Below are 137532 nucleotides of genomic sequence, written 5' to 3' on the forward strand. Positions count from 1 at the left end.
CTCTGAGCCATGGGGCCCCGAGGCTTACAGCTCTGGGAAATACGCACAAACATTCACACCCTGCTTTCTCACACACACACACACACACACACACACACACCTGTAGCTGAGGCTTTCTTGCTTGCGAGTCACTTTAAAAAATTCATATTCTTCAATAATTACAGCCCAGAATGAAGCGACGGACCGCAGCGCGGCGGCGAGCGTTCAACGCCAAATGTTTTTTTTTTGTCTTTTTCTTTTTTCAGCTCAGGAGTAAAGAGCGACCGCTCACATTCAATTAGAGCGGATAGGTTTGAAACGAGCGACACACCAGTCTGACTGCATAATCCAAATTAAGCTTGTTAAAAGAAGAATGCTCCAGAGAAAGAAGTGATTTACCAGGAATTTGATTCAGCAGAGAGCGTGCCCGCTTGTCTGCTGCCTCTCTGAATTCCGCCTCACACATTTTTGAGAGGATTTGTCAGATCCCGCTGTTTCATTGTGAGATTGAAATTTCACATCATAACACCCTCCCTCGCTGCTGTAGATGATGGCGAAACCCAGCGAGTCGCCTGTGGGTCGCCAGCACCAGAGCCACCCCGAGGAGACGGAGGAGGAGCTGAGGGAACACCAGGACGGCGGCGCTTTACCGCCAGGGGTCACCATCAAGCAGGAGCCCCCAGACCCGCAGGAGCTCCAGGAGGAGGCGCTGCAGCAGCACAGGGAGCGGGAGAGGCAGGCGGAGCAGGAACTTCTCTTCAGACAGGTAAAAAAAACAGCTGAGACACAAGACCCTAACACCACGTGTGTTTGAAGTGTGTGATAAAAGTGTGTGTGTGTGTGTGTGTGTGTGTATGTGTGTGTGTAAGCAGCAGGCCCTGTTGCTAGAGCAGCAGCGGATCCACCAGCTGAGGAACTATCAGGCCTCCATGGAAGCTGCCGGACTGTCCATCTCCTTCCCGGGACACCGCCCTCTGTCCAGGGCTCAGTCGTCTCCAGCTTCAGCCTCCTCCTTCCCCATCAGCGTCCCCGCCCCCGACCCGCCAGTCAAGCCTCGTTTCACCACAGGTTGGCCTCACCAGCCTCTTATCCCATCAGCACACCTGTAGCTGTTTTTAATGTGTGTGTGTGTGTGTGTGTGTGTGTGTGTGTGTGTGTGTGTGTGTGTGTGTGTGTGTGTGTGTGTGTGTGTGTGTGTTCTCCTCAGGTCTGGTGTACGACTCTCTCATGCAGAAGCACCAGTGCATGTGCGGCAACACCAACAGCCACCCAGAACATGCTGGACGGATCCAGAGTATTTGGTCCCGGCTGCAGGAAACCGGACTCAGGGCGCAGTGCGAGGTAGGCTGCCGTTCTCCTCCATCACGCCGCTCTTCATCAAAATGTGAGAGTTGAGTTCCTCCCTCCGTGTGTGTGTGTGTGTGTGTGTGTGTGTGTAGTGCATCCGTGGGAGGAAGGCCACTCTGGAGGAGCTGCAGACGGTTCACTCTGAAGCCCACGTCCTGCTGTATGGAACCAACCCTCTCCGACAGAAACTTGATTGTAAGTTTGCAGCTCCGCTCTCGTCCTGATCTCCAGCTGCTGCTTGTCCTTGGCCTAACGTTGTTTCTCCTGGACAGGTTCAATCACTCCCATGTTTGTACGGCTGCCGTGTGGAGGGGTGGGGGTGAGTACGCCAGCACTACAGCTGGAAAAAATAGATTTAAAATGTACGAAACTTCTCATATAGCTTCAGGGTTCATTCACATCTTCACCCAGAAACTCCTTTGTCTGTTGTTGTTGTTGGGTTTTTTTTTTTGTCATTTCACGCACATGAAAAAAATAAACAAAAATCAAAATTTTACAATACGTGGATTGATAAAACATAAATATGTTTTAAAGTAAATTAATATTAAACACAGATTTACTCGAGTATGCTGGTATAAGCAAATCCCCACCAAAACATTTTTTTTAATGTATTTTCTATAATGAGCAGTTTAAAGGCATGTCGATAAATCTAACCTGTCTTGGTGCGGGGTGTGCGTCTGCTGTTCTTTGGAACAACGATGGTCCAAAAGTAACAGCACCATCACCGGCCAAGTCCTAACTGCTCCCTTACGCTGGCCGTTTGACCGCGCGTGGTCATATTGGGCAAGCCACCCTTTTGGGGCCGACGTTGTTTTTCATAAGACGACAAGAGGCAGGTGGCGGGTGTCAGGATGGAAACGGATGCATTTTTTTCCAACAAAATAATCACCATTTTGCTGTATTTTAAGCTGGAAAACATATTTTTGAGATTCTGATGTCCCGGTGCACATAAACTTTGTTTTTCCCGCCACCGTATTAAGTTGGATTTGACGGATTCATGGTCAGAATGTGACGTTTGCAGACGCAAGAACCTGCTGTTCTTCATGCCATAAATACGAGAGGGGATCATGGGGGGAAAATGTGCCAGTAAGTCGCTGTAAACGTGTGTGTGAGAAGCGTGCGAGCTGATGTGTGTGTGTGTGTCTGTGTGTGTGTGTGTGTGTGTGTGTGTGTGTGTGTGTGTTCCCAGGTGGACAGCGACACCATTTGGAACGAGGTCCACTCCTCCAGCGCCGCCCGTCTGGCGGTCGGTTCTGTCGTGGAACTGGTCTTCAAAGTGGCTACCGGGGAGCTGAAGGTAACCGTGGCACCCAGATGTGTGTGATGTTTTGATAAGCTTGAGGAGGAACGGTGCTGCGAGCTTCTCTAAATTCCAAGCCAGTGCGATTTTTGGCTAAATGACTACGTTCTCAACGCGGTTCGCCGCTACTCAGTAAACACAACACTGACTGGTGATCAGTGGCGCTGCGGCTGACGGCCTGTTGTCGTTCCCGTCTGTCTCTCCAGAATGGTTTCGCTGTGGTCCGCCCTCCGGGACACCACGCCGAGGAAAGCACTCCCATGTAAGGCCGCACCCGTCACCACACACAGCAGGAGACAAACATTGAAGCCGACTAGAACTGACGCAAACCGCAGAGTGCCAGATGTTTCCAGAATTTGTTTTTTTTGTTGTTTTTGTTTTTTTTTTCATGTGCTTTTACTATAAAAACCCCTTTGACCTCCTGATAATCAGCGTGCTGCTGTTCCAGGGGCTTCTGCTACTTCAACTCTGTGGCAATCGCAGCCAAACTGCTGCAGCAGAGACTCAACGTCAGCAAGATCCTCATCGTGGATTGGGTCAGTGTCTGCACGCCAGAACTCCCAGCTCCCTCTTGTGAGCTCAGCATGCATGCTAAAGTTTATGATTACATAACGCATGTGTGTTCTACCCGCTCTTTAGGATGTTCACCACGGCAACGGCACCCAGCAAGCATTCTACGACGACCCCAATGTCCTTTATCTGTCCATTCATCGCTATGACGACGGCAATTTCTTCCCCGGCAGCGGTGCACCCGACGAGGTGAATGTTTTAACGAGCTTTAGGGGTTCATTTCAAATCGGAGAAAGGCTTTGCTTTGATTTCAAGTCTCCACAGTGCCTCGGTAGCGTTTTATGGCTCGGAAATAAAAGAAATTATCCAGTTAGCAAAGAACTAAGAAGAAGAAAAACAGTGAAGCATAGCATTCGTCATCATTTACCAGAATTATTGATTGGCGTCGTCTTGATTCACTGAATTAGCAGTTAACCCTGGAACACTCTCAGATATCAAGTATTTGAAACGTATCGGACACATGATGGAAGTAGGAGTCACTTTTTTCAAGTTTTGTCACTCCTTTGCTTCCCCCTGCAGGTGGGCAGCGGTCCTGGCGTTGGGTTCAACGTCAACGTGGCCTTCGCTGGAGGTCTAGACCCCCCCATGGGAGACGCAGAGTACCTGGCAGCCTTCAGGTACTGAATACATTCCAGGTTCCAGAGCATTGCGATCGTCATTTAAGTTTTTGTCTGACAAACAAAATTAGAAATAGATTTAATTTATTATCCCACAAACAAAAGACTCAGTTTGGAGTCCTTACATGTTGTTGATCTGATATTTAGCTGGAGAGTGAAACTGCAACAGTAATGAGTCATGAAATGGAAGTTGGTCTTCTTGCTGCTGCAACGTGTCTAATCGTTATGCCCCGCCCACCCTCAGGTCAGCGGTGATGCCCATAGCCAATGAGTTTGCTCCGGACATCGTGCTCGTGTCCTCTGGCTTCGACGCCGTGGAAGGACACCCCCCACCCCTGGGTGGCTACACCTTAACATCCAAATGTGCGTAGAGGATTATCTGGCTTGGTTCTTATCTCACGCTCCATGTGTCAAGTGAAGTCTTTGACGCAGCGGCCAGCCAAGACTGGACAAGCTTTTGATTCGTTGTTGTTGTTTTGTTGTTGCTATTTTGTTTCTGTTTTCACATCAAATTACATAAGAAGATCAACTCCAGTTTTCCGTTTCTTTCCCTGGAAACCTCAGCCAAGACCCCAGCCTGTGAAACAGCTAATTCTATCCCAACTCTTTTCTCTTCCTGGGCTTCAGGTTTTGGTTATCTGACCAGGCAGCTGATGACGCTGGCTGGAGGCAGGGTGGTCCTGGCTCTGGAGGGGGGTCATGACCTCACCGCCATCTGTGACGCCTCTGAGGCTTGTGTGGCCGCCCTGCTGGGCCAGGAGGTAAGGAGGTCTCTTCCCCAACGTCCCCGAGCTGAATCTTAATGAAGTCTCTAGACTCAGGAAGATCCTTTTTTGGGTGTTTTACCGTCTGTGGCTCATAAATAATGAAAAATCCAGAAATTATGATTGCGTATCGCTAGTTTACAAAGTGTGTGTGTGTGTGTGTTGTGTAGCTGGACCCGATGCCAAAGGCTGTCCTTGAGCAGAGGCCCAACCCCAACGCTGTCCGCTCTCTGGAGAAAGTTATAGAGACTCACAGTGAGTTATAACGCCACCACGTTACTCAGCATCGTAAACAACAACCGTCAGACTTCTCCATTCTCCTTCCTTGTAGGTAAATACTGGCGCTCGGTGCAACGCTACTCGCCGCGCCTGGGTCTGTCCCTGCTGGAGGCCAAGCGAGGAGACTCTGAGGAGGCTGAGGCCGTCAGTGCCATGGCCTCGCTGTCCGTGGCGAACACCAACGCCATGGACCAAAGGTAACTTAAGCTACCTCCCCCAGGCTTTTATTCAAAGTAAAATGCAGTTTGTGTCGAAACATAATCATTTGGTTTCTTTTCAAAGTCCAAATCTGTGAAAAGTCAAAAGAAGTGTCAGCATGAATAGCTAAAGGTGTGGTTTGTGTTTTTTTTGTTTTTCCCCTGCCAGGCCGGAGGAGGAGCCAATGGAAGAGGAGGAGCCACTGTAATGGAGGGACCCGAGGGTGACGCTGTTACCATTGACCTCTCCGGAGAACGCCTCTTTGAGCTGCGTAGAGTCTCTCGACTGATCCCTTCATTTAGTCCCCCCTAACCCCACTCACCACGTCAGTCACCTTGATTGGCGGCCCCTCGGCCAAATCGAGGGAGAGGGGGTGGGCTCAGCCTCAGAGTAGGGAGCCAATCAGGAGACAGAGGACTGAATTGGAAAAAATACAATTAAACATAAAAGAGTCGCTTCGCTGCGCTCGATCAGAGACATTTTTCTGTCAGTCTTCGCACCCCAACGTTAGCCTAGAGCGGCTAACCATGTGACCAAGGCAGGCGTATTTGGAGCGGGGGCGAGATCACGTCTCGCCACAGAGAGGTGAGAGTAACGGTGCTTTACACAGCTGCCCTATGACCGGTGTGGACACCAGGGACGGCACACACCCCAGCTGTCAAACACACAGCTCGGGGTTTTCTTGTATCTTTTCTCGAAACATTTTACCCGATTAAAAACAAGGGCATCGCAGCAACTATTTCACCAGATATGCTTTCACTGTGGACTTTTGAGTAGGCTGGACGGGGCGCCGCCGCGCTGGAGCAGCCTGCCACGGAAGGTTATGAGAGGAGTGCCTTGGTGAGGGTCCGCTGGATTTCAGGATTGTTCAGGAAAAGATTGCCTTAAAAGAGTTGTTCTCGCCACGGCGCGAGGCGAGGGAAGACTTTCCGGTCCTCTTTGGAGGGGGGGGGGGGAAATAAAGCAAACAATCTTTCAGCATGTTTACTCGGAACGTGGCCACGTCCCTCTTGAAGAGTTACTTTACTTTTGGATGGATCTATTTTTCTGTATAAAACAAGAAAAAAAGAAACGCTTCGTAAAGGTAGTTGCCAGCTTCAGTAGAAAAAGGCGCAAACAAGGAATTGGATTGAAAAAAAGCCTCTTATGTAGCTTCCCTTTAACCGTGCTTTGTAACGAACATGAAGCATGCATTGGAGCAGAGAGATTCTTTTCTTTCTTTCTTTCTTTTTAAAAAATTTTTGATTTTAAAACGTTAACCCCCCCCCCCCTCCCCCCAAAAAAGCAAACAAAAACAACAACAACAAAAAAAAGCAAAGAAAAGCCAAAGCATGTATTTACAGTCGTACTTTTCACGCCACCTAGCCGGCAAACATTTCTCGCATTTGGGCTCTTCCCGATGACACTTCCCGGTTCAATGTTTACTGATCTCCTCCTCACACGAGGCCGTGCTGGTTGGCAACTACCTTGGTCACTCTGCTAGTGTGAGCTCAACATTCGTCATGTAAATTGAATTTGAATATATTTTGAAAGGCGCTGTGGCCTGTTTGTATCTTACATGTATGATTTCCACATCGAGTTGTCGATTTACAATATCAAAGTGTTTCGTTTGTTTGTTTGTTGTTGTTGGGGTTTTGTTTTTTTTGTTTTTGTTTTTTTTTTACTGTCCGGGATCATTTTTCTAACTTTTTTCATCCATGTGTTTTTATCCGTTTTCTGGATAGTTATAGGGCTGCCATTCACGGTTGTTGTTGTTTTTTTTTTTTTCTTTTCTCGTATTTATCAAAAATGAGGAGCAACTTCTCTTTCTTTCTTTCTTTCTACGGCTCTCTTTCCGCATTTTCATCAATTGTGTATTTATAACGTACTGTTTATAGGAGATTTGTATATGGAAAATTTATAAATGTACTAACTAATGACAGCTATGATATTGTGAATGGAGAAACCAGTATGGTGTATGATATTACTCCAGGAAAAAAAAAAGAAAAAAAAACAACAAAAAAAAGAGCAGCATATTTAACTCGTCATCGACTGCACTGTTTCGAGTCGCCCTAAAAATCACAACACGGCACTGCAATTGACTTTTTTTTTTCCAAAAAAAAAAGAAAAAGATAAAGCATCCTTGATTTAATCACTTTGTTGCCTAATTGACGCATTTTCCTCTTGTGCTCACGCACTTACCTTTCAACTGTGACATCACATGACAAGAGGTGAAGAGTTTTATGTAGCTAGCGGAGTTTAACTTGGCGGGGAAAAGTAAAAAGGAGGAAGGGGACACGTGTCAAACTTTTCTGGCGGCATGTGCGCGCTTTTATTTTGAAAGGGAAGAGAGAAACAATGCGGTTATCAGGTTAAACCAGTTTTATAAAAAAAAAAAAGAAAAAAAGTCTCTCTTCATATTTGTCCGGTGTCTCCTTCTCAGCTCCTGCTATTCAGATTTTCCTACATCAGTCGGGTTTTTTTTTTTTTTTAACTCATTTTGTAAAAATTTGACATTATATTTTCATGTCTAACAAAAACATTCCACTTGTTAATAGTTTTAATTTGGCTTTTTTTTTTTTTTTTTTTTACATTTTATTTATTTATTTTCTTTATTTTTGTAGAAATACTACTTTAATTTTTGCCGTCTGCTCGCGCCAACTTTAACTCTTTGCATGGTTTGTGAGTCAGCATGCCTGCTTGTCTATGTAACAAAAAAAAAAAAAATGTATTTGCACAATAGAAGAAGAACACTGGAGGGCTTAAAACAAGTAAAACCTCCCGCGGCGAATCAGCCGGGACGGGTTTTTGTTTTTTGTTGTTGTTTTTTTTTGTTGTTTTTTTGTTGTTTTTCTTTTGTTTTTTTCTTTTGTTTATTTCTTCCTCTCGGGTGTGCAAACGATTCAAAAGACTTTGTCCAAATGACTCCGCCGAGAACCATTTGTTATCGTTCTTATTGAATATTGTTTCCAATGAGTGACTTTCAGCACTTAGAACATGTATGGACTGTGTTTGAGAGAAAACGTGCTCTGCCAAACCTCTGCTACATTCACACCTTCAAAAAAAAAAAAACCATAGAAGGAAAAAGACCCTCCCAAAGAATGTTCCTCTTTCAATTTATTTAAACGGAAGAGAAGCGACGGTTGAGATAAAAGTTTTTGGGCGGGGGGGGGGGAGGGAGAGAGGAAAAAAAAGGGGGCATTTGATTGTCACACCCACCTCGGCCAGTTCTATATATAACCACTGTGGCTCAAGAGCAATTCTTGGTTTACATGTAAATGGGAAAAAAAAAAAATTTGTTATTTTTTTTTTGTTTGTTGTTCGTCTCTCTATTGATGAAAAATGTTATCTTTCTTTGGGACCTACGCTTTGGACATTTCATCTCTGACATCATCTATAAAATATATTTCTGAAAAACACTCGGTGGTCGTAGTTTTCAATGAAACGGCGAGATCCAGGGGTTAAAGGAGGCAACGATCAATAAGGAGGAATTGATTTTTTTTCTCTTTCTCTCTCTCTCTCTCTCTCTCTCTCCTTTTTTCAGCTCTCCTGGAAGCTGTAAAGTCACATGATCAGGAAGTGGTTTTAATCATGCAAAGTCCATGTTAGCGCAGTGCAAATACTCACAACCCGGCAGCAGAGAGACATTTTTATGGGTTTGATTTCTCCCAGATGCAGCTGGAGGCCCGGCACATGACAGCAATGATGCCGGAGAGTTGGAGTGACTCTTGCGTGAGAGACATGCACACACACACACACACACACACACACACAAAAACAGTCTCAGATGACTCCCCTCTTGAGTGGAAAATCAAATTATGAGAGCCAATATTACAAGTGCGAACACGCGCAGCATCCATCAGGTGACTGAAAATGAAAAAGGAGGAAGCGTGGAGCTGCAGGATGCGAAGGAAACGCTTTTATTGAAACTGATGAGAAGAACAAAGCTGCAAATTGTGGCGAAAAGAAAAGAAATCCCCGCTTTTTTGCACAAATGTGATCAGGTTTCATGGGGAGAAGAGTGCTCTCCGTGTATAATTCATCAATTATGCAAGTGACTTTGACGAAAGGGCAGAAATTATATTTTCATGAATATCAGTCCAGAAAACAATATTTTTCTTTTAAAGCTCATTCATTCAGAAAAAGGATTTTTTTTAAATTTATTTATTTTTGCTCAAAAAGTTTAAAATCAATTTAGATCAGTGGCACATCGCTTGTGCCATTTATCACTTTAATTAAAAAAAAACAAAAAAAAAAACGCTGGGTTTGGGGCTTTTTCTTCCAGAGGATCTTTGTTAAAACATTTGTGAAAAAACACAATATTGAATCGATAAATCCAACAAATAAACCTAATTTCAGGGGCTGAAAACTGATTAAAAGTGACTGCCATGCTCCAGAAAAAGCAATATTGACCCCCAGTGACCTTTTTAAAGGGAAATATTGGCATCAGAAACTCGTGAAAAATGACATTTGGATTCATAAGGGGATTGAAACTATAATCAGTCACGTTCCTGTGCGAGTTTTCTGGAAATTTCGTGTAAAGAAAAATTGCAGTTTTATTCGAATGAACTGCAAAAAGGAAGCCGTTCAGGTGGTAGTTGTTGAAGTGTGTTCGCTGGTAAGCGTGCATGTGTCAACGGACTGCTGCTCCGTCCAATGAGAGGAGGCCACTTCCTCTCAGCTGCGAGCTCTCATCTGATATTTCCTCTCGTCCGTCGCTCCCAGTGCTGCACCAGTGCGATGCTCACGCTGCAACACTAGCAAGCCCCTTCTCCCGCTAACACAACCACCGAGAGAAGGACATACGTTTCTATATTTTCCTTTTTTTCTTTCTTTTTTTTTTTTAGGGGAGCGTTCTTGGTTTTTTTTCCCCTCCGTCATGCCAAACATCGTCCTCTTTAGCGGGAGCTCTCACCACGACTTGTCCCAGAAAGTGGCGGATCGCCTGGGACTGGAGCTGGGCAAAGTGATTACGAAGAAATTTAGTAATCAGGAAACATGGCAAGTTCACTTCGTGTCTGTTTTTTTTCACATTTGCACACTTGTTCGTTTTTTGGGGGGTTAAATTTATTGGTTCGAGGGTAGCGGTCCGGGTTGACTCCGCCGCGGCGTCCCATGTGGGTAAGCTAGCTCGAAGCTAACAATGGTTTACTACCGAGGCTACACGTGACTAGCTAGCCACATGTAAACACACCAGGCTAGCAAGCTGTGTCCTTGCGTCTATTATCGGACACGGCGTTTATGTCGCCCGTGTAGTGACTCGCTTTAAACAGCTGGTTAACGTAGTAACGTCGCGTCCGATGAGTACGTGTAAAATAACCTAGAAGTACTGAGTAGTAGCGAAATTACGTAATGTAACAGGCCATTTTGTTCGTTGCTGCGTATCATGCTAGTTAGCCTCATCTCATGTGACCGGGCTAAATATTGTAGGTGTCGCTAAGTGTCCCCCAAACCATTTTAACCGCAGTTTGAACAATTAAGAGAGAATAATAAATGCCCGAGTTTGCTTTGTATCCCCGTTAAGACGTCGTTATCGAACGAATGAGACGCTTTTTTTTAAACCACGGGAGCAAATTATTGTGAGTGTACACAACTTGCCGTAACATTCTCATAAATAAAGTCCGGTAACGTAAGATGCTAATGCTAGCTAGCTACAACCGCGCTTTTTCTGAAATATGTGCGTGTCATCCCAAATGTAGGCATTTCCAGGTGTTGCTACACTCTTAATACAGGTTCGGTCTAAATAGCTCTGCTTTTTTTTCCCTCAAACTGGGAGTGAGTCTGTGCGCTAATGGGAGTCACGACATTCATGTGTTTTGCTGTCTGCACACCAGCTTCTGGCAGTGACGGGTTCGCCAACAGCCGCAGGACTGCTGTCAACAGGGCCGTCAGATATGGACACTGACCCGGGTGTAGCTGGCAGCACAACCCCCAGAAGTTAAAAAGAAATACATGGACTTAAAACGCTGACCGTTGAACACGGGGAGTGAGTTACTCCAGTGTTAAAATCACATGCGCTTGATTTGCGCTCATGTCCAAAGCAGCCCAGTGGAACCAGTGCATGCATTGGTTATGGAGTTTATTGCTGTGACTGCTGCCGATGGTTTGGGTGACCTCTTGAGACCAACACAGACTGGTTTGCTTAACATCAATGCCCTGAACTCATCTCTTTTTTTTTTCCCCCTCCCCTTTTTCACTGCAACCTTTTGCCCAGTCAATGCATTTGTGTCTGGGTTCTCAAAGCCATTAATCTAAATGCATCTTGCCGGGTTCCACTCAAACGGGAAGCTGTGGATGTGTGCGCACAACCCTGTGGCTCGGTGTGCAGGGCATTACCATTGTCAGCGCTGGATTTGAGCCCCTCTGGGGTCACTCGCTCGCTGCACTTCGGTTAAAAGCAAATGTTGTTTTGTAATCTTAGCAGTGGCGTTCCGACGGCGTGGCTTCCCGAGGTGGTGGTGGTGTTTCCTCCCACACGGATCTAAAATCCAGGGAAAACTCTTGATAATCTGCGCTGAGGTTCCCAGCTTGGGAACACAGCTGTTTGTACGACTCCAAATACAAAACAAAGACCATTTTCTCATGCTTCCTCGGTAGCCGTGCTCGTAGGCGAGAGCCGCCTTTCTCACAGCTCTAACAGTTTTACCAGCTCACACGCGGAGGTCAAGGACCATCAGAAAAGGAGGGAGTGGATTACTGGGAACAAAGATACAGAAAGACAGATTTATTGACTCTGACGCGCTGGGGTTGAGACGTGATTGCTGTTTGTCGGGCAGCGATTCAGACGCACCATATACACCCGCAGCTTTATTCCTAAATTGCAGGCCTGGTCGAGGACACTTCTTTAAGGAGTGAAATCCGAGAGTTTCAGGAGTCAGCAAAGCCTCGTTGGGGTTTAATTTTGTGTTCGTGGCAGGAAACGGTTTGCTTGAGGTGACGGCGGCTGATGAACCTCCTGAACACACAGTGCGCACACTTATTTACCTTTCTCTCTTTTTTTGTGTGTGTGTGTTTATGTTGAAAGCAGTGTCATTTATGTGCAGTGGCAGGCATGTGAAATCCAGATATTGTTTGGCTGAAACTCTGGAATTGTCACGATTAGAGAGCTGACAGCTTCTCTTTTTATTTTTTGACATCTGCTGTTAGCAATAAAATAATTGTTGAGGTATCGGCGCCAAAACGATTGCGGGCCTCGGGGCTGAAGGAGACGGCTGATAATTAGGAACATCTGTCGCTCCCAGACGTCCAGATTTGAAGAGGTTGCTAGGACGATGTCTTCGGACGCTGCAGCTGTGGTTAGCATGTACAAATAACGGAGGGGTTCCTCCCCTGCGTGCAGCAGTACATGTTTGAGCCGCGGTTGGACTGGTGATGATTTTTAGGCGTTAAAAACCTCAATAAGTCTGATATCTCCTTTCAGTGAAGCCCATGGGTGACATCATTCATCCACGATGCCATAGTGTTGTCATAGTCGAGTTCCTTCACCTCTTACGCTCGTGCTAGTAGCGTCATCTGTTTCTGTCCTCCTTCATGCAGCGTGGAGATCGGGGAGAGCGTGCGCGGCGAGGACGTGTACATCGTTCAGAGCGGCTGCGGCGAGATCAACGATAACCTAATGGAGCTGCTAATCATGATCAACGCCTGCAAGATCGCCTCATCGTCCCGGGTCACCGCCGTCATCCCCTGCTTCCCCTACGCCCGGCAGGACAAGAAGGACAAGGTTAGACGCCCACTGTCGCTCCTCAACGCACGCAGGTTTTCGTGCCCCTCAGCAGTCATGTGACTACACACACGAGCGTTCGACGCGCTGGCGTCAAATAGAAGCTGCCACCAAACAAGAACTCACAAATGCGCTGAAACAAGTTAGTTTTGGAACGAGTGATCCTGTTTATCTGGTTGGTAAAAGTGAAAAGGGAACGTTTAACTCTGCGTAAAACACAACGCTGGTGCTCCTGTCGGAGGTCTTTGTTCACCCACGACATCTCAACGAACCCATCCGTCAAGGAGGGTTCGCTCCAGCAAGTCCAGGGTTTGCTTCGAGTCCTGGTTGAGTCCGTTCGGTTTTTCCGTCGTGGTAGAAGCAAAACATCCCAAACGAGCTGAAATCAATGAATGAGTCGATACTGTGTTTTGCACTCTTTTCTGTCAGACTTGAGCAAATGGTGTGTAAGAGAGAGTGTGAGTGTGTGTATGTGGAACCCCCCCCCCCCCCCAAAAAACCCTCCAGTTGCTCGGAGTATTGAAGCTCGGTTGGTGTATTTGAATCCTTCATGTCACGTGTCCTGCAGGTATGTAATCTGACGAATTTACTGTCGGGAAAATCCCAAATTAACTGCCAAGGCATTCTAGCCGGCGGAGAATCCGGCTCGCCTGCTTTACCCTGTGAGTCATTGTCTGCCGTTGCTTTTTTTTTTTCAAATTTGGTTATAGACGCCTTTTATTGAACAGAGAGGAAACAACGCGGGGGGGGGGGGCTGCGTTAGAGCCGCGTCGGTGACGTGCGCTCTAATCACTCAACCACCTGAGTAAGTCTGTTGCCTCCGTTGTTAACGTGAGTGTGAAGCCGTCGCAACGCAGCGGGAGGAATGTGATGCTCCACCAGGTAGCGGCTAATGCTAGCCCCTGATACTGACGAATACCAATCAATAATCACACGAGGAGGAGGCACGCGAGGGTCGCACTTCAGCCCACCTCATCCCTGGTGGGTCTGCTTTTCAGCAGGACTGTAAAACATCTATAAAACAACAACACAATGATGTGGTTTCTCTGTCGTGCAGCTTTCCCTCCGTGATCCTGCTTGCAGACCCTGGTTTATTTCTGAGTCGTGGCTCTTGGATGCAAAGCTTCTGAGCTCATCCTAAACTCTCAGGCTGCCTCGCCCTCCGGTAGTCGGGTGTTTTGTCAACAGAACCTGCAGCTCTGAGGCTGGCGTGTCCACCTACACGGCTCTCCTGGAGTGGACGTTTGACAGAACAGGCCTGGGGCTGCAGCAGGGCCTGCTTTCAGTTTTATTTACTTATTTCCGGGAAAAGTTTGGTTGTGTTGTCCTGATGAAACAGAAGGCAGAGCAACCTGCTGGAGCTCCAGCTGCCTCCTCTCTAATGAATTGGTTATTTACGTTTCCTTCTCCACCAACTGCGACGGGCAAGTCTCCATCTTAAAGCCTCGAGGTCGGAAGCACTGATTTAATTTTGTCCGGTGGCTGGAAGAGGAGAGTTGTTTACCAGAAAGAGGCTGCAGGATTCATGTTCCATGCCACAGAGCTGATCGGGTGTAAGAGAGAGAAAAGAATGATTTCAGGTTTGAATAGTCTGTGTCTCGATGCTTGATCCCAGAGTCGAGCACCCATATCGGCCAAGCTGGTGGCAAACATGCTGTCGGTGGCCGGCGCCGACCACATCATCACTATGGACCTGCACGCCTCACAGATTCAGGTCAGTATCCTGGTCCCCCTCTTCAGATTCATGTCATTTAGACCATGAAACGCCAGCGGAGTCCTGGATGACTTGTAGTCAAATCCTAATGTTGGAACTTTTCCAGGGAAGCTAAAGTCCAATGTGACTCTTACTTTGTTTATTATTTTTTTCTTTAAAGCAGTTAAATTTTAGCATGTTTCATCTCAGCTGGTGTAAAACTTACAGCACTCTATTTCCAGAAAATGATGTCTCGCAGAATTCAGACGTCCAAAATGTTTTTGTTTTTATCGTCCAAAGGGCTTTTTCGACATCGCTGTCGACAACCTGTACGCGGAGCCGGCTGTTCTCCAGTGGATCCGAGAAAACATTCCAGAGTGGAAAAACTGCATCATCGTGTCTCCAGATGCCGGTGGAGCGAAACGGTAAGATAGAGCTCAGGGCTGCAGCGATCGATTGGTTTGGTCTGTGGGTTAGGAGTACTTGCAGGATCTTGGTGGACTGCAGCAGCTTCTTGAATATTGAGCTAACGAGCAGCTAACTTTCATACCGGGCAACGTGCTAGCGTGCTAACAAAGCTGCAAGCTGAGTTCACCGCGAGCTGCCAGAACGAGCGCTGGCCTCTAACGGGATGGTGGTGGCTCTGCTCTCCCCAGTGTGACGTCCATCGCTGACCGTCTGAACGTGGACTTCGCCCTCATCCACAAAGAGAGGAAGAAGGCAAACGAAGTGGACCGCATGGTACTGGTCGGAGACGTCAAGGACCGCGTGGCCATCCTGGTGGATGACATGGCCGACACCTGCGGCACCATCTGCCACGCTGCCGACAAGTGAGCGGCCTCGTGTGTTTATCAGCTGTTGTGCTCACAACTCTGATCTCCAATCAATGTCAATCGTCTCTCTCGTCTCCAGACTAATTGACGCGGGAGCTGTCAAAGTCTACGCCATCCTCACACACGGCATTTTCTCGGGACCCGCCATCTCTCGCATCAACAACGCCCCATTCGAAGCCGTGGTGGTCACCAACACCATCCCACAGGAGGAGAAGATGAAGGCGTGCCCCAAAATACAGGTGCACAGAATGTGCAGTCTGGAAACATGTGACTCAACGTCCAACAGTGACCTCTAGTGGCTCAGCGGTGAACTTGAATTGCTGGTTTGGTGTTTTCCCTCCAGGTCATCGATATCTCCATGATCCTGGCGGAGGCAATCAGAAGAACCCACAACGGCGAGTCGGTGTCGTACCTCTTCAGCCACGTACCCTTGTAAAGAAGAAGCGGGGGAGACCCTCACGGCGCTCTCCCTCCTCCTGTCGGACTCCTCCTCCCTCCTGACCTTCGGCTCCACCACCAACATCCTCCCAAATGGCTCCACGAAAGTGCCGGGTGGTTTCAGCCTACCACGTGTGACTTTTCCAGGTCACGCCCACACATTTCTCCCAGCAGACAGAAAAATATCGCTTCCTCCGCTCATCACCAAGTTTCTATTTATGTTAATTTTCTTGTCCGTCATGTTTTACCAACCTTAAGCCCCCCGTCCCACACTGAGGCCTGGCCTTCTCTTTAACCAAAGGGTCCCTTATGTAACATTTTGTATTATTTGTACTTTGCTCTCAATGAAGCATTCCACCGCGTCGCGTGATCAGACGTATTTCGGCCCAATCTGCCTCCAAAGGAAAGTGCGCACCTCTCCTTTGTCTGCTTCAACAGCTGCTAAAAGTATTAAAACATGTAGCTTAAAGTGGCTAATGCTATTTGTTTTGTTTTTTGTTTTTTTTTAACAAGTCATGCTTTGTTACATCATTAGACCACGTCGGCGCCCAGTCCTCCCTCTGAGGCGTCATCTCTCCCACGAATAGCCGTCACATATCTAGTCGTCAACACGGGACAGGCGAACGGCGGCTGCTCCCAAAGGTGATGTCACCTTAACTGAACCCCAGCTTGATTGTAGTGTTAACATGTTCACCGTACCTCAGATTAGAGCCGTTATCAAGACTGTAACGGGTCGCTTGAGTGTGAATGAGGCACGTTCCACTGTAGGTGGATGGTTCTTTTTTTTTTTTTTTTTTTTTTTATATGTAACATTTCAAACGGTCTCTCGGACAATAAAGCTTGACAATGGCTTAAAGAGACGACGCGTTGTCCGCTTCTTTAGTCTTCAGGTCCTGGAAACCGTTTTGAGTTCATTAGCTGATTTGCGTCTGATTTTAAAAAAAAAAATAAATAAATTCTTGTGCAAAAACTTTTTTTAGGGGGGGGGCAAAATTGTGTCAGACTGCTCCTTTTTCTTCCAGCGCTCAACGTGCAGGAACATTCACCAGTAAACGTGTTTGTGAATGAAGGTCAAAGGTGGCCGTGGCGGCTCGAAACCGCCCCTCTGAGGGACGGCGGCTTTCCTTTGTAAGAACTTTATGATGTCAAACGTCATCGAAAAGCTACGTACTAATTTTTACATGCAGAAGGAGCCTGGGTGTCTGAGGCATTTGAAGAGAGTTGCATTAAACAGCCACCAGGGGGAGCCCTGTGCACATGAACGTGCGTTTTAACGCCTGACAGTCCTGAGAACTGCTGTGTCGCAGGGGCAGGGGCCCCTAAAGGGATTTCTGTGCGGTAAAACTGAAGCTCGGGAAGCTTTTAAATCACTGAATCCAGAACCTGACATGCAGGTTTCGGCGCAGACAGAATCCAAAAACAAAGCCTCTCCTATTTCCTCTGCTGAGGGACCTTTTGAGGGATTTCCAGCATTTGCTTCCAGGAAGAGGATGGAAGGTTTTGTCCAGCAGGGGGAAGACGGGAGCCGGATGATGTCAGATGTCATTAGCATATTTCTGACTATATCTAAAGCTTGCGCAAAAACGCGCCAGTACTGCTGCAACGCGCCGACCTTCCACTCGCCAGACAACACTTGGGTAAGCTCTCCTCTCTCAACACGGCATCGCGCTTCGGTGAAGGGCGTAAATGCGCTGTAGGCTGGTGGATTAAGGGATGTTTTCGCTGAATAGATGTAAAATTCTGCGGAGTTCTTTGTTGTGGATAGTTGTGTGTGTGTGTGTGTGCGCGCGTGTGATGGAGAGGAGGACGTGACGGCGCGTCTTTGTCTTGGACGCACTCTTGCTTCCACGTCTCCCTTTTGTTGCGCTCCAACTGCTTCGCTCCGTTTTTTTTTTTTTTTCAATATAAACGACATCTTTAAATCGGGATGCATCGTTTGAAAACAAACAAACAAACAAAAACCGGCCGTTATTTGTGCGCGTTTTGCTAAAGTTGGATAGAAGGAGAGAGATGAGGGAACGGAATCTGGGCGGTGGTTCCTTCACGTTGCGCCCCAAGGGGGGAGAAGTACGTGACAAGTGAACCTGCGCATGTAGATAAGAATCATTTGAAGTCGTTTAAAATACAATATCGGCACTATTTCTTCTGCCTCTTCACTACCTTTGCTTCTTACCAGCATGGGAAGGAGGAGGTGAAGGGGGGTACTATTGTTATGTAAATGTTGGGGTTTTTTTTTTTTTTTACGTGCCGCTGTTGGATAACGGGAGAGATGCCGGGGCAAATCACACTGGAACGAAAGAAGCCACATAAGAAGAGAAAGTAGTGCGTTTGAATTTTTTCTGGTTGTGGGGAGAATTAGGCAACGCCCTGCTTTAACGGTTAAGGATAACCACATGCTATGGTCCGTTGACTACGTCTGAAGCGACTGTAATCATTGCTCATTTCCCATGTCTGGTTGGTAACTATTTTTCTTGGATTTTTTTTTTTAAACAGATCATTTACAATAATGTCTGACAAGCCCGATATTTCAGAAGTTACCAGCTTCGATAAGACCAAGCTGAAGAAGACGGAGACGCAGGAGAAGAATCCCCTGCCTACAAAAGAGAGTAAGACTGACATTCCTGCAGCTTGTGTGTGTGTGTGTGTGTGTGTGTGTGTGTGTGTGTGTGTGTGTGTGTGTGTCAGAGAGAGAGGTGGGATATATTACGTCACATTTTTCTCATTTCTGCGCTGCTGTATCCAGAGCGGTGCGCGCCGTGTGATTATTAACCAGTTTTTCCTCTCCTCCCCTTCCACAGCCATTCAACAGGAGAAGGAAGCGCAGTAGCGACCCCCCCCCCCCTCGCCATGCACTGTACACACCCCCTCCTCCTGCATTGCCTTGTTTTCAGTCACTTCTTTTAGTTGTATAACTCTGTATCCGAAATTATGAAATGACAAAGATAACCAAGCTGCACAGTGTGCGTGCGTGTGTGTGTGGACGGATGATGCCTTTCGTCAGAGCAGTGGGCTCTGTCCCCCCCCCCCAACCACCCCTCAACACGCGCCACCCTTCTCACGCTTGTCCGTCCGTTTTTGGGAGATGAGGAAGATGGGGAGGGGTAGAGAGAGAGAGAGAGAGAGAGAGGGAGACTGCGAGTAGAGTCTCGGGGGTGCAGGCCTCCTCTCCAGCACCACCTTAACATCACCGTGCATCCGTGAAGCCTAAAGGGAAGGGGCGTGGCCTGCGTCCCAGGAAGCTCATTACACCACCCAACTTCCTGTGTGGCTGCTTTTGCGCCAAAGCTGAGGCGTTAAGCTTTTTTTTTTTTTTTTTTTTTTAATTATTATTGTTATTTCTAATTTTCGGAAAATGCACAACATTGTTTGTACGCTGGCCAAAATGTAAATGCCCCCCCCCCCAAAATAGTTAATATTGTTGTCTGTCATATTTTCTTCTGTATGCACACGAAGATTTCAAAGAGGATTTAGGATCTGAGGATCTGATTCTGGGATCATGTGGACCTTATTCACGGTTAAATTGTAACATGCTTCAGCCGCGTCGCTGAGGAGTTGGCGTTCGTGTCGTTGTGATCTCACGTGTGGGGAAAAAAAAACAAAACAGGAAATAGCAGCAATTGATGACATGTGTTTGCTTTTTCCCATTCAAATTCTTTTGTAAAGTCCCAGCAAGTCATGTTACTCTGTCACAAATCATTACCAGAAATGGAAAAAAAACGTGAAATGTTGTAATAAAAAAGAATTTGTTACAAAGCCTGAGCCTTTTTTGTTCATTTTTTAAAATATTTTCTTGAAGTTTCCCAGCCATCCGACAACATTTTCTCACACTTCTTTTAAGCGACGCTTTCACAGCTTAATTTTCCCGTCCCTGCTCACTTCAGCCCTGGCACACTTTTTCACACTTCACATCTTCAGCTGCCAAAGGTCCTTTAAGCATTACTTAAAGGATGAGGCTGCGCGCTATCGAAGGGCTTAAACATCCCCAGAGCAGGCTGAGGGATTTAGCAGCACGGCGGGCTGCATGTGATGTGTTGTGGGGGGGTGAAAGCATCTTGTAACGACCTCCTGCCGTGAGGGGGTGAGCAGCAGTTGGTAGAAATCTCACTTAAAAAGCTTACGATTGTTGCAGAAACCCAGGAAGTGGCTTCTGCGTGCTTCCTGTGGAACGCAGCTACATGCTAACGCTTAACTGCAACCTTTACTGCAGGATTTTTTTTTTTTCAAATACTTAAAAAAAAAAAGTTGTTGGAATGACAAAGAGGTGGCTTATGGGACGGCATGACCCAGAGGACAAGGTGCCGTCTCAGCAGGAGATTTGCTCAGCCCTTCGTCCTGAATTAGCCACCACCTACGAAGGCTTAATGTCATTAGCATGACGCTGTTGACATTTCCTGGTGAACAGAGTGCATTTATGCTAACAGTTATTCAAATAACCGCAGGAAGCGTGTTAGCATGGACAGGGAGGGCGTGTGTGAGGGAGACGTGTCATCATATGGAGCATGAAACCGCATTTTCAAAGCAAGAATCCAGGTTTTGTAACGAGGGGACATATTTCTCTCCAGGCTGGTGTTATAGGCACATAACAGTCCAGCAGTCCTCCATGTTGGTGTAAGTGGATTGCTGGTAAGTCAGTTTCTCTTAATGAGGTATTAATCTGCATGGAGGAGGGGGGGGGGGTGTGTGCAGGTTAGTGGGCTAGTGAGAGGAGACTCGGCCTGTAAGCCTCGCGGGCCATCTCATGGGCTGTCCTCACTCGGATGGGATTAACTCCTCCCACCTCTCTCTCCTCTCTGCAGGCTGTATGGCTCCACCGTCGGAGCTTTCTGAGAAAGTAACGTAGGAATTAAGGTGGGGCAGCAGGGGAACGGAATCAATGTCCGCCGCTTTAGGGGACAGAAGGGTCAGATGTGTTTGCAGCAATCCTCTCGGGGTGCTATGAGCGCTCTGCCTGGTATCCCATGGCAACAGCTGCTGCTGAGTCACTTTTTAGGGTTGGGCAGCGAGATGCTTGTTATCCTGGAGGAGACCGCCTCTTCCTGGCAAGCGCTGGCTTTGTCAGCCAGCCTGCTGGCGTGTTCTGAATACTCAGATTATGGATGTAGCACATTCTGCTCTGTGGTGTGTGTGTGTGTGTGTGTGTGTAGATGCATCTGGCCATCCCTCTCCTGCAGCCTTTGGCATATGTATGAGTAGGGCGATTGTTGGGCTAATGGTTGCTACATTTTAGCTGATGAACATCCACCACATGGTTTGTTGTTCCCTGTAACGACATTCTAACACATTGCGAAGGTGCTGTGGTTGGCGGGTATTTTAAAGGTGCTATTTGTAAGTTTGAAAAGCAGCTCATACTCAGTATATGGGTGTCGACCACTTTTGTCAGAAACAAGAAAATTCTAATTAAGTTGTAATATACAAGTAGCTAAGAAGAAAATAGATGGTGTCCTCCCTTAAAAGAAGCCAATGCTAACATGCTTGTTGGCCAAACCATTTCAAAGTGCTTACCAGTGGTTCTAGCATCCCCGTAGGCTCTCTTCTTCACAGTCGCTCTCTTGTTGCAGAGAGATTTAGCTGCCGTTGCCTCATTCGCGCCGATCATAACTGTGCTATGTTATCATCTGGTTGCTTTTCCTCAATTATCTTTTTATCAGTTGCTGGAGGAGACAAACAATGTGTCTGCTGTGGATTTCCATGGCAACTAACCAGCCAGGAGCGACATTTAGCGCTGCTAGCGAAGCGGGACATGACTGTCATCACTTGATCGTTACCTTCCGTGCACCGGGAAATATTAACCAGAGCTTTTATGCTAAATATATCAGCCTTGCAGGCGGTTGGGCCTCTTGATTCTCATTTTAAGAGCGTTTTATTTTGATCATTTTATCCGACAAACTCCATGCAGACGCTCGTCTATCCCACACACATTCAACCAGGCGTCTGCGTGCAGCAACTAGGGCCCTTAATTTGTGTCTCCGGCGCTTCCTTTTTGCGCAACGTCTTGACAGATAAAGAGTACAACACGCAGAGCTCGATCAGGAAACCAGGAACTAACTTTTGGTTGCGCTGTGAAATAAAGACCAGGGGAAACACACACACACACACACACACACACACACACACACACACACACACACACTGGAAACAGAAAGCGCGGGAGCATTAAAAAACCTCCAGTAATGTCTCTAACTTGTTGCAGAAATGATTATTACATCAGATCCTGTGGATAGGTAATAGGCCGTTAAACAGACCGCTAATTACAGCATCAAACTGGTGCATGAAACACAAAGGCAGCTTGTTGAGAGAGAGAGAGAGAGAGAGAGAGAGAGAGAGAGAGAGAGAGAGAGAGAGAGACACACACAGAGAGAGACAGAGAGAGGGTGTGGTCCGACATTACAGGCAGCTGCCAGTCTGTAAGCTGGGCCTGATTATCCCAGACATGCTGTGTTACTCAGGCCCCAGGTGGAGCTCCGATCAATGCCGTCTAAATGGTGTTGATGCTCCCCATCGCTGGCGAATGCATTAACCAAAGAGCTGCAGCGAATCGATGCAGGGACAGCAGAGTGAGTCAGAGCAGCTCATTGTGACTTCATCCTGAAAAAAAAAAATATTAAAAAAACCCACTCAGGAGTGCGAACAAAAGAAAAACCTCTCCGTTCAGGAGAACAGATGCATGGGTGTCCGTGCATCCACGAGAAGCTGGGGGGAGGGGGGGGGGGGGGGGCTGCTCTCCTGAGGGCTGATACAAAGGGACAGTCCTGACATTTTCCTCGGAGCAAAGAGGCCGCACACGAGGTCCGTCCACCCTCGCCGCAGGCGCAGATCTGGCCCATCTCCACCTCCTCCTCACCAGAAATGGTGATGCTGGTTCAGACACCTGCCACTTTCGGTTAGGAGAACGATTAGCAGTTAGATTTGAGAGGTGGAACATCCTACAAGGTTGCCAGGTTTGCAGGCATTCATGTTTTAAAACCAACAATTACATATATTTAAAAAAAAAAAAAAAAAAGACGCATCGCACGAGATACAAATTTCCATTTGCTGGTAAAAAAAATAGAACAACATGCAAATGAGACGCTCAAAATTATCATGAGCTTGTCTGAGCAGCGTTTTTAGCTGAGTTCACATTCACCCCTACTTTAGCTTCACTATTTGAACCTGAGTAGACTCTCTCTCTCTCTCTCTCTCTCTCTAGATATTGCTGATCAGGAGCATTAATTACCCCGGTGGTCCTGGGGGAGAGCTGCTTAATTACACCCCCTCTGTTAATAACAAGCTTAGTCATGTCAAGTCCTTAACTGATATTTAATTATGAGACCTGCGCGGATCAGGAGGTGTCGAGATTCAATCTTGGGTTGTAGTCGTCATTCTCAAGTGTCCCCTACACCCTCAGGGTGTGACCTCTGATCTGTGTGTGTGTGTGTGTGTGTGTGTGTGTGTGTTCCTCATGGGTGATCAGACTGATGCGTTTCATGTCTTCTGCTTCACATGCTTCTTTTAGTCAGTTTCAGTCCAAGAATGGAGTTGGGCGCAGCTCCAGACACCGAAGTCAAACACTTAAGGACACCTACATTTCTTTAGTGCCGAGTCATGATTTATCATACGCCCTGATTGGACTCGTGGTTGATTGCAAGCTGCACTTCTCCCGCACCAAATCAAAGAGATGAATCATGTTTCTCAGTGAAATATCAATCCGTTTGTGGCTTATTTTTTTATCAGCGCGGAGTCATCTGTCTATCGCTGCCTTGTCTCGTCTGTGTCAGCTCTCGCTTCAAGGCCTGGAGCCCAGCGGCGTGTTCACACTGCGCTGCTCCTCATCTAATTTTTTTGTCTTCGGGACATCGATAAAAGAGGTGTTACATCATAAGGAGTGTGCAACATTGCAGCGTTGCTCAAACAGCGTTGCTCAAATGCGTCATTATGCAACACCATGCTGGACTCTAAATTGCACACAGGATGCTGCCCCCTAAAGGCTTCTCATGTGTTAAACAATGCTCACACACACACACACACACACACACACACACACACACACACACACACACAAGGGGGAATTTAATACACTTCTTTAAGCATATAAGGGGTTTTACACATGCTTCCATCTGAATATGTGGAGTTCCAGGCAACGCCACACCCGTCGTCCACTTAACCTCATTTAACATACTTGTTTGACACGGTGTTTATTTTCTATTTCCCGTTGGCGAGGTCAGTGCAGTGGTGATAAGGGCTGCTGGCGTGCCAGAGTGTTACACTGAACCAAGGTCAGTTAACAAAAGCACATCGGCTGTACAAGGTACGGCAACAAGGAAGCTGGACTGGTGTGTGTGTGTGTGTGTGTGGGGGGGGGGGGGGGGTTGAAGCAGTCACAATAAATTAGACGTTCAGTTAAATGATGTTATTTCCCTAAAGGAAGACGCTTTCAGGAAGTTTTCATTGCGATTCCAATAAGAAAATGGACGCTCGTGTTTGTCAGAAGCTAGCGAGTGTTAGCTTTGCTAGCATAGCAACAAGAATTGCATTGCAACACTGAATGTGTTCCTTTGAAAGCTTCAGAGATGTTTGTTGTCTTGTCTTTAAACTTTGGAGAGCACCATACTGTAAAATTAAAAGTATAACATTCAGTTGGTGGTACTTTTGGCCTGTTTAAGTTGCCTGAAGGTGACAGAATTTGACAGGAAAGTTGGAAAAATTGTCGGGAAAGTTTCATCGTTGAGAATCATTATAAAATTTCCTCAACTTGTCTCCTCAAGCTCCATCAACTTAAATGAAGGCAGCTCTGACACTAACTTTTTGTAAGTTCTAACAGTCGTTAAAGTGCAGTCATCCAGTGTCTAAACTAAGTTAGGCTAGGCTAAGCTAAGCTAAGCTAAGCAAAAACACATCTCAGCTATTTGCGATGCCAGTGGATAACCCCTTATGCAGTATTTTGCACATTCTCGTGATACATTTTACAACTGAAATATGAATGGTACTGAATGTACCATAATTAAGACATTTAAATGCTAAAAACAAAATATCGTCAAGGCACCTCCACAGTTGGCGCATTGAGCTGCCATTTTGAAGTGTGATCTTGGGGTTCGTTTCATACAAGAGAGTCCGCCTTCTTCTAGTGGAAATTCTGATTTCTGAGTTTCCCCGCAGTGACGCTCAAAGTCACCACAAGACACCAGATGAGATTAGCGACAGATGCTAGCACCCACGGTTGTTAGCTCCCTTGCTAGCGTCGCTGCCTCCCACGTTAGTGGTGGGTTAGAATCCAGTGGAGGGAAGGTTCTCACGAAAAAGGAGCGAGGTAGTAAATAACCCAACAGGACTTCAAAAGCTCTTTGAAGATGGCGTGGCGCTCTCCAGGCCGATTTCACGCGCGTCCCTTTGGCTTTCAGAAAAGAAACAGCTCTTTATGCCGTGAAGGTTGTTGATGGTTACAGATGTTTGAGGTCAGAGATACACGCAAACGCAGCGTAACTGAAACTTGCGTTAAAAACCGAATAGATTATACTGAGAGCGCGCACACACACACACGCACACACACACACACACTTATGTATATATACACAACTGCATTCACAGACCCACACAAAGTCTCTCATGAACGCCAAAAGCGAGAACTGGCAGCTTGCTAGCGGAAAGTTACACCCCCTCCTGAGAGTTATCGAAGCTTTTAAGAACAGGGTGATCGGGGTGTGTGCATTAAATAATGACATCATCATGGCCGCTCTCCTCTCAGCTACATCTGAGAGTTGGGTGTTCCTGAACGCTTTACAACCAAACCACTCCACCCTGATTTTTTACATTACCATAAATAAGCTTGACATGTTTGTTTTGGGGTTTTTTTTTTGTACTGTTTCACTGTGAAGCAACGGCATAGCTGAGATTCTGATTCCCGTTGAGCTCGAGGTCGACTGCAGCCGTCGAGCGTCCACCAGTCAAGGACCTGGCAGCAGACGCGGAGGAATTTTGGAGCACATGTTTTGTCTAAAGGAACTCAATACCCTCGTAGGAATGAGTCCTAAAACCCGGAAATGAGTTAGCGTTGTTATAGGATATCTGAGTGGGCTTTTGGTGAAACGTCTGAAATAAATGTCAGAGCATCTATGCGTCTGCAAATCCAAAATCTGATGGAGATGCTAACTTGCTGCTTGGCCTAGAAAAACACCTCGTCCCCAGAGAGGAGAACTTTTTTGGCGAACGTTTGAGTGCGCAGGCCCTTTTTCAGGGCTTCAGGTTGGAAACAATAAGAGCAGCGATGTTTGTTTGCACCGTGGGATGAAGATCAAGCTCCTGTTTGTCAGAAATCTCCTCAACCTCCAGCGAGGTTGGCAGCAGGTGAACGCAATCTCATAAATCCAGCAGGGATCAGCTGAATATGAGATTCATTAATAGTTGAGAAAATTGAATTGGAGTCAGTTTCTCCGCGCTGAGCGAGCGACCGCACTCTAATCTGGGTTGTGAGATGTCCAGCTGCCAGTGAGGTCAACCCAAAACCTGCAAGTACATTCCTGTCTCCTTGTCTTAGTTCAGTTTGTTTAGCCTCCAGGATCCTCGGGGGAGGAATAAGCCCCCTGATCACATCCAAGATTCAGCTCAGCCTCCTAAATGTCCCAGCATGCCTTTCCTGTGCTGTTTTTGTTTTAATGAATACGGCCTTTTGTGTTCAAAAATGAGAAGTCTGTCAGAACTTCCTCTCACGCTGTATCACTGCTGCTTTTGTTAGTCACATGATGTCAAAAAATAGAGTATAGATTCCTGCTAAGAGGATCTGAGCTGATGAGAAGGAACGTGAATTCATCTCTCACACACACACACACACACACACACACAAAATGTCAGATCATACAATAACATCATGAAATTGCTTCACATATACATTTAATGTTCCATACAGTACAAGTCAGCAGTCAACCACTAGGCGACTGTCCCTATCACGTGTGGGTGGAGTGGTCCATACACTCTGTCTCCATGGCGACAGACATGCAAGCTGACTATGGCTACGTGTAGAGATGCTCAGTAATGCTGCATCTCAACACACAGATATGAAAACCTGACCACAAAAACAACACATCGGTTCTTTCCAAGCTTCAGGTCCACTGTGGAATCACTAAAAGGCTCAGAAAGCAAAATGACCTCCAGGTCTTTGACTCAACGCTAATCCAGGCCAACAACCAGTCAATAAAGATAACCCTACCTGACTCAGTCACAGCGGGAACCGTGTCAGCAATTATTGTTGAGGCTGCTTGTGTTTTGTTTACACATTTGGAGACCAACAAAATCAGGGATAATGAAACGTTCCTGTAGAGGGAATAGTTCTGGACTGCTGCTGTGGCAGCACCAGGAAGTGGAGGAGTTGATTCCTCTTCCTGTTTTTTTGGCTGTGAGGGTTGTTTTTTTTTTTTGTGGTTTTTGTTTGACTCAGCTGCGTTACTTTCTGCCAAGTTTCCTCTTTCTGAGTATCAAAGGTGAAAGCGTGTTGTTCTGATGTCTGGATTAATGAATTATTGAGGTTTGTGTGGGCGGACTGTGTGTCTGTAGATAGTTCCCGTGAAAACAATCGAAAGGGACAAAGTGTGAGGAGAACCGACGGAACCGTACGAAAGATGCTCCGATGGTTGCAACCGTTGCTGGGTGAATAGAATCCCAGATGCCGTAATGTCCCACCGTCTTTGAAGGGGAAACAGATGGTGCCTGTTCCTTTTTGTCCTCTGAGGCCCCCCTACTTAAATAAAGGCTTCGCTCAGACGTGTGCCTGCATTCCCTCGCCCCCTCATCCCCTGCATCCCAATCAAACTTTGACTGGGCTCCTGCCCGCTTCAGCACCAAATCACCCTCTTTGTCTGTAAATTTGGCAAGTGACCACCCGCCAGCAACTGGCGTTTCGGGACGATCTCCAAATGCCACCCACGCCCCAATTGTTCCCTTTGCCCCCATTTTGCCCTCCTAAGAAACTCCCTGCACCCAAACGTGGGCTTAAAGCCAAGACAATATAATAATGGCGTCAGTGCTGGTGTGTAAAACAGCAACCGCTTCAGCCACGGCGGACACGCTTTGGCACGGCGTCACCGTCTGGAGTGTCACAGCGTGGCACGATTAAGACAAATTCTCCTTTCAAAGAGCGCGACAACAAGACGTTCATTTATAACTGCAGTATTTTTCCTGCTCCGACATGTTTTAAAGAGGCAAAAAAAAAGAGAGAGAGAGAGAGAGAGAGAGAGAAAAAAAAACCTGACAGACATCCATCTCCCTCTGGCTGACATGTCAATCAAATTTTTATTAATTTCTCTAATTTGTGTGTGCGTGTCACGGGAGCAGCTCCTCCTGTGTCTCATCGGGATTCTTTTTTTTTTTCAATTTTTTGAAGTAAATATTGTCTTTATTGTGCGAATCTGAACAGATGTGTGTGTGTGTGTGTGTGTGTGTGTGTGTGTGTGTGTGTGATATTTAAGAAAAGATAAAGAACCTCCAAGAAATTTGTGAGGTGACTCTAATCAGCCTAAATGTTTTGATTGGCACGCAAGCAGTTTCATCCCGTTCGTTGCGCAATTAGCATACCGATGTAGCTCCGACCTCGCTGGATGGAGGCGGGAATATGTGACCCCGGAATGTCAGAGTGCCTCCGCTATGCTGTGAAAACAAATTTTGAAGCCGCACACACACACACACACACACACACACACACACACACACAAAAAGGGATTTTTCCATTTATCTCCAAGTTTTTTTGTTTTTAATTGACTCCAACAAAAGCACTTGAATGAAGCGTCGCAATTCAGTGATGTGTAAAAAGAAACCTTCCTCGCTCTCCCGCTGGTCAAACATTCACCGAGAGCCGACCGAGCGGGTCGAGAGTCGATATCCTCCCCACTCCTCCGTTGCTACGGGGAGTTGGAGGATTATTTAGCCCCTCAGCTCCAGTGGGATGCAAGACAGCAGCAGATTATCATGAGAAACTGTGGAACAGTTAAAAGAAAGAAAGCTGCTGCAACCCTCAAGTATCCTCCTTCCTCCAACCCCCACCAGCTTCTTCTTCTCAGAGGTCAGAGTGGGGTTACTTCCCAGAAACAGCCCCCCACCTCCCGTCTCTCTCTCTCTCTCTCTCTCTTTCTTTCTTTCCATAACAAATCTCCTGAGCGCAAGTCGCTCCACAAACGTCCAAATGTTTGTGAGGAGTGATGTGCGTCTTCTCGGTCTGTGTGAGGTCCCCCAGTTTTGTGAGTTGTTCCTTCAGAGGCGTTGATATTTGGCCGCCCGGGTGTGCGGCGGTCCATCGTAGTGACGTCACCTCCTCTCTCACGTGCAAACCGAGCGCACACGCCGATCGATCTGCAGGACGGCTCACTCATCAATATTTAATCAAAAAAGTAGACAAAAATAATACCATTTATTAGTTTGAGATATTTTTCGGTAAGCTTTACCGCCCCAGCATGTGGACGTATTTCTGCTGACGTCGAAACGATGCGGTGTCCCGCAAAAAAAGGAGGAAAAACCATCAGCAGCACGACACGCCGTTGTTCCAGTTTTAGAAACGCTACCGTTTTGTGATGTAGGCTGATTCGAGATCACACGTAAAAGCTCTGTTTGAGGATTTGAATCAACGCTAGCAGGTAGTATTTGTGCCTGCACGCCACACTCAACTACATCTTTATCTTCATCTATAATCCAGTACAAGCAGTACGGTACAGATTGTCTCGATTTACCTGGACCGGTTCAGGCTTTTAATCCAGGCTCATTGCTTAATGCCTTTAGCTTCAGCGTTCACTTAAGCGCTTCATATCATGATCCTCAATTAGATCAATTTTCTGCAAGGGTAGATGGAAAAAGGCTGATGTGCTAAAATGCGATGTAAAGCTCAGTAAGCGCTTCTTCTTCTTCTTCTTCTTCTTTATTTTCACGGCCTCGAGCTAACGTGGCTCAGAGCGCTCGAGTCAGAAACAAGGGGACGGAAGACTAGACGAGCATTTAAGCAGATTCACATTCCAGCAACAAACAGGGTGATGAGATTAGATAGCGGTTGAGTCAAACCACAAGTTTCCTCTCTCACAGTCTCCATCAGTTCATCAGCATCTGATATAGAGACAATAGGCTAATGTTAGCGTCTGGCAGGCTTTTACATTCCTGCACCCACCAGACGCATCGCCTCGTACTCGGCCGTAGCCATTAGAGACGAATCAATTTGCTCACTGACAGGAGCGGTGCTGCTTAATGGATTCTCTCTTTTACAAATGTATGTCATTGCAGAATTGGAGTTGGGGCTCGCTTTGGGTGAAGAGCGGGGTAGCAAGCTCAGGCTCGGTGCCGATAAATAGGACAACTGGTGCTTCTAGCTACAAGGCTTCATGTCGGGATGCTTTTCTGCCCCTTTTTTCTCATTACTTTCAATCGAAGGGACACGCTGGCGTACGTTCCTGACGGCGGTGCGAGTCCAGGATGCTTTGATGGAGGAGACTTTTTAGCTTTAGAGTAAATGTTTTCATTCAAACCGACCGAGATTATTGCAGAAGTAGAACACGGGTTTTTGTGTCGGATGAGCCGCTTATGACATCAGGCAGGTGTTCATGTGCTGTAATTGGTGGATTTACTGAGCGGAAACTTAACCCGGACCTAATCCAAGTTTACACCCTCTAGTAACCATTTCAGCTTGAGGGGTCCAGCATTTTAGTCCCCACAAATATTTCTTGCCAGTATTAGATGTGCAGACCCCGTCAAGATCATGCAGTGTGTGTGTGTGTGTGTGTGTGTGCGGACCTCGGGCTACATCTTATATAAGTCATGACAGACAGAAAGACAGACACAGACGGGCTCACACCCCTCCAGGCCAAACTTTCCTTTTTTACTTCCTGCTGTTGTCTGAGCTCAAGTTGACATGACTTATTTTATTCAAAACATTTATCTGACATGCATGCTGACCCCCCCCGCTAAGCCGCTGACAAGGGCCCTTAAAGGGGCAAAGTCTTCCTCCTCGTCAAAAGTTACATAAAAGCGTTAATAGTTCTTCCATTTCTGTACAATATGCTGGAGCCATTAGGTTAGCTTAGCACGAGGCCTGGAAGCAGGGCAGTCCAAAGGTTATTTTTCTGCGGCTGTGACGATCTGTGCGACATAGCAGTTCATCACCAGAGGAAATGTAGAATCCACGTGTCCAATTTGTTGTGACCTCGTGGACTCGTATGTTCCGCTAATCCTGCAAATCCAGAGCTACTGTGCTACTATGGATGGAAGGTTTCCTCCGAGCGTCTGGGATTATAATCCAAATTGAAGGATTGCTCTGATGATATTAAAACTTCTGGTTTGGATGATTGTACCCCAACTTTTACTACAATGATGCTACATATCGAGCAAACGCTGCATAGGCTCAGTTGTGTTCTGTCTGATCGCACCCTAAAATGTTGTGTTCAGTCTGAACTTAGCCTTCAAGATAGTTTTTAGTCTCAACATACCATAAGAGGCTTTTTTCAGGCTAAATGCGCCCTAAAAGTTTATTTTCAGTCTGAACAGGCCCCAAATGTAAAGATATCTATCCACCAGCTTTTCTGAAGTCCACCTGTTTCCGTTTAAGCTTGAAAAACCAGCTTGGCACATTTATTTTTCGTGTTTGACCTGCAGAGGGTCACGCTGGTTAATCCAGGATGCCGTGGTATTGAACTCCTGTGATTAGCTGTAAATGAAAGCGCTTCAACCTCACTATTAATGCTGAAACTGGAGACAAACCTCCCCCCCCTGCACTTCAGCGCCTTTCGTTTCCACGAACACAAGCATCTGACAGCCCATCTAACAGTATCTAACAGTACATGTGGCGGTGGATGCGGCACGGGACTGGCAGCCTTTCGTTCAGCGAGTCCCAGCACTCTTTGAATTTGACTGTGAGCTGTAAATGAAGCAGTTTTGCAACCATGGCAGTGAGGACCAGAAAACTTGTAGTTTCATGAGAGAAAAGGTCAAAGGAAAGAGGATCCCCCTCTCAGACAAAAGGTGAGCGGCTGCTTTTGCAGGCGTGTTGGGGGTTGTTCTGTTCTGTTCGGTGAACCTGGGGTGAGCCTCCTCTAAAATGACACACTGATCTTCAGGTATATTGAGGTAATATTTTTATGTTTCATACCTTCGAGCCCTTTAAATCCCACTAAATATCCCACGACTAAAAATACCAACAAAACAAATGAGCTTCCATTCCTGAAACATTAGAAAATATGTGTTTATGTTCCCATCGGCAGCGATATGCTCTCTGTTATGAAAATGTTGATCCAGGATTACGGCTCATCTCTGTCAGGTCACAGACGGCCGTTTTAATAAACATACAAAAGAGGCGGCACAGGAGTAACTTCACCACATGAACAGATTGCAGACTTAAATAAGAATCCCCTTCCATCAACATCGCGTTGTCATGGAAATAGTCGTCAGGTCCAAAACGGAGCAGATGGCTCCAGAAATTGATGGCTCGGGCTCAAATGAGCTGATCCGCTGATTTGCTTCAGGCCCAGGGGGAGAGTGTTTGGGCTCCTTCTCAGCTTGCATTTCACCAGCCGTGCGTGGGCGTTTGCTGTGTAAGACAGCGGGCAAGAATGTTCACTTCATGTGTCCATAGAGCAAATATTCTTGCTTTGGTAGGAGGCTTTATGAGCTGTTTTAAACTTGCTTGATCGCTAAAAGTATCGCGGCCAGCTGAGAATGCTAACCGATGATGTGGGCTTATCAAAAATAGAGTATGGAGGGTTTCCGCTCATGTTTTTCATCAGTGTCCGAGAATATCTGTAAGTATGAAACACAACTCTTTAATTAAAAGTGACACGCAGCCACTCCATCTCAACTGTCAATCATTCCTCCTGATTATTTTTCTCACTCATCTGTTTATTGTTCCACCCTAAAAACCCACAGAGGCTTTTATTTTGAAAGCTGCTGCACAAACACACCAATTGTTTTCTCTCTGTCTCTCTTTTTTTTCGCCCTCTCTCTCTCCCTCTCCCTCTCCCCTCTCACATTAATAACATGAGTATTGGTATCAATAGAGCCCAGAGAGACAGAGTAAACAGACAGACTGCCCCCTCAATTCAACTTCCCTATATTACCCATAATCCACTTGGATGCATCTGTGCTGAACCGGCCAGTTGTCGTGCTTAGAAGCAGCCAATCAGACCTCGTCTTATGTAATCCCCGCATCCATGTAGCGGCTCGGTGGAAGGGGAAGGCAGACAAATTGTGGAGGAGTGGTTTGAACACACACACACACACATTCACTTATTTTGCTTTTGTGTGTTTCAGCCTCTTCCCCCCCCTCTCTTTCTCTCCCTATCTCTTTAACACACACACACACACACACACACACACACACACACACACACACACACACACACACTCCAGTCCGGTAAACTGTAATTGCGAACATTCCTCCAGCGCCAGCCAACGTCTGCTGTTGTGCATTCCTCAGACGTCGCCCCGCCGTTGCAGCAGCAGACGGGAATTACTGTAACCCCTCCCCTTCCAGCGATGTCATCACCGCTACACGGGAACACATTACTGTACATTTGTGTGTATTCTACATCCAGTTCTCCCATTACACTTAGAGCATGACGTGTGTGTTAAAATAGGTGTCATGAGTCGATAGAAAAAGCTCTCATGTCATTGATTTTTTTAAAAATATTTTAATAGATTTTATTCTAGACATCTTTCTCACCACATTGACTCTTTCGGATGTTTTATTTTATTTTATTTTATTTTAGGTCCATGTATAAGGTCATATTGGCCAGACCTGCTCTGTTTAGTGTCATGGTGAGCCGGCACGCACGCACAAGGCTGTGAGTATAATCATTAATGAGGCCTATAAACTGCAACCACACGTCAAAGGAGCTCAGGTGACGTGCCAAAATAATACGTTTCTTTCTACTGGGAGCAAAGCTTCTGTTCTCTGGACGTTTGAGGCGTTTTAAATGATGATTTTTTTTTGTTGGCTGAAAGTGGAAAGAAACACTTCTGCTTCTTGCACCGCCGGGGGATTACGGCGACAGAACTGCAACGTGTGGCCACGGCGAACGCGACATCATTTTCCGACATAAATCCTCAAATATGTGAACAACAGAGACGGTTGTCGTGAAGCTTATTCTTCTATAGTTTCACTTAAGTTCCATTAGGTCACTTTTAAAGTTGTGCAGCGGCATTATTTAAAGGGGCTATGTGAGATTTGTACTCCTTTTTATTGAGGTCTCTGTCGGGGCTTGAGATCAGTGGAGGATTTCAAAATAAAGTTTTAGCAAGAGCGTGAAGACTGTTAGCTGTTTTCGAATAACTGACTCAACCTTATTGCTGTGTTGGAACAATAAGACACTGAAATTCCCAGTTGTTGTTTTTTTTTAGTTCTGGACTTTAATTGTAGACTTCAGTTTACTTTTTTCCTGTTTTATTTTGAAATGCACTTCCTGTTTGTCTTATCTTGTTGCCCTGTGTCTACCCTCACCTTCTACACCCTTTGTCCGTTTTACCTCCAACTTTTCATTGTCCTTCTTCGTCAGATCTCGTGACTTCTGTTCTTTTTGTGCCCGACAAAATAGTTTGCTTTTTGAGGAATTTTTTTTTTTCATTTTTCCTTTGAATAAATGAATATCAAGTTCTTCATTTCCTGCTGGCGTGCTGCTCTTTCTGCATTCGGGTTCCATCTTCCCTCAACAAACCGTGACAGTCACAAGCTCTTGTTGGAACACTGAGTGCAACATTTCATTCTAAAGCGACGGGATGCATCACAGATGCTCCAGGTTGAGGACAAACATTCGGACATATTTTCCCCGAATACGTCAAAACAGTGGAATTTCCGGGGAAAAAACCCTTCCGTAAACAGCCGATTTCGACTCGTATGTGCTCACTCTGAACGGGCAGAGTTTGCTCTCTCTAATTTTAAGAAAGAAAATGTCTTTCATCATGACAGGAAATAGCTTTTTGAGCTAGGAAGCATGCTCTTCACTCTCCCCTCGACCCATTTCCTTTACTGTAGCGTTCAACAGAGACGTTATTGGGAGGTTTTGACCTCTCTCTGCTTATTTGTTGCTCATTTTTTTCCTCTTGCTCACTGTACGGTGGCGGGAAAAGCCTGCCGTGCCATTGTCTGACGGTGGGTGACGGGGTGTGTGTGTGTGTGTGTGGGGGGGGGGGGCTGTTGGCACCCCTCGCTGCTGCAGCTGTTGTGTTGCTCCACTGATCTGTGAGCATTCCTGCTCATTAGAAGACTTCTTGTGCGTCGCGTGATGATCGATTAGACGTGGCAGAGACAGCCAAGAGGAACAACACCAATACGCACCAGAAAAATGCACGGGGGCAACGGTGTTACGGCGACACACAAGTTCACCTCTTTTTTTTTCCCCCTTTTTTTTTTTTTTCAACCTGTTAACCTTATTTGGTCATAAGTGCTGCAGGAATTTCTCAATCCATGCCTCATCGCTGCCACACGATAACAGATGCTTGTTACTCAGGGACAAAAGAGATATTCTTTCTCCACAGAAACAGAAGATCTGTTCCTGCATGGTAGAAACAACCTGATCATCAACAGAGAGCAGCTGCTCTTTTTTGGTTTTTTTGTGTTTCATTTGCATTATCAGGCTTTTTTTTTCTTCTTTTTTTTAAAGGAGACATAATGGTTTTCCAGCATGAGGTCAGCTCGAAAGAATGTGGGTGGGTCCTTCCTCTGTTACACTGAAACCAGCCAGATAACCTGACCATCACAAGGACAACATGCCACCACATCAAGAGGGACTGTTCTTTTTCTTTGGGTATTTCGCAACCTTGAGCTGAGGAACCACCGGTTCTAGTTTGAGAGGAACCATCGTTTCAGGGATGTTTTATGAAGAGCCAGGAACAGGGTTTCCTTCATTCAACCTATTCATAAGCATAGCAACCAATTCATTACACACACCGTTTCATTTCTTTCGTCACATGCTGCTGAACGTATGAAACGCGCTTACAGGAAATGTGCGGAGGGCTCGTTAAAACATCCAGGTGCTTTTCTGCTGATGCTGCATTTGCGGGGAAGCTTTAAAAACAACAACAATTTAAAAGAATAAATAAATAAAAAAAAGGGGGGCCGCCAGTCAAAAACCTACTGGTGTGGTAGCGTCTGTCCTCTGGTGACAAAAAACCCCCCCAAAATATATACAGACAGTTCCAAGATACTTGTATTTAGCAAGGGAGTTAGCAGGGTTAGCAGGTTTATGAGCCCCACAAGCACCTGACCCTGCTCATTAGCTAGAAGCAGATACCGTTTATGTGCCCTAAAACTTTTTTTTCTGGGTCAGAATAACAACCAATATGTAGGTTGGAGGAGTTTAGTAGCTTTAGAAATGGGGAGTGTGGGTGTTTATGAATGGATGAATCATCCCTAAGTCCAAAGTCTGCTGATAGCCTTGATAGCAGGTGAGCGATGTCAGAGCTGAGGAAAAAAATGTCTTCTTTTCTTTTGTTTTGTTTTTTTTTCAGTCCAAGTGGATGTTTTAACAGCAGCGTCTCCCGCAGAGAACTGAGCCCTTCTGCATTCACCCCCCCTGCCCGAGGAGGAGGTGCGAGCGCTAACTTCCCGCCGCTGGCAGGGAGCTGTGAGACGAGAGAGGCGGAGCTTACTGTAGCTCTTTACCCAGTGTTCCTTGCGCGTATTCAAGCAGTAGAAAGACAGGAAGTGTGACCCGGGCTTGATAACAGCGGGGGCGACTATTTCTGAAAGTGGCTTGAGCAGACAAGGGGGTGTCTGTCCTGCTTCCTGTGTAGTCAGATGTGAGAGGCTGAATGTGTCTTTATGTTTGCTTGAAGAAATGTTAGCCAGCTACTTTTAGCGCTCTAGCTGGCACCGTTAAACCAGAGGAGAAGCTGGGATCCGACCCGATAACCTCCAGATACTTGGAGTCAGAGCTGCTGCTGCTGCTGCTGACTCCACATCATTCCTGCCCTGATTAAAAACCCGACGTGGAATTTTTGGCTTTCTCTCTCTTTCCTTCCTTTTTTTCGTCCCTGCAAAGCCAAATAAGGCCGGTTCGGCGAACACGTGCTGAAACTTGAGGCTTTACGAGGCATCTTGATTTCATTCCCTGTGTGTGAAAGAATGACATCAAAAGGTGTGCCCTGGTGACTTGATCTCATTTGTTACTATGAAATCCATGACATCATCTCTCCCCTCCTTCTTTTCTCTCATTTTCTACCCCCCCCCCCCACACACACACACACACTCCACACGCTTCGCTGTTATGTAACACAGCCGAGGAGAGATTGTGAACCTTTGCAATGCTTTTTGAAAACATTTCCCCTTTTTCCAACCCCTGGCAGCAGCTGCATCACTTCACCGGCCGATTAACCATTCGGAGTGGGCGGATGGGGAGGTGTGTGTGTGTGTGTGGGGGGGGGGGGGGGGGGGTGCACCGTTTAGATGAAGAAACAAAAAAATGCCCTAAAATGGAAATTCACTCAACTGATGTGACCGCTGGGTTTTCAGGAGGTTTAATGCTACATTTGTGGCATCGTTTATTTCTTCTGTTCATTCCTACATTATTATGTCTTACTTTAGTGTTACTTCCTTCATCTGCCAGGTGTTTCCACCTGACTGAGGGAAAACATACCATGTTAGACTGTAAGACTGACCTTACCTTCCTGTTTAGTGTTACTTCCTTTAAGATGTGAAGCAGCACAGTGTGTGTGTGTGTGTGTGTGTGTGTGTGTGTTTTTTGCTTTGAAGTTCTGTTTTTGAATGAGACAAGTGCGACTAAAAGCGAGGAAGTGAGTCGCAGCGTTGTGGTTTACCTCAGATCAGCCGTGTAACAAAGGACTTCAGTTCAATGTCAGAGGGAAAATGAGAAGAGCATGATGACCCCCCCCCCCACCCCCCCCCCCCCCCCCAGATGTGTGTGTTTGATCATGCCAACATCATTTTAGAGCAGCTTTCATCCTCTAACACAGTTTTGGCTACAGAAGCTCAGTGACCCTCTTGTTGTTTCTGTGTCACATCACAAATTCTTCAGCAGTTCAGAGGTTAAATATTTGCGCGGTCAAGGACGGCGGCGACGCGTCGAACTTGTGTGATGTCCAGGGTGGAATTCGTTTCATGTGTGTTTCACGGAAGAATTTATAGAATTACATCAACTTACCTGAAATCTGAGCTCCAATTTTAGGTTCTGAAACTGATTGGATTGGGTTCCTCCAGTGTGTGGTCAAAGGTACGCCAGCGCTTCGTGACTCCTGCCAGCTTCATCGAGTCAACAAGCTCTGAAGGTTTACGTGTGTTTAGCAGTTTCTTTGTCTGAATGGGACTTCATTTCCCATGATTCTCATCATTTGTATCTGTGTTTTGCAACAAGTACAACGCAAACGCACGTGACGTCTCCTTTTTTAAAAATTTCGAGAGCAAAGATTTTGTTCTGTCTTCTCTCAAAAAATGAAATAGCGTTTTAAATCCTGCAAAGTGCTCATCAGCATTATAAGGCCAAAGGAAGTGTGTGTGTGTGTGTGTGTGTGTGTGTGTGTGTGTGTGTGTTATTGATTAGTCAAACATCATAAGAGACAGGTGGTGACTCCTGCTCTCCGTTTATGGCTTTGCCACATGGCCGAGCAGGAAGTGTGTGTGTGTGTGTGTGTGTGTGTGTGTGTGTGTGTGTGTGTGTGTGTGTGTGTGAGTCTGTACATGAATGCATACCTATTGTCAACAAATGTGTGCATATTCATCATGAATTTGCCTAGTCACCCCCCCCACGCACACACACACACACACACACACACACACACACACACACACACACACACACACACACACACACTGCCCCTTCCTCACTTGGTTTTTTCTCCTTCTGTCAGCACTGTGGCTAAACTGATCCCACCAGATTTCGCAGAGCTCTCTAATCGTGCACCCATCAGACAACAGAGCAGAGGCCAGGCGCCATGAGGAGGGGTTCGGGGGGGGGGGGGGGTTTGGTAAAACTAAAACTATCAAAGATGGAAAACAAAAAAAAGAAGAGGGAGAAGAGCAGAACGGGAGGTGAACGGAGTTATAACATGACTTCACACACTGCAGAGGTCCATGAATCCTAACTGTGGAATATCTGGAATTCAAACTCAATCATCCTGCGGAAATTACCCAAGAAGAAGAAGAGAAGAAGAGTGTGTGTGTGTGTGTGTGTGTGTGTGTGTGTGTGTGTGTGTGTGTGTGTGTGTGTGTGTCAGGGGGGGTGCATGCTTTCGAGAAGGACAGTACATCCTACCGCTGTCCTTTTTGTTTTTCAGCACATTTGATGGATCCAACTTAAAACTACTCATATTAATCAGGATCAACTTGTAAATTCTCTTCCAACCTTCCACAGTTTCAACCCCCCCCCCCCCCCCCACACACACACACACACACACACACCGATAATAAGCTCTTGCTTTTGTTTCATAGCTTCAGGAGATGTGATGCAGGTTACGTGACTCCCGCTCTGGTCATTTACACGCAAGGTGCGGCATGGCGTCCTTCGGGACAAAAGCACCTTCAGCTCTTATCTGTGCACATACTCCATCACGCCTGTTTACACCTCGCCGTTCAAGTACATGCTTAACTGCGTGTGTACACAGCGTTTACAGCTCTGTAAAGGGAAGTTAGCGGTGCGTGCTAGACATCTGTCTAAAGTTCTCTCTCTCACACACACACATGCTTCAAAGTTCCAGCACTGAAAGTGCAAAAAATTGTGTTGTTTTTGTTTGTTTGTTTGTTTGTTTTTTAGAAATATCTACATGATCAATTCTGTGATTGTCAGGAATAAAACAAGATACTCAAACCAAAGTAAAAGTGAGCAAAAGACAACTGGAATGAAAAGGCAACTTGTGTAAAATAAAATACAAAAGTTCCTGGTCAAATCAAGAAAAGTGTGAGATTAAGTTGTTCTTTATAAATGTGGATTTGGGTCACATGACTTTGGAAAGAACTTTAATAACCTGCTGTTGTCAGTCACAGACGTCAAACTAGACAGCGCGTACCAACTCAGCCAAACTCAATGTAAAAATAAAACAAATTTGAGCGACTTTCTTTGATCCGTCTCAAATTTTCGGGAGTTTTTCCTTGACCCGTGCTACACCCCTCCACCAAGTTTGGTAAAATTCGGCTGCATATTTTTTTGTATAACCCTGAGAACACACAAACAAACATGGAGGCAGATGTCTGTTTCCAGTACAGCAGTTTTCCTTACCCACAATTCTTTGCATTTTGAAAGATATTTTAAGTCTTAGCAATGTTGATCCAATGGATTAATGTGCTCAGTCTCTCACACCTGTGCACAGTTGCCACCCCCCCACCCCCCACACACCCCCACACAATGATCCCATAAGTCTAGTTGAAGCTGCACAACTGCGAGCATCACAGGAGGGGGTGTGGTTATTTCCCCCCACTGGTGGAAGATTTCCCATAAGGCCGAGCATATGTCCAGTGTGTGGGAGCTGAGGATGAGGGGCGTTAGGTGCGCGGGGGTGGGGAGCTTTCATGGGAAAACAAATGTGATGAATCCATGTTGATAATTGTGGAGCAAAGAGAACATGTGGTCCTTGAGAGCAAAGTCATGTATTAAAATCAATATTGTGTGTGTGTGTGTGTGTGTGTGTGTGTGTTTGCTTGTGCTTTTCAGGGATTTTCTTTTTTTAATAGTAACTTAGTCGAATGGCTTCAGAGCTGACAACCAAAAAAAAGTTTGTTGAACTCACAAACAGGCTGATATCACTTCCTTGTCGTTTCTGTTTTTATCAGTGAATGCCCCTGGTTTTCATGGTTGTGTGTGTGTGTGTGTGTGTGTGTGTGTGTGTGTGTGTGTGTGTGTGTGTGTGTGTGTGCGCCCCATGTGTGTAAGTGTGAGAGGGAGGTCATTTCCTGCCTGAGGCGCTGCTTATAACTATCATCCTAATCACTGACCAATTCCTAGCCTTCAGAATAGAAAATCAAGTCAAAACAGAGCAAAGCGAGGAGTTGAGAGGAAGAAAATTCCCTCCAGTCGTCTGTGATCACACTCTTGATGGGAGGTGTGTGTGATGAGCAGGGGAGCAGCATCCCCCCACACACACAGACACACACACACTGTCTATCTTCCTCTCAAAGCTTGTTGTGTGTTTTTTTCAGCGACACATGCAGGGCAACACACACTCATCTGGGGTGATTTCAGGTTGCTGGGACAAGAAACTGATTGATAAGACAACCTCTCCACCTCCTCCGGATTTCTCAAGCTCAGAGTGTGTGTGTGTGTGTGTGTGTGTGTGCGCGTGTGTCATCTAGTGTGCTCTGCTTTGCACAAGAGGCGGGGCCAACAAAAGCAGGATGTGATACAGCAGGACTCCACTTCCTCATACGGCATCATCACAGTGCAGAGAGCGCCACCTCTTGGAGAATTTGGGGGAAAAGTAACAGCATGCTGGTAAAATTCCATTCTCAAAGATAAGCAAAATGCAAGTGCAAGACAGGCTGCAGTGAAAGGATATGATAAGATCTAAGAGGTCTTCTGTGTGTCTGTGTGTGTGTTTGTTTGTGTGTGTGTGTGTGTGTGTGTTTGTGTGCGTGTGAATCTCACCCATGAACGATTGGAGAAACAAAAGTGTTTGAGGTGTGTTTGTATGTTCAGCTCCACAAACTCTATAAAAAAAACCCCAAAACAAAACAAAACAAAACAAAACCCCCCCACCCACCCACACACACACACACACACACACACACACATGCTTCCTGTTCATCTTAAAACTATTGAGCTGCGTATGCATGGAAAAGTTAAACATTAACGTTGCTAAAAGCCTCCTGCAAGCTTCCATTTGATGTTTTAAGAGCTGCTGTTTGAAGACTTGACAACCAGGAGCTTTCACAGGAGGAGATACCGTTCCCTTCAGGGCCCTCGGCGCGACCGGCTGCAGGGACCTCCACAGTAAATATTTAATAGGAGATTTAAAAAAAAAAAAGAAGGTGATGTCATCCCTCAGATTACATAATGGTATTGAAATGAAAGTGTTTGTTATCGTGATTCAGAGTCAAGGTACTTCAATATTTAAATTCCGGCACTTATAGAACCTTTTCTTTTTAATATCCTCCACCACTGCAGATCCATCTGAGCAGACACGCAGGCTGAATAATTCATCTTAAATGTACACTGAAGTGCAGGAGGAGAGATTTGGAGTTACAGTTCGAACTCAAAGGAGAAGAGATAAAAATATTAAATCATTTTGATGGCTAATGGCGACCTAACCTATGACTTTTTTGTCCGTCTTCTCTGTGTTTCATATCATATGAACCGAATATATTTGTGTTAGGGGTTGTTGGTTGCACAAATAATAATAAAAAGGCCTTTGAAAAGATGTTTTTCAGTCCAGATTATTGAATAAAACCATCGTTATTTGCAGGTCTGGATCATAGGGAGCGTCTCCATTTACAGTATGACCTTCAACACCTCTTCCCTGCCGTAGCAAACTTCCACACAGTCCCTAAATTGCTCTCAATTTGAGTTTCTGTGACATCACTTTCTATTTTTCATTCACACACTTCACTTCCAAGTGGGTCATTATATCAATCTGGTTTACTCTGACAGCAAAACAACAATTAGCAGCCGTTGTTGTGGTTGTCAGACACTTCTCGTCCCTGTGAACGGTGAATTAACCCTAACACTCATTTATTTTCTTCCTTCGCGGCGTGTAATTTCACATCTTGCCTCATCCTGTTGTGAGATACCATCTAAACTCTCAAATTCTTGCACGGAGGCCACAAGGCTGCATGTTTCTGCCCGCAAAATATCCAGGAACCAACCCTCAATGGAGACCATCTTCTTCTTTATTGTGTAGTGAAAATAAAACAGATTAAGCGGCTTGGACAGTGTAATCTCTGGACCCTCGAAGGTTTGCTGTAATCTAGTTTTGTTAGAAAATGGCAGCAAAAATAACCACATGCTTTCTAAATGAGCTACATTTCAACACAAATCACAACCCAAACAGCAAATACGATGTGGGAAAGGGACAGGATTGCAACTAAACTGTGAAATGTTGAAAATGTGATACACAGGAAGGCAAGAGTAAACGCAATGAAGGAGATTTTCACTCCCATTTCAAAGTCATGACGTCTTTTCAGAAAGATATCCAGAAGAAACCGTGTCATATGTGATCGAACGTATGATTGATACTCAGGTCCGTCTCAGCGAAGGCGGGATTTTGTGATGCGACAGCACCATCTACAGGTCATCCAGGTATCGCCCTGATTCGGTGAGAACATTCAATATGGCGGATGCCGTGGACCCGTTTGAGGGATTGTTGTTTTTGTGAAGTTGCTGCAAATCAGGAACAAGTTCAGGTGAATTAACGCACGCTCACACATAAACATCTTTAATAATTAACGTTTTTATATGAGTTCATCTTCGCAGGCAGCATGGAAACGGCAGATCTCGTCCACTGCGCTCTGCAGCTCGAGAGATCCAACGCAGACAGACGCTATGAGAACGTCTTGACTCTTCTTGGTGACCTCGACAAGTCGCCCATCACCTCGGAGCAGCTGGAGAACACTGATGTAGTCAGAGTTCTCTACAGGCTCCTGAGGAGCTGCTGTGACCCCGGCGTGAAGAGGACGGCCAGGCGCGTGTTGACGAAGTGGAAGAGACAGTATAGTAAAGATGGAGGAGGAGGAAAAGCTGCAGAAGAGGAAGCCCCCTCTCCTCAGACATCCGCAGACAGAACTTTTGCATCTCTAAGGTCCAAATGTGTTGAGCTCCTCCTCAGGGCGCTGGCTCCAGACCCTCGGGACCAGGACCAGGCTGCAGGACTGGCCGTCCAGGTGGAGCAGCACATCCACGACCTCCACACTCACAGTCAGGTCAAATACAAAGCCTGTGTGAGGAGCAAGGTGGCCAACTTGAGAAATCCCACATCTGGGCATCTTCGTGAGGATCTCATGAGTGGCTCCTTGTCTCCCGAGGTCTTTGCCCGGATGTCAGCGGAGGAGATGGCGAGCGCCGAGCTCCGTCAGCTGAGGGAGGAGTACTCGTCCCGGGGCGTCAGTGAGAGGCAGCTTCCTCAAGGCCCAGAAGGAACCAAGACGCAGAAGATCCGGTGCAAACGGTGCGGCGGATCGGACTGCCAGGTGACGCAGATGAACCGGGGTGCGCTTTTCCTCCCGGCGTGGGTGCGGAGAGGAGGCCCCGATGAGGACGCCATGACCTTCGTGACCTGCAGCGGTTGCGGGCAGCAGTGGTACCACAGCAACTGGGTCTGCCTCTAAGTCTCGTGCGTCGTCCAACCAACAGACCAAAGCTATTCAGGTTGTGGCTGAATAAAACACTCGTGGTTTTCCATGTTTTCACCTCAGCCGCCAAAAGAAGATGAAAGACGTTTTAATCTTTCACTTCTTTCACTCAGCCGGGCTGAAAACAACCGAATGGAGACGAAAGAATGTTCTCCTACAGCCCAGTTGAATGCCTCAAATATCTGTCTCATCGTGCAATGGGAGGAATGGTGAGGCTGGAAGGAAGGAGAGGCTGCGTCGTTATGGCTCAGATGAAGGATTTATACTTCATTCTTTCACGTTAATATCACGTTGAGGCAAATCCACGGCTGGTTTCTTCTCTTCTTCTTTTTTTTTTCCAGCAGCAGGAAGAAGTGCCGAGCGAGACTGAAACTGCATCTTTTTCAGAAGTCATCGCCTTCGAACTGAATCATTTCCTGTCTTTTCCTCTAATAATCACCCTTTCAGTTTCGGCTCACGTGCCACGGAGTCCTGGAGCAGCCGCAGACAGAGAGAGAGAGACAAAGAGAGAGAGACAAAGACAGAAGTTGTAGCCATCAGATAAAACCTGCCCTCAGTTTCGTTCATTCGTTACCCTGATGTCCAACTTGTCCTCCCAGAGATTCCATTAATTGGTGGCTGGGACGTGTAACTTCCCCCCATAAATTAGTTTTTTCGAGACCTCGAGATTTAACTTCGTCCCTTGGTTTTAATTTATTTGTTTGGATATCGATCGAACCCCCTCAAGTTACCCATCAAAAGCTCTGAGGCTTAGCTCGTTAACCCTCAGTTTAATTAGTCAGTGGCCGCCAAATATCACTCTGTCCCACAAGTTGATTAAAGTTGGTGGCCACAAAATAATCCAGTCGAGGGAACAAGTTACGCCTCGTGGCCTTAAAATAATTCATGTTTGGGAGGGGAAGTTTGTATCTTGAGGCCACGAATTATTTGAATTGAGGGCACAAGTTTTATCTCGGGGCAGCAAACATTTTTTTTCCTTCTGCAGCTCCAGGACTCCACCAGTAAGGGTTTGACCTTTGACCTTGCTGATGTTCACATTTACGGATATTTGATGGGCGGATTATCAAAAAAAAGGCAGGGGGTAGTAAGAAAACCCATGCATACAGTATCACCACGCACAATGTGTGATTCATGAGGAGCTAAAGTGAACGCCGTGGATGAGGCATGTGACTGCAGACAACGGCGAGCATGTGAGTCAGTAATCCCTCCAGGCTGGATATCCCATGGTCCTCCGCTGCACCCTGCGGTCTACGTGGCACAAACGCATGTCCACGCGTCACGGCGGGAAGGCCAGAGCCGTTTTTACCCGCGCCGGGCTGGAGAGGCGTGCTACAGTACTTCTGCTTTCAGATCACATTCATATCTGTGATGAAATTAAATTTCTGAAGTGAAAGTGGACATCTGTGCTGCTTGAAGAGAACCCCCCCCCCCACACACACACACACACAGTTATAACCCCCATGGAGCAGCTTTATCTGGTGGCTCTGGAGTGTTGCAGCCACTTCTGCTCCATCTTGTGTCTGTTTTTAGATGGTAACTATCTTTTCAGGTGTTGGGTTGAAGGATTTCAGGCTTTGGCTCACACTGGCTGGACAGATTAGTCCGGTTCTCATTTTATTTATCACACACACACTCACAATGTGAAGTGAACTAACTTTTATTGGCCTGGGACGCATCGTCATGGCTCAGACAAACTGAATAAACCGGTGACTGTGCAAGAGTGTGTTTTCTTTTCTTTTTTAAGATTTAAGGGACTTTCAGAGGTGGAAGAGGACAAATCCTGTGACCCCTCCTGTCTATTTACGCCCAAAGGGGATGCTCTGATTTAACCCCCACTCATGTGCAGCAAAGGTCAGGACAAAGACTGTTCCTCCCTGCAGATGGAACACGCAGCAGCGTGGATGTTCGTTCGGACCAGCAGAGCGCATGATGGGAGGAGGCGTGACGCACCCGGGTCATATGAGCGTCACCAGCGGCTCAAGGACCGGAGAGCGGCGGAGGGAGACACCGGAGCGCCATGTCACCAGCACCCTGACGGGATGGATGAATGCGGGAGAGATAGAAGCGGACTGTGACCAGCACAACAGCAACAACAGGTGCCGCTCCCGACGTCATTCCCGTGTCCAACATGTCCTGCTGTGATTTGTAGTTCTTGTTAAGGTGCCTTGCGCTTATTACCGGACAACAGTAGTTTGTCAAGCTTCCATTATCGGACAAAGCCCGCGTGACTATCATTTCATCGATGTGTTCACGACTTAACACAGTTCAGCTTTTCCTAAATAATATTTCTGACATTCTACTGAACTCTAAAGGACGTTTTTGCAATGACAGGCGCCGGTATAAAGCCAATTTTTGCCTTGAGTTGCGGTTGCAGTGGACGGTTACTTGTTTTTACCGTAATTAGTCAAATAAAAAGCCTTTCTTGCTGTTTACAGTTATTTAAACGTGTGTTGAGGATTACAAAAAAAATACAGCACGTGTGTTGAGCTTTTCGTCGTACAAATGAACCGCTTGCTAGTTCATGCTAGCAGTTTTGCTCTTAGTAGTACCGTGGAGCCGCAGTGTTTCCTAACTTGGGTTTACCGTAATGTGCCAAATAAACACGACCTTTCCTGCCATGTGTGCAGGTAAGAATGATGTGAAACGTGCTGAGAAATTAAGGTCACCTGTGCTGGGCTGCTTGTCCGATAACAGATCCGTCAAGGTTTTTTAAGCTAATTTCTTGCTAGTTAGCAACACTTTTAAAAGTATCCCAGCAGGCAGAAAGATCTTTTTTTTTTTTAATGTACCAAATAAAAATTTTGTTCATGTAGAAGTTGGCAAACGTAAACTGTTTAGTAGGTTGTTGTCAACTCTCTTGTTTATTGACGTAATTTCCTCACTTTAAGTCATCTGACCCAACTAGCCTTCTGAATTAGCTTAACTTCCACTGGCTCGGCATTAATAAAACACTAATGGAAATATTATATTTCGTAGACAAATCCAGTTATGTGTGAGTCCGGGGGAGCGTTACGGGGACTGAAGGCACATGACGAGTGTGTGAGCCTCATTCATCCCTGCTTCCATTGTTACTGCCGTTTGCAGGAGAAATGACGGGAGCTGCTGAGAGATCCGGGATAAAGGCGGCATTTACCCACTTCTGTGCCTGGAACTGCACTTTTCCTCTCCGTTTGACTTTTGAGCTACTTTTTTTTTTTTTTTTTTTTGTTAATTTGCATTCTAATTTCCAGTGTACTCAAAGTAATGAGAAGAATATGGGACGTATTCCTTCAATAAGATAATTAAGGTGGTCAAGCAATTAGGTGAAATAACTAATTAATGACATGTTTTTTCAAAAAAACCTAAGAATTAATCACATTAATTTTGGCTGTCACAAGCATTTAGGTCAATGTAAATCTATATAGAGAGACAGTCCATCAGTGTGACTAAAATAATGGACAAACTAGTCATGAAAATCTTCTTCTTTTACTCTCCGGTAGTTACCGATGTTTGTCACTGCCCTCTACTGGCTACTACCTGTAAATTGCGTTAATTGTTTTTGGGAAAGGGTTATTTTTGTCCCCCCCCCCTCTCAAATTCATTTATCGCCGTTAATCAGCTATTTTGCTAATGCTTAAAATAACACAGCTCCAGTATTAATTTGTAAGAATAACAAAAGTTAAAGATTCCACATTCTTAAAGCACACCTGATCAAACAAATTCAATTATTCGTTTTCTATTCCTAATTTTTTTTCTCCTTTTTTTCCCCCCCTCGTTTTCTTCAGACGTTACCTGGCGAGGGATGGATATTAGCATTCTTGTTGACTCCTAAAACCTTTGTCCCATACTGACTCTTATCAAGGGGTCAGCATCCTGAATACCCAACTAATATTATTCACCATACATGAAGAGATAAACGTTGTTAGTGGTATTTGCAGGTAAATTTAGCTGCCATAATCAGTGATAACATATCTGTGGAAAATAAGCATGCCTGCCGGATCGGGATCTAAAAGGATCCGAGCTGCGACGGACGAGCTCCTCGCTCTGCTCCTCCAGCTCAGATTTGTCCCGGGGACGTGGGTGGAGTTGTCTTAAGTGAAGTGTGTGCTGAGGGATTACATCCTAAATCCACTCGGTGATGTGTGAAGTCAAATAATCTCTCTGTCTCTCTCTCTCTCTCTCTCTCTCTCTCTCTCTCTCTCTCTCTCTCCTACAGATCGGAAATTAAAATGCGTCAGATGTAACGGTAAGAAATGAGCTTGTCCTCTTAAAAAGATTAATTGAGGCAAACGGTCAAGACCAGTTGCTGCTCAGTGGAAATGGAAGTCGACCGATTTGCAATTACTTCTTATCTAAGGAGTTCTATCTGAAGGGTCAAAGGTCAGAAGTCCACTGACTGAAGAAGGACTGATAACTTGATTATCTGGACAGTTTCTTATGCGTGTAAACTTCCTGTGTCCTGAAATGTTTAAGGGACTTTTATGAGCTTTCTAATATCTTTTCAAGTTGTTCCAAAAGTTTTCTGACGGTGTCATATGACCACCAGGGGGTGTCAAAGTGCAGAATTATCCAGCAGGAACAGATGATATTTCAAAATAGAGGACAAAAACAGATTTAAGGGAGTTTTGACTGCTGTGAGAATAAAGTATTTAAAATATCAGCTGTTTCTTATTCTAGAATATCAATCTTTCCGTTCTCCTAACACATCTGGATGTGCAGTCTAAAGAAGTTTTACATTTGTGTTGCTCCTCTGCGTCCTCAGTGGATGTGCAGTTCAGGGCTCAACCCGCTCCTCATCCTCGGTGCAGACTAGCAGGCCTTCAGCCATGATGTCCAAGTCAACTCTCCTGAAAGTGATTCTTTTGGGCGACGGCGGCGTGGGCAAGTCATCACTCATGAACCGCTACGTCACCAACAAGTTTGACTCGCACCTCTTCCACACCATTGGCGTGGAGTTTCTCAACAAGGAGCTGGAGGTGGACGGTCAGAGTGTCACCCTGCAGATCTGGGACACGGCAGGTCAGGAGCGCTTCCGTAGCCTTCGTACGCCTTTCTACCGTGGCTCTGACTGCTGCCTGCTCACCTTCAGCGTGGATGACGGGCAGAGCTTCCACAACTTGGCCAACTGGAAAAAAGAGTTTGCTTACTACGCTGATGTCAAGGACCCTGATAAGTTCCCCTTTGTGGTGCTGGGGAACAAACTGGACGTTCCAGAGCGTCAGGTTTCAGGGGAGGATGCTCGGCGTTGGTGCCGCGAGAACGGCGGACACCCGTACTTTGAGACGAGCGCTAAGGATGCTACCAATGTAGCATCAGCCTTCGAGGAGGCGGTACGGTGTATTCTGGCGTTGGACGACAGAGCAGACCACCTCATCCACACCAACACGGTGGACTTGCAGAGGAAAAGTCCCTCCAATCCCACCTGCTGCTGAGCTGCGTGGTGAGCCAGCTGGAGCTCATGTGACTCTGGTCGTGACAAAAAGAGGAAGTGGCGTCTGCTCAGCAGCTGCGTGACGTCCAGGATCACAATCATTAACCAAAGTTGGTATTTTAAAACCAAACGTTGTGTGCCAATAATCAGAATTTACACCCCACAAGGGATACAAGCTCCTCCACCCATTAACGTTCTGCTACAAGAGGGAAAGAGACAACTTCAGCTTGAGCAGCACAATGTTCAAAGCTACATTTGAGAGGTGAAAGGTCAGTTTTGACATCGCAGGCGAGAAATTTTAGCCCACAGAAAAAGAGAAGTCCTGTGATGATTTTGTGCCTTCGGAGGCAGATGTGTGCGTCAGTCCAGATGTGTCCAGCCTGACAGCTCGACCACGAACTAATCTATAATTTTCAAAGTTGAAAAGAAAAATCATTTGCATGTGAAACTCAAATTCTTCATTCAGTTCACACAAAATGAATTTAACCACCAGCCAAAATCGATTTTTTTTTGAATGTTTACTGTTAAATTAACTATTTAAATACCTTAAGATAAAGAACATCTATTTTTGATTGTGTTGAGATGATCGGAGCGAAACAGAGTCCATAAAAGTTGATTTTTAAGTTTCATTTATAGGGTTCCTCAGCAGACGTGTAATTTTTTTTTTTTTAATTCGTGGATCCCAAGATTTGTCCCCTATACAATTACAGTTATGGTAATTGTTGTAAAAAAAAACAAACAAACCAAACCAATGTTGATTGTCTTGTCAAAGTTTACTGATGAATATCTTCTTAGCATAACTTACAGGACAAAAATATTTCTCCTTCCTGGAAATGAAATCGTTGCTATGTATGAAACTAAATGTATGTCCTCTCCGTCTGAAAAGCAGTACCAAATTAGTCCACCAGAGGGTGCTCAAACACCAAAAGTTCCTTTGAGCTGATCATTTCCAATACAATTGTCAGTCTTTGTCGTTGTTGCTTTTTTATTACTTTTTTAAATTAATGTGACCTGCTACAAGAGAGAGAGTGTGAATAAATAATCAGATTGATGATGATTGAATTCTGTTTCACTGCTTTGATTTCAGGCTTCTTCCACATTTAGAACTGCAGCCATTTTCATAAACCAAGTTCATACATTCCTGCAAACGTCTGAGAAATTCTGACATGAACTGATTTGAGGGACCTTCACACCTACACAGTTTCAGTCATTCACCCATAACTAACAGAACACGGTATAATTTGCGTGACATTTGCAACAAAACAGGTTGTTTATACACACCCACACACTTCATTAAAGATTTAAAATTTAAAAACACCGCTGTGGGTGGATCAGAAATGTCTTTAAAAAAAATGCCATCATGTATTTATGATTATATTCTGATTCCTCTGATAAATTGATTGAATAATCATATCATCAGTAAATGAAAAAAAAAAAATCTTAGTTTTTTTGAAAACTAAGGAATACTGTTTTTTTTAGATTCACAACACTTTTTTGTCTTCTGCAATGTACAAAAAGATCATTTGTAGGCCCAAAAAAATGTATATCCCATTGAATATATATGTATATATATATATGTGTGTATATATATATGTATATATGTGTGTGTGTGTATATATCTATATATATACATATATCTATATATATAGATAGATATATATACATATATCTATATATATAGATATATATATATAGATCTATATATATAGATCTATATATATAGATATATATAGATCTATATATATAGATATATATACTGTATGATGGTCATTTTGCATCTTTTGCAAAGATTCAAAGAGACAAACTCAATAAAGAGGCTGGAGACAACGATGTCACGATAATAAAAAATATCGGTTTTACTAGAGAAGGTTACAAAAATCATCACTATATAGGAGTCATAGAACTATTTCCAACTTAAAAAATAAAACCATAATGAAACACCTACGGGGACTACAATGCCATCAAAGTACAATGGAGTTTTCTTTAGAAAAGAGTGGGTGGAAAGAGGGAGGAGCGTGGAGGAGGGGGCAAACACCGCCTACCATAGTTGTCAGTACAATTGACTACACATCACCTGAAAAACTGCAAAGACACAGTCATGTCTCCTTCATGCAAATAACGAGGAAACAACAACACCCTGACACGCATCGTCTTATAGGAAATTGAAGTTTGCCTTTACATCAACCTGGCGGCAAAGCACGTATATTAATCAAACATAACACACATGGCAATATAGTCCTTTTTTATACAGAATAGACAGCTGCACACATGGACAATACTGACATGCTTCATCTCATCAAAAAAATGTCTTCTTCAGTGTTTCTTTTTTTTTTTTTTCCGGGTAGATTAACCAGTGATATAGAATATAGTTCATGATTATTAAACAATATCTGGTTATAAAATTAATGTATGAAAATTCCTGACTTGTTTTATTCAGTGTAAACATCCAAAACAGTCTCTGTGGCTCATCTGAGAGGCATGACATTAAAATAAAAATAATAATAGTTAAAAAAAAAACAACCCAAAAACAAATCTCATCTCGTATGCTGACGAATAACTCATTTGGCCATCAAGAAAAAAAAACAAACACACAAATCAATTATTCAATCACAAGAACTCAGCTGCCTAGAACTGATCAAACAGTAAAATTAATTTCCTTTTTTTTCTCTCCACAATTTCAAATGTATACACCACAAGCACCTCAATCCATCATGTCATATATCATAGCAATGTATCCCTCTCACAACATTTCATTTAAGATGTTACATTACAATTATTATATCAAACGCAGAACTAGTATTTGAATGCTAAACACATATCTCAAAGGGAACATTTACATATATTTGTGGGGAAAATAAAAATTAGAATAGCATGGCAAAACACTAATTGTGCTCTTCCCGCTCGGGAGAGGTGTAAAGTGAGCCAATTGAGATCTTGAGGGTGATACAGCTATTTACAAGTGGACTTCATTCATAAAAGGAAGAATTTTAGAAATTAAGAGAGTCGATTTTTACTGCTTAATTCACGTGGGACGGTGTAACGCTAAAGAGAAGTGCTTCGGATGGCGTTGGAAAAGAAAACAAGTAGCTGAAATCAGTTTTGAGTTGGATACCTGAGGTGTGTGTCTGACAAAATGAGTGTTCTGCTGTCGCTGGTGATGAGTGCAGCAAAATAAGTAAAATAGTTTGACATTTTGGGAAATGAGACACTTATACTGTTGATACGAAGCTAACGTCAGCAGCCAGTTAGCTTAGCTTATAATATATGATAAATATTTCAGAGGAGGGAAACATACTCTTTACAAAATTTGAGATTCTGGCAGGTGGATTTGGGTAGCTTATTTCAAGTCAAAGCTAAGCTAATTAGCTGGTGGCGCCAGCTTTGGGAGTATGTTTGTCATGACGTGGCAGCATTTTTGCTGAAAACTTTTTAAATAAATTACCAGTAAATAAGTTATTGTGTTAACAAATGATACTCCACATTTGAGTAAAATGGGGGTGGCGATGGGGGGGGGCGAAGGCAGTATTGGACCCTCCCAATTTCTATGCCTGAAAGCTATATTAAAACCACCAATTAGGCGGGCACTTGGACCCAGCGGAAACAGCACATATACAATTAATTTCTAACCCCCCCTTATATGGGTCGTACCACTTCTCAAACCCTTGACCTTTACTTGACCCCGGTGATGACACGAGAGCGAACGAGACTAGACCAATGACCTACTGTCGTTTTGACATCGGTGGACGTAAGTAAATAAACACACGCACATATCTCACTTACAGTAACGGAATTAGAAGTTTTCAAGCTTGTAGTAATTAGGAAATAAATAACTCTTTCACCCAGTCACATTTAGCAGCGGTTAGCTAGCGTCCGTCTTAGCTAACGTCACCTGCCATTCATCAGCTAAGAAAAGGTAAACAAGCTGATGGCAACATGGCGGCACTTTTATTTCAGTTTAGATATCTGTCACTTGCATACTGCTGAAAGAGTAAATTGAAACTGCAGGGCTATTAGACGACAGTGCAGCCCATATATTGATTAATGAGATTTACAAATGATGTTCACTGTTGTTTTTAGGAAACAGAAGAGACCCCTAAAGGCTCCTGATGACCCTGCGATGGACCCCCCGACCCTTAACGGATAAGATATAGAAAAAGGATGGATGGACAGGCAGAGGGACCCAGTAGCAAAGAGGTAAACTGACGGGCTTCTCAATAATCTATCTTCAGCTAGTGTGCTAAGTGTTAGCTACTCATCACAAAGAAAGCATTGCTGTTGTCTTATCCGCATGTGTCTTGATGGTAATTGATGTGGGTTCTGTTAATCTTCTGGGGCTGGCAGTGTCGCTCTAGAGGACTGTGTTGGTGAGCCCTGTGTGGTATGAGCTGGTGTGAAGGACATGAAACAAATAGGTAATATTAAAGTAGCCCACTGTAAGGATTGTAAGACTTCAGTTCACTGCTGCACACACCAGCACTGTACTGTAAAAGTAGCGCACTACCAACACACACACACACACACACACACACACACACACACACACACACACAGATGCACTTATGAAATCAAAACTATGCCCCTGCTGCTTCCTGTAGCTAACATAATTTTAGCATTCTGGCAAGCTACTCACACCTGTCAAAGCTTTGGAACTCTTGGGCTTCATTTGGTCCCTGTGTTGGTTTATTCATGAGACGATGAGGCTTTTTTTTTTTTTTTTTTCACTTCCAGAAAGTGAAACGTTAACTTTCACCAGCAGACACGGAGCAGAGTCTCTCTTATGTCGCCTGTTCGTTAAATTCGGAAGTCCCCAACTTTCCCAATTCCCTGCTGCTTGTCAACAGTATAATATTTACTAAATAAACTGTCAAACAAATCCCAAAATGTCATCCTATTCCTAATTTGCTACACCTGAGGGTCTTAAATGAACTGTTAATACCTTGAAAAATAAACTCTTATCATGTTAATGCACAATAATCCTTGAGATATAGTTTTTTTTGGGGGGGGGGGTGTTTCTATGAGAGAGGGGTCTTGGGTGCTTTATATGGGTTTTTTTTTTAAACGAGATTCACAGTCCCTTATGTTTTTGTTTGTATTTTTTCTGTTTATAGTGCAATAACGTATTAGCAATAAAAAGTCAAAGATGAAGAAGAGGAAAGTAATTAAGGAAAAAAAAAAACCTATGAGCGCAAAAAGAAGAAGAAGAAGAAGAAGAAGAAATAACATAATAGTACCTGGCATACTTTTCAGAGTATTAAAAAAACAACAACATTCATACACATTCGCACAATATATTCATATTCATATATATATGCATATAAAACACCAAAAAAACAGAGGAAGTTGGTCGCTGTCTGACTTTCCTTTGGCTGAAGCAGACAGTGAACAATGTTTTTTTTAGGCTGTTAGGAGGTGTGTGTTGGGAGGCTGTGCTGGCTCAGGGCGCCAGGCCATCACACCCGGACCACTTTCGTGAGCCGCAGCCCAAACGTAAGATGGAGGAGACGCTTCGGAACTGATGTAGCGTACGTGAGCTGAACCCCCTCGGTGGGAAAGCTCTCCCGTTCTGAAGCATCTGCCTCTGTCTTGGCCTGCCGTCGCCCCTGATCCTCAATTCTCTTCCCTTCTGCTGAGAACGCTATCAAACTTCATGGAAGGGAAGAGGATAGAGAGTCAGGAGGTCGGGGGGAGACTATCAAACATCTGGTGGTTTGTTTCTACGGTGGGAATGGTGGGTGCTGGGTGTTATAGGGTGGGGGTTGAAGGTGTGAAGGGGAGACGGGTAGTGATGGGAGAGGGTTGCTTGTCCTTATGAGTAGGAGGAGGAGTTCTGGCCCTCCTTGGAGCGCGCCTCTGCCTCCAGATCTTGGTCATCCTTCGTCTTGATGTCCTGATACTCGTGCGTGGAGACAGCACTCTTCAGATAGGCCCAGTTGGCCGACAAAATCATCAGATAGTGGATCTGAAGAAAAACAGATATTTTTATACTTTTTGGTCAAGAAAAGCAGAATATAGTATGCAAAGCATGTAGCCGCAGGATGCTGTCTTTCCCACGTTGCAATTAGAGTTGTCAGAAATGCTCTCACATAACAAAAAAGTCCGCCTCCACAGCCTAGCAACAAAACACAGTGACCCTTTTCACACACAGACACACAACAGAGGAGAGCTGCAAGGTAGAATTTTAACCCGTAGGGTGACGCTGACAAGCATGAGAGGCGGAGTTGCTATGGTAACAGATGAGCACGCCATGGCAACGCGCATATTTTGAGAAACACAGTGTCAGTGGGGATCATGAAAAGCTTACCAATGCGATGACAGTGGCTCCGGCGCCGGCTAACGCAACAATGTAGAGGTGGTAAGACAGGTAGAACTGTGAATGAGAGGGAACTGGGTTAGCAACAGGTAGGAAGACATCGACAAGAGAAGATGGCTGAGGTCCTCCCACCTCGCTAGTGTTACAGATGTCTCCCAGTGTGGCTCCGCAAGCTTTCCCTGGTGTGGCGTTCCAGGGAATAATACCTACAGGGTGGCAGAGACAAAAATGTGATTCTTTCATGTCCTGGCAATAAAATCTGGACTTATTTCTCTCTATTTTTACATTCCTCTGTTTCTATTTGGATGCAAAATACACACTCTCGTTCCTGAGCTGCTGCTGCTGCTGATAATAATAATAATTCCAGCACTGCCAGTAATTGGAGTTAATATTTCATGCAGCGGAGTAGAGTGCAGCTGCCAGTGAACCATATGAGATCCTACTTCCAAGCGGGCCAGCTGTCCCTCAGATGTGGGTCACATACTGTACATCAGGCCATCAAACAGATAACGGAGATATGCAATCACAGGAGAGAGGTGGATTTTCACAACCAGCAACTCAATCATCTTAACGTGCGCGAGATGATTTTGTGACGGTCGCTTTGAAGGAAAACGGTTTCTCAGTTCTGCTCCTGATGTTTAGGATACAAGTTTGAAAGAGTTTAGGATTCTTTGGGGCTTAAAAGCATTCATCAAGGGGATCGTGTAAACTTTGAAGCCGTGTTACATCATCACATCCTGTTTACCTCAGAAAAGTGTTTGTTTTAACCTCTTTCTTTGAGGAAAAAAACTCCACACGCTCGCAGCTATTGGCTTTAACATCGCTCATATTTAACGACAGTTTCTTCCCAGTTGGGTAGAGTTCATGATCGAGATGTTTTTGATAATGCATTTGTTCAGTGATGGATTTTTGAAAATATGCTCAGCACAACGGTGAGCTGGAAGTCAAATCTAAGTATTTGCTGCTGTAGTTGGGAGCTGTGTGTTTGACTTCAAGTAAAAAAAAAAACCAAAACGTGAGCGGTGCTTTTTGCATTCTAGTTTCACAAAGAAGTGTTGAAGCGGTGGAAAAAAAGATTCTCTGTGACCTCAAGGTACTCACTTGTTCTTGAAAGGCAAAATGCATTTTTTTCGGGGCGATGTATCACTTAAAAATAAAGACCGCATTTCCCATAATTCATCTTAAGGGTTGGGAGGCACAACAGATTATTTTGATTCGCCAAAGCACTAAAATCATCACGTGTCACTGACATTCAATAATCATGTGTATGGGGAGAAATGAGTAAATAGCCTGGTGGATATTAGTGAACAGGTTTACCAAAAGTCAGCCTGAGAAATCTACGTACTACTCATCCTCAGCAAAATGAGGATGAGTGGGATTTAATTTTTGTTTTAAACGCTTAAAAAAAAGATAATGAGGCTGCAATCGGGAGCCTTTCACAAACATTTGAATTAAAAAAATGCGGCACGACATCGCTGATCTGACCTTTGAAACACTTAATCCTGAATTGGCAAAAAAAAGAAAGAAATGCAACTTATAAGTTAAAAAAAAAAGAAAATATAAAAAATTACAACACAATTATTCACAAAATTGATGCGCGTCTGTGGCCTGTTCAGAGTCAGCTTGGGGCTGGAAAATATAAGAATCCAGAGAATGCGGCGCCTCACCGTACTGTCTCACATCCACACAGATGGAGTCAGGTGAGGTGATGTTGGAGTCAGGAGACCTCATGGCAGCACAGGTATTCCACATGTTGAAAAAGAGGAAGACTGGGATCGCTGTGAAGCCAAAGATGGCGAGGAAGGCCAGAGCCAGGATGTAGGTCAGGAACATGAACTAGATGGAGAAAAAGTTGTGTTTTTTTTGTTTTTTTTTAGACTCTCTTCCTAAATAAAAGAGGTTAATATTATTCGTGAAAGGCTTCTAACAACACCATACAAGGTTCATGCTCAAGCTAATGTGACTGGACATCTGCAGCAATTACTTATCAGGCTAGAAAGGACAAACTGTGCCAGAGTTGCCCTCAAGGCCTCCAGAGGGTGTGTGCACAAGTGTTAGGGTATATGTCTTGTGTGTGTGTGTGAGAGCGAGAGAGAGAGCCCATAAACGTGTCGAGGTGTGTGAGCGAATATAGCTCTGCAACACTTTTATGATGACCCATGTTCTGGGTCGTAAAGCGTGATGAATGACTGTTTTGTGTTCGCTTACTAAGAGCCCGCAAACACAATTTTAATCAAAACCACTATAAAATTCACATAAAAACAATTAAATCTCTCGTAGAGGCTTTCATTCGGAGCATAACTGGGTCAGTGGGTGTGATGATTTGCAGTGTGTGCTCGTGCGCGCGTGTTGGCGTACAAAAGCGGTGATGCAGCGTCCGCAGACGGTGGTCTTGAAGTCGCTCTGCAGCTCCTTCTTGATGGCGCTGGTGGTGTAAAAGCCCTCGGCCAGCAGGATGATGGCATAGACAAAGAAGAAGGAGGCGATGCCGTAGATGATGTACTGAAAAATCTGGACCCTGAACAGGAAAGAACAGGGTTAAAAATGTACCAAATTAAAGGAGCAGTGTGTAGAATTTGGAGGATCTGTAGGAAAAATGAAACCCACTGAACTAAGAATTATTGAGTTGTTCTCTACATGGGGAGCAGGTCCACTTTAGTATAGGCTGCCATGTTTCTACAGTTAGCCCAGAATGGATGAAGCAAAAATTACAGATTTGGTTTGCAATAAAACTGTCACTGATACTGATAGTATGGATGTACTGCACGAACACCTGGAAACCACTGTTGGTTCTCCTCCAGACTCGGAAAGGGAGGCGTCCCCATGCGGTTGCGACCTGCAGCCTTGCCACTAGATGTGGCTAAATCCTACATGCTGGTCCTAGAATAGATATTTTAATATTTAATAAGCCATAAAGACAAGTTCTTACACCATGGCGAGGGTGGCGTGGTCGCTGGTGACCCTGGAGAAGTGGTTCTCTAACATGGTCAGGGTACCAGTCAGCGCCACGTGGCCGCAGCCACAGAACAGAGCCACGCCTGAGAAGCAGAGGATGGTGGCCACCAGGGAGGCATAGGGCACCCCGCCCAGACACTTGATGCAACACTCGAAACATCCTGCAGGGGGTGGGGGGGGACAAGAAGAGAACAAGATTTTATGAAACTAATAGAGGAGAACAAGAATGTTTGGCATGTCGAGCAGCTAATCATAGCAGCAAAGAGTGTTACTTTGAGCTCAGCTGGGAGTGCTGAATATTACATGCTAGCTGCGCTACGGTCACATCCTACACCGATCCCTTTTGTCTTTGATGAAACATTTCAAAAGGTTTTTTTTTTTTTTATCCTTCCTATGACCAGATTGTATGAATAACTCATGATGCTAAATAAATCATGTTAAAATGAATGTTGATATTTTCTAGGGCATCATGGTGCTTGTCAAAGACTGACAGACGTCAAAATAACTGCACATATTTGCATTTTCAAATTGAACTCCCGTGAAGCAGGTACCGGTTTGGGGAAACGCGGTGCATCCTGCAACCCATCACAGTCAAAGAGGATGAAGAGTGATGAGGAGGAGGGAAAATAACACATTGTATTGAGCGCAAGAGTCGCATCTTATATAACCGCCTGTTAAAAATAACTCCTCCAGCGAAGCAGGAAGTTAGTCTGGGGAGGGGAAAAAAAAAAGGATGAAATGAACTGTCTTTTGTGCGCCACTTTGCTGTTTCCATGGCAACTTGCTCCAATTTGTAACTCTGGAGCATCATTATTTCATATTCAGATGTAAATATTACTGTGTGAGAAGCCGGACTGATCAGTATATATAAATGTTGATATACTTATTAAAAAAAGAAACCAGTTCTACACAGATGCTAAAGGATCAGCTCCAAGCCACACGTACACACACAAACACGCGCACAAGCGCGCGCGCACTTAGTGGCGGTCGTAGCGCTTTACGATGGAGACGACAGATGATCCAGTGAGATCACGAGACTCACTTTAACATCCACCCATGCCGGAGCTAAGACCCCCTGACAGCTTTTCTTCAAATCAGACTCAATCGATAGAATCTGACAGCTGATGACACGAGGCGATCCATCCATATAATGAAACATCACACACACACACACACTTAAAGATCCATCTTTACCTGAGCTTGTAACATCAAAACAGACAACAATCCTCCTAAACCGCAATAACAACACTCTGAAATGAAAACCTTCAGACCAGGTCGTTTTCTATAAAAGCATCATGACTGATGAGCTGAAAAGAGCAGATTGATTTTTGCCCCGTCGAGAGGAGGAAGTATAATCTGGAGCTTCTACAGAATAATCTGTGACCTAAACGTTGGCGTCCTCGTCGGACGTAAGAGCAAACACTCAGCATCTTCAAAAACACACACTTTAGTTTAAGTGGTGACTCTAAATTGGCGTTTAGGGATTAGTGGTAATGGGTGGATGTGTCCATTAGCCACATTAGCACTGGTGAGCGCTAATGTGTTTGCACGTCACTAAACTAAACACAGATGGCGAGCTGTGTGTACCTTACGCCAGCTCGCAACATGTTAGCATTGTAGGCTCCAGTCCAACGTTTCTGCAACAAACGAGGAAAAATTGGCATCAAATTGTTGAACTATTTTGCGCATTTTGTGTCCGTAAATGCAAATTGTCTGTTTCATAGCTTTAAAAACAAATGTATTCAGATTGAGTTCATGATTGTTGACCAGAAACAGATGCATGTCGTAAACACAAACTAGACTGTCCTGCTGCTGCTTATGTAGATATCCTAATATTTAAGGTTTTTTATCCCTACACGTTTTTAAAAAAAATGTGTTTCTCTATCTAGGTTGTGCCTTGCTATTTTTAGTGTCACCCAAACCCCCAGATTATTTTCTAATTAGTTTCTTTTTTTCTTTTTTTTTTGGTGAGTATTTGAGGCCTCGTTGTGGTCCCGACATGTGAATTCTCATTCTGATTGAACTCCTGGGATGTTTCAGACCTTGTTCCAGCTCATTCTGAAGCCGCCGCCGCCGCCGCCGCCGCCGCCGCCGCCGCCAACCACCCACCCCCCGCCCCCACCACGCCAACATCTGAAGGGGCGATAACCCGAGTCACACATCGAAGATGCAAACTGCTCCCCTCTGAAGAAGTGTGCAGCTGATGAAGACGCCGCGTTGCATAAGGGAGCAGAGGTTTGTTGCATAATAGATCTAAATCCTATTAATGTTAATGAAAGAAGCTGAGGCTGAATGGGGAGGTGGAGCAGATAAGGCTGGATGGCTCGAAAAATCCTGAGCCCAGAAACAGGCCAGGTCTCTTGGGTCTTGGGGGTGGGGGTGGTAGGGGTGGCTGCCATGGGGTCGATACAGTAATGACCAGAAGGTTGTTTGGAGCTGACTCCTGCTATTAAAACCACTGATGCTCATGTGTGCGGTCTTTATTTAAGAGGAGAATCATGTGCGGGGAAGGAATCTTCAGGTGGCTTTGTCCTGACTCATTTTTAAGATGACTTAGCCAACTGTTTTACATTTAAGACAAATTCCCAGACAGCTCATTGAAGGTTTTTATGATCTCTATCTCCCAGGCCCCATGTAGCTTTATAGATGAATTCAGAGGTTTCTTTTAAACACTCTCATCCGGTGCCATTAGCTCACTTTTAAAGTGTGCTAATGGCAAACAGACAGGGCAGAGTGGTCAGCTCCAGCCAGGCCTAATGGAAATCAATGGGCTATTCATTAGAGCAGAATTTAGGTGACACACCGAGGTCGGCCCATTGCTCTTGTTTTATACCTCTGTGCATCCCGCCGCCTCTGCCCCGCTTGTCTTCTTCTCCTGCTCTCTTTTTTTTTTTTTGGAATTACGGCCGCGTGCCCACGCCGCACTCACCGCGCGGAGGCAGCTGGAGTTAATCGTCGAGACTATACGTTACGATGCCGTATCATATATCATCCCCGCAATCTCGCACCGAACCCCGATACGTCAGCTCGTGGGAATCTGTGAAGGCGGCCCAGCACCAGCTTGCCAGTAGGACAGAACAAAGGATTTGTGAAGTTCTGTCAGTTTTGTCGCGCCACAGAACGGCACACAATTTGACAGACAAGAAGTGCTATTGTGGATTAACATCCCCTGCTGTTCAAGATTGTTCTCCCTCCGGAAGAGCTGAGTGGAAAGATGCAGCAGGACAAATGTGTTTCCCCTGCTCACACTAGGATTTCAATTTGTGGGCGACAGTTAAGACATTTAGGTTTTGTTTTTTTTTTTCCCCACAAGAGAAGAGAAAATGAAGGGTTCCTGGAGGTGAAAGGAGAGGAAGAGCGAGCAAGAGCTCGATAGAACGCCAGAAGAAGAGCAAAGGGAAGAAGAAAAGACAGAGCAAGCCAGGAAGAACAGAGAAAAGAATGAGTGAAAGTGTAAAGGGAGAGCAGTTCCTGGCCCCAGGGCCGGCAAATAGCAGTTGCCATAGCAACTTGTTACCCAAGACCCAGTTCAACAGTAGCGTAGTGCTTCACCACCGCTGTATTCTTCACACAAACGTATACACACACACACTCACACACACACACACACACACCGATGTAGTGATGTAACCTCTAGCACAACCCAAAGATTGGTGCTACAGGGTGACAACGGTCTGGAGACGGCGGTGGGATTTAAGAGTGATGTAAGAATGCAGAGGAGCCCGATCAATATTCTCCCTGCTCAATTTGAGAAGAGACGCTACTGGAGAGAAAACCCGCTCGACTTCGGCTGTTTCACTTCAACATTTTGCCCGTGCAACAGGAAATGATCCTGAAACAAAGTAGGTTTAGTTTTGCGCCGCTGTTTCTGCTGCCCCACACCTCCTGACTACCCAGCTAGGCGCAGCTTTAGGTTTCGTTTGGCCTTTGACCTTATTTCCTTACACCTGTTTTTTTTTTTGTTTATTTTTAAACGTTCGTGCAAACGGTGACGGATTCCGTGGTTTACGCGTCGTTCGTTCCTCTTTTTTGAAAGTGCTAAATATAAACCATGATACCATGTTCACCTCTGCAGCAGCAATCACCCCCCGACATTGATGATCTTGCTCTCATGCAAGATCTAAACAAACAGAGAGTGGGGGGGGGGGGGGGGTTACATGGATGGCCCTGGTAGTGAATGATTCGCCATAAACCGCACAACCCAGTGGCACAGCATGATTATCACCAACTGTTAGTGCGCACAGGGCATCTGCCAGCAATAACAATGTTAATAAAGCTTTGTGAATATTTCAGCGGCCGGTCTGCTCCCTGCCTGAGGCTGTATTCCAATTTAGAAGTGCTGTATTCATTATGGGGCAATTTCCTCACAGTGCATTATGGGTAGATTTCCACAAGAGATGAGGAGGACCTCAGAGGAAGAGGGAGAGAGAGAGAGAGAGAGAGAGAGGGAATGAAGGTGTGAGACGAAGAGAGATGGCTCCTCTGGTTGAGATGAAGGCCCCATCTGTTTGATGGAAGCCACAACACACACACACACACGCGCACGCGCGTGTAGCCTTTATAAGATGAGCTTGGGAGATTTCCGCCTTTTTACAGACTGGAAAAAAAAAGGTCTTGTCAAGCTTTTACAAAATCCTTTTAAAAGACAAGAACATCAAAACCACAAGACTGCACTTCCTAAAAGTCATTTTTGGTTTACCGGGCTATAAGTGTTTGTTGTTTTTTTGTTGTTGTTGTTGTTGTTTCATGAAAGGGGGACAAATGTCATGCCCCCACCCCTGACTTTCATTTTTTTCTGCCACTTCTGAAACCGGAGTTGTGCTTTTGACCTGCAAAACAAATCAAGGGGGGAAAAAAAACCTCCCCCAATTTCCCTGATGATCCTTAACAAAAGTGGAGAAACAGGAAACGTTGGCAATGCCTCACAATGCAAAAAGTTAGCAAAGGTCAGAGCTGCAGGCTTCACAGTCAAACTAGCATCCGTAAATGGGGGCCATCATTTTAAGAGGGTGTGTTTCAAATCCGTAGCCTGTTTTTGTCTACGAAATGTGAGAAAATCGAGAAAGATTCCATTTTGAAATGGCGTGTTTCTTTTAGGCAGCGTTGCAAAAGTGGAAGAGCGGCCTCCGTCCTCCGTGAGTGCTGCACTCAGGCACCATCCTGCACATCACCTGCATTTTGACAGTCACGCACAGCCCAGGCGCCACTGGTTGTTGAATATTATACAGAAAGAGAAGATGAATGTGGATTTGAGGGGTTAAAAACCATGCAGATAACCGGAATTTCAGATGTAGATATGAAGAAAAACTAAAATAATCCCGATTCTACGCTCATAAAATACCAGAATGAGTTTCAGCCATCTTGGTGTCTTTCCTCTTCGGACAAACGAGGCGTCATCCAGTCACATATTTCCACTAATCTGCTTGTTTGTGGCGTTGATCAAGAGGACACAATATGCTGTCTGCCAGGTAAGAGGATGACCCTGGCGGCCATCATCACCGTCCCCAACTAGAAACCATTTTACAGTACATAACTGACCCTAATCCTCTGTTTATGAGAAACCCTGCGCTGGTATTCAGCATTATGAAGGCCAAAAGGTCGGCATCTGGCCCGGCGTAATTGAGCCTGATGGACTGTGAGGCTCTCAAATCCTGTTTTCTGCACTCTGCTGGCTGATCAATACTTTTATCCAGTTGATCTGCTGGATGTAAGGTTCACTGTCTCTCCCGTTCTGTGGCCAAACTGGGTTAACAGCTGGGTGAGGGACTCAACTCCCAAGACACACACACACACACACACACACACAAACCCGCACTCACAGGGAATGAAATAGGACGCAAATACGTGCTCCTGTGTTTGAAAGATGCAGCTCCATCGCTACAAAGCTGGAGATGAATCGATGCAGCACTTAGCGTATCGATACATCTCAATATGACACGCATGTTTGATTTGTAGCATCAGCGAACCGTTTCCCTGGAATATTGCATGCGTTTATTCATGACCGCTGCGAACAAGCGCTCTCTCCACCCTCTCCGCCATTTACTTTTCCCCTCCCGAGAAGTTGAACTTGAACGCTTGTAAAGCAGATGGCCGGATTAAGTTTAGGTTTTACGGGAATGATGGAAGATGTTGGCCGAGATGACGCCGTAGAAGGAGCGCGAGCACTGCAGCTTCAAGCTTAAAAGATGGCATCAACATCAAGTCAAGGAAATCAGCCCCGTAGAGTTGAGTCCATCAGGATTTATTCTTGCAGATTCCAAATGTAAGAATCCAGACTCGTGTCCGGGCTCCAATTGCTATCGAACCGTCTCAGGGATGCGACTTCATCTCAGTCATGTTCGCATTTCCTGTTTTTGTCTCGTAAGTTTGCTCACTTATCCTTGAAGTTTTCAGCGAAGACTACCAGCACCCAGCCGTGACCGCTGAAGACACATCAAACACATAACAGAGCGTCACATTTTCCTCAGGAAGCTGCTGTTAAAGGCTGAACCATTAAATATTACTCAGATCTGTGGGTGTCTTCACACTCTTGGTGCAGCCTGAGGGGAGAATCTCACAGTGGCACCTGAACTCCTTTAACTGTCCCGGTCAGTCAAGATCAACAGATATGTCAGGAGTGGATTACCCAGGCTGATGTTTCTTCATCAGTTTTGAATTTATTTATTTATTTATTTTTTACAAAATGACTGGCTCCGCTAAACTTTTATTAGTGGATTTACAGTGTTTGTGTCAAGCAATCACAGCTTTCTTCAGGCAGTGTGATAATTCCCACAATGTGATGCAAGAAAGCTGAATGTTTCCTTCGGGGCTACTATGAATCACAATTATCAACAACATTAAGGAGATTATTTCAAATTGCTTCAAGCTGCAGTGACTGGACAGAGACAACAGGAAGTCCGCCGACTGCCTTGTCAGTGTGAAACCTCCCCTTCACAGCTCTGCTCCCTCTAATCCCCCGTCGCCCATTCACATCACCTGTCCTGCCGCCGGCTGGCTCAGCTCAGCGCAGCCGACTGAACTCTATTAGTTTGTTCCACCAAAATGTAAAATGGCCCCTCTGGCCAGAAGTGTATGTAGTGCCATCGAAGTGAGAGGCTCAGTGGTTACGCAACCAACTTGGCTAAAGTCGCTTTCTCTGAGATGTCGGAGAAGTCGGTGGCCGTCTCCTGGCCCTGTTGCCTCCACCCACCCACCCCTCCTGATGTGATTATAGAGATTGTGTGTGTGTGTGGTGGTCACAAACTGTAAAATGAGTATCTGCACAGTCCCGTCCAAGTTTTTTATGTGACTTAAAGGTCAGTAATAATAGAAAAAACAAAAAAACAAAAATTGCTTTCTTGAAAATGAATTCCACAGTTGGGGGATCCCTAAAAGAGCAAGCCAGGCCTGAAACAACGACCCAGAACGACCTCCACATACTCCGCCGTACACATCCACGTTAGCCACTGCTAATGACGACCAGGGCTAATGGGCATGTTATGGGTGAGAGGAGCAGATTCGGCGTCAGTGGGTGATGGAGGAAGGCCAGGGGAGGTTGGCGTCGCTCAGGAACACGGCATGCTGCGCCAACCTGTTACCCGTTGCTATTCATATACCCGCCGCAGTTCAAACACAGATGCAGCTCACCGCTTAATTTAGTGCATTTGCTCCCCAGTTCTTCTAATCGGTTGCTTCTCTTCAGGACCGCAGCAATCAAATTACATCATTATTGACTGGCAATTCATTTGTCTGTCAAGCATCTGATTATAGTGAGACAAGACTGGCGTCAAATGACTTATTTCATTCATCAAACCTAATGAGTTTCATCTGGTGTCCTCTGGTTCAACTTTCTGAGGCCTCATCCCTGTACTTTGTCTGTTAGGTCAAGAGCTGGTCTGACCCCTGGGCCTTGACCAGGGTCTGGGGGTGAACCTATGAAACCTTCCATAAATTCATTTTTAACCGTAATTTTGTAGTCAGAACACTTACTGATAGTAAAGCTGACGCTTGCAGTGCCGTAGCTGTGTTTAGACTAGGTGAAGGTCGCATCTGTGCAGGATGTTCCAGCAAGGCTTTACTGGTAGTGCTGACATTACCAGTATGATTGTTTATGGGGGGTGGAACTCGAGATGTTCTGGGGGAACCTTGTACATCTGTATTGGATATCCAGTAAAGCGTCCAGCGTCAGCTACCTCTGAATCTCCAGCCTGTTTCTTGTGTCTGATGAATTCCTTCATCACACAAAGTTCCTCAACAAAACCCAACGGGTCACACCAGCTCTGTCCGTTTCTTATACAGTTATGTCTCATGAGCGATATGATCCTTGTTTCACACCTGATAGATTTTGATAAGAGGAACAAATCCTGGTAAGAGTTCCAATCCAATAAGCAATGAGATTTACAAGCTAACTTGTGACTCGGTATTTCCACAGATGTCGTCAGTCGGTTAACAGATTGAAGCAACATTAGTCAGCATGTTTAGCTTCAATTAAAAGTTTAAGTATGATGTAACTTGCTAGCTCGTCATGGTGCTGCAGGAGCAAGAGGCTAACTTGTCGTGCTGCTTTCAGTTTATTGGTTAGCTTGTAGTGCTGCTTTCGGGTGCTAGAGGCTAACTTGTTATGCTGCTTTCAGTTTATCGGTTAGCTTGTAGTGCTGCTTTCAGGTGCCAGAGGCTAACTTGTAATGCCGCTTTCAGTTTATCGGTTAGCTTGTAGTGCTGCTTTCGGGTGCTAGAGGCTAACTTGTCGTGCTGCTTTCAGTTTATTGGTTAGCTTGTAGTGCTGCTTTCAGGTGCCAGAGGCTAACTTGTAATGCCGCTTTCAGTTTATCGGTTAGCTTGTAGTGCTGCTTTCGGGTGCTAGAGGCTAACTTGTCGTGCTGCTTTCAGTTTATTGGTTAGCTTGTAGTGCTGCTTTCGGGTGCTAGAGGCTAACTTGTCGTGCTGCTTTCAGTTTATTGGTTAGCTTGTAGTGCTGCTTTCAGGTGCCAGAGGCTAACTTGTAATGCCGCTTTCAGTTTATCGGTTAGCTTGTAGTGCTGCTTTCAGGTGCCAGAGGCTAGCTTGTCATGGTGCTTTCAGGTGCAGGAGGCTAACTCGTAGCGCTGCTTTCAGGTACAACATGAAAGAAAAAAGAGGAAGCGCACAGAAGAAGCTCGGAATAAGAAACTTCACCTTTTGCCCTTCATTCAGTCAATGTTTAGCGACGTGTTAGCAACTACGGGTGAGCCAGTGCAGCATCTAATCGTTCAACCAACAAAATGATTCTGTATCTCTATTTGGAATGAGTGCAGTTAAAATTTTAAGATGGCATGGTTTGACATCAAAGTGGGTGGGGCTGAGTCCAAAATTATTTTTTTTTAAGGATGGAAGGGGAGATGCTGCTCAGCAACAATAGATAATACTTCTTTCAGGTAAAATTACAATAATGCTTGTGTGACAGCCATTATTTTCCTAAACACATCAAAGATATTTCCTTAAAATGAGCCGTTTCCTTTTACCCACAAAAGACAATTTTTTTTTCAACGCTGTCAGCGTTCTTGAAAATGACAAATGGCAACCAGACTCAAACAGAATACCGCTTGTGTCCTGAACATGGAAGCAGATGTAAATATAAACGTGGGGACTGAGAGGGAGAACATCAACACAATGCTGCACCGCGCGCCCTCAACCGCACGCGTGCGCACTAAAATAGAGCTTTTCCATCAGTGCAAGCGCAGACATTCCCCTAAACCACTCCTGGTCACTGACACGTAAACAAACACACACACATATACACACACACACACATATCCAGATGGAGGCTGACAGCATGCTTTGGGCAAATGGCTTCAAATGAGGAACACATGAGCCTCTCCCTGTGTGACGGCTTTCACATGCTCCCACAACCTCACACACCTCCAGGGGCAGGAGAGGGTAGGGCGAAGGGTGTGTGTGCATGAGTGAGTGTGTGTGTGTGTGTGTGTGTGTGTGTGTGTGTGTGTGTGTGTGGTGGGGGGGGGTAAGAGGGAGAATCAGGACAAGACGGAGGAAAGAGGAGAGGGAAACAAAAGTGATTTAGCGTGGAGTTGAGTTTTGTGACCACACATGGAAGGATTTAGTCACCATTTTAAGTCTGACTCCAACAAATTAATGGATCAATATTGAAACACACAAACTCACAGACGGAGCCACACACAGTACTTTTTTTTACACTTGTGTAGGTGAGTGAGAGAAAGAAAGCAGCACAACGTCCTGCTGACAGGGATGTTTAAATGTGTCAAACCACTATCACAGTCCCACTGGGGGAGACATTTCCAAAACACACAGGAAGTAAAATCAGGAGTGAGATGCAGTTTCAGGTAGTAAAGAGTTCAAACAAAGTTGCCTCACCAAAATCCACAAGGGTATAAAGGCTAGAAGAGTTTGTTGTTGTTGTTGGATGTTTAAAAATGCTGGATTTTGTTGTGGCTTTTTTTTTTTCAAAATCGCAACAATGTCTTCGCTGCAAAACCGCGGGAACCGGCAACGTTTGCGTTTTGTTGCACGAAATTGCGACGCGTTCACTTACTTAAATGTTATTCTGTCATGAATGCGCACAAGAGGCGATGACATATGACAAAATTGTGAATTTCCACATCGTGGGACTAATAAAGGAATATCAGACGCTCACCTATGATTGGCACTGATCCGCTCAACTCACTGGATTCACAACTGCTTTTATTCAAAAAGAAAAAAACAAGTTTTGCAACACAGTAGTCTGACTGAGTGAAGACCCAATTAAACACGAGGGGAAGCAACCTTTTTTTTTTAAAAAATAAAATCTTCTTATGAAACGAGCTCGCAAAAGAATACTCGTGATTTCTTGTTCTTTTATCAACATCTGGTCCAGGGTTTCGCTTCAGTGTTGTTTTCAAGGGCGTCAATAATATTTGTCTGTTTTTTTAATGTTAATTTAAAAGTGCGTGACTCAACTTTTAGCTGTCATCTCGTCAAAAAAAACCTACGCTACTCGTCGAGAAGCAGCTATAAATCGAATCGGGGCCAATTTATCATGATAGCGTTTAATCCACCATCCAGGTTTAACCTCCTCTCTCGTGAGTACTTGACTTCCACCTCCAGGTTGTGGTTGATTGATGTCTTGTGACATAAATGCCGCTAACTTTTCACTTCCGCATAAATTCTGAGCCAATAAGAGGAAGAGTATGACCAGTCTTCCTCCCGTCGATGCGCTGGATGACAGCTGATAATAATCATGTCATGATCTGATAACGTCTGCACACACACATACCCACGCTGCCTCCCATTCGATTCAAATCGTATTCAATCATCTGTCTTTGCCGTTTAGACGCAGTCTGATCTCAGAAGAGGAGCGGACGCTTCCCATCGTGGGTTTTCCTATCATTCAGTGAGTTCGGATGTCTGGAATCTGGCTATGTATCACTTTTCAGCGGCAGCAATAATCTGTTAAGGATTAAAAATAAAAGCTTGTGTGAGGTCAAGGAAGCGGGGAAGGGAACCTGCATGTCCTATATTTATTCTAGCGACATAAACCAAATGTCAGGACCAGCATGGAACAGAGTCCATTCATGATCATCAAAGACATTCAGACCTTTGTGCTCAGGGCCACAACCTTTCTCTCCCCACTAAAAAAAATACCAGTTTGTGGACAGTATTTTCTCGATTTTGTGTCGATGTGACAGCTTCAATGAAAAACCCAGGGGACCCCAGGTCACATGATCAAGATTGATTTGAATTTTAGAGTTAAAACCCCATCTTTTACAGAAAGAGCAGTATTTGAACAGGTGATTGTGGAACATTTGAAATAAATCCTGTGATATGACTTAAAACACATCACTGCTCAGTTTTATCGAGCACACGTGACAAGCAAAGTCCAAACCCTCAGATGAGGTGGTGCAGCTCGTCATCTCAACACCCTCCTGCTCAGATACGACACATTTTATTGTTAAAAACGCATCAGTGAAAGATGATCATCCTTCAGTTTTCACCTCAGCGCAGAAAATTCAAACAAATGCTGCATCCCTCCAGACGATGACGTAATCTCTTCCATCTGAACATCATAACCAAGGACGGCGAGCCTGCGCTGCATTATGTAACAGCGCAGGCAGGCAGGGAGGAAAGGTGTGTGTGCGAGTGTGTGTGTGTGTGTGTGTGTGGGAACAGGTGCGAGAGTGGTTAACATGCTTTAGGGAGCCACATTAAAGGTTAAAAAAAAAATTCACGCACGCACGAAAAAACACCACATAGGAGGTGCGTCCTCTCTCTAATCAAACCGTCTCCTACTAATGGAATCAGATTGCACCTCAGAGAGAGATGCTTCTCGTGATCCGCCTCGCCGAGCGCGCTGAACCTCTGTAGATTATAGGATGCAATCAAGCAAAAAGATCAATCCAGGACCTCAGATTATTAATCATGCTTGTGTTCATTTTCCAGTTTGTAATTGCTCTCAAAGAAGCCGCAGTGAGACAAAATAGCGGCGCAATGAAGACTGTTTAGCATAATAGCGGCTAATCAACGTGCTCTTTGCAGCAAATTCTGATGTCTGAAGACAATCATGCTGAAAAGAAATCACGTAGGAACTGTTTCATGGCACTCGACACGCCTTACAACAAATTTAGGGCTTTGAAAATAGGACGCGCTACAGTTCAAGCTAAGCTAATCTAAGTATCTCTTGTAGTTTGGCCTTTTAGTTCTGAAAGACGTAAAACCAAGCGGGATAATGGAAATGTAACATTGAACTACGGAGGACAAAGAATGTCATCTGTGAGTGTGGCTTATTAAAAGAATGTACCAGAATGCTACTTATGACCTGCCAGCTTCTTTACAAGCTAGCTAGATGCCCACGTTGAGTCGAGCTGTTTTGTTAGCATTAAAAATTAAAGATTTCTAAAAATGATGCCTTGAAAGCATGTTTTAAAAATTTAATAGTGTTACATTTTTCAGTTCATATTATATACATGTTTTTCTTCTTTGTTTTTTTAATGTATGTGAGAAGGCCACAAAATTTAGCCTTTAAGCACTATGTGAAGCACTTTGGTGCGGCTCAGCCGTTTCGTAAATGTGCTATACAGTATAAATAAATCTGACTTGACTTGACTTTTACTAAATTTAATCAAAGTCGGTGTTAAATTTTTAAAAGCAAATTCTCACATCCTGCATCTCCAAATGATGATTTTGTAACCTAAAAGTGCTCATTCTTAAAAAAAAAAGAAAAAGGAAAAAAAAAAAAAGTGCCAAAGCTGAAAAAGCAACGCTGGCGCCCGCCCACCAACCCACCCACACAAGCTTCTTACATGACAGCTCTTCCTCCGTGGCCCCAACTGTAAATCTTCAGCTTCTTATCAGATGCTATAAGCTTATGGTCACATTCCAGATGTCAAAGGCAAACGATTACGTCCTCCAATCCCTGTCTATTTTTGTTTTCAGGGGTGTGTGGGCGGATTGGCTTGCGCAACATCACACCTGGAGCGCCCCGGCTCACCGCGAGGTTGAACCAGGTAAGGTTCCACTTCGGATTGAGATATTCAAAGGGTTACTTGTTAATCCTAAACATGGCCGCCCTCCTGCTCGAGTATCCTAAGGGTCCTCTCGCCCAATTGAAGCTGCATTGTCTCTCATTGGACGCCAGCCTGTGCGTAACAGCACGCCTCAGGAGAGGATGATGTAATGCCTTTTTGAAACATGACTGTTACGGGACACCCCCCACACCCACACACACACACACACACACACACTCCGCACCTTACGTCAGAGCACAATAAAGTGTGACCCAGTAAGATGACGGTGCACAAGCTCAGCTGGAATCGCAGTTTGACTCAAAAAACAAACCAAACAAAACTTTTGACAAATTTTACCAGGCTAGCATGGAATTTATCTCTAAATTCTGGAAATTTTTTGTGATTTCCTTGATGTTAAAGTGAAAAAAAAAAACGGATTATTTGACTTCTTTGTAGCATTTTAGCCCATTTTGAGAAAATAGAAATATGAATTATTCCTTCATAAATGAAAAAAAAATGAATCCAGTATTTGTTAGTGCACGGCCATCTTTAAGGGAAATTTTGAATCACTTATGTTGTTGGCACATTTAAGGGAAAGTTTAGGGGTTTAAGACAATTTTTGGGGTTTTAAAGTTAGATTTGGTTGCACAACTGCGTGTGTGTGTGTGTGGCATACAGACTAACCTGCTCTCTACAGGCATCATACCAGACCACCCACTGACTCACATGTACACACACATCGAGAGTTGATCCCCCCATCCTGCTCATCGCACCTTCTCCTTCCTCACTAGACATTAAACATGTCCACCAACCAGATGAGCAGGGTTGGTTCTAGAGTGCTGCCTCCAAGCTGAGGCCACATCCATTCTCTGTTGGAGGCAGCGAGTCCTCCAACGCATAAAGGCACGCCTACACACACACACACACATACATACACGATGTGGATGAGTAGAGACACAGCAACAGTTTGATATCATTTAGAGACCAACAGATTTGAAAATTCTCATTTATAATTCGGAGCCCTTCAATGTGATGCTATAAAGGATGCTTCCCACTCAGAGCCGCCTCCTCCTGTAAAACAGAGCATCTTTTATCAAGCCTGTGTGTGTGTGTGTGTGTGTGTGTGTGTGTGTGTGTGTGTGTGTGTGTGTGTGTGTAGGGGGGTGGGGGTGGGGGGTGGTCTTGTAACTGATGGATACGAGCGTCCCTCTGCGTCAAGCGCACCGCTCTTTTGCAGCCCCCCTGCTTTGATGACTGCGGTCATACAACACATACACACACACACACACACACACACGCATAGACTGTATATATATAAGTAGAACCTCAACGCTTTCGACTGATCTCTCTCTCTCTCTCTCACTCACACACTCACTCATTCACACACACACACACACACACACACACACACACCACCACCACCACCACCACCACCACAAGCAGCCTGTGTGTGTCTGTCTGGATAATGATCGAGGCGGCTGCATCCTGATGCCTCGTTCACACCTGGCGGGGACACGTAGCGGCGCGCTGGGCGCTGCAAACCCTGCTTTTCTCCGCCGATCATCAATGAAGTGCAGCAGTAATGCAACACGCGTTCTTACTGAGGTGCAGTCGCGCCTCATCGATGGCGCAAAATCGATCGTAATCTTTGCACCCGTTTGCTCCCGAGTCGAATAGCGCACCGAAAAAAACCCGCTATTGTGTCGAGCGAGGAGCCATTGCAAGTAGGTTAAACGGCTCAGGCTGGCGCAGACGCAAACGTCTCCAGTAGTGTAAAAAAAACAAAACAAAACGCGCTATTGTCAGCCGCAATTCACGCCGTACCTTTGCTCTCCTGTCCTTCATCCTGAGTCTCCTCCGCGTTGGACTCCATGGCCGCCTTTGTCCCGTCCATTATCTCAGGGAATTATAGTCTCCTTGTGGCACTTGGACCTTACAGTGTGAGGATGGTGGATCAGTCCTGGCGACTTGATGCTCTCTCTCTCTCTCTCTCTCTCTCTCTCTCTCTCTCTCTCTCTCTCTCTCTCTCTCTCCCCTCCGTACACACCCTCCCTATCCCGCCCCCCCCTCTCTCTGTTGAAGCTTAGCACTGTCTCTATATTAGCAATCCAGATTCAAATTGGATTTAATGTCCCTTTGTGGCATCCAAAAACACATTTTGGCCCCTAAATACTGCAGATGATCTCTCTCTCTCTCTCTCTCTCTCTCTCTCTCTCTCTCCTCCCCTTATCCAATATCATTCCTTTATCATCACCATTTTCCCTCCTTTTTTTTTTGTTCTTCGGGTGCAGCAGCGAGGCGGATATAAAGACAGAAATATGCAGGAAATATGCAAACTCATGGGTAACCATGCATGCATGAACTCTCTCACACACACACACACACACACACACACACACACACACACGCCATCACCGCCCCCTCTCCATCTGGTGTGTTGAGGAGAGAGAGAGAGAGAGTCAGGAAGAGATTGGAGAAAGGAGTGATAAAAGTGAGAGTTGGGGACAGGAGTGACTCAGAAAAAAAGTCTGCTCGTTTTCATCTGAGAATTTAAAATGAGTCAACAGTGATCGAAGGTAATTAAATAACCCAAAGAACACGCTTTCTCTCATACATCTGTCATGCCGTTATCACTTGATATCGAGATAAATCACAAGAAAAGATCGTTAAAGATGTATAAATATATGTCTATATACGAGGATGTAGACGGCCTTTATTCGCCTCTGTTGAAATCAAATCATAGCCAATTAAAAATAATCAACATTGAGGGTCTGAACACTCACACACACATGGAAGCTTCCTGCATATGTTATTAGTGTCTTACTTGATTGGGTCTGACCAATCAGAGCGTCTTGAGCATGGGGCTCCTTTGTTTGCCTGTGTAGAAGCTGATTGGCTGAGTAGGACCCCCTAATCCAATAAGACAGGCAGCAAGGTGAGTCCGTGAACCCGAGGGAAACGGTTGAAGCGGGTGTGTTTCTAGAGAGAGAGAGAGAAAGAAGGAGGTAGAGGAGGAGGAGGAGGAGGGGGGGGGCTGTTTCCATAATTCACCCCATTTTCTAATAATAAGCACATCCTGAAACAATGGGACGCCATCTGTCTGGAATCCTCTTAAATAAGGTTTTAATTCAGGCCCCACGTGCCCCCGTTTCAGACAAAGCTGGAGCCCCCCACCCACCCCACCCCCGTCCTGTTAACCCCCTAATGTTTCATACCTCAAAAACATCCAGACGCTGGAGTGGCTAACATGACATATATGACAATTAGTGGACGCGTTTAGCCAGAGGGACGACATTAACACCCCGTGTGCTCCATATGCCGTCGAATCAAAGAGGGTCATCACACACACTTTATGATGGTGTCTGATACGCAGCCCGGAGGAAACCTGATCCACCAAACAGTAGCGCTACAGGACGCGTGCTTCCACCATGCAGGGGTCCAAGAAAAAGCATCCATCTGGTAGTATTTTGCATATTCTTGCAGACAGACTTACATGGTGGACGGAACATGTCTTGACTGTAGTTTGTGTTACTGCAAATGTAAAAACACACACAAACACAGTGACACTCTTCAAAAGTCTCTTTTTTTTAGGTTTTAAGGGTGATTTTCAACTCCATTTTTTGTGTTGTTTTTTTTTTTGTTGTTGTTGTTGGGTTTTTTTTTTTCCCTCCCAGAACCCCCATAATCCTTTTGCTGGGTCACACAGATTAAGGACTTGTCCAGAAGATGAGATACAGTGCTCTCTGGCTCTCATCACCATCACCCTGTCTCACACACACACACACACACACTCACACACACTCACATAAACACACACGCTCGCACACACCTAATGCTCAACGCTTGGACTGAGGCCCAAACCTTAAACCAACGCTGCATTTCAAAGACTTGGGGACTTTTTTTTTTTTTTTTGCAACCCCAGGTACCGTAGCGACGCTCGGCTCCAACTAACCTGCAGCTGCTAAGGATGTACGTAGAATCACGTAGCTGCACACGCCTCCTACGCTTTGCTCCTTTTGGACATGACGGTGCCTTCAGGTGTCATCTGGAGAAGTCACACTACATGTCACCATTAAGTAAGAGGAACTAACCCCCCCCCTCCAGTCATCAACCAGTTGCATTTACACACGACAAATCCAAGTCCAAGCCAAATGTTGGATTGAACAGAAGGAGAAAGTGATTTGTACGACTCCTATAATCGGGACGTGTACTGTGGGTTCATATATAATCCCCTTGAGCCATGACTGGGCCTGTCCAGAAACGAGTCTGACACACTTCGCCACAGATAAATCCACGCTGGACCTTATATACTCGCGGCACATTTAGAGCCTCATTATGTTCAGATGCTCTGTCTGGGCCATTTTTTTGAAAGCCATGAATCTACTCCTGCCGGAGAAACTTTACCTCCACAACTCTTGGCGTCCGTTAAAGGGAGAGTCGGGAACGCCTGTCGAACGCTTGTCCTCCCTCATTACACAGAGTCAGAGAGGAGGAACGGGCTCGACTCTTAAAGTAACGAGGAGACCAGGCAAGAAGGAGAAAAGGAGGACAGTCTGGACACAGCGCCTTCAATTAGATTCCACGACAATGCTGACTCCCGCTACATCTCAGTGATACTGGGCGCTGCTGTTGCCATGGCGACGTTTAACACCGCCTGTAAGCAGCACTGATTCCAATCTTTTAGCGATGCTATCAGTTCTGAGAAGAAAAGAAGAAAAAAAACCTTCTCACATGGCCTTGAATCCACCAAAGAGGCAAATTAATAAGGGGGGTGGGGCTGGAGTCTTATCAGAGCGGGGGGCCACTTGCTGTCTTCTGCTTGGCAATGGTTGTTGATGGGCACTTCTTGATTTCTCCCTGTTGCTGTCAGACATCAGCACAGGGAGACGAGTCTGTAGTAAAGAACTAGAATATGAATGGGAGCAAACAAATGCACCGTTTAGCCAGCAGCCCTGTTCTGTGAATGGCAGTGTTGGCTTGTTTTTTTTAAATTTTGGGCTATCAAATGGCTTTGAAATTCATTTGTGACATCGTCTATGAAACTGGGTCCAGTTCTAGTCCCCTTAGTGATGTCCGGACAGTAAGACTGGAAAAAGAGGGACCCCTTAAGTAAGCTGTGGTCTGCACAAACCACTACTGAGGTAATGCTGCCACCAACATCCTCCATAGTTCTAAAGCAGAGATAAATGCCAGTGCCTCTCCTTTGGTAATGGAATTGTTTCATTTTTTAACAGAATTATGAGGCACAGTTGGGCCTCAGATGAACTTACACGCTCCATATTTTCTCATTTACCACCTCGAACTTCAAATTTGAAGCCTCAAGAAAGAAGCCCGTGAGCAAACTGATCTCAAATCAGATCTTCTTCCTTCCACGCTGTCCAGACATCACCAGTCTATCTGCAGGACTCAAACTGGAGGCGGCCGTGGAGAAACAGGTTTCAAGTAAAACAAAAGACACAATTGGCATAAAATCCATTTTCTTGCGATTTCTTTTTTTTGGGGTGGGGGGGTTCAGACACTCGAAGCACAATCTGGATTCAGTCAGGAATCGGAACAATGCCTTCCTTCCTCTTGTCATTCTCAGGCTGGCGCGATACTGTTTTTCCTCTTAAAAGGTATATAATTATGTTGGAGTGCACTGATTGTCTACTTTTAGGTTTCTAGCCGTGAGATAATAACATAGTTTGGCATCAGCGGCAACAACACCCACACATTCACGCACATACAGACTTGTCTCTCGACACAACTTTCCTTTATTGTATCATAGACAAGCATTTCAGCTTTGATCATGTCAGACAAGACGTGTGCAATTTATTCCTAAAAGCCCAATTCTTGATTTTTTTTAAAAATTTGATCACCAGTACTTTATATTTCCTCAAAGCTGCAGCTGGAACTAAAATGCGTCACGAGTTCACGACTTCTAGCTGCTCATATGTTGGTTCTTCAAATCCCAGAAAGTTGGGGGGGGGGGGGGGGGAGCAAGAAGGCTCATTTGATGGGGATTGTTGTGATGCTCCACCCCGCCACGGGCATCACGCTGACCTTTTAACTGTCGTCCCCGACACGCCGCTTAAGATCATTGTGCTTCTCTTTTGTCGGGCGTTGACTCTTGACCTTCGGGCGCTGAGCTCTGATCCCGAAGGTCACCCTTGCCATGACCTAGAGCTTGCCTTGGGAAATCACTGCTGCGCCGTTCACAGCTATTTGTGTCGGTCTAAATGTTCCGGGGCGGGGAGAATTATCACAACCACGGGAATTGAAGAGCTAACGTGGCGCTAAAGGAAGAGGAAGCAAACTTTTTCTACGTGTTTGTCCGCTGCCCTGGAACTACCTCAACCTGCGTGTCTGCAAATGGATCTGTCTGCCCCTTCATTAGTGTTTTCTTTGCAGTAACACTGGAGACAGGCCAGCAAATATAAACATACAAAGACACACACACTCACACACACACGTAGAGGCACAGTCATTGTCTCAGCTGTGACTTTATCAGCCTCCCGCTGTTGCTTTAGTCTAATCCTTGCCATTTTAATGGGCTTCTGGCTTCCTGTAAAAGGGAAACCTTTGGCAGAGAGCGAGGTGCAGCATTGTCTTGTCGTTCACCTGAAACGATTCCTCTAATTATTCTGCTGTGTGTGTAAATGTGTATAGAATTCTGGCTCTGGCTGGTGTGTGTGTGTGTGTGTGTGTGTGTGTCCCGATACGGGCCCTTAATCTGTGGTAGTGGTGATGATGACCCAGTTTTGTCACCCCGCCCTCAGCATTCAGTCGCCAAGGAGACGTTTCCCCTCTCATCTGAACGGAAACGTCGGATGTGCACAAAAGGATAATCCACCGCAACACACACACACACACACGATGTGAAGATGTCATCATAATGACACTTGTTATTTAAAATCTGAATTAATGTGATCACTATCTCATTTATAAAGCCGAAGCAGGCACACAGGCGACCGAAATGTAAATTTAATGCAAATTATTCCCATCAGGATCATCATCATCAGCATCAGCATCATCATCGTCGTCGTCGCTACAGTCTGACACACCTACACTTTGATGTGAACCGAAAATTGGCAAGTTTTTTTTTTTTTTCCATTGTGTGCAGTACAAAGTTCTGTTTTGGCCTCACACACACTTGAGAGACACACCTTGCCTTATTTATCTGACTCCTGTCAGGACGGATGGCTTAACCTCCACACACCTCCACACACACACACACACACACACACACACACACACACACACACACATGCACTCACGCCCACAAACCCATCCCCCCGCCGCCCTCTCCGTCCAGCAATTTATCTGGCGAGCCTCTAATCCGCTGGCCCAGATTTGGTCTACCGTCTGCTCCACATGTTGTTGCGTCGTCATACAACAACTGCACACACCCCATCAATGCCAAACACACACACACACACACACACACACACACATACATATAGACAGATACATGCTCCCCTACTCCTTCCCTGGCTGCCCACTTGCATCATGTGACCTTTGAGTCATGTGACTCAGGAGCTGCTGCACCTGTGACATACTGTACTGGACTGCAGCACAAGCAAGCATACGATAAGAGCTGCGGGTGTGTTTCTATGTACTGTGAGTCACCATGAGGAGGAAATGCAAAGCAGGGTGGGTGCTTGGTCGTCATTATCCTCATTAGTGGGAGGGGGACTTGAACGACGATCCGGTTTGTGGGTCATACGTATTTATATGACATCTATTTTTTGCCCTGAGACGATCTATGACTGTTCGCATGTGCCTGGGTTTGAGATGATGCCCACCCGCCTCCGAGTTTTGTGCATCGCGGTGTCACCATGGCAACAGGTCCTCTCGACGACCACTCATTCCGACACATCAGAGTAGCCGCTGGGCTAAGCTTAAAATGCTTCCATGCAGGACAAGAAAAAGACTTGAGCCCACATATAAAAGCAAAAATGAAGGATGGGAGGTGGGTGTATGGAGAGCTTAGATGCTGAAAAAGAGGCCACGTTTTTCACAAGGATGATAGAAAAAGAGCTCTTCCCAAAAACTACAACCCACTGTAGAAAAGTTTAAAAAAAAAAACACCCAGAAGCAAAATCAATAATACATGTGCCCAAATGCACTGCTGTAAAACCAAAAATTAAAGGTGTTTTCAACAGAGTTAATAGCTTTTAGCCAAGCGGGTTTTTGATATCGTGGCGCGTTATTATGGCCTAAAACCATGAGATCAATTCTAGCAGAAAGATGAACTACAGATGTCAGAAAATCTGGGGACTTTTTTTTTTTTTAAAGAAGGAGGATAATATCAAAGTGGAACTAGAATATGACGTCTCTGAATTATCTCCCCCGACAACCCTCCCTTCATCACGAACCTTCCCCCAGCTTTTACAGAATCCAGAGAGAGAAAGAGAAAGAAGTATGGAAGCCGATTTCTGCCAGATGGAAAGAAAAAGTGGACCAACCCTCTTTATCGAACCCTGTTAGATAAAGAGTTTAAATTATGACGTTACCATGGGGCCACGTCATTATTTGACTCTTCATCTCGTAGGTATCACTTTTTAAATGTTTTAGCTCATAATTTTAACTGTTTATCTCCTCATTCAAACTTTACCATTTTTTTTTTTTTTACATCAAGAATGAATTTACAGATTTTTCTTCACCTTGCTGGACAAATGCTTCCACAGGGAGCAGAGTTGTGAGCAGGAACTTCCAGAATATATCAAAGGTGTAGTGCCACACTTGTGCGTAAATGAAAATCTCTTAGATCCGTATGAGTTTATCGCAGTGCTCATTTAGCTCATTGTTTCAGTGTTCGCATCATCGGTGACACACCCACACTGCTGGGAGGATGCATACCAGAGAGACTTAAGCTGGCTACTTCCTGTTAGCCCTCTGCTAACTTGAGTGGGAATTAAGAATTTAACCGCTTTTGTGTGTGTGTGTGTGTGTGTGTGTGTGTGTGTGTGTGTGTGTGTGTGTGTGTGAGATCTCTCACTGCCAGTGGATTCCTACATTTTCTCAAGAAAGTAAAGCTAAAAACTCCCTGCCAAATTTATGTCCCCACCACATCCAAATCAAACCTACATGCTTGCCTCCTTTGATCATCCCGCTGTTAGTCCTCAGTGTATTTAGAGCCGCTTCTCTCTTTCACACACCGTCACTCAAGGCTGCCAGTTGCGAATTTGCTGCCTGCCAGCCTTAATTTGACTCTAGCGCTGTAAAGATCAACAGTTTTGATTGTGCTTCTTCACGTCCACGACCTTCAGGGGAGATTTAGACCTGTCAGATAGGTTGCAGAAGCTGCTCCGAGTCGACACACGGACCCTGAATGTGGAAAAGTAATTAATTCTTAGTTTTCATCCGTCTGACAACAAGAATTTAAGAAATTTTTGGTGTGTCAGCAGCTTTCTTCTAAAGACATAAGCTTTCCTCCCCAGCCTGTAATTGGCTGTAGTTAAATGTTGGTGTGCTGGTATTGTAATCAGGTCAGTGGATTGTTCCACTTTCTCCTTTTTCATCCCAGTCAACTGATCATTTATTCCAAAAGCGCTTCTCTAAAGTCTGCAGCCTTTCAAGTCTGCCTGCTCGATGACTGATACATTCATTCAGCCACACGAGCGCCGAGCGAATCCACAAGAGAGGATGCAGGAGGATCGTTGCACAGAGGCGAGCGGTGAGCAACTGCAGCACAAAGAGCCAATTCACCAAGGAGGATGCATGGATTGGGGTGGGGGGGGTGAGGGGGTGGGGAGAATGAAGATGATGAGGTGCTGATGCTTGCGATGATGATGAGGCGAAAGGAGGCAGGGAGCTGAGGAGGAGATAAGTTTACACGGGCTTCCTGTGGAAAAATGGCTACAGTTCCACATCCCAATCAATCATGTCACTTGGCTACATCCTGTCTGTTCTCAGCTTCTCACCGGCCTGAAGGCGATAAACAGGCCTGCTGACTTATTGGAAACAGATGTTGTGAATGGAAGAAAGAGAGGGAGCGCTGGAGGAGGAGAAACACATGGCTAGCTGCTCACTATACCAGATATTACTGCTCTCTGTGGCCTCGCCCAGTGGAAAACACCTTTCCTTTTACTCTGTTGTTACTTTGAACTGATACCACGCAAAATTTTATTGTTCCTTTCAATTTTCTACAAGTAGGTGTCTTGGAAAAAAACCCTCTCTTTTTCCCTTTGGGACTCAAGAAACGCTTCAAGAGCTAGCTAGCTAGCAAGAGCTAGCTTTAACTTGAAGCTAATACAGCTGGCGGCTAACAACAGCAACATAACAGCACAATTGTCGAAAAATATCCATTCACAAATTCAAGTTTATCTTATAGTATAATCCACGTATTCTTCATCCAGTCGTTTGAGTTTGAGTTGATAAACACGTGGTTTTGGGAAGTTTTGCTGTTGTTCGCTGTGAGTTGCTATTAGCTTCAAGCTAAATACCCATTCTAGAAGAAGCGTGGGGGGGAAAATATCCTCCTGAGTTTATTTGTTAATACTTGACAGCAAAAATAAACTTTTTTTTTTGGTTGAAATATTAGTTAAAAAAGAGATGTTTTTCACAAGTTTAGAGGTTGATTTTTTAAATATGTTTCAGCAGGTTATTGAATTATCCTCCTCTACACAACAGGAACCGTCCTCCATGTTGCAAGCTTGTCCAACCTGTATAATCCACACTGGAGGCAGCGGATCATTCGCTCTTAATCCAATCAACTCTCACATGAGGAGTTGACATGAAGAGGATGAGGTAGAGCATCCACACAATCTTCCAGACCGGAATAATATTCAGGTAAATGTCACACAATGTTACGTAAGGTGTTTGATGAGAGTGTGTTACACAATATTTTGAGTTTAAAAAGGGGAAAATCTTAATTTTAAGTTTTAAACACATACACACACACACACAGAAAAATAGACGCTGCTGTTATAGTTTGTCCTCGAAACTAAAAGTGACCAATAACTTCCACAAACTATAAAGATTTGCAGATCATATCTTCTTGTGTAACACTGACAGGAGCTGGCAAGTGAATTCAGGGAAAGTGAACAGACTGAAGCTGGTTACACTTCACGTTTAAGCTTTTAAACTGATTAGCAGAGACGCACAATAGTCAAACACAGTCCCAAACATGCACACACACATACACGCACACACAAACACACACAGGCTCCCTCCAGACATCCAGAAAGACAAACAAACGTAAGGAGATCTCAAAGTGACCCACTTTCTCTCTCTCTCTCTCTCGCTTAAAACAAAAAAATGGCTCGCCTACCCATGTTCAGCTGGTCTCTGTCTGGATCCGAGAGGAGGGTGATGATGGCTACAGGTTGTATGAAGGGGGGAGCGGTGTGCTTGTGTGTGTGTGTGTGTGTGTGTGTGTGTGTGTGTGTGTTGGGGTGGGGGGGGGGCAATTAGATGTCCCGTTTTGGAAAGAGCGGAGGGAGGAGGGGTGACATCACGGCTCACAGAGGATCATTAATCCAAGTGTCCTCAGTAGAAATGGAGCACTATGATTTCATGTTTATTATGTTATCTTCTGAAGTTATTATGACTAAAGGTGATCTAAAGTATCCTTTAGGGGATAAAGTATCTCTACATGGTTTTATTAGTACTTAAATTTAAAAAAAAAAAAAAAAGGATGTGAGCACAGGCGGCACGGTGGTGCAGTGGTCAGCACTGTCACCTCACAGCAAGAAGGATCTGGGTTTGAGTCCCGGCTCCATCACAGGGTCTTCCTGTGTGAGTCTGCATGTTCTCCATGTTCCTGTGTGGGTTCTCTCTGGTACTCCAGCTTCCTCCCACAGTCCAAAGACATCAAGAGGGGACGAGGCTGATTGATACTCTAAATTGACCGTAGGTGTGACTGTGAGTGTGAATGGTTGTCTGTCTCTATGTGTTGGCCCTGTGATGGACTGGTGACCTGCCCAGGGTGAACCCTGCCTCTCACCTGAAGGCTGCTGGGATAGGCTCCACCCCCCCATGACCCTCAACAGGATATGAGGTAGAAAATGGATGGATTTGAGCACTACTTTTTATCATTTACAGCAAAATGCAGTCAAAAAAAACTGATTTTATCTTCATTCTAGTGCAACAAAACGAGAGCCAGACAAAAAATTTTGATAATAGTTTGTTTCCAGCTCAGGAAACTTACATCTTATTAATAATTCAAAGAGGTTTATTTAACTTGGCCTGCATATAGAAATGATTGGATGATGCAAGCCAGAAGCTGTTACAGCAGGTTAGTATCCAACAACTTTATTAGAAAAATAACTCATTTTAAAATACAGCTCTGTCTTTAAAAAAGGGGGGGGGTTGCAAATTTAACATCCCTTCTCGGAAATGTACTTGTTTAGAAACAAGCAAATATCAGAGGCAGCCATGTTGGAGGGGGCTTCTAGATTGGAATGGGGGGGGGGGGCTAACTAAGTTGACAGGCATTTGAGGGACTCGAGCAGCAGGAAGCTCGGGGGTAAACAAAAACAGGAAGGAACATGCAAACACTTTTAATGATTTACATCACCGACAGCAGCAGGTTGTACCTCTGACCTCAGCTGAAACTGGTTCTGACTGGTTAGTATTTTAACGTCACCGCTGATTAAACCACAGTCTCTTGATTTGTGCTTTGATGCAGTAAATAGATCATCATCGGCAGCTCTGACACGACGGAGCTGCTGTCCCATCCTGTGTTACAGTCTGAGTGGGATGACGGGCCAGTATTTGGGCTGCTTGCGATCACAGTTCCTGTCAAAGGTGAGCTGCATTGCTGCTTCCATGGCCTGGATCTTCCCAGCATCCTGGCCATAAAGCTTCTTCATCTCAGCCCCGCGTCTCTCGCCGGGCCGCTGGGAGGGAGGAGCCGCGCTGCCTCGCCAGGAGATGCTGTGCAGGTCCTGGTCGGCTAGCACATAGCTGTCCTGCTGCTCAGCCTCCATCTGCTGCTGCTTCTCTGTAAGGGCAGGAAATAGGTTTATTTTTAGTTTAAAAAACAAACAAACAGGCAGTCGCATTAATTATTTTGCTAAAGTGATCTGCTGGTCATCAAATCCTGATTACAAGTTAATAATGTCCCAATATTTCTAGCTTTTTAAAGCTCATTATTGGTGACCATCCCAGGATTTCCTCTTACTCAGTTCCTCTCTGTGTTTCTCTGTCTGGGCAAAATACTGCCGCAGCTCCTCGCTGATCTCCATGTTGCTGACATCACACTCGATCTCGCTGTCCGAGCTGCCCCCGTCTGTGTCCTCTCCTCCCTCACTGTCGCTCTCTCCGCTGTGCCAGTCAGCATAGCGCTCCCGGCTGCTGGGACCCTGCTGGTGGCAGTAGTTGAGGCCGTAGGCAGCCTCTAAGGCCTTCCGGTAGGCACGCCTGTGTCTCTGTTGCCAGGCCATCGCCTGCTGGTAGTGCTGCCAGTATCGAGTGTACACAGGGCTGGAAAACCAGGACATCACAGTGTTTGTCTCCTATCAGGAAGAAATAATTAAGGTCATATTTTAATACAAATGCACGACACTTGTGCTATTTTAGCAGGTTCAGATGTTTACCCCAAAGATGCAAAGCCTCTCAATGTGTTGGCACTATACTGCAGCACAACTTTAATTTTTAAAGACCTCTTTCACTTTCATTTCAAAGCCTTTTTTTTTTTTTTTTACTGCCTCCTGTGAAAGTGACACCAGCCTTCACGTGGGCAGCAGGTCCCCTTAGTGTCCCAACATAAAAGCAAGTCTGTCCGGACAAACATGAGGGGTGAAGTATTCAATTGTGCTAAGCTAAAAGCTTCGACGCCAGTAACCTGACACAAGTAGGTTGCCTCACATTCGCTGTCTTACCATCCCGTCTGCTCCTCGGTGCTGCTAACGCTGCTAATGTTTCGCCACACGAAAACTGAAAGATAAACACACGGTGGCATTAGCAATGAGCTAGCGCGAGCAGCTAACGCAGTAGCGTGCTAACATCGAGAAAGCAAAACACGCATTCCCGATTAACGTTCCAATGTACGCCAAAATAACGCATTCCGAATGAAATACAAAATATATGAAGAGTTGTGCATCATTATAGTCCGAATAACTCAAGTTCGGGAAACATTTACCTGTGTTTTTAGCTCATGATGCCTCGTCTCTGTCCTGACGACATTTCCCAGCACCCTTTGAGGCACAGCAACGTAATTGCCATTAATATGGCACCATCTAGTGGACATTTGGACAACAACTAATAGAATAGGTGCACCTATCTCATCTCTGTCAAACTCATCTTTGTAATTTGTGGAGTATTTACTGTCATTATTTGGCTGGCAACACGCTACACCTTTTAAAAAAATAAATTAGCTCAAATGAAGGCATTTATTACCAGGAATTTGGCTCTTTTTTAAACTATTTTATCTGCCTCTTGAAAGGCAAAATTAACCGCTTTTAATTTTACTCAAAATTCCAAAAATATAGCATTGTATGGCTAGGATATTGAGCTACATTCATAATAGATCGCCGCACAGACTTAGATGGTGTTTGAGAGTTGTGAGACGCGTTTGACAAAATATCTGGGTCATGACTTGGCTCCAGGCTTCAAAGCTGTCACAGAAAATGCAAAGAGACGGATGAGCTTTTTTCCTTTATTACTGAGTGCTTTTATATTAAGGGAGCAAAATAAAAAACAAGTAAAGTTTTGATACCAAAAGTGACGGGAGATTTCAAATCTCACAGGAGGGATGTGGGTAAACTTGCCCACGAGTTCCTCTGATTATTAACTCGGTCGTAATTCCGGTGCTTTTGTGACCGTAACCCACAGCCCTGAGGTACATTTGTGGCGTCACAACTCGGTTTCAGCTTTCAGGTGTCATCTTCCAGGTAGGACAGGTAAGTACCAAACGTAAGTTTAATGTACCGACTGAGCGGCTGATAGTACATTTACCACTGTGTCAACCCTTGTCTCATCCAACATTGCTTGATTTCATTTTTAAGGATGAGTTGATTGCAGATGTGGGCTTGTGATCATGTGAGCTTCCACGAAGCTGTCAGGTTGTTTCCCAGAAAAAAAACACAACTGAAATTTCCCTCTCATCTCTTTAATACATCTCCTTGATTATGGAAGAGCATAATTGCGTCGCCATACAAGATATCAATTTGGAAACCACCAAACTTGTGACATGAAGCCCAGGGTGTGTAAATGACAAGTCAGATCATATCAAATTCAAATTCAAGTCGTCAATAACACTTTTTAAACGCAGCTTTCTCAAAATGATTCCCAAAATGTAAATACAGGCTTCTAATGATGACTCAGTCTGTAGTCATGGTCCAAAGCATTCTTGAGACTGAAGTCACACTGACTTGAGGACATTTCTCAAGGGGAATTTTGTCACCGTATCAATGGAAGCTGAAACAGAATTTTGGGATTAAATGATTAAATAAGTGTATAAGGGTGACTAAAACCTTTAGAGCGGGTCTTACTAAGTACGCATTCTTGGGGAAGTTTTTTGCTGTTGTCGTTTTAATCTTGAGATAGACGGTAAACGTACGGTTCACCGCAGCTGTTCTGAGAGTTGGAGGAAGTAGCAAGAAGAACAATACACGAGTTCAAGAGAAATTCAGGGGTATGAACACAGTCTCGACGGGGCTGGTAGTCAATAAGCTCTTGATGTATTTAGCTTGAAGGTTTCATAAATGCTGGCCATGTTTCAGATTCAAGTTTACAAACATATATTTAATCCTCTTATTATCCTTAGGGTCAAATTGACCCTATTCAGAAGTTATCATTGAAAAAATAGAAGTTGACTTTTTGTTTGTGTGTGTGTGTGTGTGTGTGTGTGTGAGAGAGAGAGAGAGAGAGAGAGAGAGCAGAGTTGAGAAGTCCTTTTCCTTATCCTCATGATCCCAGAAGGCAGGTCCGAATCCAAATTTTGAAAGAGTTAACATCACAAACCTCGACTCCACCCGGTCAAAGCCTTCTCGGCATCATGCGAGAAGGCCAGGACTGGTACTGGGTTCACTGGATTCATGTATGTTAGAGTCTTCGTATATCATCAGCTGAGGACCAGCGAGGTCTCTGACGACCGGCAGTGCGTCCATGTTGATGGCTCGGCCCTTGTTCTTTCCGTTCAGCTGACTTCTCAGTCCTTGTCTTGCTCTCTGGAGGTATTTGGTCGTGGCTGACTTCCTTGCTGCCTCCTCATGGTTTCTGTTAGCCTGTGGGATCCCAAGGTACTTGTACTTGTACTTGTAGCTGCTCTGGATGTCACTTATATTTCCTTCTGGTAGGTCGACCCCTTCAGTTCTGTGTCGTTGCTGTAGATCCTGGTGGTGTGGATCAGTGAGTCAACCTCTGCTCATTCTTGGCGTACAGCTTGATGTCATCCATGAAGAGCTGGTGGTGGAGGGGAGTGGTTCTTATGCTCCGTGTCTAGCTTGACTGGTCAGACAACAACCCAGCATCTACAGGAATGGTCAGAGCAGACTCTACCTGCTCAGGAGGCTGAGGTCCTTTGGAGTGCAGGGGGCGCTCTTGAGGACCTTCTATGATACAGTGGTGGCATCAGCCATCTTTGATGGGGTCGTGTGCTGGGGCAGCAGCATAGCAGCTGCAGACAAGAAGAGACTGGACGAACTGACGAAGAAGGCCAGCTCTGTCCCGGGATGCCCCCAGGACCAGAGGAGAATGATGGCCAAGCTGTCATCGTTGTTGAGCACTGACTCCCACCCCGTGACACCCTGACAGCCCTGGAGAGCTCCTGCCGTGACAGGCTCCTTCACCCCAAGTGTGTGAAGGAGAGGTTCCACAGGTCCTTCCTACCTGCAGCTGTCAGACTTTACAACAAGGACTGCTCCCAGTAACCTCCCTTACCAGAACCTGGACAATCTTGTGTGCAATGTTTAACACTTCGCTGTGCAACACTTAACACTCATGCTGCGAGTAATGATTGTAGTTTCTGCTATTTTTGGCTCTTGTACTTTTTCTGCTGCTACTTCTCTCTTTCTGCTGCTGTAACAGTGCCAGTGTCCCCACTGAGGGACAAATAAAGGTTTATCTTATATTATCTTACCTTATATATAAATATATACGTATACTTCCCCTTCGCCAACCCACGCTTGCAGAACCTGGGAAGCGAATGAGCAAAGCCACCACAGAAAACCTGACAAACTCAATCGCAAAGTGGGTTGCTGGTGATTGCAGGCCAATTTCAATCGAGGAAGACGAGGGGCTAAATGAGGCGTTTCAGAGACGGCGTCGTCGGACTCAACTTTCAAGCTACCTTCGAGAACTACGGTGATGGAAAAAAAATCACCAGGTGTAAGGTGGCATGGCTCAGGGGTAGAGTGGTCGTCTAGTAACCAAAGGGTCGCTGGTTCGATCCCCGACCCCGGTGACCATGTCGAAGTGTCCTTGAGCAAGATACTGAACCCATAATTGCTCCTGATGAGTAGGTTGGCGCCTTGCATGGTAGCCTCCACCATCAGTGTGTGAGTGTGTGTGTGAATGGGTGAATGAGATGACACTGTAAAGCGCTTTGAGTGCCGCTAAGGTAGAAAAGCGCTATATAAATTGAGTCCATTTACCATCCATTTAAGGTGATGAAGGCAAAAGAGGAACTGTAGGCAGGGGCCTACCACGTTGCTTTAACGGGGGGTCACTGGATGTCGGTGAGCCATCTTAGCTACTTGGGAGTCACAGCACACCTAATCGGTAGTGAGTGGAAACATTTGCATTAACCGTGAGCAAAACGGTGACCCGCCATTATGCCGATGCCTGCGCCGAGCAGTTTGATGCTGTGACAAAGGAATGGGACATAGAAAACAAAGCCACAACCGTCGGAAACAAGAAACATGGTCGCAGCATCACGGTCCGCCTGGAGGACAGCAGCTTTGACTCCGCCCTGGCAAAGTGCTGCAAAGTAGCAAGGCGTTTTAAGCTCAGCCTTACCAGTCCAGACGAACTGCTTACTTCGGTTTGACTCAATCACCAATTGCTTAGTCATGCGCTACAATTTTGTAATGTCCTAGAATTCAAGTTCTTTATTTGGGGACTTTAAGCAAATATGAGATTAAAATGCAATTAATTAGATTAATTAATTACAAATCCTGTAATTAATGTGATTATTGTTTTTGATAGTCTTACAGCACTAATATATATATATATATATATATATATATATACACATATTAATATACACACATATATGTGTGTATCTATGTATATGTGTGTGTGTATATATGGAGAGAGGGATATGTAAACATATATAGAGATATATAATCTTATTACCCTTGTAGAGTGGTTCTGTGGCATCCTGTTTATGTGTGTATATATATGTATGTACATATATACACATGTACGTACACATATGTGTATGTATGTACATATATACACATATGTACGTACATATATGTGTACGCATATATAGGCGTGTATTTACCTATATACATGCAGGTTTATCAACATGTATGTGTATATGTTTGTATTTATAAAATATGTATGGTATATATGTATATACACGCGTGTGAGTTTACTGTATATGTATACACGTGTCACACACAACGTGCCTCGCTAAATTTAACCTTTTATATGAGGGTTCTATAAGGTTAGGTTAGGTTGGGTGAAATGAAAGTAAAAAAACAGCTTGTTTCTGTTTCTCTTCCTTAGTATATAGCAGCCGGTCAGGGCAGAACCGGTCGAGAAGCTTTCGTCGCTACCTGAGATGACGTGGCCAGGGATCATCATTGCTCTGCTCCTTCGAGGTAAGAGACAGAAGTCGAGCTCGCTGCTTTCAGGCTGGTCTGGCTTTTTTTTTTTTTTTTTTTTTTTTCATTGTATCGAGGCTGTTTCTCCTCAGCATCAGCAGCAGCTCAGGTCATTGGGGAGGGAGACACAACCGCCGATTACGGTGGAGACGCAAATTTCAGGTGTGAGCTTGAAAACCAGTCAGGTGAGTTCGCTGTCGGACAACGGGTCTTCCTTGTGTTTGTGCTGTGGACACTGACGGGGGGGGGGGGGTATTCAACAGGAGTGCTGCAGGTGACGTGGCAGAGGCTCACGAAGGACCAATCTCAGGAGAATTTAGCTTCCTACAGCAAAAAATTTGGACGGCAAGTCAGTGACCCGTACGTGGACAAGGTGATCTTCTCAGCGGTGTCTCTCAACTCCACGTCCATGACTGTCAAGAACCTCACATGGGGGGATGAATCCTGCTATGTCTGCTCCTTTAATGTGTTTCCAGGCGGGACCAAAAGAAGGGAGACATGCCTCGCCGTGCAAGGTACGCTTAGACCCCTTTCACACTGAAAAACGCGTGTCAACGCGGGTTTTTGGACCCGCATTTGCTCGGCATTAGACCCGGGTCTGCACTCCCGCTGTGAGGGTGCCTGTGTTGTTTTTCTCGTACGTCATCGCACTGATACGTCATCATTACACATAAACGTGCGCCGGAACACCGGGAGGTAAACGAACCACAACGTGGACGTCGTCGAGTGGAACCGTAGCGGTGTCTTTGCCTGCACTGCAATGTTGTCTCTTCTGCCAAGCGTACAAACTCGGCGCAGATTGGAAAATGTCCGATTGCTAATGGAGCGAAGGAGGATGGAGTTTTTGGAGTCTGGAAGGGAGCCTGCAGCTACAAGCGAAGCCTGACAGGCGGCACAGTGACTATCAGGATGCGACAGGGAAGGTGGCGTGAAACCTGAGATGACGCGGGTTGCTGTTTTCACACTGCAGGCGAGGTGAGCCGAGCTGCTAAACACCCGGGTCGACCCTTTCAGACTGCCCTAAAACCTGTTGAGTGGTGTTTTTGGTGCAGTGTGAAAGGGGCTAGTTTCAATGTTGTTATCTCGAGGTCAAGAGGTAAATCATGCGTTTCATTGCTCCCTTTTGTCAAGATAACTGGTTGTGATTTGCTTTAAATGAGAAAACGAATGCAGAATTTAATTTTCCCGGTTTCATTAAACCCATTACCCCCCCCCCCCACACACACACACACACACACACACAAAAACACTGGGCTTGATTATCTCAAAATAATATAGTAATGACATTAAAAGTCTGAACAGGCCTTCATGGCCACCTGTTACATTTTTAGAAAGAACATAAGGATCTGGCGATCTCCAGGTAGCGAGTGCAGTCATTCTCAGCTTCTGTCCAACGCATTGTGTGACGAAACCATGCTTGTTTTTCTTGCTGGGAAATCAAATGATCAGAGCGGTGTTTCAGATAGTCCTCAGTTTCACCACTCCTACTTCCCCTTGAAGGAATATCCCTGGTGACAACAGACATGCAAGTTCCTGACAGCGGACCCAAGGGAGAAGTGGTGTTGAGCTGCTCCGCCACCGGTAAACCAGCTCCAACCATCGAGTGGGATATCCCCGCAGGGGCTACCCTCGTAGAGCAGACGCACATGACCACGGTGAGGAACCAAGATCAGACCATTACCAGCAGCGGGAACGTCACACTGCACCTGCCTCCAGGCTGGGACGGGTACGCAGACTGTCTGCTGAACCAGGGGGCTGCAGGGCAAAGGAGGGAGAGGTTTTCTCTGCTTGTGGGAGGGGAGGAGGCTCCAGATGAGGGTGCGTATGACATCTTTTACTCAACAACAGTTTACAGTGACATCAGCTTCCCCAGAAAGAATTCATTCATCCTCATTTCCATCGTTCCCTGGAAGTGCAGTGTCACATAAATCAATGATCTAATCTCGCTGGATATTCAATCCCTGACTCATCGGGGCGTTTCAGTTTCACTTTAAGTCATCACGGTGTCACAAGTCAGTCCCTCAGCTGATGGAAGTTCTGTGGGTTTTCTCCCTCTGCAGGTTCAGGAATCTCACCCTTCGGAATAATCGCCTGCATGTTTATCTCTTTAATTGTTTTATCCGGCATTGTTGCCGCTGTAATATGGAAAAAAAGGTGAGTTATGTACCACGGCTCAACAGTGAATGATTCTCCTGAGAAGAGCAAACATCTCATCTGGTTTCTTTTCTTCTTGACAGGCTGAACAGGTTTAATCAGGTTCCCACCGACATGAACCTGCAGCCACTATCCAAGTGTTTTCTGGCCTTTTAAGCTTTAGAGATGCACAGAATGAAGCACAATCGCACGTTATTTCTGTTGAATTTATGATGGTCCAACAACTTTTGAATGTAACACTGTGCAATAGTAAGGAAATACCTCAGTACATGTATACGTGTATGTCAGGCGTAGGAGTGTGTGTCAGGCAGCTGGAGGATGGTGAAACGGACGCAGGGACGTGACTCAAAGAGACGTTTGACCACAGCTAGCAGCAAACCTCAGGAGGATACTGCAGCACCACCTAGTGAGCATTTCAAGTAAAACATCAATACGTCCCAGAAGCGAGTTTTAAATGAGAATGAAGAAAATAGAAAAAAAAGATATGTTGCTCTTTTTGTTTCTGTCAGTCTTGGTTGCATCAATTTGAAATCTTTGACAGGAATCGATGTTTTGTTTAACTCTTTAGCTCAAGATTAACGAGGTAGATATTTATTTCTGGCGGCATGGCTCAGGGGTGGACTGGCCTTCTAGCAACCAAAGAGTTGCTGGTTCGATCCTCGACCCCGGTGACCACGTCCAAGTGTCCTTGAGCAAGATACTGGACCCAGAATTGCTCCTGATGAGTAGGTTGGTGTCTTGCATGGCAGCCTCCACCATCAGTGTGTGTGTGTGTGTGTGTGTGTGTGAATGGGTGAATGAGATGAAACTGTAAAGTTTCTTTATTTATTTATATATATATATATATACACACACACACACTTGTTGGGTGGTTCTGTGTTATCGCTCTATGGGTGTGTATATTTAAATGTATTTCTTGAAGCATTAAACTTATTAAAATTAATCCAAACAAATTTTGTTTATGAAAATTCATTTTTTTGATATGCCATGTATTTCTTGTTCATGATCCGTCTGTCTGCCTTGTGCTTGGTTTCCGTTTTTCATGTCTCATTTATTTTAAAAACATACACATGTATCTTTGTGTATTCACTTGCATATGTAGTCTTCTGATTTTCCATCCCTCTCTGTCTTTCTATTTTTCGCTTCTGGAGAAACTGTGACAAGCAGCAATAATGATTTTATTAATTTGCAAAAAACAACAACAACCCGACAACTGTCAGAGCTGTCAAAATGATACAATATGATGCAGTGATGCTCCCAGCCTTTGGGGGTCGCCCTTGGGGGTTATTTGTAGAAGCGGTGCGGCTGTCCGGGGGGATCAGAGGAGATCAGACGAGGCAGGTTCGGTCGGCTGAAGCAGTCATGGATCTTTCTGCTCTACTTTCACATTAAAAACTCCTCACACACGGCCGAACGGGCGGATATCAGTCACCGTCAGCAGGTGAGTGTAACCCATCCTCCCATAGAAATATCTGAAAGTTTTAATCAGAGGCTCTGCAAACGTGTTGAATCCTTCCACTTGAGAGCAACTTTCCAGCCTTTTTGTGGTGTCGCAGCTCAGGTTGCGCTGTAATCTCGGGTTTACCGCCCGGCAGCTCCTTCTGCAGCATTTCTCCAGAGAAAGTTAAACATGCTTGAACATTGAAGATTTTCTTGCAACTTAGTTTATAAACCAAAATGTGTCCTGACGTAGGAACAGTAAATAACTCTTCAAATGTCCCCGGTGAATTCATTTGATAGCATTGATTGATTGTGTGTGTGTGTGTCGCCCTTGCAAAGATTTATATCCAGGAAAAAAAACGGATTTTTCTTTTCATGGGAAAAGGTGTTGAGTTTGTTTTTTTTTTAATTTTTTGATTTGCAACATCTGTATTTTGGAACTGACACATCTGGATGGAGAGTCAGTTGTCACCCTGAATCCTGTTCCTTTGACTCTTTTGCACAGTCAAGTTTCCTTTAACAGTTGGGCTTCAACTAAATCACTACCTTGCGTGTGCCTTTGAGCAAGGCTTTTGAACTCCTCCAATATTGAGGTTTGTTTTGTTTTTGTTTTATTGTGGAAAAGTGATTTAAGTGCATCCCTACAGGAGCAGGCGGCGTTCTTGAAGCCAGATGGTTGTAAAAGAGCTCATGTGGACATGGTCTCTCTCTCTTTCTCTCTCTCTCTCTCTCACCCAGAGAGGGGGTGTGGTTTCTGATGGTCCCAGGATACTGAGGACCGCCATGGTCCCACACACGTCGCTTAATGTCTTTCCTGGGTATTTTGAAACGCGTCTAGACATCAGCGCTTGTTTTGCAGCCGGGTGATTATGTGTAATTACAGTGTGTCATCAGGTAAAGACATCAGGTGGTCTTCCCTGAATCGGCAGCTCCTCCTGCTGATGCTTACTCATTGTTTTCCCCACCGCATTTGAAAGAAACCCAACCACTGTCTCAGTTGCGCAGAAATTAAAAAGATGTCTGTTTACCCTTTTTTATTTATTTTTTGCACAAGCGTGTCATCTTTAATGACATAACGCCGCTGATGTCATCCTCTGGCTTCTCATCAGCAGACAGTAAGATGCAACTACGACTGTGGTGACCAGCAGCAACTCATCCAGTCAGAATACCATCAGCAGTACGTACACAACCCTCATTTAAACACTAATAAACACCTTTTTTTTTTAAGTTTACTTCATCACGGGCTGTCAGAAAAATGAGATATGGGTTGTGTTTGCAGCTGCAGTCTGGATGTGATACTGGGTCAGCGTGTGGTTGTTGGCCTACTTCGGTTTGCGATGTGTGGACTTGCCCTGCTGCTCTTGGTAGAAGCTGTTTTTATGACGCAAGGTACGTTTCCCATCTGTTTCGGTTTGTTAGAAACAGGAATAGTAAGATGTTGTCAAGGTTGAATAATATCTCACATTCCGGCCAATGCCCGAAGATAATAATAAACTGATAAAACAACTTCACAAATAGCAATCATGTTTAAGAAGTCCACAGTTCCATCAAAATAAACAGAGCTGCTGGGCCAAACAAACGACCGTTGGCTCATCTAGAATTGTTTGTGTCCTTCTATGCTGATGACGCCGATATTTCCTGTTGTCAAGGATCGTTTCTGGACAGAGAAAGATGATTGAAAACATTCATGTTCAAATATTTCTTGTGTATTTTAAGGAGTAGTACTGCAGAAATGGGAAGTATTTCTCTATCGAAGCGCCACTTTTCTCCAAAAAACTGTGACTAGTTTTCTTTTTCAACTCCAAATGCTGAAATGCGGTTTGCGTCACCGCAGGTGAGGTCATAACTCCTCCACAGCTAATTGCGGAGGTTGGTTATCCTTTCATGCTCGGCTGCAACATCACCACAAAAACAGATGAGAGCGTCCTGCAAGTTCGTTGGTCCAAGAAGCAGAGGCCGGTTCTGGTTTATCAACAAACAGTACCGATCGGCATCACCCATCAAGACCCGAACGTGGAGCTCAGCATCTCGCAGCCCAACGCCAGCTACATCACCATCAAGAGTGTGCGGCCCGAAGATGAAGGCTGCTACAGCTGTATCTTTGACGTTTTCCCTAAGGGAAAGGATGAAGGCGTGACGTGTATCAGCGTCACTGGTAAGTCCGTGGATTCATCGCAGCTTTCGCTCACCGTTTTACTTTTTTTGTTTGTTATCTTGTTTGCGGAGGTCATGTAGTCTTTGTTGTGTTGTTGTTTTTTTTTAATTTTGCAGTAATTTTGCCTAGAATCTCTTGAGATGGGAAAATGTAGGTTAGCCTTTCTCAGAACAGCAGGGTGGAGGGCCCAGCCAGCCAGCCAGCCAGCCTTTGCCCTTCCTGTTATTGCTGTTGAACGCCGTTTGTTTGTCCTCAGAGCTCCAGCAGGCGCACTGAGCAGAGTGTCTCCTCTCTCCCAGCTAAGGTGCGGCCGGAGGGCAACAAGACGGCCGTAAGCGGGAAGCCAACCACCCTCTCCTGCAGTTACAGCCTTCCCGAGGCGGTCCACCAGGTGTTATGGAAGAAGACCGCCGAGCAGGGCGACACAACCACTGTGGCCTACTACACCAAACATGGCCACCATCACGTGCATGATGGGTTTCAGGGTCGTGTGAGTCTGAGTCGAACACTTGGCTACACTCAGCTGACCATCCAGTCGGTCAGGACTGAGGACGAGGCGTGTTACACCTGCGAGTTCAGCATCTTCCCGGAGGGCCCCAGGAGAACCACCTCCTGCTTGTCTGTTTATGGTGAGTCCTGATTCAAGACCACTTTGCAGGTTTCATGATTTTTCTCTGAATTAAGTTGAGGTTTCGTTCAAGTTTCTGACATTTAATTTAAATTCAGATAACAGATCCTCTTGTAGTAGCGAGTTTGATAGCTTTCTTTGGACCAATAACAGCCATTCATCAGACAACATGCATTCAGAGTCGGTTAAATTCCTTCCTTGGTGACCAATGTCAAGACAATACTTGCATCCATTCTACCAGTTCCTTCCTGGTGATGTCAGTAGGAAACAGTGCAGGAATTTAAATGATTTGCAACAATGTCTGATGTCCTGCCTCCAGAAAACCCAGACCTTAAGTGAGCGTGTCCCCTCACAGCAGAGTAGTAAAAGATTTTGAAATACTGGGTATGGTGAGGAAATGAGTGTGTGTGTGTGTGTGTGTGTGTGTGTGTGTGTGCGTGCGTGTCCTCGTCCCAGCAGTAGCTCAGTAAAAGGAAGCTCAGAGGTGAGAGAGCAGGTCACTCCCCCAGCAGTGAATCAACCCTGTCCTCTTTTTGTTTTTTTTCCTGCTCACTGCTGCCACTGTGCCAAAGAAATGTGAAACACAAGAGTGTGTGTCTGCTAAACAAGCCATGCCTTTGTCTAAACTGATGGAACCAATGACCCCCCCCCCACACACACACACACACACACACACACACTCAAACAGTAAAGGCTGGTTCTCTCTGTCTGGGTTCTGTTGCCAGACCCGCCTGTCCTTGCAGCAGAAAGATTGTCAAGCAAATAGATACAAAACAAGTGACAGGCCAGTACCAGAGAGAAACCAGGACAAAAGACACACACACACACACACACACACACACACACGCAGACACCTTTTCTCAATTTGTGTTTAGTTTATTCAAATACTCAATATACTGAATAATGTATCTCCAATTAATGTTTTACTCTGCAGTTTTACCCAAACCGGAGGTGAGCTACGTGACATCACCTTCTGGGGTCATCGAGGCCAACTGCACCACCCAGTCCCGCCCTGCAGCAGACATCACGTGGAACGTTGCCGCCGACAACCGAACACTAGGACCGCCCATTTCGTCTGCGTACGATCAAGGCGACGGGACAACGATGGTGACCAGCACGTTGATGTTCCAGTCGGGTTTACTCAGTGAGCTGTCGGTCAGGTGCATCGTGCACCACCAGGGTTTGGATAAACCGCTGTCAGTGGCCCTCCAGACCCACGGTGAGTAAAGCACTCACTCCTGCTCTTTGTAATGAAGACGTAGATTTGTTAACGTCACGTTCACTGTCTCCGAATGTCCAAACAGGTCCTGAGTAGTGCCTCACAGATGTCTTTTGTTTTGGACCTATTTCAGTCAGGCCTAATTATGGCTGCTTTGATGGGGTCCTGTAATGTTCCTGCACAGGGGAAGAGAATCTCACAATAGTGAGAAAATGTGTGTAAATGTGTTTGTGCGCTCCAGTGGGTCCAGCGACTGTTATCCTCCTGTCAGTGTGCGGCGTGGCGGCCATCCTCCTCCTCTGCTTGTGTGTGTGTCTCTGCAAATGCTTCATCTGCACTGACGGTAAGAAACGCTCTCCACTTCCTGACAGAAAACCCACTCAGCTGATATACGGAGTGATGTTTATTTATCTTGTGGGCCGGTCGGCCAAATTATAAGTTGCTCTCGTCACCGCGATAATGATGAAGTGCTGCAAACAGGAAACATCATACTTGAAATAGCAAGATAACCTCCAGGGCCAAAAAAACAACCTTTGATCGCATTAAAATCTAGATTAAACCTTGGTGCTGCGCTGAGAGGAGACCAAGAAAAACAGCGTGGAAGTTTCAAAAACACACAGAAGAAATGTAATTACGGATATTTAAAGTGCAGACGGACAAAAACACGCAGGCAAACAATGAGCCTCTCAGTAAATGGCATGTGCCAGTGGGGACATTCACCGCGTTTGTTGCAAAAAAAAAAAAATCCTTGAAAAGACGAAATGCTGTAAGTAACTGCATCTTAGGTCGTGTTGAACGTGACAAGGTGTGCGTGCGTTGGTGAGCTGAATGTTTAAAAAAAAAAAGAACCCAGACAGAAGCCTCACGTCAGCCTGGAAGGTCGCCTCCCAAGGCACGCCGCTTCTTTCCACACTGAGGTGTTGGGAGGATTCTTATCATCAGCTCTGGTAACGCATTTCCCACAATCCTGTCTGGCTGTGTGGTTCCAGTGTTTTGTGGAACTCTGCCCATTTCCCCTTCATCCTAAATTTTCTTTCCTGAAGAAAAGAGGGGCGGCGACTCTTTGGCTGACATCGCCGCTTCTGCTGGCCAGAGAAAAGTCACAGCTCGAACAAAAGCAATCTAATAGCAATAAACAAATGAGAAAAGAAGCCTTAAAAGGTTCTAAAGTTCTTCCTCGGCTGTATGACCTCACTCAGAAGCTCTGGCTGTGATTAATAAGTTCCTCTTTGCCTTTATTTTCCTCTCCCACATCAGAGGTATTATTTATTTTTTCAAGATTCGCCCTCTCGCGTCTCACACGCACTCACACACACACACGCAACGCTGATAGAAAGCAGTCTGAGCAGAAATGGCTAAAATAGATCCCTCGGCGCTCCTCTTCGCGTCTCTCGTGTTGATCCTGAGCAGAATAACAAGTGGCGGCGTTGATTGTGTGGAGTCAGACGCCAGAAGAAAAGACCCCCCATCTCTGCGTCTAATCCCTCGGAAGACGGCGGCAGACAGTAGAGGCCGGGGAGGAGCTGATAACAGGGCCTCCCTCACACTTCTCTCTCACACACACACACACACTCACACACTCGTGGTTCATTATCATGGCAGCAACACACACTTTTCACTGTGATGGGCCTCAGATTGTCGCCGCATTGCTTAAAATCTTACTTGAATTTCGAGTAGAACGAGCCTCCTTTTTAGCCTAAGTAGAAAAGAAGCCGTACGACAACCATGAATGAGGGGTGAGAACTACAAAACGTGCTCACACAAATCTGCAGGCGGACCCAGTTGTGATGTCATACGTCAGATCAGTGTGAAGTGGGTGAGCATCCGCCTGCTTTAGTGGAGAATTCGGGGCCTTTCCAGTAAAACGTCTCCGCTCTGTTTGTACTGGGTGGGTTTTTTTTTTTTCTGGCGTAACCACGTGCAGATGAAAAGACTGTAAGGTGCAGCGGTGGTGAAAAGGGCACAAAAATACACATGAAAGCAAATGTTTTTAGTGGCACCTTTTAATCTGTGGCACCGCAGGATGTTAAGAGGGGAGTGACCACTTCCTGTCTGGTTCCCAAACATGCCTCCATGGCTGCCACATGTACCTTGAGGTATGGCTGAGGCTTATTTATGGAAGAGGAATTCCTGTAGCGCACATCTGGTCCAGGGACGGCTCTAACTGGGTGCTGCTGGAGGGGCAGTTACTGGAATTATTCGCTTATTTCACAGTCAAATTCTCCAAATTTCGTTTCATCTAAGCTCGATTTTTTTCTACGACTGCCAGATTAGTTTGTTGATTCAGCTCTTGATTTTCATCCCGACTCAAGCCAGGCCTTGAAAAATCTCAGGGGCATCAGGAAAAGGGTGTTGCAGCCTGGCAGGACGAGGGTGTGGAGGGGTTGTGGGTGATGAAGGCATTCGTCAGACACAAGAAACAGGGTGGGGACTCAGAGGTGGCTGACGCTGGACACTTCACTGGACGTCCAGGACGGAGGTACAAGGTTGGCTGGGAGATGAGGTTGAGTTCAGCTCCCCCCTGAACATCTGTGCCCCCCCCACCCCCTTCAACAGTCATACATTCTGCTCAGAAGCGACCTTCATGTAGTCTAAACACAGCTACGCATACAGAGGGTACCAGATAAAACAGCTTGTCAGAGGGAGGGAGGAAGTGGTTCCAGGTGATAACCAGACTTCCTGTAGATAAATGTGATCTCTCTCTCTCTGTTTCTCTCTCTTCTCTCTCTCTCTCTGTTTCTCTCTGTCTCTCTCTCTCTCTCTCTCTGTCTGTCTCTCTCTGTTTCTCTCTCTCTCTGTCTGTCTCTCTCTCTCTCTCTGTCTCTCTGTCTCTCTCTCTCTCTCTCTGTCTCTCTCTCTCTCTGTCTGTCTCTCTCTCTCTGTCTCTCTGTTTCTCTCTCTGTCTCTGTCTCTCTCTCTCTCTCTCCATCCAGACTGATTCGGAGCCCATCTCTGCGTCAGCTCTCCGGCTAAATCTGCAGAAGAAGCCGCGACGTTCTGCTTCCAGGAGCTGTTATAGGAGAAAAAAAAAAAAAAGAAGAAGCAAAAAAAAAAAAAAAAAAGAACTAAAATTCAAAGCTAGAAATTCCTCCAATTGATGCGTTGCTGCGAAATATGGAGCAGAAGCTTTTGCTGAATCTTGTCCATCACTCAGAAATGAGCACAAACAGGTTTTTTTATTGTTACATATTTGTCTCCGAACGTGGATGTTGGTAGTTTGAGAGGTGTTCTACTTAGTCAGGCAGCTTGTTAGGAAGAAACATAGAATATAATCCAGATTAATATATGCATTCTAGCCTGTATCACTTCAGTTTATATCGAGCTTAACGGACAAAATACTAATCTGCCGTTAATCTAACGACTGAGCTAATAGCTGGGGAAGGCTAGGAAACAACAAAGGGGATTCAAGGGGTGTGTAGAAGATGCTGCGGTTGTTCGAAACACCGCACGTACGCCAGAATAACAGGACGCTTGTGAAGTGACCCGGTCTCCCAGGATGGTTAAAAATAGCCACGGTGCTGTTTGACCTCCGACCTTTAGGGGTTTCCTCTCCAAAGCGTTGCTGACAGCGTGAACACCACAGTTGCAAGTCTGTTTTATAGCCTTGAGAGACGTGTGTGTGTGTGTGTGTGTTTGTTTTGACGTTGCTGTGCAGTATTTCCACACTCCACGCTGCTCTTCAACTTGAGATGGGATATTGTGTGTTTTTACGATGGACTCAAATGTAGCAGACCTCCTGCACCATGACAGCGTTTACAGGTATTTCTTTGTATTTGAAGCTCCCTGAGTTTTTAGACCCTGGATCGACACGTGAAGCAAAAACCGGACCTTTGCCCGTCTTGATCCTCCTTTTCAGCGGCGTTTTCTCGAGCTGGCGCCTCCATTAACCCAATGAAGTTTGTTTTCTGTTGATAAAATGTTGATTCATCTCAATAAAATGACAATTGGGAGCTTTTTCAAGATGAGCTGAATTAGCCTCTTACCTCAACGTGACAGCATTATCAGTATGAATGAATGTTTTTGGTTTTTTTTGGTTTTAATTGAAACGATGTTGTGTAATTGTTGTCTCTTTTCTTTAGTACCAACCTGGATGACATCATCCGGGTGGCGATGTACAATAACAGTGGGCCCTAAAGTTGCAGCAAACAGCAAATGACCTCCTCCGCCCCGCGCCGGTGACTCAACTGTTTTAATGTCAAACTCTAAGTGGTGTAACAACAATGATTCCCGACTCACCACCGCATTGGAATTTATTTCATTCAGTTCAAAAAAGCCACACGCAAATCTATTGTCAGCTCGAAATTAGAGACTTCGGCCTGAAACGTAAATCTTCAACTCACGCAATTAAATCTGAGCTTTTTTTGCACGTTATCTTGTTTCGTTTCCCCCAAAGAGCATTCATTTAGACATCGCATCCTCTTTAAACCGAACAAAGACGGGAAAATGGAAAGAAGCCGTCTCTGGGTGGCACAGGAGGGATTTTTTTTAACGTGACATCATTCATGAAACAAAACAATTCGACGATGAATTAAAACAAACACAGAAGCTTATCGGAAGGGAACGAGCTTTAACTGGAAGTTGGAAATGTTTATTAACTTGGGTTGGAAGGAAATAATGATTTGTTTTTAACGATAGAGGGAATAAGTTTGTGGATACAATGGTCCGTGTCATGTGCAGTTTGGATTTTACTCCACAAGATGGCGACGTGAAGTCAGTTTTTCCTCTTGTTCCCCATGCTTTTTGCTTCCAGTGTGTAGTTTTACTACAAATACCTGGCGTGCGGAGCTGTACACGGTCACGCGTTTCAATCACTTCAGTCAGCATGCGTGCCAGTTTTAGTGCACTTGTGTTTGTGAGTGTGTGTGTGTGTGTGTGTGTGTGTGTGTGAGAGAGAGAGAAAGTGAGAATTTGAGAGATTCTGTATCCACTTACAAGGGTTAAACACTTTCAGAAACCACAAGCAGCTCACACCACATGCCACATTCTTCGTGCAGCGCTGCACGCTCGGTCCAAGCCCACCCCTTTCGCACACACCCCACCCCGCTTTCCTTTTAGGGTCCTTTTATATGAGAAGAAATCTGTATTTTTCTTGCCAGTAAAGATTTCGGCAAAGGGCTGAAGTCCACACAAACCATCAACTTTTATCAATGCGGACTTCAGATTTGCTGCTCATCCTTTTCATCGCTGCTCCACTGATTTGTAATTTTTTGACAACTTCTGCTTTATTGTTGAATGTTTTGAACGCTGGTTTCAGTCTGAACTGAAACATCTCATTTCCTGTGTTTAAGGTGGGAACAACTTGTGCTAAAAAAAAAAAAAAATATCCCCGCAGTCTTTTTCTGTTTCACAACCTTTCTCAGATTTAAAAAAAAAAAAAAAAGAACCAACTCACACTTGAGTTTAGCCTGCAATATTTGTGGAATTCTACTGAAGCACATCAAGCGAAAACAGCGAATTTACTGGCGCGTTTTTACCCGCGCAAACACGAAAATCACAAATGTTTCCAAAAACAAAAACGGTCCATCGACGTCACCGGAGCGCGTGGCAGACAGACTTTTAAAAACAAAAACAGGCATCTGCACCGGATACCTCTTCAGGAAGCAACAGTGCACACTTGAAGTGTGATACCTTTTCTCTCACACTCTCTCTCCTTCTCTCTCTCTCTCTCACACACACACACACACACTCACTCGCGTAACACCTCAAGTAAACTGTTAAAATGTTTCCCACCAGTACAAAAAAAAAAAATACAAGCAAACCTTGAACACACAACACAAATCATTAATCCGAATTATTTATAAATAATCCATTATGATTTATTTAAAACGTGTTTTGAATGAAGAATTATAATAATATAATATTGATAACATTTTTGGATTTCTCCTGATTGATGACGTGGTTACTGAGGCACGATCTGCAGGTCATTTTCGTAGATGTGATCTGACGGCTCCTGAGGTCCTCTTCTTGAGGGGGGGTCGCGGTGCAGGTCCGGTCCCTTCCTCAGTCTTCTTGCACATCCTTGGATTATGAATTTCAGTATTCGGATCCGCTTCGATTATGTTCAACTCAAATCAGGTGTGTTGTTTTTGTTTTTTGTTTTTTAAAAACAACCTTACCCGTCCTCCCAGGTGTGGTCATCACGTGCATGGTTGTGACGATGATGAAAAACAGCACCATGGCCAGAGCGCGGTACACATACGGGAGCCAGGTATCCTGGGCTGATGTGCTGTCTGCAGAGGAAGAGTCCACTTTACTGAGTGACTGTTAGCCGTCCAACATAAACCGAATCTGAACGATGAATTTCACACCAGTAGGAGCCTGAATCTGATACCTGTTCATTTAGAGCGAACAAGGACGATGTCCCGACTCAATGATCAGAAAATGTGCACGGGTGTGAACAGGAGCTGTGTTGTATCCAGTTTTAAACCAGTTGATCAGTGGTGGTGTGGCGTTGCCAGTGTAAATCGTTAAGTTATACCCAGCGGAAAGTTCCTAATCGGTTTTGTGGCCTCGTATTTCTGGCGCGCAGTCTGACGAACCAGAAAAAGAGAGACCAGAGAAGAAGTGGTGTTGCAGATGTGAACATCAAACTGACGTTTTAGGTCAACAAAGAAGGCTAGCGGGTCGGCTGTGGCGCGTTTAGGGTGAAAGCGCCGCGTGAAACCCGCCAAGCCTATGTGTCGAAAAAAAAAATGAAAGTAATTACATATGAGACATAAATCCTCATCAAGTAGCGAATAAAAGAACTTCCTCCTCAAGCCAGTTTCTATACTTTCGATCAACATTTCTTTTGTCTTACCATGAACAATCACACTGATTTTGTGGCTCCTAGAAAATCCAGTTTGGCACTGGTACAAACCAGAGTTGGTCGTCTGTATGTTTCTGAATATCAAAAATGTTGTCCTGTTTAAAAGCCCAAAATGGTTCCAGCCACTGTCAATGCTCGTGCTCTTTGTGACAGGTCCAAAATCCCTGTTATTTGGAGAAGTATACCAGGTGATTGTTTGTAGGTCTTGTTCTCGGCAGACGATAACGGGGCATTCGATCTGGAGATGATCTCCAACGCAAGCCTCGTAAACTGTGTTGCTCCGCACGTAAAATTCTGGGGTGCAATTTTGAGCTGGAGAAGAAACATGACAACGAACAAACACATTGAAAAAGGGAAGAAAAATGAAGAGGGTGAACAGGTTCAAAGACTTTTGACAGAGCTATGCTAACCATCCCCCTCCGTTATCACTCCCCGTGCTAAGCTAACTAGCTATCAGCTGGTTTCTGGGAGTCTCAGCTCCACATAGAAGGGTATCTGTCTCCTTGTCTGGCTGTGGGGACAATGACAGATAAACCTACCCCCCCCCCCCCCTCAAAAAAAATACATTGGAAGCAAAGTTGGAAGGAATACGATGAAGCCCTTTGTTAGCGAGCAGGCTTTTATTTAGATGCTAACTGTTAGGGGGGAAAAAAGAACTGGTTCTTGAAGCCAATTTCTGTATTTTCGATCAACATTTGGATTCCCGTGGATGATTCATTTCACTTATGGTCAAGCAAAAAAACAACCACTTTAGTTTTTCTTCTCGCTTATTTTTAATTTAAGTATTTTTTAACAAGAAATTTTACCCATAGCCAAGCTCTCTCTCTCCCTCTCTCTCTCTCTTAGTGCGGGGGAGAGAGAGACTTTTTTTAGTGTACCTCGATTGTACTTGTAAATGAATCAAATTCTCACCATCCAACATATTTACGAACGTCCCTGAAGTTTGAGCAATGATTTTCATCGCTCTGTCAGTACCAGCAGAGATAAATGGCGCTTTTACGCATCGTGCGTTGTCTGACAGGTGAAAAAGAAGGCAAGAAGAGCTACGCATTCATGGAGCTTCCTCAAAGAAATAGGATTTTGAACCAGTTGGGCGTCGATCGTGACGTGCGTTTATTCGCTCGGCTGCTCTGGATTTCTGTGTGAAAGTCTTCATTTGACAACCTTTTCATCGACTGTACTTGGTAAAATTTAAAAAATGAATAAATAAACCTACCATTCAAAGTCAGGAGTGGCGCCAACGAGATGAATACGCAAAGAACGGCGATGCCACGGCGAGGGCTCATGTTGGGAGGACTCAGACTTGTTCTGCTCTGTCAAACGCCTCTTCTCATCTGTCCGTGGACCACCAGAGGTGAAGTGGGTGGCTCAACTTCCTGTTGCACTGAACTCAATTTTGGTCGACGTGGTTAAACATGAAGGCAAATACACTCCGCAAACGCCTCACTGATTCAAGTTTAATCACATTTGATTGCACAAAGATAACCACCGTTATTACAACCCCCATTTTCAATCACAATCATTTGAAGAGGTTCTGAGGGTGATTGTGTAGTTAATTTCACCGTACAGTCAAAAAAGAACTGACGCGGTGCAGACCGCAAGAAGTGAAACCTGTTATCAGCCGAGCCAAAGTTAAGAACTGACTCTTTTTATTCCAATATCTCAAGATAAGATCGGGATCTTGGGAGAACTGGAATCACGAGAGAGAGAAAGAGCCCGGTTCTCTTTGGTTCTCATGCAATCGTGAACCTGTCGTCTCAAGGTGACGGCCGATGGCCCGGCCTCACGGGGAAATGAGCTCACCGGGTGACGCGTCGAAGCACAGCCGTTCTCAGCTGCCACACAGGTACGATGTCACCAGCGGAGCTCAAGTCGTCACGCACGAACGTTACGCCTGTCGAACTCACGTCTTTCAGAGAAATATTTACAGAGGTGATGAGTGAGGTCAGGAGAGGTTCAAGGTCATTTTCTAATGAACCTTTGTACAATCATTTTGCCGTCACTGACGTCTTGAGAGATTCGAAAGAATGCCATTTTAGCACACGGGGCTTCATTTTCTAGACCAGGAAGCTCAGTCCATTCTCTTTATGCAGTCTGTGTTGGACAAAAACCTGGAAACACCGAGTCAGTGCAGAATCTGGGGCGTCTTACGCTTTGTGCTTAGTACACTTGGATAGCAGCGTACTCTGAACCCTCCTCCTTTGGCCTCAGCGGCCGAGCAGGAGCGCCTGCTGGCAGATCATGATTGAGAGCAGCGTACACAATAGAACTCCCCTCCTCCGCCTCCTCCATCATCGCTTTCCTCTGTCTCTCTTTGATCTCTTTAATGTCGCCGTAAACACAGTCTTTCAAGTCCCTCGGCGCGTTTTTCCGCGGAGATTGCCGAGATGGCGGCACAGGGCGGCTTCTGCTCGGTGATGGCTGGAGGCTGGTTTGCAGGACGGGTCTTTTGGCCAAGTGTATCGGCGGTTCCTGCGAACACCCGAAATATTAACATGCACCGCAATGATGGAGGGAAAGACGCCGTTAGACAGCCGGTGTTTACCTGATTTTCAGCTCGCGTCTCTTGCTTTGATTTACCTGAATGATGGAGATTTACTCTTGTCAAGCCCATTTATGTACTGCATGGCTTTTTATTTGCTTTATTAAAAAAAAAAAGACCATCTCACCTTTACACTCCATTGCTACGATGGATATTATTACCACCATGATGACAAATGCCACTATCCCAGCAGCAGAGGACGCGTACATCCACGTGTCTGCACCTTGTAGCGATGGAGTCGAAGGTGAAGTGCAATCTACAAGAAAAAAAGGACGTTTCTAAGCACCGATCCAGATTATTATAATCAGATTATAACGTAGTACACTTTTAATTTCTTACTTGTTTCATTCTCACATGTGACACTGCTATGTTGTCCAGTACCTATAAAACACAGCAGAGCCTCAGCGATGTGGTTTTTTGTTGTTGTTTTTTTTCAATGTGCGATTGAGAATCGGTGTATCCCGACAGAGGTTTTCAAGGTGTGTTAAGTTGTCTTACCATGAACAATCACACTGATTTTGTGGCTCCTAGAAAATCCAGTTTGGCACTGGTACAAACCAGAGTTGGTCGTCTGTATGTTTCTGAATATCAAAAATGTTGTCCCGTTTAAAAGCCCAAAATGGTTCCAGCCACTGTCAATGCTCGTGCTCTTTGTGACGGGTCCAAAATCACTGTTATTTGGAGAAGTATACCAGGTGATTGTTTGTAGGTCTTGTTCTCGGCAGACGATAACGGGGCATTCGATCTGGAGATGATCTCCAACGCAAGCCTCGTAAACTGTGTTGCTCCGCACGTAAAATTCTGGGGTGCAATTTTGAGCTGGAGAAGAAACATGACAACGAACAAACACATTGAAAAAGGGAAGAAAAATGAAGAGGGTGAACAGGTTCAAAGACTTTTGACAGAGCTATGCTAACCATCCCCCTCCGTTATCACTCCCCGTGCTAAGCTAACTAGCTATCAGCTGGTTTCTGGGAGTCTCAGCTCCACATAGAAGGGTATCTGTCTCCTTGTCTGGCTGTGGGGACAATGACAGATAAACCTACCCCCCCCCCCCCCCCAAAAATACATTGGAAGCAAAGTTGGAAGGAATACGATGAAGCCCTTTGTTAGCGAGCAGGCTTTTATTTAGATGCTAACTGTTGGAGCTAAGCTCAAGGCCCCATTTTAACCTCCACCAGCGACCATGATTTGTAAATAAAGCCTTTTTATTATGTTTTGTTTGAAGAGTACCCTCTTTTTCGCCATCATCTGTCACAAAACAAAAGATAATTAGGTTTTATTTTTCGTCAATGCTGTGGCTAAGCTGCGGCTACGTAGGTGGAGACACAAAAACAATCAGTAGGCTCACGGCTTTATGATTTAGGAAGCTTCTTTGTTGAGGTTAGGAGACAATTGTTAAAATAGTTCTGTCCATACAGGGTCAGGCAATGAGAAACAAGCCCGAAACTTCCTGTTCACTAATTTGCTAATTCTATATTTACGTCATTTGATTTCCTGCAGTTTGAGGTCGTATTTAAGGGGACAAGATGAATCATTTTCCTCAGGTTTAGCGACAGTGAGGGGTCAATGTCATCAATTTAGAAAAAGTAAATACGACTAAAAAAAACCCCCCATTGATCAACGACAGAGAAATAAACGTACGTGGTGAGTGGAAACTTGAGATCCAGGGGAGTGGAAGTGAAAGACTAACTCAAGTGAAACCGTTAACCTCAGTTTTTAAACCTTGTCTGTGTCACTCAGATCACTTCATCTCCGTTTAACACTGTAAAAACTGTGTAAGCGCACCGGATCTTTCCGTAAGCTTTAAAATATATACCAAACTCACGTTTTCTTACAAGATCGTATCAACCGAAAGCTACCATGACATGAATATTAATGTTCTTCCGTACTGGCTTTTGAAGAGAGTCCATTCACAGAGCCGAGGCGATGACGATAATGAAATTGTCATCTAAAAATAAATCCGGCCCGCTTTGTGAGTCATGGTTAAATCGTAGCTGCTCTTCCCTCAGACCACAAAGAAATATTTGGCCGTATAAAATATAACGATATTTAAAGGAATGTGTGCGCTCAGAGGTTTAAGATAAATCATGAATTCCATTTACAAGTTTAAATCACTTTTTTTTTTTTTATAAATCCAAATCAAAAGTTGTTGTTGTTTTTTTTGTTTGTTTTTTTTTTTTTTACCATGGATATGCAAATAAAATAAAATAAATAGCATTTTTATTTCCCGAAACAGAAATTGGGAAATTTTACATATGCAAGCGCAACAAAGGTTACGAACCTATGAGGTGTGACATGTGAGTTGAAATTGAAATGCGGTGCGTGACGGCTGCGTGTCACGATGTCACGCCATCAGATGAAGCACCGCAGCAACAGGTGATCTCTTCTTTACTGTTCATGACCTCTACAGATATCTGGCCGTTAACTTCACATTCTAGCCTTCAGTCCTCGGTTTGACACGATAAAGGCCCACAAAACAAGGAAAGATAAAATGGCACAAACAGAGAGATCGGTTAATATGGAGGAGAAAAATAAAAGCTTACTGTCAGCTCTCAGTGTGAGAAGCAGCACTGCCAAGACGGACATTTGTCGGATAAAGTGGTGGCGGTGAGGCAGCATGGTGGAAAAAAAGCTCTCATATTTTTCTAGTCACGGCAGAAGCAGGTTAAGGAGCGCGTGATTAAAATAAGAGAAGAATGAGGTGCTTTGCTTGAGTTCACCTCTATTTGAAGTTCACGCAACTTCCTCTTCCTTCTGTCTGCTGGGAGTGGAAGACGTGGTTGGTGGGCCGGCTCTCCCTGGCAATTGGGTCTTTCTATTCCAGATACTTGCTCAGTTACTGTACAGCATTTGGGGGAGCAAATGTCTCACCACAGTAGCCATTTTGCCCACCTTGACATCTTCACCTCATGGCTGTGCACTTTGCCCCGGTAGAAGTGACTTCCTCTGCCTTCTGCCTTGCTTTTATCCTTCTCAGAACATACGAGGTGTCGTACGCATGCAAAATACCATCCTGCAGTGGCGCCGTCAGATACTCAGGGTGGAAACGTGTAAGATATTCAAACCTGTAATGATGCACCAAAGAATACTCTGCAAGTACTGACAGCAATATGTAATCAGAGAATGAATAAAACTAAATGTTCTTCCCAACTCGTGTGAGGTGAAAATGTTGATTTTCATTGATAGTTGTAGTCAGGGAATAAGGGGGTCTGGGCCCCCAGCTGCCCTAACGTGGCCTCCGCTGCAAACCCCCCCCCCAGCTGAACCATATTTTACTCAGAACTCTCTCTTAGATTGCACGTAATCTCGAGTTTAATTTTAGGTCCGACTTTGATCACACAAGTCGGATTATGACTGAACATTCAAACTGAAATTTGCGTGTTATGGTTGTACAAAGTTGGACTCAGGGACCAAATGCAGCCTGCCACAAGGTCCATTTGGATCAAAAAAATTTTAAAGTAAAGACATTCTTTCTTTTAGAATTGTTATCAGAAATACTTAGTACAGGGTGTCAGTGTGGCCCGAGAATGAAGAAGCAGGGACAGATGTAAACAGGCAACAGACGTGAACATCACATGTTTGGGGCCAGTGGCCCGTCACACCCACTCCTCCTTCCTCCATCGGTCTGCAAAATGATTCGGTTCCCAAACTGAGAACTACAAGTGACCAGTGGAGGACAGCAATATGTCGTGTAACGTCCCAGTTACCCGAAATAAATAAAAGAGGAAGGCGGTATCCAACCCACTTTACGAAATTAGCCCACACACTTCTGAAGAGCTCACTGTTTTTAATTGGAAAACATCCGGACGGCTTGTGCTCCGCGTGTCAGGTGCCAGAGACGGTGCAGCATGTTCTTATTTCGTGTCGATGTCACAACCGGGAGAGGCAGGTGCTGATGGAACAGTTGGGGCTTGGGGAGGTGACAGTTGCAGCCATCTTGGAGGCGGGGGGAGAGGCAAGCGTTGGCTGTTTGAGTTTTTAACAGCCACAGGACTGCAACAGAGTGTAATGGGAGTAGTGCTGTGAAGAGCCAGCAGGAGGCAGCAGTGCAACTATTGGATGCAAGTTGCCGTTAAACAGCAATGAAGTAGAAAGAAGAAGAAGAGCCCACTTTACGTAATGACGTAGACACAGCGTCACCGACGAGCCGAAAATGGCGGAGTATCTGGCATCCATTTTCGGCACAGAGAAAGACAAGTAAGTTTTATGTTTTATTTTAGTGGATTTTACTCCATAAAACGGATTAAGTATAACGCGAGCGTACCGTGATGTGACTTTAACGGTAACAAGGCTCCCCTAGTTGCCGTAGCTCGGCGGAATGTCCAAATCAGGCTTACGTTAGCAAGCGGAAGCTAACGTTCGGCTAACGCATTGAATGGAACTCATGAAATATGGTTAGCTAACCTCCAGCTTGAGGAGGCTGACCATTTGTGTCCAAATGTGTTTGTTTTAAATGATACATGCGCGTTGAAAAGTAAATACTCGAAGCTTTCTTCGCACATTGTTAATAAGCTCGTAGTTCGTGTCCTGATTATTTAATGTTAATTAACTTCCTAGCAAACTGACCACCGCCGTGCTAAGACGGATTGTTTTGTTTCCCTTCACCGGTGGAGAGCAGCAAAAGCTCCCCGACACGTTTGCAGCACAGCAACTCTTAAAAATACAGAGATATTTATGTGTTTGGGATGATGATAACATACATATCTTCAAATGAATTGCTCTACGTGTTGAATATGTTATTACCTATTTATTACTGATACTTTTCCCAATTATTTATATATATATATATATATATTTTTTTTTTAATGAGATTTTAAATGTTACTAGTCCAAGGCATATCTTCAGAATGCTTGCTCTGTGACCAGATTTTGTGGTTTAAAATCAAGAATTGCTTTTTATGTATTTGCAGGATATTTGTATCTCTCTCTATCTATCTATCTATCTATCTATCTATCTATCTATCTATATAGCCATCAAGTTATTTTGGCTTGTAGTAATTTTGGTACCAACTATGTTTTGCTTAAAAAAAATCCGTCAACTTAAAAGCAAAGTATCTGAGTTTCACCCAACTATTTCTGCTCTTTCAGAGTCAATTGTTCTTTCTACTTCAAAATTGGAGCTTGCAGACATGGAGACCGCTGCTCGAGATTGCACAACAAACCAACCTTCAGTCAGGTGAGTATGCTGCCAGTTGGAACTTATGAATGCGTTTATAGAGTATTGTTCTTGCTCGCTGTGAAGAAAAACTATAAAAACAGATGTCACTGGCTTGTACACTAGCGTTTGCCGAGTAAATTCCTCAGCATGCTTTAATGTTTCAAACGTTACATTTGATTTCACGTTATGTGACGCAGTCCAGTTTAAGATATTTAGCTTTTTTCTGTACTGAATGAATCTTCTGTCCGGAAGGATTTATTTTTCTAAACCAGTATCACTTGTTAGTTTTGCTAGAGTCTTGAAATGACGTTGCAAGTCAAAACTCTGACCGTAAATCTTGTTCCTTCTCTCTGCAGACCATCTTGATTCAAAACATCTACCGTAATCCTCAGAACAGTGCACAGACAGCTGACGCTTCACGCTGTAAGTCCCCGGTTTTTCTCCGCAACCTCCCTTTGTGTTTCTTAAAAGTGGTGCTCACTCTGTCCTAACAGCCGTTGCGATGTACCGCTCCTGTTATCTCTTCGTTCCTGCTCTTAATTGGCACTGATTTGAGGCCTGACATGGCGGAAATCTATGGAAAATAACCGTCGCTAGTTTCCGATATTCGGTCGCCGGGAGCTTGTAGATATACAGTGATGACACCACTGTGATGTCACCATCGGCATACTTCTTAGGAAGTGATCTTTTTCAGTACAACTCATTCAAGCTAAATAAAATTGTGAGCTACAGTTGATGGTTAAGACAACTAAAATGCACAAAATACCAAGAGAAAACCCCAATAAATTTGAAAGTAGCCATTTCCGATACCTCGATCGCATCAAAAACAACGGGGTGTAATAACCAAGGATCATTATTATTGAGAGAAACATTTCTAATCACATTTTTTTTCCTCCCCAGCTCTTTATTTTGGTTGATATGTCACAGAAGTTTACGTTTTGTATTTCAGACCATTTCCCTCTTGAACATTTCCCTTCATAACCTTCAAAACTCTGCCCAGTCTGCTGATGGTTTACACTGTAAGTTCTCCCTTCATATGCAGGACCCTCCGGCACTGACTGCATTGTCACACCTCCCCACATAGATTCGGCTTGGTGTAGAGCACACGACCTCTAGCGACACCTAAGGCATCACATCATTTCCTGGAATTTAAATGAACCGGCCACATGCTGCCACGCATGTTTCCTGGCCTCACTCCAAGTCTCTGTGGTGTAGCAATGCACCCAGCTTGTTTGAAATCTTTCATTTTTCTGATGTAAAACTGACATCATGTCCCAGGAGAGTTGAATCACGGGCAGTTGGATGGGATTTTAGCTGCTCTGGGGTGCTGGATGATAGCAACCTTGATAAAGACCCCACGGAAAGTGAACATCTTCCGGTTCTGTTGTCCTGGATTCAACTCTCCATGGTGAACCATGAACAGGGAATCTGATATGATAAAACTTTATGGCTTTGTTCTAACTTTGTGTTTTCAAAAAGAAGGACACAGTATCTGCCTTGAAATCTTAAAAAAACAGGTTCTACTTCACCTAAGCCCACTGGAGGAGGAAGCTGTCCTCCAATAGCCAGGGGTTGTGATGAATGAGTTTATTACTGACTTGAAAACATGTCTCGATAACATGTGTCATACCCCTTTGCTCAGCGTTCCATAAAGAAGTAAAACGCTCACCAGCTGGGAAGAGGCTCTGCTTTTTTTGTTGTTGTTGTTGTTGTTGCTTCTGCGATACACTGAATTGCTAATGTCAAAGAGGGCAATATTACCCTTTCGGTTGATGTTTCACAGGTAAAATTTGTTATAGCGAGAAGCATCACGCCATGTTGCCACAGTGTAGACTGATAACCAGCGCTGGCCACGTAGCCGTGTCGTGACCGTCTCTTGTTGACATATTTCAGGTGCCGTCAGTGATGTGGAAATGCAGGAGCACTACGATGAGTTCTTTGAGGTAGGTGACCTTTTGTGCTTCTTCGCACCACACATGGCACAACATGATGTTATCTGGCTTTTGTGAACCGATTACAGCTGAAGCAGCAGCAACATGACATTGCCAGAATGTGTTTTTTTGCTGATGGGCAAGAATCATTTATAGGTTCAGGGGCAAATATTTACACAGCAGTGAGATGCAGCAGCTGTTGCTGCCTTGACACACACGGATTGGGCCGAAAAGAACACATTTGGTAACATTTTGATCATCTTGGTATGAAGTAATCAACCCGAACTGATACTTTGTTTGGTCGTTTGGTGAAGATAAGAGGAGAAGAAGAGTATATGTCAGTTGCTTCACATTTAGGTCGACGTGTTAAAATGGGCCTCGCGGCAAGGACCACGAGAATTGTTCTTTGACGAGGTTTCCAAAATGAACTACCCCAAGCTCATTTGAACTCAAAATTCTCAAAGGTTTGAAACAAATTGTGAACGCTATCTGTTATTTAATTTCAAACATAAAGCTCCGCCTCCAGTGGATGCGTTTTGCTGCAGAAATAATCATACTAAATATGTATATTATTGAGAAAGGTGGGGAAAACTCCTTGAGATGCAACTTCTGACAAAATGTAAGATAACACTTTTGATACTTTAAATACTGAATTATCCTCCAGGGATTTATGTATTCAGTAACAAACTGAAAAACTGGAAATTGACCCTAAGTTGAATTTTCAGTGGGAGTGGAAGCAAGTAATGCAAAGGAAGCCCCTTCCAGAAGCGTGATTATTTTTGGTGAGATGTCACATATTAAAATATGTCAAATATTGTAGCTCTGAAAGCTGATGTTGACATTTTGAGGACGTGATGTAGTCGTTGCCGAAGCCTGCAGTCTCTTGAGACAGTAAAATGCAAAACACTCGCAAGGAAAATTCTCCCACTCTCACGCAGCATGCAAACTTATACACGCACACTGAGGCTTGTTTGCAAAGAGAATTTGGTTTGACCGTCAGTGCAGCTGAGAGTGGAGTCATTCTCTCTCTTCCCGCTTTTTTATATTTGCAGTCTCTCGCCTCAAAATGTCACTTGACTGCTAACGTGGCTAGTGTCCTCAACATGTACTGATGAAAGCCAGCACCTCAGAGAACGCGTTGCCACCGATTCATTGTCCTTCTCTTCCACTGGATGCAGGAGGTGTTCACGGAGATGGAGGAGAAGTACGGAGAGGTGGAGGAGATGAACGTGTGCGATAACTTGGGCGACCACCTCGTCGGCAACGTCTATGTTAAGGTTTTGGATTAATCTGAATGTTTTTGTGAGAGGAAGCACTGATTAAAGCACATAAAAAAGCTGTGTTTGATGATAATGTGATCTAGTTTGGAGTGGCAGGCTTGTCATATTGAGACCTGTGGTGCTACTGCCAGCTGTTTCCTGAAGTTATTTGCCTTCTTTCTGTGTGCAGTTTCGTCGGGAGGAGGATGCAGAAAAAGCTGTCATGGACTTGAACAACCGCTGGTTCAACGCCCAGCCCATCCACGCAGAGCTGTCCCCCGTGACCGACTTCAGGGAAGCCTGCTGCCGCCAGTATGAGATGGGGTCAGTGGCACCGGCAGCTGCCTCAGTTGTATTGTTAATTTCTTCTTTGTGTTGTATCGAGCGGTGAAGGGGTGAGTTGTAAATCCTGGAATCCATGAGCCCCACAGCTTTGTTGTTCTGCTATAATTTCCAATGTAAAAATGCGCTTCAGTGTGTCTTTGCACACAAAACACATCACCCTCTCAGCGCGCTATTGTGTTTCTTTTCAAAACCTATATGTGCCGATCGTCTGAGCTCCCTTTTGTTCAGAGTAATTAGGAAGTCTCAGGTTGGATTTAGAGCAAGAGACATATGGATGAGGGCTGCTTTGTCAAATCATGACCAGTATAACCGGTAACACCAGTGTAGCTGCTTATAGGTGAAGAACACTATAGCTTTCTGGGCTGTGGCATCTCTACTGAACCTGCAGTCAGTAATAGACTGGCATCAAACTGCAAGTCATGGCTGGGGTCAAGTGTGCAACTGGGAGCCAACTGTTCCCCCTGGCACTGATTGTGCCCTTCACGTGTTTTCCTACAGGGAGTGCACCCGAGGCGGCTTCTGCAACTTCATGCATCTGAAACCCATATCACGGGAACTTCGTAGGGAGCTTTATGGCCGCCGCAGGAAAAGGTATGCAAGTCCAGTTTGACATGTATATTTAAAACAGGACTTGACTGGGTTGACTTAAAAAAAAAAAAAAAAAAATTGAATGCAAGTTGATCATCTCTTCATCTCACCTGACAGGCACCGTTCTCGCTCGCGTTCCCGGGAACGACGCTCCCGCTCCAGGGATCGACGACGGGACCGTGAGAGACGAAGGTCGAGGGACAGAGAACGTTCTGGAAGATTCTGAAGGAAGCCAAGACTGACACAACCCCCACCAAATCCCTCCCTCTTAACCCTGGCAGTGAAAACAAACTTATTTTCTCTTTTGGTGAATTGTTGGAAGTGTTTTTTCTTTTATTCATTTTTTTAAGATGAGCTTGTGTCGCTTTCTCAATAAAACAGATTTGTAACTCTGCATCGGCGTGTGATTGTATGAGCATTTTCATTTCTCGCACACTTCTCCATCGAGTATGGGGGGGGGGGGCAAAGATGGAAAGGTCTTAAAAATGATTTTGATTCACAGTTTTTGGTCATGTTTATAAGAAAAGAGTCAGCTCCCATTCCTGGGAACAGCTGATGCAATGTTGGCCCAAGTTTGGTCAGCCTTGCTAATCTCTGCTACTTTCACTTTCGTTATAGCTGGTCAGTGTGACAGCTGGGGGAGGATGGTTTCTCAGGGTGTATTTATAATCTTTATTAAATGCCATGTATACACTTAAATTCTTGTGCTATATAATTTGGTGTTACCCCACTATTTGGCCATAATTGCCCCAAACTTAACTTTTAAACCTTAACATTTTCTCTTTAAATTCCTACTGATCTCATCGGCTTTTCTTATGTTAATAAAACTCTAATGAAAAGCTTTTCAAGGTGCCACATGCATCAAAGTCCCTGCTGTGAGTGTTTGGTTAGTAAAAGGTAAACAGATGGCGTAGACAACTTCGCCTCGGCCCTTTTCCCAAACCCTTATCGAGAAATCTCCGCTCTGATTGGCTGAGAGGACTAAACAGACGCCCTCGCAGCAGCCAATCAGAGAGCACCGTCTCTACGCCCACGTCCTCCCAGCTCTGTCCACGTGCGTAAGTACCAAAGCAGCTCGCTCTCGTCGGTTTCCTGGTCTGCGGCGGTAGCGAGCTCCTCTCTCTACTGGGACCCCCAGCGCGGTTTTTAACGTTTTTATTCCGGCACATTTAAGTAAAAGGTGAGTAAGAATTGATGAATTGTAACACTACGGGCCAAAAAACCGCGACCTCGATAAATTAAAACGCGTGGGTTAAGACATTTACAACGGGAAATCTGATGCAATAATGCAGCTGCGCAGTACAGATATTTTTTTTTTTTAAAGAAAAGCTAAGCATCTAACAGAAACTTCCTCCACATAGAACACATTGTTAGTGAGAGATATTTGTAGCTTCATTGTGTTTATCCTTAAGCCTTGACGTTTGTTTTTTTTTTTCTTGACATTTTTATTCCTTGAAATCAATTCTGGTTGTGTTTCCGCTGCTAATCGATGCGGCACCATTTAGCGTCAATATTTGATGTTATAGCGAGAATACAGGCGAATATTAATATTTGAATTGTAAAAGGTTGACATTTATTTATTTATTTTGCCAGGTTAATGTGCTTCTTGTGGGAAAAAAAAGCCCCTAATATTAATTAGTACGCCTGAACAAGTGGTAAACATCCTTAACATGTGCATTGAAATACGAAGTATTCACATTTGGCAACATTTAATTGTTGCCTGTACTTGCATTTTGCCTGGGAAAAAAAAAGTCTTTGCTAACGAGTGAAATAGCAATAAATAAAATACTTCAACGTGTCACTCTCTGGCAGTCGTCATCACTAGTTCTCCTGCAGCTCCGTGACAGTGTTAGACTATCAGGGTCATATGAGGTTACTGCAGTCAAAAGGAATCCTACTTTGGGTCTATCTGACGTGTTGGGCTTTCAGGTTACATGTTTACATTGCATTTCTATAACCAGCATTCCTCTTGTTCACATTTGGCCCTCCATTTGTTATGGCCCAGTGAATATCTATGGACTGCTCCTCCTCCTGTCTAATACTTTGGTAGAATTTGTGTCTGGCAGAGCAGCAACTTGATTGCCACCTTTGTACGCTAATCATTAACCAGTGTTATTAACAAAGTAGATTAACAATGTTGTAATTTAATCAGATAACAGTCTGTTTGGATCTGATGGAAAAAATCCCAGTACCATTCGCACCCAGTCGCCAGCACTGATCAGGTGGTTTATTTTTTTGGTTGTTTTTCAAAAAAAAAAAAAAAAAAGGGGGGGGGGAATGCAGTTTCTTCTCATTAAATCTTGCGGGTCTTAACTTTTATGCAGCCTGAGCTCTCCGTGCTGCATGTGGTCTCTCAGGGGATCATGTTGCCCCGCTGAACCCTGCCCCCAGGCCACCCCTCATACCACCAATGCTTTCCCATATTTACAGCCACAGCAGTTCCGTCCAGCGTGACTTTGATTAGCAGCACCGCCAGTAATTTGGTTAACAGCTGAACTTTTAGGGATGAACAGGATATTTTCGTGTAAGTGACCAGGTGGGTTTACTACTCAAGGGCAGGAGTAAACATTTGTTTGTGAAGGCGTTTCACAAATGTTTTGTTGCTCAACAGCAGCATATTAGGAGCGAGGTTCTCTCCCACTGAGAGCTTCAGAAAACGTGGTTGGATCACGGCTGACAACATCTGAACTCAATTGTGAGGAAAGAGGGGCCTGTTTATGTTTTAAGGGGCTGGAACCCATCAGATCATTGCCTCTAAAATGTAGTCTCCTGCCAGCAAAAAAAAAAAAAAAGGTTTTCCAACATGGAGTTTAGTTGGTAATAAATAACTGAATTTTAGAGCTCCTTTTTATCTGAGAAATATCAGTCTTTTCTCTCGAATCTGGATGGAATTCAAGCGTGTTCCCCACGTGTCTGCTACAGTGAGGAAACTATGCGAATATGAACCCTGCTCGCACTCACTGGTCCTTTCTGACTCATTACTTTACTCATCATGAAGCTCATCGTGCTTGTCACCTGTGCAAGTGGGAAACCCGAAGCTAACTGGCAATCTAAACCTCAGAAAGAAGAACAGCAGGGCGTGTTGCCAAAGCATTTCAAAACAGTAATTATGACGCAGCATTAACGGGGGGGGGGGGCGGGGAGTGGCTTAAAAGTTTGTTTTTCTCTACTGCTTCAGTGTGTTAATCCTTAAGCTTTGGGTATTGTTTTTCCCTCTATACTCATTTTTTTTCATGCATTTTTTTTAAAGAGTTTCATTTGCCTTCAGTGCCTTCTTTGTTCTTAAAAAGGCATGAAAATTGCTATTTTCTCAAGGTCATGTGTTAAACTTTCGTCACATATTTGGCACCAACCCACCTAAATCCATTCTAATGAGCATAATAACGGTTGGTTACCAAAAGCAGGCGATCACATGCGCCGTCTTTTTCACTTAATACAGGATTAAATGACTCCTTTTTATTGAAGCAAAGCGTTGAAGTTGTCACCTCTAAAATGTTTGCATTGGCATCAGAAGTGCAAAAGAACTTCATGTGTTCTTTTGTTTAAACACATAATTTCCCTGATGTTTTTAATAACAATCAAAAAAGCTCCAGGTCATGTGTTTTACGGACGAACTGAAACATAAATCGCGTTATAACACGGCTGATGTTCTCCGGTCATTCCAGGTTAAGCCATGCCGTCAGTTCCCTTGTCCAATGAAATCCCGGTCTGCCCTCACGCTCCCAAGCTGCATAACCACGCCAACGGAGAAGTCAAACTGCGTGAGGATTTGTTCCCCCTGAACGGCATCGAGAAGCTCCCTGCGGCGGAGGACACCAAAGAGATGAACGGTGACCTATCGCTGAACTCAAAGAGCCCATCTCCTGAGAGGAAATGGATCCGGCCGGACCTGCCCAGCCGCTGCAAATGGAGCCTGGGAGCCTCAAAAGCCGACTCCCCTCATGCACAAATCCCAAGGTGAGTCCGGTACTTACTCGCATTTGTATGTCAGCTCGAGAAAGCGGCGAGCTTTTTATTTCCCAAACTACTGGTGACACTTGACTTATTTTTTTATTTGTTACACTTGACTTATTAAAAGACAGCAAAATGTTTTCATCGTGTGACAGTTAAAGGAACAAGAAAAACCGCTTCAGACGTGCAATTGTCTCTTCTCCCGTGTGTGAATGTGCTTGCTGAACCACTTCTCTTGTGATGCTCTCTCTTCCCAGAATGGTTTCGCCAGCCATTCTGCCAAACATCCTGCACAGGATCGGTGACACTCCCTTGGTACGGATCAACAAGATCCCCAAAGTGTTTGGACTCAAATGTGAACTATGTGAGTCACCTGGCGCACAAGTCAAGGTGTGGCGTTTGACTGACTGCCACAATGTAAACAGAAATGGTTTGGTTAAGAACAGTGTTGATATTTAGATAACTATGTAACACCTAAAGGTGGTTGGGATCATTTCTTCCCTTGTAATATGCAATTACAGTGGCCAAGTGTGAGTACTTCAACGCCGGTGGCAGCGTCAAGGACAGGATTAGTTTGCGAATGGTGGAGGATGCAGAGAGAGCAGGGATCCTCAAACCTGGCGACACCATCATCGAGCCCACATCTGGAAACACAGGTTATTACATGACACATGTTTGTGTTTGTGAGCACGTGTGGGGCCACATAGGCGGAGGTGGGGGCTTTGAATGGTATTTTAATTAGCTGAAAGCTACAGTGTCGTAAAACGTGTGTTCACTTGTCTTCAGGAATCGGATTAGCTCTGGCAGCGGCTGTGAAAGGCTACCGCTGCATCATCGTCATGCCTGAGAAAATGAGCATGGAAAAGGCGAGTCCTCAAACTCCGCCCCCCACAAACACTGACCTAATTTTGCTGTGTGTCTGTGCATTTGGAGCTGATGTAACTTGAACGTTGAATCTGCAAAAAAGTCACCTTTTTTGAGTTCAGTTATAGGAACGAGTCAAACTGCTCTCGTTTTCCCGGTCCTCGATGCAGGTGGATGTCTTGCGAGCTCTCGGAGCCGAGATCGTCCGCACACCCACAAGCGCTCGTTTCGATTCGCCAGAGTCACATGTGGGTGTCGCCTGGCGCCTGAAGAATGAGATTCCCAACTCTCACATCCTGGATCAGTACCGTAACCCCAGCAATCCTCTGGCTCACTACGACACCACCGCTGAGGAGATCCTGGAGCAGTGTGATGGTACGGACCAGGACACAGAAGCACAGTGGTGGGGAAAAAGTCCAGAGAAGTTAGAAATCAGACTTTAATCTTCCCTCCTGCTCAGGTAAAGTGGACATGCTGGTAGCTGGAGCCGGTACAGGAGGCACCATCACAGGCATCGCTCGCAAACTAAAGGAACGCTGCCCTAACATCAAGGTGAGTCGTCTCTGACAGTTTGCAGACAGCTTAAGTATCCTGATCCATCTCCTACCTTTTTTAAAAATGGATACCATGAGAGCTCTCAAAAGGTAGTGCCGACAGCTCTCCATCCCCCTCTAGTGGCTGGTTGGAGTACAGGTTAAAACTTTTGCTTGCTAAAGTTAAGTCCCATGTGGCCACATAGGCCTCGATTTGAGTGAGTTTGTCACAGGTCTTTTCAAATGTCGTGTGTAGATTGTCGGCGTTGACCCGGAAGGCTCCATCCTAGCCGAGCCGGAGGAGCTTAACAAGACAGATAAGACCCAGTACGAGGTGGAGGGCATCGGCTACGACTTCATCCCCACCGTGCTCGACAGATCCGTGAGTTCCACTGTTTTGTTTTGCTTTTATCCGTCCCTCCTTCCATTTTTCTCTGATTTCACGGAACACGTCTTTATGTCCTCTTTTCAGGTCATCGATACCTGGTACAAGTCCAATGACGAGGACTCCTTCAACATGTCTCGTATGCTGATCAGAGATGAGGGCCTGCTGTGCGGTAAGAACCAAAAAGGAAACACGAGGAGGGCAGGAATGTGTCACTTGTCTGCTCTTGTCTGTGTGACTCATTCCTTTGTTCCTAACAGGAGGCAGCTCTGGGACGGCCATGGCAGCTGCGGTAAATGTGGCCAAAGAATTAAAGGAAGGTCAGCGCTGCGTGGTCATCCTGCCAGACTCCATCCGAAACTACATGTGAGACACACACAATCACTCGACAATGAGCAGTAAAAAATGTCGCACAGTTTTTGTAGTGTTCTGGGCCTTCAGATGTTTGTTGTTCTTTGTGCAAATAAATCTTTACGAAATCCAAATCCAATAGGTCAAAGTTCCTGAGTGACAAATGGATGGCCCAGAAGGGTTTCCTGAGGGAGGAAGATCTCATGGTGAAGAAACCATGGTAGGTAGAAGGTCACATTCGCCGCTCGAGCCACATCTCCTCCACGGGTCACTGCTTATGACGTCCTTGTCTCCTGCGTACGTCAGGTGGTGGAACCTAAACGTGCAAAGTTTGAACCTCTCCGCTCCCCTCACCGTCCTGCCGTCTGTCACCTGCCAGAGGACCATCAAAATCCTCAAAGAGAAGGGCTTCGACCAGGCGCCCGTGGTGGACGAGGCCGGGTGAGTAACCTGTTGCCGTACTGCAGTGAACAAACAAGGACCTCAGCACTACTCAGTACTGCGTCTTGGAAAGGATGCAAGTTCTAACATGTGCTTGTGTGTAGGGTAATCCTAGGCATGGTGACTTTGGGGAACATGTTGGCCTCTGTTCTGGCGGGAAAGGTCAGACTGTCGGACACGGTCAGCAAAGTGCTTTACAAGCAGTTCAAACAGGTCAGACCAACTGTCCCTCCTTATCAGGAATTGTGTCAAAGGAAGTGTGTCATGATGATGTGTAGATAATTTGGGTCAGAGGTGGGATCTCCTTCTCAACATGTCCTTCTCCTTCCCGTGTTTCCATCCATGTCAGATCCGTCTGATTGACAACTTGGGAAAGTTATCACGCATTCTGGAAACGGATCACTTTGCCCTGGTGGTACATGAACAGATCCAGTGTAAGTACAACATCTTTTCCACAGGGCTCTCACACTTTTCTCTCACAAAAAAAAAAAAAATTGAGTGAGGCGAGCTCTCTGTGGAACTGGAAACACCCCCTAGCGGTGATACAAAAAAACTACACGCCCAAGCTCCAAACCCTTATGAAATTCATACTGGAAAAATATCTAAATGAGTTTTTGCAGACTACATACTGCACATACTAAATACAATAAACTATTCCCCCACAATGCATTGCACACAGGAAATGAAGGAGTTTATGGTAAATGTTCAGTTGTAGTTTGTAGCGACAGAAACATAAAAAAAACACGTTGGACAAAAATCGTCTTATGTCACACGTACTGCATTCGCTCATTATCTGTTGATTTGATTTTGTTCTTTAAATACTCCACCTGCCAGTCAGTGTCCAGCGTGTGTTTGCGTTCAAGCGATTATTGTGTCAATCCCGTTTGCAGGCACGAGGTCAGGGTCTGTAGCAAGGACGCAGTATTGACTGGTGTTTAACCTCATTCACATTTCGGAGATAGCGCGGCTCTGGCTGAGGGAGGCCACTCCCTAACGGCTGCTTCACGTGCGTCAAAGTCCAGCTGCCGAGGAAACGTTCTTGTTCAGCAGCTGTATCAGAAGAACCGCTGGTTAGGGTTCCAAACATAAACCATCAAAAAGGTAGAAGGACTGAATTTGTGAAGCGCATCCGTCATCACTCTCCTTTCTCCCTCAGATTTGACAGACGGCTCTCCCAGTCTGAAGCAGATGGTCTTTGGGGTGGTCACCGCCGTTGACCTGCTCAACTTCGTCACCGTCCGGGAAAGGAGAGAGCGGTCCCTTTCTGAGTCCACCGACGACCAGTCCTACTAAAACACACCGTACACACACTTGTACAGTTCTGACAGTGACGATACAGACAAAAATGATTGTTTCCCAAAGATGGTAAAATATAATCTCATATAGTTTTCGATTGAGGTTCATTCTTTTCTTTTCCAGTTGAAGAACTTATTTTCTTTCTTTCTTATTTTTGTTTGAACTTGAATCTTGATGTAAAGGAGGATAGATGTCTTGAAGATGTTAAGCCACACTTACTGCTTGACGCAGCAGCTGATTGTTACTTCGTATATCCCGGTATCTGCTTGTAGTGCTGAAAGCAAAACTTTTTTTTAAGTTTGTACCTTGTCGAAAGCTTTTTTTTTTTTTTAAATATCATTTTAAATATTGATGCATTTATGTTGCTGTTTTGTGTTAAAGCTACATGGTCGTCCAACTTGCGGCCATTCGTTTTGATTTATAATTCGACAGAAGACAGATTTAAAACAATGAATGCACTCATTCGCTGTTAATTGGGCTCAGCGGGGGTATATGTGCTGTACATACTAGCTTGTCAGTGTTGTACACTGTGCTGCTTTTCTTTTGTGTGTGTGTGTGTGAGACAAAATTAGACATGGCATAATCTCTCTATTTACACTGAATTGTGTGTTCTTTTCCGCTTTCTTAACGCACAACGCCAGTAGTTCGACCATCAAAGTGTATGCAAGAAATACTGCATAGCCTGTTGCATCTTTTATTTTATTTTCTGTAATGAACATGTATCATTAAAAAAGTTAAATGAAATTCAGTAATTGTTATTTTGTAGCAATCATGATGTCATCATTCATCTCTGGATTTAGAAATTTAAAACGCATTTATTTTTCAAAGTAAAAGCTTTAAAACTGTCCTAAATGCTGTGGTATGTAAAAGTAGAATGGAGGAGGAAAAAAAATGTAAGTATGTTTATTTTTTTGTGTGTGGGTTCATTTTTTAGAAAACTGATACATATAATATATAGCGCTTCTTTTTATGTTTAACATCTGTGATTTGAATTTAAAAACATCCACATGTACAATTTAAAGCAATAAATTTAAGCCTTGAATACAAGATGTTAAATGGCTCATTTACCTGTGGTGGGTGTGAATCAACCACATCTCACCTCCAAAGGAGTTTCTGCACATTCATGTTTACATCCTTGTTTTATGTCTTTAAAACTACATCCGTGTAATATTTAATGAGGAAATTAATGTCCGGATCCTCCCACAGGCGACGGCCACAGACAACATAACCTCAAGTGTGGATATAAATATTCTAAACGCATAAGAAAACTTCATTTCTCCGTGTTCGGGTCAGCAGCTTAATAAGAGTCATTAATGGGCTATGTTTGTGTCTGCCATGTGGGTTGTGGCGCATGAAAAGAACCACTGGTCCTTCCATGTCGGCGGTGCTCAATTGGGACTTTGGGATGTAAAAGTAGAATATCGAGTCCGCCCTCCCCAACGGTGCGCGCTGACAGATTAATGGAGCTTCCCCCTCTACGTTGGCAGGGTCCAATCAGCGCTGTCAATGCAAGCCGTTGACCGTGGCGATGTATGTGCTGTGTGGTCGCTGCTGCTACGAGCGAGGCTAGACAGCCAGTATGGCGGAGGAGGGCAGTGTGTACGAGTTGGAGGGATTCGAAAAACAATTACAGAGTTTGTTAAAACGCCACTCAAGCGATGAGTTGCAAGCCGACGGTAAATCGTTTTGCTCCGACTACTGTAAGGTAAGGAGCCGCAGCTGAAGTTGGTGACAGGCTTGTTGTCGAAGATAGGAGCGTATATTAGCCGACTCCCCTCCCCCAGAACTGGTCGTAACACTGCTAGCATTAGCAACAGGGCTTGTTAGCTCGCTTACAAGAACGAGTCGTTACCGTTTTCAACACAAATGCTTTCTCTATTTCATTTTAACATCTTGACTGGTGAACCAGGTTCACAAAAATGTAACGCACTAATCAATTTTTTTGTGTGCCGGAAACTACTCACTGTACACAAAGCAAGCTAACTCGGCTAATCGCTCGAGCCAGTTGCCCAGCTAGCCCTGAATTTGCCAGCAACTTAGTTTTAATTAGATAAGTGAATGTTGAGCAAATCACCGTTTTGCTAAATGTGCGCGGTTAGACGGCATGAATGGCAGTCGCTTAAATGATAAAAATGTCACTGCTGACGTTGATTAATAACTAATTTAGAGTTGCCCTGTGATAAGTAATTAGCTTGCTCCTATCAAACATTTGCCAAGTAGTGTAACTGTTGTAATGTTACATGGCATGTGACGTAACGGCGGATGTTCGGTTGCATGATAGCATGCCTTTCTACGCCGAATGTTCATTATTGTTACAACATAAAATAAATAAATCCAGCGAGCATAAACCACTTAGCTTATATGTTAGCTGTCTGGATTGGTGTAAATGTTCTTCTGTAACAACATGAACTGCTAGGCTATTAGCAAATCAGTTAAGCTAGTTCCATATGCAAAAATAACTCGGGTAATCATAAAGGAATATCTATAATATTCAACTAGTGTGTTTCACAAGCATTTTGATGCCTAAATCTGAGCTGTCATGTGGCATAACCAGTAGCAGCGTAATTTTGTTCTATATTAGATGGACTGGAATCTGTGAACAACTTTATTGACAGTAGGCATTCATAGGAATCCAGTGGTGCACAGAACTGAAGGCTCTCCACCATTAGAGGGCAATAGAAGCTTAAATGATTATTCCAGGAGTATTTGTGGGGTTGCTCTGAAATTATTCATGTGTCGGTCCTTTTTATTTTTATGTCTTGACCACAGTCATGGCTTGAAGGTGTGTTTCTGGTTATCCATCCCAAAGGCTAATTCTTTGCAATGCTTTGAGGGAGTTTAAAAAAAAAAAAAAATTGACATTGATTTCTTTCTGCACCCAAGGATGACCTGAATAGATTTTGGCTAATGACACAGCCACTCCTTTACTTACAAACACAATGGTTGGAAGGAAATATCATTGTATCTGTCAACACTCTGCAAAGGCCAAATCTGGGCCTTAAACATATTCAGTCACTTTTATAATCTCAGTGTAACTTTGCCAAACTTATCAAATGATACAACACGTTGATCGTCCTTGTGCGGTAGGTTTTGACCCATCTTTTTGCCACTGTTTCTCCACGCAGGTGGTGGAGGAATATACCTCTCGCTGGCAGGTGCCACTCCCTCAGCTCAGGATCCTTGAGATGGCTCTCTGCTACTTTGCCCGAGCCTCCTCCTCCTTCACATCAAACTGTGACCATGTACTCCACACACTCAGTAGTCTGGCTTTGTAAGTACACAGCCCTCCCAAATTTGTTTGCACAATTAAAAGATGAATCAATCTTGAGACATTTGCTTAATGGACTTCCACTGAATGGCGTCTTAATTGCACTCATTTAGATGTTGGATGCAATTCAGTCATTGATTTTATTGACTTAAAAAAAAAATTCTCATATTAACATGCACCCCTGGACGTTCACCTGTAAATTACAGGCTGAAATTACATCGGGTGAAACATAATTTCTGAATAATGGAGCTACCTACGCTCGAGGCTAGTGTTTCGTAACTGTTACCTCTGACCTTGAATGTGGAACTGTGCACTTTTAAGTCCAGAGCGGAGCCAGGCAGCAACATCTTTTCTCTCAGCACAGGTAACATAGTTTAGGCAATGTTACCCCTTCAGCACAGGCGTACTGGGCCGGTGTCTGTAGACTTCTGAATGTCTGCTGATACAGTCATATCAAAACAGTACAATGAAAACTGATTGTGTTAAAGGGTACGCGCGAGCAAATTTGTAAGCCGGGAAAAGTCAGTGTCTTTTACACGAACACAAAAACTGGATTATTCGCTACAAATTGGCCTTGAAGATTGGAGATGTTTCATGCTTTTTCAAAAATGTGGTGACATGAGAAATAAATCTTCATCCCCTAACAGGAGTGTTTTTGAATTGCTGCTGTTCCTCGATGAGAAAGACTTCCACCAAGAGCCACTGAAACACTTCACTGTTACATTCCAGGTGGGTGGGAAACCCAAGACATTATATAGTTGGAAATTCGTTTGTGAATGATTTGAAATCTGCATTTAGGGGTTTTCAAATGTATTTTTTCTTTGTTTTTTTCGTTGTCCCCGGTCTCTGTCAGGAATGTCATTCAGCACTTGCGAGGCATCAGAATGTTCACTTACTTCAGGTGGAGCGTTTGGTTCGGGCAGGTGGTGCTTGGGCCAGCTCAGCCTTACAGGCAATTCTCAGTGAGTCCAGTTTACCTCAGAATGAAGGTAGGTAACATTTCTGTCCAACGCTGGCCTACAATTTCTGATCACGAATGGAATTTGCAAATGCATGTGATCTAGTTCAGTTTTTAGCGTCTTTTTACTATGTGTTGCTTTGCATTTTCACATGTTCTGCTGAATAAAGTTGTGCTCATAATTGTTCGCCTTAAAAACTGAGCTCTGTTAATTTGCTGTGGTTGAATGGCATTCAAATGTAAGCACTTCAATTTCAGCCTAATATCTGGGTAGAAGCCAAGAATTGAAGGATGTTGCATGCTTTGAAGAGATTTTATTTCTTTGCTTGCTATGAATCTGTTCACACTGGTTGCTTCTTTGAAATCTCGCTCACCTTTGCCAAATTAGCAGAATTCAAACACTCAAAATATCCATCCATCTCTTGACCTTCCCTCAGTGGACGGATGCCTCAGCTCTGAGCTGCCGGTGTTCTTCGAGCTTCGGGTGCGCTACCTTTTATCCTGTGAGCGGGTTAGTGAGGCTTTAGCCCTGGCTAAGTGTTGTGCTCGGCATCCCACAGTTGGGCAACACTTGTTCTTCCTCCAGGTCTACCTCACATGGCTTTACAAGACATCACAACATGATCGTCTTCATAAGGAGGTGGGTGTTTTGAGAACATAAAAGATTTTCAGCTCAGCTGTCATTTCTCCTACTCCAAGATTGCATTTATTAGAAAGACTTTTTAAAAAACAAAACAAAACACTGAACTGATGTGCCATTTTTCAGGCCGACCTCAGTGGCAAAGATGCCGTGCACATCATCTGTAGTTTGGAGAGTGACGAAACGGACGAGGTGCTGCTCGGCCTCAGCCGAGCTTTCATCTATCAACAGCTTAGCAGGGGAGACATGCACTATTTGTGGTAAGCAAATTTAGTTTTCATGCTAATTTAATGAAAGCAAACCCACAATTAATTCTTTCAATAAAACTTAAACTCCTTATGCCAGTGTAAGTACAACCCTCATCTCTTGTGGCCCCTGCAGTGATCTTGTTTTCGTATGGAGTAAACTTCACAGCCGGTCAAATACATCCAAACAAGCTTTACTTGAGGAGAGCCATCAGCTGATGCTCTCTGCCACCAATGTTAGCTCAATCTTCCCTTTCATCAGAGTCATTCTGCAAGAGGTGAGAAATTTTGATTCATTAAAAAAAAAAAAAAAAAAAAATATATATATATATATATATATATATATATATATATATATATATATGAAAATAAATATACATTCTCATTGGACTTGGATGCTCAACAAGCCATTTGTTTCTGTTCTACAAGTTGGGTGAAGATGGTATCCAGTTTTGTGTCGAGCTTTGTGCGAATGCACTGGAGTCTTGCCTTCCCTGTGATGTCGTCACCAAGTCACTTATCTACAAAACCATCGCCGGCCTGCTGCCCAATGACCTGGAGGTCTGCCGGGCTTGCGCTCTTCTCGTCTTCTTCATGGAACGCACTGTCGAGGCCTACAAGATGATGTACTTGCACTACATGCATCCTGACCAGGAGTACCATGTCGAGTGCAGTCCCATCAGAAACCACATTCGCTTTGAAACCCTGCAGGTAGAGCGCCTGTATAATTAATGCCCGTCATGTGAAAAGCATAGTTGTGCACTGATCCTCATGATGAACTGTGCTGAATGGTTCCATAGTGGAACACATACAGGCTAAAATACTTTTTAATAAGTGTTCCGTGTGCAACACGCTGAACAATTTCATGTGTGATTCGTTTTGGGAATTTTTGTAAATATAACTTCTGTATTCTATACGTCTATACATAACTTCTGAATGCAGCTTTTTAAAAAAAAAAAAAAATTCTGAATATGAAAGTAAAATGGCCTCTGGTTATTTTGGTGATGGTCTACAGAGTCGCATGGTGTGCATTGTCTTGTACTGCAGCTTCAGTCGATGTAATTACACCTGGCCAAATAATGATAGCATACAGAGGTGTAAACACAATTCCATATAACTTATTCCTCATGCTGTCTTTGTACAAATAGTTATGTAATGGGTTTTTGTATTTCTTCTTTACTCAGGTCTTGAAAAAGGACCTGTATTTTGACCCAGAGTTTTGGAACCTCATTGCTTTGCGGACCAACTGTTTGAAGCTGATGAATGAGAAGGAGGTTGGTGCTGCCCTTGAGGAAATTTTGGAGGAAAAATGGCTCCCTAACTATTGCGCCAAAGAGCTTGCTTCAGTATCAAGCACATCAGTGGGTCCAAAAGAAGACAAAGGGCAAGCATCAAGGAAACGCCAACAGAAAGAGGACAGCGCTGACATGGCGCCTAAAAGGCTTAAGGTGGGCCAAGGCAGAACACAGCTAAGTGTCGACCACGCTGTGAGGAAGAAGAGCAAACGGGGGTCACGATATATTAAAGAAACATCTGAGCCGTTGAGACGTTCATTTTGGCAGTTGGACAGAATAAAGGACAATGCGGCCATTGGATACGGACAACAAAGACGCACGACACGACTGTCCGAGAAGAATCGCCCAAAAAGAAGAATTAAAAAGCCCAAATGGCTTCTAGAAGACTCTGGTACTCTGGAAGAGAATTACGTTCCCTCGAAGATGAGAAAACATAGGTTGAACTATCAAAAGGACATTCAGTCTTCTATCGTAAAGAGACCCGAATCTGGTCATATGAAGAACAACTCTAAACTGTCAGTGAACTCACATTTAAAGGCAAGGGAAAATAACACCAAGCACCATAAGGGATTTTCCTCAGACTGTAATAAACCATCCGCTCCACCTCAAGTAATTCTTGAACTTTCATTGCCAGACAATGAGCTGATGGGAACATTCACTGAAGACACTTGCAACAGACAGAGAGGGTACCCCCAAATGCTTTTTTACAAACCAACGGTGAAGGTACCATCCACATCGCAGCCTGTCAAGGCTGTACATGGCAAAGAAGTCATTCTTAGAGCGAGGGACGCAAGCATGTTTGTACAACAGTTGCACTGTTATGTTCGGCGGCAAAAAGGAAAGGGTAATGGGCCAAATATTCATGGCTCTGTATCAACAATCACACGCTCCTCTGTGCAGGGAAGTCCTCCCAAAGATGCACAGAGAGAGCTTTGTGAGACGCCCGATGTTGAGATGAAAGATGGGCTTATCTCACGGACCACAGCAGCCGCTGAGCCGACAGAAGTCTCAGTTTTAGAAAAAATCTCTCAAGCTCAAAAACCAGTAATGGTCTCTCAAAAGAAAGCCTCAGCAAGAGAACTCTTTGAAAAGTCTGTCATTGACATGAAAGTTGGCGCTCCGACATCGGTTGCCGCTAAAGTGACAGAAACTCAAATCTCTGAAGCTCAAAGCACAGCAAAACTCTCTCAAACCAAAGCTTCAGCAATCGAGCTCTGTGAAGAACCTGCCGTTGAGATGAAAGTTACAATTGCTTCACAAACGCCAGCCCTAGCTAAAGTGACTCAGCCTCCAGCTACAGATCAGGTCACTAAAGATGAAACTGTAGATGTCTCAAAAACCGCAGTGGTCTCGAAGACCCTAACGGTGCAAAGCAGTCAGGTGGGAATAACTGAAGAAATCCCGCTACTCTCCAGCGCAGGCAGCATTTCAGGTACCGGAGCTCCACGTCACATTCCTTCCCAAGATGTTTTTTTCAAAGATGGAGAAACTTTTGTAAATCTAGATGGAGGAAAAGATTTAATATCGGTTTTCTCTCACTCCGGAAATGGCCAAAAATGTGAAGTCAAAGCTATTGAGAGGGACGCACTGCTTGAGGGGAATCAATTTGAGGTGACAAAAACGGAAGCCGCACCTCCAGAGTCTGACAATATAAATGACATATCTGACTTGACATTGGTGACTGAGATGGTGGCTGAGTTAACACCTGCTGAGCTCGCCCGAGATCTGGAGAGTCATAAACGACAGAACTCTGCTGACAGTCCCTCCAAGGAGTCAGTGATGTTGCTTGAAAGTAAGGGGAACGTTCCCTATGAAATACGGACTACCTCCAGTTGTTCTGCACCAGAACATGGGGCTTTTGTAGTTGCTGATTGGCAAAGCCGGAACAAAGAAGTGGAGATGGACGATAGTTTTTCAGAATTGCCTGAGAACAGTGAGTCGATGGAAATGATACCAGAATCTGAGGAATCCAAGTTGGAGTTCTGTTGCACCTTTTGCAACAAAGTCTTCAAGGGTAGCCGTGTGGTAGCTCACGCAATGTTCCATTTCCGTAAGGATGAGTGTATGTTTTGTGGGACAATGTTCAGAGATGACCTCCTGGCCATGATGCACCTGTCTGATCATATAGAGAAGCTAAAAAGGAGTAAAGAGTCCGCAGGCAACATAGCCCAACAAAACTGGGTGTCTGAGACCAAAGATGTCTCCACACCCAAGACCTCTGCCAAAACTAAGAACACAAACACGTCTCCCGGGCATCGTAGAAGCAGGAGGTTGAGGAAATCCTCTATCTGCCCTAAATCTTTAAGCCACTCTGCGTCAGATTTAAGTCCGTCTCAACTCAAAAAGTTGAGATCTAATGACAAGTCAGCTGATGATCAGTTTTTACGACAAAAGAAACCAAACAAGCAGTTTAACAAGGTAAACGGACATATCGGCATAAAGAAAATGAAGCGAGGCACTTTGCAATCCGAAGCCAAGCAACTAATCCCACAGCAGGAGGTCACACAGGACAAAGTAAAGGATGGAGCCGTGAGTCCTGCCATGTCAGAGACATGTGATAAAGAAGAAATTTGTCCTGGGACATCAGTTAGGCAATTGAAAGAGGTTCATTGTTCCAGGGAAGATAACATGAAAGAAACTCTGCAGGTTTTGAAGACTGACACAAAACAAAACAAGAAGTTTTCTGAAGAGACAAAGGTTGAGCCTCTAGAGCAAGTTTGTTGCCCTGTAGATGGATGCACTTGGTTTACAGACCTGTCAAAAAATCGCGTCGCCCTCCTGTACCACGCCCTGGAAGATCACTATGGTGACGTCAAACCTTTGGAATTGTCATTCCAAATCGCAAACAACAAATGCAGTATTTGCATGAGAGTTTTATGGAGTTTTGAACATTTTCAGCACCACGTCGAAAGACACAGACTCATTCCTCGGCACCCGTGCCTTCATCAGGGTTGTACCGCCAGGTTCAAAAGCGGAATGGAAATGAGACGGCACGCCAGGAAGCACAGTCCACTGCAGGCAGTGTGCTGCCTACCTGGGTGTTCTAAACTATTTATTTGTCTTTGGGCACTGAACCTTCATGAAAGAGAGCATTATGCTTCCAAACCCACAAAAGCAGCCAAGAACACAAACTTTCAAACGAATAACAAACAGGACGACGCACAGGTCTGCAAGAAACAGAGTCATAAGTCAAAGGACGCCAGTGCCACCACAGCTGAGAGTGTCAAGACCGCTCGTAAATTAAGAGGGCAAGCCACTCACAATTTGTCGGCTGAAAAAGATATTGCCGTTTCTTCTCTCTCAACAGTCAAAGAATCTGAGTCAAAGCAACAGCTGAAAGTGAAAAGTGAGTCCAAGGATTCCCATGTGTTGAAAAATCTGTCAAACAAAGACACCACCAGAAAGTCAACTGGTCCCAACCTGCGATTGAGGCACACATTACGAAAAGTAACAAAGACAAACATGTCGACCAAAACTCCTAAATTCTTCTCGTTGCCTTTGTTAAAACGCAATGGCAAACTGAGGCATAAATTAAAGAGACAGGTCAAAGTAAACACAAAAGGCCATAAAAGGAGAGGCCGTCCTCCCAAGCCCAAGAAAGCTGTGCATGACGAAAACACAACCACTGGTGGAAAAAACTGTGACTCTCTCCAACACAAAACTGCCCAGATTCCTACAGACCCACCTGAAACGGCAGAAATGCAAACGGTGAGCAAGAGGTTAGAAGAGGATAGCCTGCAGGTCCAAGATGTCATCAAAATTACAGAGACATCAAATGATAAACCAAAGTCCAAGATATCTTTGAGTGAGGAGATTAAGTGTGATCAAATGGAACAAAAAGGGACCTCGCACAATGACTCTAAAGGTAACGTTGCGGCCGAGGGCTTAAATCAGTTGATGGCTACCACTTTAGCAGACAAATCACAGAAGTTAACAACTGACAGTGTGAGAAAAATACTGAAGAGACGCTACGCGCCAAAAGAAAATGGTCAAAATGCCTTTTCACATTCCAGTAAAGCAAAGAAGCGCAAGATTGAAAATAAAGTGGATGCAAAGACTGTCAAGAAAAAACGTCCTCGCAAGGACCCGGAGTTCTCTACAGGTTCGAAAAATTCTGACGAATCTAAAGTTGTGGCCCTAAAAGTAGAAAGTTCCGCTGACGACGAGGGAAAAACAAAGGTGGAAAACACAGACTCAACACAAGTCAGCCCCAGTGACTCGAAGCCTGCCGGCTCCACGAACACTCATAATGCCCCCACCACTTCAGGAGAGGAAAAGCCCAAGAAATGTCATTCTTCTAAAGAAGGAACAACTAAAATAGCTTCTTTAGACTCAGGCAAGAAAAATAAGCACAAGGTTAATAATGACAGGGGGGCAAAAAAGATGAGCAAGAAAAGCGAGCCGCGCAAAGACAGAACATCTGCTTTAAAAAAAACCAAATCTGCGCCACAGGTCGAGTCCAAAACATCATCAGAAGAAAATGTTCCTGATTCGGATCAAAAAGAGGCCAAAAACCCCATTTCTACAACTCCCACTGTGACAGCGAATGGCATTGAAGAAGTATCGTCCTCGACGACCACCTCGAAGAACACACAGGAGAAAAACTCCAAGGAATCTCCTGTGAAGAAGAAGTCCAACAAAGCTAATGAGGCTAAAAAGAAAGAGGATAAAATAAAGGTCAAGAAAAAATGTCAGGACAATTCTTCTGCCACTAAAGTCTCACAGGTGACCGCGGCCCAAGCAGAGCAGGTGGAGAGCTCTTCCGGTGAAGATGGAATCACTTTAGGAAAGATACTTGGGAGGCCTCGTTACTCTGACAGCTGTAAATCAGTAATCGTGGATCAGAAACCCACATTGTGCATGGACACGCTCGCCGAATACGGAAAGAAGCCACACATGCGCGTCCCACCTACAGCGTACCTCGACGAAAGGTTTACCACCATGCCAAAACGAAGGAAGGAGATGTCGTATTTCCAGTCTTCTCCTAAAAGTCCCCCTCAGGTGCAGGCCTGTGTCCCGGCAGCTCTGCAGAGACAGCGATGTGCCAACTGTTTCACTACCTTCAACAGTGCAGAGGAGCTGCAGAGTCACCGCCAACTCCAGGGATGTTCGAGCCTCTTTGGGTTCGACTCGGACGAGGAGGGTGAGTACAAAGTGACGCGAGTCGGTGACGTTTGATTTCACTTGATACAATTATTGATCTTTTTCAATTACATCTTGAATAAAGATTGAGAGGAAAAGATTTATCCCCACCACCTTACTCTGAAACGAACCACTTGACATTGCAACAGTCCGTCTGGACTTAAATCATGCGTGCGTGCAGCAAAAGTGCTTATTTTGAGCCCAAACCTTCCCGAAACCTAACGAAAGGCTTTTCGTGCTTGAACCAGACACCTCGTAAAGCACGATGATGCGTAATGCTTTTGAAAGCCACATTCTTGCAAAATTGGCTGTTGGTAGCACCCTCTGTTATCAGGGGGCTGTTGATGAGTGAGGAAGGGGCCACTCTTGCTTATTTTGTAAAATCAAACATTTTTATGTCCTTACTTTTTTTTTTTTTCAATTTTATTTTAAATAGTTTGGATTCAATTGTTTTGTTTTGTTTTGTTTTTTTCTTGTGTCTTTTAGGGAATAGTTGAATCGGTCAGCTTAATTCAGAGTGACTTGGATGCATAATAGACTGACCCGTGTTCCTGCATGGAGCTCTGGATGGATGACATTTGGACATCTGAAGTTGCCAGAGGAGGAAACGGAACGAACTGCGAAGGGGTTACCTGAATGTTGCTGCAGCACGTGCCTGTAATGGAAGGACTGGGAGATAGCCAGTCAGTAAAAGACTACTGAACAGTCAAGACTTTTAGCAGAACAGCTAGTACTGAAGTGCCTGCTCTGGAACCACCACACTGTTTCCAGCTGCTTCACCTGGTTTGGAGATGAAACATTGTGGCTTATAAAGACTGGACTTTCGAAAGCTGTGAAGAAAAAGGAAAAACAGACGCCAGACGAGGATGCTCCTGCAATCACTAGGATACATGTTTTTCACATCCGTAAGCCATAAACTTACATCGTTTGCTTTTTGCACTCATGAGATTTTGTTTCTGCCTATTCTAAAAATAGGATTGTACAGTCAAGTGTTTCAAGGTTCATGCTATTTTAACATCTTACAGTTACTTAAATTAGACTAAGTCTAAAAAAAAAAAAAAAAAGAAAAAGTTGTAAGGTTGCTGTATCAGAGTTGTGTTCGGAAAGTTTTTATGAATAATTCTTGTTTTAAATACTGTCTCGAGGATCGAAT

General features: G+C 44.8%; 13 protein-coding genes across 40 annotated transcripts in view; 10 read left to right on the forward strand and 3 right to left on the reverse strand.

Moving 5' to 3' along the window:
- Positions 1-8415, forward strand: part of LOC147272591 (histone deacetylase 4-like) — a 64216-nt gene extending 55801 nt beyond the window's left edge. For all 11 annotated transcript variants that reach the window (XM_086193374.1, XM_086193308.1, XM_086193854.1 and 8 more), the window contains 15 exons: positions 527-745; positions 852-1047; positions 1187-1320; positions 1419-1521; positions 1599-1645; positions 2516-2623; positions 2833-2888; positions 3075-3162; positions 3266-3385; positions 3716-3813; positions 4058-4176; positions 4441-4574; positions 4748-4832; positions 4909-5053; positions 5223-8415. In XM_086193374.1, coding sequence (XP_086049500.1) covers positions 527-745; positions 852-1047; positions 1187-1320; positions 1419-1521; positions 1599-1645; positions 2516-2623; positions 2833-2888; positions 3075-3162; positions 3266-3385; positions 3716-3813; positions 4058-4176; positions 4441-4574; positions 4748-4832; positions 4909-5053; positions 5223-5262 — 1692 coding nt within the window. In that variant the 3' untranslated portion in view covers positions 5263-8415. The remainder of the gene's footprint in view (positions 1-526; positions 746-851; positions 1048-1186; positions 1321-1418; positions 1522-1598; positions 1646-2515; positions 2624-2832; positions 2889-3074; positions 3163-3265; positions 3386-3715; positions 3814-4057; positions 4177-4440; positions 4575-4747; positions 4833-4908; positions 5054-5222) is intronic.
- Positions 8416-9743: 1328 nt separating this feature from the next.
- LOC147272594 (ribose-phosphate pyrophosphokinase 2) lies at positions 9744-16186 on the forward strand. Its single transcript, XM_086194180.1, has 7 exons — positions 9744-10034; positions 12570-12753; positions 14369-14467; positions 14747-14871; positions 15103-15276; positions 15359-15518; positions 15623-16186. The coding sequence occupies exons 1-7, from the start codon at positions 9913-9915 to the stop codon at positions 15713-15715; spliced, it is 957 nt and encodes a 318-aa protein (XP_086050306.1). The 5' UTR covers positions 9744-9912; the 3' UTR covers positions 15716-16186.
- A 1012-nt stretch (positions 16187-17198) lies between these two features.
- LOC147272595 (thymosin beta-12) lies at positions 17199-19471 on the forward strand. The gene is made up of 3 exons (XM_086194299.1): positions 17199-17354; positions 18211-18323; positions 18516-19471. The coding sequence occupies exons 2-3, from the start codon at positions 18224-18226 to the stop codon at positions 18542-18544; spliced, it is 129 nt and encodes a 42-aa protein (XP_086050425.1). The 5' UTR covers positions 17199-17354; positions 18211-18223; the 3' UTR covers positions 18545-19471.
- Positions 19472-42851: 23380 nt separating this feature from the next.
- tceanc (transcription elongation factor A N-terminal and central domain containing) lies at positions 42852-45955 on the forward strand. Of its 3 annotated transcripts, XM_086194456.1 has the most exons (3): positions 42852-42985; positions 43056-43946; positions 45811-45955. In XM_086194456.1, exon 2 carries the CDS (start codon positions 43061-43063, stop codon positions 43904-43906), a length of 846 nt encoding a protein of 281 aa, XP_086050582.1. In that variant the 5' UTR covers positions 42852-42985; positions 43056-43060; the 3' UTR covers positions 43907-43946; positions 45811-45955. The 3 variants fall into 3 exon arrangements, with proteins under 3 accessions (XP_086050582.1, XP_086050519.1, XP_086050666.1); XM_086194393.1 differs by lacking the exon at positions 45811-45955 and having other exon boundaries at positions 43056-45796; XM_086194540.1 differs by lacking the exon at positions 45811-45955 and having other exon boundaries at positions 42901-42985; positions 43060-45797.
- On the forward strand, positions 45916-50403 carry LOC147272597 (ras-related protein Rab-9A-like). The gene is made up of 3 exons (XM_086194662.1): positions 45916-46026; positions 48126-48155; positions 48672-50403. The coding sequence occupies exon 3, from the start codon at positions 48736-48738 to the stop codon at positions 49339-49341; it is 606 nt and encodes a 201-aa protein (XP_086050788.1). The 5' UTR covers positions 45916-46026; positions 48126-48155; positions 48672-48735; the 3' UTR covers positions 49342-50403.
- Positions 50404-51172: 769 nt separating this feature from the next.
- Positions 51173-74070, reverse strand: LOC147272598 (neuronal membrane glycoprotein M6-b-like). Its single transcript, XM_086194799.1, has 7 exons — positions 73905-74070; positions 58580-58766; positions 58009-58168; positions 57318-57486; positions 55783-55856; positions 55642-55707; positions 51173-55299 (listed from the first exon to the last, which is right to left on the reverse strand). Exons 1-7 carry the CDS (start codon positions 73972-73974, stop codon positions 55147-55149), a joined length of 879 nt encoding a protein of 292 aa, XP_086050925.1. The 5' UTR covers positions 73975-74070; the 3' UTR covers positions 51173-55146.
- Positions 60558-93874, forward strand: LOC147272599 (OX-2 membrane glycoprotein-like). Of its 5 annotated transcripts, XM_086195021.1 has the most exons (10): positions 60558-60840; positions 69911-69970; positions 72010-72080; positions 82695-82853; positions 90684-90778; positions 90874-90966; positions 91045-91296; positions 92282-92599; positions 92842-92935; positions 93019-93874. In XM_086195021.1, exons 5-10 carry the CDS (start codon positions 90739-90741, stop codon positions 93089-93091), a joined length of 870 nt encoding a protein of 289 aa, XP_086051147.1. In that variant the 5' UTR covers positions 60558-60840; positions 69911-69970; positions 72010-72080; positions 82695-82853; positions 90684-90738; the 3' UTR covers positions 93092-93874. The 5 variants fall into 5 exon arrangements, with proteins under 5 accessions (XP_086051147.1, XP_086051057.1, XP_086051304.1 ...); XM_086194931.1 differs by lacking the exon at positions 69911-69970; XM_086195178.1 differs by lacking the exons at positions 60558-60840; positions 69911-69970; positions 72010-72080 and adding an exon at positions 81647-81738.
- Positions 83449-86271, reverse strand: gemin8 (gem (nuclear organelle) associated protein 8). Of its 4 annotated transcripts, none has more exons than XM_086195376.1 (4): positions 86149-86271; positions 85875-85943; positions 85189-85522; positions 83449-85008 (listed from the first exon to the last, which is right to left on the reverse strand). In XM_086195376.1, exons 1-4 carry the CDS (start codon positions 86254-86256, stop codon positions 84749-84751), a joined length of 771 nt encoding a protein of 256 aa, XP_086051502.1. In that variant the 5' UTR covers positions 86257-86271; the 3' UTR covers positions 83449-84748. The 4 variants fall into 4 exon arrangements, with proteins under 4 accessions (XP_086051502.1, XP_086051742.1, XP_086051583.1 ...); XM_086195616.1 differs by having other exon boundaries at positions 83456-85008; positions 85189-85490; positions 85889-85943; positions 86149-86230; XM_086195543.1 differs by having other exon boundaries at positions 83459-85008; positions 85889-85943; positions 86149-86221.
- A 371-nt stretch (positions 93875-94245) lies between the features above and the next one.
- LOC147272601 (poliovirus receptor homolog) lies at positions 94246-101448 on the forward strand. 2 transcript variants are annotated; one of them, XM_086195812.1, is made up of 8 exons: positions 94246-94376; positions 95488-95552; positions 95655-95764; positions 96210-96530; positions 96830-97159; positions 98093-98377; positions 98619-98720; positions 101311-101448. In XM_086195812.1, exons 3-8 carry the CDS (start codon positions 95713-95715, stop codon positions 101313-101315), a joined length of 1095 nt encoding a protein of 364 aa, XP_086051938.1. In that variant the 5' UTR covers positions 94246-94376; positions 95488-95552; positions 95655-95712; the 3' UTR covers positions 101316-101448. The 2 variants fall into 2 exon arrangements, with proteins under 2 accessions (XP_086051938.1, XP_086051858.1); XM_086195732.1 differs by having other exon boundaries at positions 94254-94376; positions 95485-95552.
- Positions 101449-103508: 2060 nt separating this feature from the next.
- Positions 103509-110456, reverse strand: btla (B and T lymphocyte attenuator). 8 transcript variants are annotated; one of them, XR_015111631.1, is made up of 9 exons: positions 110274-110456; positions 108226-108546; positions 108067-108108; positions 107855-107983; positions 107731-107765; positions 106402-107657; positions 105371-105497; positions 104494-104607; positions 103509-104395 (listed from the first exon to the last, which is right to left on the reverse strand). XR_015111631.1 is itself a non-coding variant. In XM_086196181.1 (6 exons), exons 1-6 carry the CDS (start codon positions 110347-110349, stop codon positions 107346-107348), a joined length of 915 nt encoding a protein of 304 aa, XP_086052307.1. In that variant the 5' UTR covers positions 110350-110456; the 3' UTR covers positions 105760-107345. The 8 variants fall into 8 exon arrangements, 1 of the variants encoding a protein (XP_086052307.1); XR_015111619.1 differs by having other exon boundaries at positions 105177-105497; XR_015111626.1 differs by having other exon boundaries at positions 104494-104907; positions 105177-105497.
- A 1333-nt stretch (positions 110457-111789) lies between these two features.
- LOC147272603 (splicing factor U2AF 35 kDa subunit-like) lies at positions 111790-117404 on the forward strand. Its single transcript, XM_086204286.1, has 8 exons — positions 111790-111927; positions 112818-112905; positions 113244-113310; positions 114781-114830; positions 115997-116095; positions 116268-116401; positions 116921-117013; positions 117128-117404. Exons 1-8 carry the CDS (start codon positions 111884-111886, stop codon positions 117234-117236), a joined length of 684 nt encoding a protein of 227 aa, XP_086060412.1. The 5' UTR covers positions 111790-111883; the 3' UTR covers positions 117237-117404.
- Positions 117405-118040: 636 nt separating this feature from the next.
- On the forward strand, positions 118041-125878 carry cbsa (cystathionine beta-synthase a). Its single transcript, XM_086196329.1, has 15 exons — positions 118041-118190; positions 120676-120967; positions 121219-121325; positions 121483-121617; positions 121748-121827; positions 121996-122200; positions 122286-122377; positions 122615-122740; positions 122831-122915; positions 123004-123109; positions 123237-123314; positions 123401-123535; positions 123640-123748; positions 123885-123969; positions 124692-125878. Exons 2-15 carry the CDS (start codon positions 120684-120686, stop codon positions 124826-124828), a joined length of 1764 nt encoding a protein of 587 aa, XP_086052455.1. The 5' UTR covers positions 118041-118190; positions 120676-120683; the 3' UTR covers positions 124829-125878.
- Positions 125879-126290: 412 nt separating this feature from the next.
- Positions 126291-137532, forward strand: part of LOC147272605 (uncharacterized) — an 11995-nt gene continuing 753 nt past the window's right edge. Inside the window, exons 1-10 of the mRNA XM_086196439.1 lie at positions 126291-126536; positions 127957-128102; positions 128747-128828; positions 128953-129088; positions 129495-129697; positions 129824-129957; positions 130079-130220; positions 130372-130653; positions 131127-136380; positions 136866-137532. The exon at positions 136866-137532 is cut by the window's right edge and continues 753 nt beyond it. Coding sequence (XP_086052565.1) covers positions 126411-126536; positions 127957-128102; positions 128747-128828; positions 128953-129088; positions 129495-129697; positions 129824-129957; positions 130079-130220; positions 130372-130653; positions 131127-136380; positions 136866-136876 — 6516 coding nt within the window. The 5' untranslated portion in view covers positions 126291-126410 and the 3' untranslated portion in view covers positions 136877-137532. The remainder of the gene's footprint in view (positions 126537-127956; positions 128103-128746; positions 128829-128952; positions 129089-129494; positions 129698-129823; positions 129958-130078; positions 130221-130371; positions 130654-131126; positions 136381-136865) is intronic.

This window comes from Aulostomus chinensis, chromosome 1 (genome assembly GCF_037954235.1).
Source record: "Aulostomus chinensis isolate RoL2024-O1b breed Wild chromosome 1, RoL_Achi_v1.0, whole genome shotgun sequence".
In the NCBI taxonomy this organism is placed as follows: domain Eukaryota; kingdom Metazoa; phylum Chordata; class Actinopteri; order Syngnathiformes; family Aulostomidae; genus Aulostomus; species Aulostomus chinensis.

Coding starts and splice junctions, on each gene's coding strand:
- LOC147272594 (XM_086194180.1), top strand. CDS start 9,913: ATGCCAAACATCGTCCTCTTTAGCGGGAGCTCTCACCACGACTTGTCC. Junction 14,468..14,746: donor TGCACGCCTCACAGATTCAG/GTCAGTATCCTG, acceptor TATCGTCCAAAG/GGCTTTTTCGACATCGCTGT. Junction 15,519..15,622: donor AGGCGTGCCCCAAAATACAG/GTGCACAGAATG, acceptor TTTTCCCTCCAG/GTCATCGATATCTCCATGAT.
- gemin8 (XM_086195376.1), bottom strand. CDS start 86,256: ATGTCCACTAGATGGTGCCATATTAATGGCAATTACGTTGCTGTGCCT. Junction 85,944..86,148: donor ATCATGAGCTAAAAACACAG/GTAAATGTTTCC, acceptor TTTATCTTTCAG/TTTTCGTGTGGCGAAACATT. Junction 85,523..85,874: donor GGGATGGTAAGACAGCGAAT/GTGAGGCAACCT, acceptor TCTTCCTGATAG/GAGACAAACACTGTGATGTC.
- LOC147272603 (XM_086204286.1), top strand. CDS start 111,884: ATGGCGGAGTATCTGGCATCCATTTTCGGCACAGAGAAAGACAA. Junction 111,928..112,817: donor TTCGGCACAGAGAAAGACAA/GTAAGTTTTATG, acceptor CTGCTCTTTCAG/AGTCAATTGTTCTTTCTACT. Junction 113,311..114,780: donor GACAGCTGACGCTTCACGCT/GTAAGTCCCCGG, acceptor GACATATTTCAG/GTGCCGTCAGTGATGTGGAA.
- cbsa (XM_086196329.1), top strand. CDS start 120,684: ATGCCGTCAGTTCCCTTGTCCAATGAAATCCCGGTCTGCCCTCACGCT. Junction 121,326..121,482: donor TGGACTCAAATGTGAACTAT/GTGAGTCACCTG, acceptor ATGCAATTACAG/TGGCCAAGTGTGAGTACTTC. Junction 123,110..123,236: donor GACTCCATCCGAAACTACAT/GTGAGACACACA, acceptor CAAATCCAATAG/GTCAAAGTTCCTGAGTGACA.
- LOC147272598 (XM_086194799.1), bottom strand. CDS start 73,974: ATGGACGGGACAAAGGCGGCCATGGAGTCCAACGCGGAGGAGACTCAG. Junction 57,487..58,008: donor GACGCTGCATCACCGCTTTT/GTACGCCAACAC, acceptor TTCTCCATCTAG/TTCATGTTCCTGACCTACAT. Junction 55,857..57,317: donor TGTGGATGTGAGACAGTACG/GTGAGGCGCCGC, acceptor GCCACCCTGTAG/GTATTATTCCCTGGAACGCC.
- tceanc (XM_086194456.1), top strand. CDS start 43,061: ATGGAAACGGCAGATCTCGTCCACTGCGCTCTGCAGCTCGAGAGATCC.
- LOC147272599 (XM_086195021.1), top strand. CDS start 90,739: ATGACGTGGCCAGGGATCATCATTGCTCTGCTCCTTCGAG. Junction 90,779..90,873: donor CATTGCTCTGCTCCTTCGAG/GTAAGAGACAGA, acceptor GTTTCTCCTCAG/CATCAGCAGCAGCTCAGGTC. Junction 92,600..92,841: donor GGAGGAGGCTCCAGATGAGG/GTGCGTATGACA, acceptor CTCCCTCTGCAG/GTTCAGGAATCTCACCCTTC.
- LOC147272601 (XM_086195812.1), top strand. CDS start 95,713: ATGTGTGGACTTGCCCTGCTGCTCTTGGTAGAAGCTGTTTTTATGACG. Junction 96,531..96,829: donor GACGTGTATCAGCGTCACTG/GTAAGTCCGTGG, acceptor CCTCTCTCCCAG/CTAAGGTGCGGCCGGAGGGC. Junction 98,378..98,618: donor AGTGGCCCTCCAGACCCACG/GTGAGTAAAGCA, acceptor TGTGCGCTCCAG/TGGGTCCAGCGACTGTTATC.
- LOC147272597 (XM_086194662.1), top strand. CDS start 48,736: ATGATGTCCAAGTCAACTCTCCTGAAAGTGATTCTTTTGGGCGACGGC.
- btla (XM_086196181.1), bottom strand. CDS start 110,349: ATGCTGCCTCACCGCCACCACTTTATCCGACAAATGTCCGTCTTGGCA. Junction 108,109..108,225: donor AATCAGTGTGATTGTTCATG/GTAAGACAACTT, acceptor TGTGTTTTATAG/GTACTGGACAACATAGCAGT. Junction 107,984..108,066: donor CACATGTGAGAATGAAACAA/GTAAGAAATTAA, acceptor TTTTTCTTGTAG/ATTGCACTTCACCTTCGACT.
- LOC147272595 (XM_086194299.1), top strand. CDS start 18,224: ATGTCTGACAAGCCCGATATTTCAGAAGTTACCAGCTTCGATAAGACC. Junction 18,324..18,515: donor TCCCCTGCCTACAAAAGAGA/GTAAGACTGACA, acceptor CCCCTTCCACAG/CCATTCAACAGGAGAAGGAA.